General features: G+C 44.5%; 4 protein-coding genes across 20 annotated transcripts; 3 read left to right on the top strand and 1 right to left on the bottom strand.

The window, feature by feature from the left end:
• The first annotated feature begins 12,965 nt into the window (after positions 1–12,965).
• Positions 12,966–45,157, top strand: POU6F1 (POU class 6 homeobox 1). 7 transcript variants are annotated; one of them, XM_047865475.1, is made up of 12 exons: positions 14,239–14,546; positions 20,709–20,788; positions 26,135–26,226; positions 28,988–29,183; positions 33,297–33,413; positions 34,340–34,565; positions 35,105–35,358; positions 36,029–36,157; positions 36,768–36,971; positions 40,097–40,238; positions 40,791–40,959; positions 41,985–45,157. In XM_047865475.1, the coding sequence occupies exons 4-12, from the start codon at positions 29,040–29,042 to the stop codon at positions 42,328–42,330; spliced, it is 1,731 nt and encodes a 576-aa protein (XP_047721431.1). In that variant the 5' UTR covers positions 14,239–14,546; positions 20,709–20,788; positions 26,135–26,226; positions 28,988–29,039; the 3' UTR covers positions 42,331–45,157. The 7 variants fall into 7 exon arrangements, 6 of the variants coding, with proteins under 6 accessions (XP_047721429.1, XP_047721431.1, XP_047721428.1 ...); XM_047865472.1 differs by having other exon boundaries at positions 33,292–33,413; XR_007153799.1 differs by lacking the exon at positions 20,709–20,788 and having other exon boundaries at positions 14,240–14,546; positions 33,292–33,413; positions 41,985–43,399; positions 43,499–45,157.
• An 8,735-nt stretch (positions 45,158–53,892) lies between these two features.
• On the top strand, positions 53,893–97,871 carry TFCP2 (transcription factor CP2). Of its 4 annotated transcripts, none has more exons than XM_047866198.1 (15): positions 53,893–54,447; positions 79,344–79,495; positions 80,063–80,139; positions 82,367–82,472; positions 86,033–86,139; positions 87,347–87,499; positions 88,340–88,450; positions 88,803–88,891; positions 91,010–91,076; positions 91,488–91,581; positions 92,447–92,537; positions 94,297–94,415; positions 94,848–94,990; positions 96,753–96,804; positions 97,226–97,871. In XM_047866198.1, exons 1-15 carry the CDS (start codon positions 54,326–54,328, stop codon positions 97,258–97,260), a joined length of 1,518 nt encoding a protein of 505 aa, XP_047722154.1. In that variant the 5' UTR covers positions 53,893–54,325; the 3' UTR covers positions 97,261–97,871. The 4 variants fall into 4 exon arrangements, with proteins under 4 accessions (XP_047722154.1, XP_047722156.1, XP_047722153.1 ...); XM_047866200.1 differs by having other exon boundaries at positions 53,894–54,447; positions 91,010–91,058; XM_047866197.1 differs by having other exon boundaries at positions 53,894–54,447; positions 97,223–97,871.
• Positions 97,872–105,627: 7,756 nt separating this feature from the next.
• CSRNP2 (cysteine and serine rich nuclear protein 2) lies at positions 105,628–121,815 on the top strand. Of its 4 annotated transcripts, none has more exons than XM_047866192.1 (5): positions 105,628–105,895; positions 110,692–110,928; positions 112,650–112,909; positions 116,424–116,720; positions 118,531–121,815. In XM_047866192.1, exons 2-5 carry the CDS (start codon positions 110,778–110,780, stop codon positions 119,452–119,454), a joined length of 1,632 nt encoding a protein of 543 aa, XP_047722148.1. In that variant the 5' UTR covers positions 105,628–105,895; positions 110,692–110,777; the 3' UTR covers positions 119,455–121,815. The 4 variants fall into 4 exon arrangements, with proteins under 4 accessions (XP_047722148.1, XP_047722150.1, XP_047722152.1 ...); XM_047866194.1 differs by having other exon boundaries at positions 109,801–110,928; XM_047866196.1 differs by having other exon boundaries at positions 105,884–106,004.
• A 566-nt stretch (positions 121,816–122,381) lies between these two features.
• On the bottom strand, positions 122,382–131,289 carry LETMD1 (LETM1 domain containing 1). Of its 5 annotated transcripts, none has more exons than XM_047866204.1 (9): positions 131,182–131,289; positions 130,100–130,251; positions 128,161–128,276; positions 127,415–127,497; positions 125,708–125,894; positions 125,483–125,584; positions 125,226–125,378; positions 124,717–124,813; positions 122,382–123,404 (listed from the first exon to the last, which is right to left on the bottom strand). In XM_047866204.1, the coding sequence occupies exons 2-9, from the start codon at positions 130,104–130,106 to the stop codon at positions 123,334–123,336; spliced, it is 816 nt and encodes a 271-aa protein (XP_047722160.1). In that variant the 5' UTR covers positions 130,107–130,251; positions 131,182–131,289; the 3' UTR covers positions 122,382–123,333. The 5 variants fall into 5 exon arrangements, with proteins under 5 accessions (XP_047722160.1, XP_047722158.1, XP_047722159.1 ...); XM_047866202.1 differs by lacking the exon at positions 131,182–131,289 and adding an exon at positions 130,801–130,941; XM_047866203.1 differs by lacking the exons at positions 125,483–125,584; positions 131,182–131,289 and adding an exon at positions 130,801–130,941.
• Between the last annotated feature and the right edge of the window lie 6,473 nt (positions 131,290–137,762).

Raw genomic sequence — 137,762 nt, 5'->3', positions numbered from 1 at the left:
TTAACCAACTGAGCCGTCCAGGCGCCCTTCCCTACTATTTCTTAATCAGATCCTGCACCAGTGACCTTACAGGTGTAATCCATTGAAGGCCTTTAGCAGACTGAAGAAAGCTGCAGGTCAGGAAACAGTATCTCAGGTTAAGTAGTTGAACTAAGTTACACAGCTGCAAAGCCAGTAGTCCTACTCAGGTTTGTGTGACCGTCCAACGTCGTTTTTAATTTATTTACACTGTTTAACCTGTTTACATTGTTTTAAATTCCATCGCCTCCCAAGAGTCTCAGTTTTATCATCTGCCAAAAAGGTCACACAATCCTTGTGTCACCTCCAGCTCTAGACCGTTTTAGGGAAGGACGTGAACAAAGGGAAGCCTGAGAAGACAGAGGGGAAGTGGGCAGAACTGATAATCAGGTTGTACATTTTGGTCAGGCCGTACCAGTGTTAAAAACTCAAACACTGGGGCGCCTGGGTGGCTCAGTCAGGTAAGCGTCCAACTCTTGATCTCAGCTCAGGCTCAGTCTCAGGGTCATGAGTTCAAGCCCCATGTTGGGCTCTGTGCTGGGCATGAACCCTACTTTAAAAAACAAAAACAAACAAACAAACAAAAACACAGGGGAGCCTGGCTGGTTCAGTCAGTTGAGCATCCGACTTTGGCTCAGGTCATGATTTCATGGATCATGGGTTCAAGCCCTGCATTGGACTCTGTGCTGACAGCTAAGAGCCTAGAGCCTGCTTCGGGTTCTATGTCTCCCTCTCTCTGTGATCCTCCCCACTTGTAGTCTGTCTCTCTCTGTCTCTCAAAAATGAATAAACATTAAAACACACACACACACACAGATACTTCTACTGGATGATAAACAGCCATTGTCCTAAGTTGTCCCCCAAGCACACCTGTCTGCTCTGACCCCCACTGGAATCCATCTCCTGCCCAGGATCTCTCCATGGTCCAGTGATGAAAAGGTAAACTATGACACCCAGGAAGCCTCCAGGCCCTACCTCCAACGAAGGCAAGCTGCCCTCAGATTGGTCAGTGCTGCCTCTATAAGATGTTAGGTATTTTGCTTACCACTCTGGGACCTGGGCATAGAGCAAGCTAGGGCAGAGCCAAATGAGATTCCCAAGAGAAATGGAAGGATACAAGCACAGCTTCTCTGGCAGGTGGGCTTAAGGAGAAAGTGGCTACTTTCTTGTACAAGAGTCAAGAGGCTTTCTGTCTTCTTCATTCTCCAGGGTCCCCCAACCAAGATGAAATGTTCATTTTGTCATTTATCAAACATCCTTTCTTGAATTAATTTAACAACTATTTATGGAGCACCTATTATGCGCCAGGCCCTGTGATAGGCACTAGGGACACAATAGTGAAGAAGCAGGCTTCGTCCCTACCTTCCCAGAACTTAGTCTAACTAATGGGAGTGACAGAGAAGTAAACAGATAATCATAATGCAGTGTGACTAGCTCTGACATGAGGACAGTATGGGGTGTTAGGAGAGCACATAGACTAGGTACCTAATCTCCTCTACTGGGGTCAAGTAGGGCTTCCTGCTGGCAGTGATGTTTGAGATGAAATCTGAACGGTGAGCGGAAGTTAAGCAAGTGAAGGGAATTCCTCAAAGGAACAGCTTATGCAAAGGCCTGGGAAGTGAGAGAGCTTACAGAGAGGGAGGACATGAAAACAGTTCAGTATGGCGGGAACGTGGAATGGGAGGTGAGAACTGGTAAGATGTGATGCTGAAGAGGTCAACAGGAACCAGACCACGCAAGGGACCTTGGAGCTCACAGAGGATCCTATCTTAAGACATTGGATTCTATCTAAGGGCACCAGTTAGCCACTGAAGAGCTTTCAGAGAAAAGTGACACGATCCTATTTTAATTTTAGAAATAGCTTTTTGCCTCCAAAATGTAGACTAGATTAGAAAGGGACAAGAGTCAAAGTGTGTCTGGGAGAGCAGTCAGAATACCAATGTAGTAATTTAAGTGAGTGATGATAGCAGACTGCCCACGGAAATAGTGGTGGGGTAGAAAGAAGTCAGGGGTGGGGGGAGGGCGTTCCAGAACTCTTTACGAGGCAGAAACAAGCAGGCTAATACTCAGGATTAACGTCCAGGATTAGTTAAGAGAAATACTGTGAGGGATGAAAACTACAAAAAGTGAAAAGACAAATGACAAATTGGAGAAAAGATATTTGCAGTTTGTATCACAAGCGGCTAAGCAACCTGTCCTAGAACTCACGGAGATCAGTAAGCCACTAGAAAAAGTAGCAAATGACATTTACAGACAGTTCAGAGAAAAGTAAATATAAATAAATGGCTTTTAAACATATGAGATGATGTTCAGTTTCACTTTTTTGGTTTAAGTTTATTTATTTTGAGACAGTGAGTGTGGGGGAGGGACAGAGAGAGAGGAAGGGAGAGGGAGGACCCCAAGCAGGCTCCACGCTTGTCAGCACAGACCCTGATGTGGGCTCGAACCCATGACCCCTGAGATCATGACCTGAGCTAAAACCAAGAGACGCCTGACTGAGCCACCCAGGCACCCCTCAACTTCATTCTATTTAATAAGAAAAAGGCAAATGAAAACCGTGCAGACACCATTATCAGATTGGCAAAATCCAAACATTTGCTAACTTCGCTCTATTTGCAGGGCCGTGACCAAACAGACACTCTAATTTATTTTTTTGTTTTTATTTTCCTAAGCTGTTAGTTTAATTTCACTTAACATACAGTGTAATATTAGTCTCAGGTGTATGATACAGTGATTCAAGCCTTCCCTATGACCCTAGGTGCTCACCACAAGTGCACAAGTCCTTAATCCCCATCGCCTATTTCACCCAGCCCCCCTCCCCTGTGGTAACCATTAGTTCTCCATAATTAAGTCTGCTTCTTGATTTGTCTTGCTCTCCCTTATCTTTTCATTTTGCTTGTTTGTTTTGTTTCTTAAATCCCACATGAGTGAAATCATAACAGTATTTGTCTTTCTCTGACTACACTCTCTTGCTGGTGGGAATGTAAATTGGTATAACTCCTACTGGGTTAATTTGGCAATATCTATTGATACACGATATCTATCTATCAATACACATACCATCCCCATTTCTAGGAATGATTCCTACAGATATTTGCACTCATGAGAAACACTGTGTATAAAGTGTTCACTGTAGCATTGTAATAGCAAAAGATTAGGAATAACCCATATGTCCAATAATAGGGAAGCAGTAAAACAAATCCTAGTACAGCCATACAGCTAAATATTCCGTGGCTGTAACAAAGAATGAGAAAAACTCTCCAAAATATTTTTAAATTAAAAAAAAAAAAAAGAAAGAAAGAAAGAAAAAGAAAGCTTCAGAACAGTGTGGTTAGCATGATGCCTTTGGTAAAAGAGCAGGAAAACCAAGAATATTCTAGTATTTGAGTAAAGAAATTCTGAAAGAACAAACAAGCTACCTACAAAAAGTGGCTACTGGTTGGCATGGGGAAACAGAAGGAAAAGTGAGACTTTTCACTGTATAACCTCTAAAATTTTTAAAAATTGGGGCACCTGGGTGGCTCAGTCAGTTAAGTGTCTAACTCTTGATTTCGGCTCAGGTCATGATTTCACAGTTCATGGGTTTGAGCCCCACATTGGGCTCCATGCTGACTGTGCAGAGCCTGCTCGGGATTCTCTTTCTCTGTCCCTCTCTGCCCCTCTCTGCTCTCTCTCTCTCTCTCTCTCTCTCTCTCTCTCTCAAAATAAACAAATAATAAATAAATAAAAATTTTTGAACCATGTGAATGCTTACCAAGTCAAAAAATTAAAGCAATGTTGGCACACCTATGAAAATGGCTAAACTTAAAAAAAATTAAAAAAAAAAATACAATAAAATGGCTAATATAAAAAGCCCGACTATTTCAAGTGTTAGAATGTATAGCTATTAGAACTCTCATATGCTGCTAGTAAGAGTATAAAATGGTCCAACCACTTTGGAAACAGTATGGCAGGATCTTTAAAAGTTAAACATACACATAGAACTACCCTACAATCCAGCAATCGCACTACTAAGTATTTACCCAAAGGATACAAAAACTGATTGTTTATAGCAGCATCTATCAACAGTAGCCAAATTATGAAAAGATCCCAAATGTCCATCAACTGATGAATGGATAAAGAAGTTGTTATATATATATATATATATATATATATATATATATATACACTCACACATGTATATATACACATGTATATATTAAATTAAAACTGAGGGTTGCTGGAGAGGGGGGGATGGGTTAAACGGGTGATGGGTATTAAGGAGGGCACTTGTGATGAGCACTAGGTATTGTGTGTAGGTGATGAATCACTAGATGCTACTCCTGAAACTAATACTGCGCTATATGTTGACGAACTGGCATTTAAACAAAAACTTGAAATAAATAAACAAACAATAGGGGCGCCTGGGTGGCTCGGTCGGTTAAGCGTCTGACTTCGGCTCAGGTCACGATCTCACGGTCCGTGAGTTCGAGCCCTGCGTCGGGCTCTGGGCTGATGGCTCAGAGCCTGGAGCCTGTTTCCAATTCTGTGTCTCCCTCTCTCTCTGCCCCTCCCCCGTTCGTGCTCTGTCTCTCTCTGTCTCAAAAATAAATAAACGTTAAAAAAAATTTTTTTTAATAAAAAATAAACAAACAATAAACAAAACAATTTTTTTTAAAGTTCATACCATATGATCCAGCTATTCCAATCCTGTTAATCCAAGAGAAATGAAAGTGCGTGGGCACACACAGACTTACAAGGATATTTATACCAGCTTTATTTGTAACAGCCCCCAGTTGGAAACAACACAAATGACTGTCAACAGGCCAATGGGTAAACAAATTGTAGTATTGCTATACAGTAAAAAGGAATGAACTATGGAAGTGCCCGGGTGGCTCAGTCGGTTAAGCGTCCAACTTTGGCTCAGGTCAGGAACTCGCACTCTGTGAGTTCGAGCCCCGTGTCGGGCTCTGCACTGACAGCTCGGAGCCTGGAGCCTGCTTCGGATTCTGGGTCTCCCTCTCTCTGCCCCTCCCCCACTCAACCTCCATCTCTCAATAAACATGAAAAAAGTTTTTTTAACATAAAAAAAAAAGGAACTATGGATGCACACAAACTGGATAATCTCAATTATGCTGAGTGAAAGGAACCAGACCAAAGAAAAATAAAAACTAAAAAACGCATACTGTAGGATTCTGTTTATATAAAATTTTGGAAAATACAAGTTAATCTACGGTGTCAAAAAGCAGATCAGTGGTTGCCTGGGGGAGGGGGAGGGACAGGAAGGAAAGATGGATTCCAGGAAAATTTTGGCGGGTAATGGATGTGTTAATTATCTTGATTGTGATCATGGTTTTCATGGGTGTATATGTGTGTCAAAATTTATCAAATCGTACATCTTAAATGTCCAGTTTATCGTGTGTCATTATACCTCAGTAAAGGTATGTTAGGGGTGCCTGAGTGGCTCAGTTGGTTAAGCATTGGACTCTTGATTTTGGCTGAGGTCATGATCTCAAGGTCATAAGATCAAGCCTCACATCGGGCTCCGAGCTGGGTGTGGAGCAAAATTAGGGCAGAAGTTAGCAAATGCTAGAGTACAGATGGGTAAGCTGTGGTCTGAGGGTTCAGAGAATGGCCTTGCCTCTTCCTGCTGGGTCCCTACTTCCAATTAGGCCGAGTAGAGCTTTTTTATGTACCTTTTTTTTTTTTTTAACTTTTTTAAAAAGTTTATTTATTTTGAGAGAGAGCAAGAGAGCAAGCATGAGTCGGGGAGAGGCAGAGAGAGGGAATCCCAACCAGGCTCTGCACTGTCAGTGCAGAGCCCAGCACGGGGCTCAAACCCAAGAGCTGTGAGATCATGACCTGGGCCTAAGTCAAGAGTTGGACACTTAACTGACTGAGCCACCCAGGTGCCCCTTTTTATGTATCTTAATTGAACACCTACTATGTGTTGTGCTCTTGACTTACGTAACTGGAAGAACAAAACCACCTCCTATTTCCCAGCCCAAAGGAGGGTAGTGGTTTGTGGAAGAATCCAATCAGGCTCTTTGAAGCAGCCTTTTCAAAGCTTCAGCTGGTTTTTGTGTAACTAAGGGAACAAGGATTACAAGATATATGACTCAGAAATGGACCCTCCTTTCTTATTCCAGGCAAGCCTTTGTAGGAGAGGCACTAACACCGCTCTGCATAATAATGCAAAGGGCTAATTCCACCGTGGCGGGGGCAGCGGCTCTTCTTTGGGGGTTTTGACCAATTTTTCTCAGTGTGAAATCCCAAGCCACCTGCACCAGAATCATCCCGTGCTTATTAAAAGTGCAAAGTAATGCAGTGATACTAACACACATTCGCCTGTTTGGGGGTTGAGATCTCATTTTATTCTTTGAGGTACGGGTATGTGTCACGAAGGTTACTTACTTCCCAAAGGACAGTCAGAAGAATAAAGCCTCATCTGCATCTCAGTCTGGCCAAGAGACTGGAAGGGTTCTGGACTCGGGTGCCAGCGGCCCCTAGACAGTTCTGCTGGGTGAACTCTGTGTGCCAGAGCTCACTGGGACACATGCTCTGTGGCGCCTTTCCCCTGGTCCATCTCATAGCACCACGCACCCTCCCCCCCACAACACTCACCTCTTCCAGACTGGATTTGTCAGATTTAGGGAAATTTGCTGGCAGTAGCTGAGGAACATGAGGGAGGAAGGCCCTGGGGCTTCCCAGAAAGAAGTGGAGGTTTTTTAAAAAAAAATTTTTTTGGGGGGCGCCTGGGTGGCGCAGTCGGTTGGGCGTCCGACTTCGGCCAGGTCACGATCTCGCGGTCCCTGAGTTCGAGCCCCACGTCGGGCTCTGGGCTGATGGCTCAGAGCCTGGAGCCTGTTTCCGATTCTGTGTCTCCCTCTCTCTCTGCCCCTCGCCTATTCATGCTCTGTCTCCCTCTGTCCCAAAAATAAATAAACGTTGAAAAAAAAAAAATTTTTTTTTAAAAAATTTTTTTTAAACTTTATTTATTTTGAGAGACAGAGACAGCTTGAGTGGGGGAGGGGCAGAGAGAGAGGGAGACCAAGAATCCCAAGCAACTCTGTGCTGTCAGCACAGAGCCCGACTCGAAGCGGGGCTCGAACTCACGAAAACCACGAGATGATGACCTGAACCGAAACCAGGAGTTGGATGCTTACCCAACTGAGCCACCCAGGCGCCCCAGAAGTGCAGGTTTGAAAGAGTTTCTAGGGAGGGAAGCAGACCTGAGGATAGGGAGCCAGATTAGTGTTTGGGGTACATCCATGAAAGGTACAGACCCTTTAATAAAGATTGAATTTCTTAGCTGTTTTTCACTTGGGTTATAGGGAAAGTTAAAGGCAAACTTATTTATTTTACTTTTATTTTATTTTATTTTATTTTATTTTTTTAATTTTTTTTTCAACGTTTATTTATTTTTGGGACAGAGAGAGACAGAGCATGAATGGGGGAGGGGCAGAGAGAGAGGGAGACACAGAATCAGAAACAGGCTCCAGGCTCTGAGCCATCAGCCCAGAGCCTGCCGCGGGGCTCGAACTCATGGACCGCGAGATCGTGACCTGGCTGAAGTCGGACGCTTAACCGACTGCGCCACCCAGGCGCCCCTATTTTATTTTATTTTATTTTAGAGAGAGAGTGTGAGCGGGGGACAAGGGCAGAGGGAGAGAGAGAGAACCTTAAGAAGGCTCCACACTCAGCTCAGAGCCTGATGTGGGGCTCAATCCCAAGACTCTGGGATCATGACCTGAGCCAAAATCAAGAGTTGGACATTCAACCGACTGAGCCACCCAGGCACCCGAAAGCAAATTTTTTTCAAAGTTTTTTTTTTTTTTAATTTTTTTTTTCAAAGTTTTTTATTTATTTTTGGGACAGAGAGAGACAGAGCAAGAACAGGGGAGGGGCAGAGAGAGAGGGAGACACAGAATCTGAAACAGGCTCCAGGCTCTGAGCTGTCAGCACAGAGCCCAATGCGGGGCTTGAACTCACGAACCACGAGATCATGACCTGAGCTGAAGTTGGACGCTTAACCAACTGAGCCACCCAGGCGCCCCTAAAAGTTCATTTTTATTTTGAGAGAGAGAGCGCGCGCAAGAGACTGCAGGAGTTGGGGAGGGGCACAGAGAGAGGGAGAGAGAATTCTAAGCAGGCTCTGCACCATCAGCACAGAACCCAACACAGGACTCGATCCCATAAACCATGAGATCATGACCTGAGCCTAAATCAAGAGTCATATACTCAACCAACTGAGCCACCCAGGTACCCCCCCAAAGGCAAATTTTTAGTGTTTTCCCTTATTCATTGCAATTCTCTTTAGTCTTCCCCCAACCCTTCGGCAAAGAACACTTTGTACAGTCATGTTGAGGAGAACTTACAGCTCTGCTCCACTGTGAATATAGTTGCATTTCATCCAGAGGAACCACACCAGGAGTTTTAGACCATGGCCAGCAGCCAGGTGAAGGGCCCAGGACCGAATGGAACAGAAGGTCAAGCAGAAGACTTGAGAGACAGGCATGAGACAAACCTTGCCTTTCATTCCACTTCCCCAAATACACTAGAGAGAGACAGGTGACCCTTAAAATGGAAGGATATGGGGGGGGGGGTGGAAAGGAGGAAAATGCTGACACTTGGATTTATACACATTATCTCCTTTAACACTTAAAAAAACCCTAGGAGTGAATATTATTCCCATTTTACAAATGGGAAGCTATGGCTTAAAGACCTGTCCAAGGTTACACAGCTAGTAATCTATGCATCTGGTTGGATTATAATGTCTCCTAGTTGTTCCTGTGGCAATGGGGGTTGGCTGGCTGTCCATGCCCCAGAGACATTCGTTATTCTCTGTTCTATAGAACTTTGTATTATTCGATGCTTTCAAACCTATATTGCTTCTGTAGTTCACAGAAATAATAAAAATATTTTAAAAGGGGGGGGGGCATAATCAAATCAATGGTTTGCGGAAAACATTGTAAAATGCCTCTATCTTGGGACTGGTGGTCTTTATCACCCAGAGGACTTAGGAAGACAGAATATGAAGAACATGAAACACAAAAGAAAATTTAGGCTCTACTCCTGGTCTGCTCCTTACCAGCTATTTGGCCTTAGACAAGTCACTTGACCTCTCTGAGCCTCAGTTTTCCTCATCTTGAATATTATTCCTACCTCGCAGATATGGTGTGAAGGTCAAATAAGAAAAGATAAATGACAAATACTTCTGGAGCTAAAGAAATCAGCCTGTATCTTAGTTCATCTAAGTATTAACTCTATCAGATTTACTGAAGCTGCTCTTTAATTGCAAGGAAGGATACCCCCTCTGGCCACTTCCTGGGCACAACCTCTGTGCAAGCAGGAATCAGGGGCCTTTAGCCAAGTTAAATGAATGGTGGTTGATTCTGCCAATTTATTTCCTACTCCAGGCTTTTCTTTCCCTCTTATCTACACATCTGCATGTCAGAAATAAATTTCTGTTTCCTACAATATCATTTTTTTGATGGAAACTTCTAGACTTACTCAGATGGGAGAAAAGGGGGGGGGAGGAGAACAAAAGACCACATTTCTTCTGCATTTCAATCAACAACCTCATTTTCTTCTAACAGTTGAAGTGAACTTCTTATGAATAATGGATGATGGCCTGATGAATATGCACACAGCCTATTATGCCTGTGAGGTTTGGTAAATAATTTATGAGCTAAAATGTTCCTCACCTTGTTACTGTACAAAAATTATGGGAAAAAAAACATATTTACCCTTTGAGCTGGTAGGGTGATCCGTCAGAGTGACAGCAGCTTAGTAATACAGTCCTACATCATTGCTAAGATTACAGTAAATAGAATAAAATACATGCATTTCAGGGTGGGAGGTCTGTAAAAACTGGAGTTTGCAAGCCACACTCTGTCACATACAAGTTTTCAAAAACTCTGGCTTCTCAGAAAACAAGCAAACAACGACAGCAAAATACCTCTGGCTTCTCACCTTAAAATATCCCTGCATTGTTAACAGTACTCAGCGACCTTCCCCTCTCCCACCTATTCTCTTCCCAAGGGCTTCCACATGACCAGTCAAGATGGACGGCAGCTTCCTGGTTTCGTGAAAACTGGCCAACCGAGACAGGCCAGAACATGGCAAAATCTAAGATTCCAGAGACGTTTTTTTAAAAAAATTCTAAAAGCTTTCAGAGAGAACAAACAGGTAGCACACAGAGGGGGAAAACTGGTGGAGAAGCACTTGGAAATGCATTGCTGTCTTTTGTCTCCTCCCAATTGAGGGTTTTTTTTCCTGCTGACCAACCTGACTCCCTGCTGTACCATCCTCCAACTCACTCCCACCTGCCCAAACCTCATTCCCTTAGCAACAGCAGTGATGCCTTTAATCTGGTGATGAGGGGGGGGAGGGGCAAGATTAACTATGGACACGAGGAAGATGTTTGGGAAAACAGGCATGGATCCTGGGGAAATTTGGTTGTTCTACCACAATTCTGAAAACCTGAAACTGGGTGAGTTCTCAAGCCAGGGAAGATAGGACACCGGGGACTATCTGCTCCGATTCCCAGAGCTTTCTAGGAATGGAGTACCAAGCCAAGGGAGCCGTCAACAGACTCTTGCTATCCCCCTGATGTGCTGAGTGCTTGGTGGAGACCAGACAAAAAAGGAAACAGAAGGCCCTGCCCCACATCTGGTGGGGAAACCAATATGTTCTCCAGAAAAAGAACGAATGGCCTATAAACTACAAATTAGATAATGAAGTTATTGGAACAATGATGTAGCTAAAATAATACTAATTAGAACAACATGGTATTATTCAAGAAAGCTTTTTGCAGGAGATAAACCTCGAGTGGAGTTTACAAAGGAAGAAAGACGCAATTAAACTGAAAGATTAGAGGTATATATGGCCAGGCCTTCCTGATGTGGGCCCTGCCAATCTTCCCAGCCCCATTTTGTGCAATTTTCACTGCTGTGCTCCAGCAGCACATGTTGATCCTCTTTCAGTGTCTCGAATGCCAAGTTCTTTCCTGCCAGATGGCCTCTGCCCGGCCTCTGCCTCTGCTGTTCCTTCTGCCTCCTGCCTATCCTGTCTTTTAAAGTTTGTCTTACATTTCACTTCTTCAGAAAGGTCTCCCCTGCCCTGCCTCCCCGGTGTTATTCTCTTTCACATCACATTGTTTTCCTTCTTTTTTATCTATCTATCTATCTATCTATCTATTTATTTATTTATTTAGAGAGAAAGAGCATGAGCAGGGGAGGGGCAGAGAGAGAGGGAGAGAGAGAGTGAATCCCAAGCAGGCTCTGTCTGCACTGTCAGTGCAGAGCCTGATGTGGGGCTCAAACTCCCAAACTGCAAGATCATGACCTGAGCCAAAATCAGGAGTCGGACCCCTAACCAAACTGAGCCACCCAGGTGCCCCTGTTCATAGCAGCTTTATCCATAAGAGACAAAAACAAGAATAACCCGAATGCCCATCCGTAGTAGAATGGATATATTGTGGCATAATTATGCAATGGAATATATATACAGCAACAAAAAAAGAGCAAACAATACTGCTAGGCACAACAACATGGATGAATCTCAGGAACATATGTTCAGTGACAGAAGGCAGACCCAAGAGCACATACTGTCTTGATTCCATTTATATGAAGTTCAAGAACCAGCAAAGCTAATCTATGGTGATAGAATTCAGAATAGTGGTAACAGTTGAGTCTTCCTGGGTGTTGGAAGTGCTCCTTTTTTTTTTTTTTTTTTTTTTAAAGTAGGCTCCATGCCCAACATGGGGCTTGAACTCAAAACCCTGAAATCAAGAATTGCATGCTCTACTGACTGAGCCAGCCAGGTGTCCCGGAAATGCTCTATATCTCGTTTGGGATGGTGATGATAATTATGTAAAACTTCAAGTTGTACATTTAAGACTTAGGTACTTTACTGGGTGCACATGTCAAACCTGAATTAAAAAAAAAAATTAAACACACAAAGAAGTAATATATGCTCATCATCAAAAATTTAAGCAATGCAGAAGCATACACAATACAAATTAGAGGTTTCCTTTTTCCAGAGAAAACCACAATTAACATTTTGATGTATGTCTCCCCCCAACCCCTTCCATCACATCCATTTCTTTCTTCAAACTATCCTTCATATTTACATTCAAAACATTTGATCTGTGTCTGGTACCAAACCAAGTCACATAGACTAACAGTTTCTGCCTTCGTGTGATAACGTTCAAGAGTAAGAACGTGCCCCTTCTTCACAGAGTGATGGGAAATACAAAAATAAGTCACAGCCTGTGCTCTCAAGGAATTTACAGTCAGAGGGGAAAGACCACAGAGACTACAGACCAAACAAAACTCCCAAGAGGGGCACTTGGGTGGCTCAGTTGGTTAAACATCCCACTCCTGGTTTCAGCTCAGGTCACGATCTCGCGGTTTGTGCGTTCAAGCCCCACATCCGGCTCCACACTGACAGTGCAGAGCCTGCCTGGGATTCCCTCTCTTCCTGTCTCTGCCCCTCCTCTACTCTCTCAATCTCTCTCAATCTCTCTCTCTCTCTCTCTCTCTCTCTCTCAAAAATAAATAAATAAACTTAAAAAAATTTTTCTTGAACTCCCAAGAGATAGAATACCATGATATGTATCAGAGTTTCACAAGGCCATTAAAGTGGATATAAGACTATTGTGCAGGTAATGATACATCTGTATAGAGCTTATAGTTTTTGAAGTTTTTACACACACAGCCCCACTATTAAACTTCTTAACCCTAGGCAGTAGTGCCTATAGATATTACCCTCATTTTCTAAGTAATGAAGAAGTTCAACTACTTGCCTGGACTGCAAGCGGAAGAGTTGGGACTAAAACCTCAACGATCTGACTCCTAATCCACCAGCAGGAACTCCTCACCCCCACACGGAAACAGTTTGCAAACGGACAGCACCTGAGCCCTGCTGGCCCAGCAGATGATGACGTCAGGCCTCAAGGGGGAAGCTTCTGTGAGCAGGACCTCTGGGTGCGAGCAGGCTACCGGTGACATTCTGGAAAAGCCTGTGGAGCCACTGGTGCGGCTTCCCTCCCCTGCAGGGTCTTCCCCTAAGGGGCTTAAAGAACGGTCGGGGGAGGGCTGAGGACTCCAGATTCTCCCCTTGCTACCTGTCACTCCTCTATCTCCCGCTCTCCCCGAAATCCACCAAATTGGGGGTGGGGGTGGGGCGGGCAGTAGGTGTGCAATCCAGGCCAACAGCAGGCCGCCTACATTGAGGGATCCATATTCGCTGAATTTAGAGCCTCCCTAAATTATTCTCCCCTCATTCCTTCTCTTCCCCCTTGGGACTTCCAACTCCTTCCTCTTCCACTTGCAACTACTTCTCCAACCTGCTTTCCCTCAGCCCCCAACTCTGCCTTTTCCCATCCCTTCCCCTACCTTCAAAAGCCCCTAGGAAACCAAATCCTCCACACCACCATCACCAGCAAGGCACAACGTTGTTTGTCTCCATTTTACCGAACTTTGTCTTTTTTTTTTTTTTTTTTTTTTTTTTTTTTTTTTTTTTTACATTTCTTGTCCACTTGGACAAGAAGACAGGGAAGTCGTCTTTAGACAAGACAGCCCACAACCAACCGCCACTGGGGTGAGGGTGGAGGGTGCATTCAGGACCTGGGTTCCCTCCCTGAAATGGAGCTGGCTGAGCGCCCACGAGTTCCCCCTCCTCTGTCGCGGTGGGGTTCCGGCCTGGGGCTTGGGAATGGACCTGAACTTGACTTTCCGGACGAGGAGGGGCACAGCTGACTAACCTAGAGTGGAAAGGCGGCGGCGACGGGGAGTCACCGCCCCAACCCCAGGCTGAAGGGACCGTGGCACAGGGTCTCCACTTCAGACTCCCGTGATCCCTCTCTCGCACCTTCCAAAATGAAAGCACCTCGAGCAGCACCTCCGAGGGGGCTGCGTGACCCGCCCCACGGACCCTCCATTCCAGTCCAGGAAGGGAGCCCTTGGGGCCTCCTGGCGTGGCCAGGGGCTAAGGGTGCTGCCCTCCCCACCCCCACCCCTCGTTCCCCGCTCCCCAGATCCCCTCCCTTCCTCCACCACCCGCCCAGCCCGCCGCCCCCGGCGGCTGGCGCGCGCGGTGCAGCATGCGGCAAAGCTCTTTGCATAAATTATGCTCATGACGCAGCAGCTAAAAAAATCCAAGTAGCAGAAGGAGGGAAAAAAAGGGGGGGGAGGGAGAGGGGGGGCCGTGGAAGGGGTAAAAGAAGAAAAATATATATACCTGCCCGCCCCCCCCCCAGCTCCCCCACCCCGCTTCCCGGCCGCCCCCCCTCCGCCCAGCGCAGCCCGCGGAGTCCCCTTCGGCTCTGCCCAGCCCGGCCTGGGGGCCCGGGGGCGGCGGCGGGTCCCGACCGGCTCCCGGGCCGAGCCGAGCCCAGCCAAGCCGCACTGGCTTCTTTGTCTGCGGGCGGCGGCCGCCTGGCCCCGGCCCCGGCCCCGGCCCCCTGGCCCGGGCTGTGAGATGAATCTGTAATCGGTGGCCGCCGGGCACCCGGGGCGGAGGCGGCTCGGGCTCGGGCTCCGGTAAGTAGCGGGGTCCGGGGCGGGGAGGGGTTTGCACGGACGGGGAGGGGGCCGGGCAGGGGAGGTTTCGGGTTTGGTTAATATGCAATGCCCGTAATTAGCATAATTTATATATTTATGATAAAGAGAAAAAATGCCGCGGGGCCGGGGTGCCGGGATGCCGGGCCGGGGCGGCGGGGAGCTCCGGGAGTGGGACAGCGCGCGGCCGCCCGCCTGGGGCCGGAGACCCCGGGGCCGCGCCCTGGTCCGCCCGCGGGCCGGCGGGGACCCGGGGAGGGGAGGGGGCGGCCGCCAGGTGGACCCCGTGGGGTGCTTGGACCTGGCCCCTCCCCGTTTCTGCCCCTGGAGCGCTGGTGGGGTACGGACCAGAGCGGACGTTACGTACACAGACCCGGTGGCGACCAGAAGCCGATTCTTGCCCCGCAGGAGAACCTGGACGCCTGGGTTCCTGGCGGTTAAGGTCAACTGAGGCGGCCTAGGCGACCTGTCATAATTCTCCCCAGCCGCAGTACACTGGTGGGACTCAGGGTTAGGAACCCAGGCGTTGCTGGAAGGGTGGGGGAATGTGGGAGGGTCACCATCGAGCAGAGCATGAGCGCTTCATAAATATTTAATAACAATATTATTATTAATAAATAGTCATAATAATGGGCCCGTTAGGTGCTTCCTGGCCATTCTCACCTGGCCAGGCCAAGGGAGCCCCAGGGTGTCTTCTAATCCCCACTTTAGCGTTGGGATCCCCCACTCAGCTATAATTGGAAGCCTGAAACCACAGAATAGCCTTGGCTGCAGGGCAAGGAGAAATAAAACACTGTCAGGAAGCCTTTCTGGGCAAACGAAAAGAAGTTCTTTGCAAAGATTTGAGCCTCATCTAGTTTTCCCGATTCCTTGCTCCAAAAGTAGAGGTTGATCTTCAATTGTTCATAGACATCTATCCCTCCTCTCCTTATCTTGGTATTTTAAGGCAGCCAACATCGACGAGCAGGGCCTAATGAGGAATAATTCCATATATTCGCTTTTGATTGAAGTCCTGGTGCTCAGGGTGATATTTCTGTGACCTGGTTTGTTGTTGTTGTTGTTTTGCATATGTGCCATAGAACTTCATTTTGTTTATTGGTCCAACAAAAATACCCAGTATGTGCCAAGTTCTGAACAGTACAGACAGAATTGACCTTGTCATGGAGTTTTCATTTCAGTTTGCTGGCTATAAAATCATAATAGTAATCTTTTACATTTTTTAACACTTTGCAATTGAAAACATTTTTATATCGTGCTTTACTTCGATGAAAAATAAAAATAATAGTCACAAACAGTTACATAGTGTTGGCTGTGTGCCAGGCCCTGTTCTAAATGCCTTACCTAAGTGTTGTCAGTTTAATCCTTACAATGACCCATGAGGTGGGTACTGTAATTTAGCCCCATTTTACAGATAAGAAAACTGAGGCTTAGAGAGATTACTTGAGGAGAAGCAGTACTCAACCTGGGTCTTCTGCCTTTAAGCCCCAAGCTCTTTCTGGGTCAAAAGGTGGGTCAGTGAGGCCACAGAGGGAATGGGAGGGAAACTGGATTGCCACAGTAGGAAAGAGTTGGTGTGGTCAGGGTTCTCCAGAACTTATTGCTACTTCTCTCTCTCTTTTTTGTTTAATTTTTATTTATTTTTGAAAGAGGGAGAGAGAACAAGCGGGGAAGGGGCAGAGAGAAAGGGGGACAGAGGATCTGAAGCGAGACAGCAGAGAGCCTGATGTGGGGCTTGAACCCATGAACCGCAAGGTCATGACCTGAGGCGAAGGCTGCTGCTTAACCAACTGAGCCACGCAGGTGCCCCTGTTGCTACTTCTTTGAAATAATTTTTAAGTAGTCCTAGTACTGCAAATGGGGGCAAAAAAAATTTGAAATAGGATCTGTGTTTTGAGGGAGAAGGAAATATGAGGAAGCCAAATGATATGACCCGATTTCTTAGTTTATGTTTTTGGCTTATAGTCATTGACCCCCTGTCATGTATGAGGTATTGTACTAGGCACTGGGGTATGTTAATAAGTGGACAGGTCTTGGAGCTTACAGTCTGGTGGGGGAATATAACTACTTTTTATTTTTCACATTTCATTTGCCCCCTCCTTTCACCCTGCCTAGGATGAATCATGTTTGGGCACAAAGGAAAGGGTACAGGAGGAGAAACTAAATCTAAATGTGTCCTTATAAACTAGGTTTACTGTTCGCTTATATATGTCTAAGATTATAAATGGTAATTTGGAAAAGGGGAATTAAAGTCATTCACTACTTTCCTATCTTTTTACTCTAACCTTTCTTCTGGCCCATGTGTATACCTAGCTGGTTTACCAATGGCTTGCCAAGCCATTTATCTCTGCTCATGACATTGGGGGGGCGGGGGGGGGGGCGGGGCGGGGGGGCGTGGCTCTGGAGGAGAACTGAGAGCTTCCATTTTCCAATGTGTCCTGATCCTTTGGGTCCAGAACAGGCCCTTTCCATTTCCGGAGAGGAGGCTTGGTGTTGTGTTAGGAGGATAGGGATCTGGGGCAGGTGGATACTGACTTCAATTTCGAACCTTCCATGGACTTTCCTGTGCCCTTGGGCAAAACACCGGACTTTTCTCTACCTCCATTTCCCTGTCGATAAAACCGAGAATCGTAATAAGAGCACCATGCTAAGCATTTTACTTACGTGATCTCATATCACCGTTATAACAACCCCCATAAGGTCTTTCCATTTAGTCACCATGTTAAAGATAAGGAACTTGAGTTTCAGAGAGAGTAAGTCAGTTGTCCAAGATCACACAGCTATTTCACGGCCAAGCTGGGATTTGAGTCTAGGTTTCCTCCCAAAGCCTATATGCTTACTTCTCTTTAACCCTCAACTTTCTATCTGTAAAAGTGAGAGCAATAACAGCTAACTGTTCTTAGTGTTTTACACAGTAAGTCCAAGGTGAGGTCTCTTATTACTTATCCCTGAGAAAACAGAGAAGTAACCTGCCCCTCTGGAAGGTCACACAATTGGTCAGGCTTTGGTGTGTATTTGCTCTATGGCCTGGGGGGAGGGGCTGGCATCAGAATTGAATAATAATAGTTAATATATATTGAACCCTTTTGCAATTTACTACAACCCTAGCCCTGTTTCAAATATGGTAACTGAGGCACAGAGAGGTTAGGTCCTTGTCCAAGGTTCTCACAGTGAAGAAATCTTTTATAATTTTTTTAAAAATTTGTTTCGAGAGAGACAGAGACAGTGCAAGTGGGGGAGGGACAGAGAGCGAGAGGAAGAGAGAGAATCCCAAACAGGCTCCACACTGTCAGCGCAGAGCCCGATGCGGGGCTCAAACCCCTGAAGCCATGAGATCATGACCTGAGCCAAAACCGAAATTCGACGCTTAACCGACTGAGCCACCCGGGCACCCCATCACAGTGAAGAACTCTTAAAACTGAGAGGTGAACCTAGGCTCTCAACTGCTACACTAAAGTGGCATGAGATAATGTATGTAAATTTTTATAATAACTACCATTTTCTGAGCCCTTACTATGTGCCACGCGTTAATTACACGCGTTAATTAAAAAAAAATTTTTTTTTAATGTTTATTTATTTTTGAGACAGAGAGAGACAGAGCATGAACGGGGGAGGGGCAGAGAGAGAGGGAGACACAGAATCAGAAACAGGCTCCAGGCTCTGAGCCATCAGCCCAGAGCCCGACGCAGGGCTCGAACTCACGAACCGTGAGATCATGACCTGAGCTGAAGTCAGTCGCTCAACCGACTGAGCCACCCAAGCGCCCCACACGCGTTAATTTATTCAGTCCTCACTGTAACCCTATGAAGTAGGTGCTGTTTCTCTCATTTTTTTTTCAGATGAAGAAACTGAGGCACAAAAGTTAAACCATTTGTCCTGAGGCCCACAGCTAGTAAACATCAAGGCTGAGATTGTGAACCCAACCCATATTGGAAGGGAGAGCCAATGGGATTCGGTGAAGGAGTGAATGTGACCAGTAAGAGAGAAGGCAAGGATGATGGCAGGGTTTTTGGCCTGAGCATCTGTGGAACGAGGTAGTTGCCCATTGGCTGGCGTGGGGAAGGCTGCATGCAGGTGAAACAGGTTTGAGGTGGAAATCTAGAGTTTGGTTTTGAACAGGTGGAATATGAGAGGATATGAACAATCAGTAGGCATTTGGATATATGAGGCTGAAGTTCCCTGAGGAGGTCCCGGCCAGAGATTGAGATTTGGTCCTTGTGTGACCGAGTGAGCGTGCCTGGGGAGGAAGTGAGGAGTTTATGGCACCATTCAGCTCGGCCCCAGTTACCAGTCTTGGCTAATCTGCCAATTTCTGCTTCCTGTCATTGTGGCCTTTTTGAATGGCAGCTTTGCAAGAGGTAAGTGGGTATATAGCTGAAACATAAAAGTAGTGTAGAATGCCCACAAACAACCTAGCCTGAGGGAATTATGTCAAAAACTTTTTTTTTTAAGTTTATTTGCTTATTTTGAGAGAGAGAGAGAGAGAGAGTGAGTGGGAGAGGGTCAGAGGGAGAAGGAGAGAGAGAATCCCAAGCTCTGTGCTGTCAGCACGGGGCTGGACTCAAGGCTCGATCCTATGAACCGTGAGATCACGACGTGAGCCGAAATCAAGAGTTGGATGTTTAACCAACTGAGCCACCCAGGCACCCTGTGTCACAACAAATGTGACTTTCTTTCCATTGAATACATAAAACTAATTTCAGCTTAATCGACCATTCCTCAGAGTCCAGTAACTTCATGCAGCGTATCCTGCCCCTCCGAATGACTGGATAATGAGAAGGCGTTTTACACCTTGAAAACCTCAACCACATTAAGTGTTAAGGGAGGGATTAAACCCACAGAAATGAAGGGGCGCCTGGGTGGCTCACTTGGTGAGGCATCTGACTCTTGATTTCAGCTCAGACAATGATCTGAGGGTCATGGGATCAAGCCCCATGTCAGCCTCCCTACTCAGCGTGGAGCCTGCTTAAGATTCACATGCACGCACACTCTCTCTCTCTCTCTCTCTCTCTCTAAAACAACAATGACAGCAGCAACAACAAAACACAGAAATGCGTCCGAATTAAAAGTCTGAACCCCATATAAGAACTTCCATTTTCCTCTATATGGTGTAAGATTTTTTTTTTCAAGTTTATTTTTGAGAGAGAGAGAGAGAGAGAGCGCGCGCACTAGTGGGGGAGGGGGCAGAGGGAGAGAATCTTAAGCAGGCTCCATGCCCAGTGGAGGAGGGGGGGGTGGGGGGTTGGAGGGCGTCCCCGACGTGGGGCTCGATCCCGTGACCACAAGATCATGACCTGAGCCGATATCAAGAGTCGGCCACTCAGCAGATTGAGCCACCCAGGCACCCCATCTTCATACATAAAATTTCGTGTCTGAAACACACGCTCTCGTGGAACAAGGGGAAAGGGACCACACCAGATTGTATTAGGTATCCCTTCTGGGGACCCTCTACTACCTTCTATTTATCCACCATGACATTTAAACATACTGTAACGTAGTTATCTTTTTATTTCCTTGACTCCCACGTCAGACTGAAGGCTTCTCAACAAAGCTGGCAAATGTTTTTTTCCCTCGTTGTAGCCCCAACACCCGGCACATAGTAGCCACTGAAATATTTGTTGAATAAATAAGGGATGAAACATTTCAGAATTTTTCCCAATAGGATCTCCGGCTACTCTAGAGGGTTCGGATTTGTCTGAGATTTCCTAACGCTCCTCCCCGGTGTCTTAGAATGTTGCCCTAAGCGAGCCCAGAGCAGTTGCCAAAGGAGAGTGATACATAGAACCCGGTCCCCTAACTCATTCCCCTCCCCGGGAACTCCTTGATGGTCCTGGAGCTCTGGATTTTCGGATTGTGAGCAAATGCTTGAGCACACACAGTTCATTCTCTCCCCGAGGCTACCTGTGTTTTTAGATGTTAGCACAGAAAAGTGAGGGATAAAGGAGCCATCTGGTAAGCAGCCGTGGTGCTTTGCCAGGTTTGATTCAGGTGTTTTTCACGCCACTCACTGGAGAAAGAAGACAAAGGAGGAGGCTCTGGGTGGGCGCTGGCTCCCGTCCCAGCTTTACCCAGAGCAGCTCTGCCGTGATCTGTGTGTGTAGTGTTCTACTGCCAAAGTGATCACAGGAGTCCCTTCTCTTAAAACAGACTGTGGATCATCTCTCCTCCCTGGCTGTCAGGCTGTGGACCCTGCATGGCATCATGAGCTCAAAGGAGGCCATTCAAATGTATGTACCCCAGTCATTAGGGAACTGGTCAAAAAGCAGATTAAAGATGGCGGTCTGGTCAGTGAGACCAAGCCACAGCCTAAGGCTTGAGGAATGTGGAAAGTTCCTGGCAAGGGGGTGGGGCTAGGTCCAGGAGTAAGTCTGCACAGATGCTGAACTAGGGGAACACATAGGACACAGCTCAGAGTCAAAATGCTGAGTGTCTACTTCTCAGCGATGTGTTTGTGTCCCATGCATATCTCTGATAGGCGTCCTGTAGAGCCAAGGCTAAGGAGTCATGTAAGGCCAAGACTAAAGCCAAGTGTGTTCTAGGATCTGAAATGAGGGAGGCCTTTGTCTCTGTTCTGCCTGTATTTCTGGTGTGCTGAAGCCTGGTTGGTGGGTTAGAGTGGGCCTGTGTGTGGCCAGAGGCTCTGAGCCAGGACTGACTTTGCTCTTGACACAAAGGACTAGACATTGAGAAACCAGGCCCGCCCCACATAAGCTCATAGAATCTCAAGGGCAGAAGGGATCTTAGAATCACCTGAGCCTTCTCTACTACTTGAATCTCCCTAATAACACAGCCACAAAAGTGGATAGTTACCTAACAACTCCCCGTGAGTGGCCATGGTTGGCCGAAAGGAGCCAGTGACCACAACAAGACTATGAGCAGACTTTGAGCCCCTCTTGAGCAGATGCCCCTTGCCCCACAATGACTGGCTACCAATGCCTCCCACCTAAAGGCCTTTGGGATTGGGAAATTCTTCCTCCATGAAATGTACATATCAAGCTATAATGGACCCAGATTTAGCTTGCATACCTTTCCTCTCAGTTTGGTGTCTGCCTTTTATTTGAATTTGCAAATGACTTGCTAATTGACATTCTTTTTTTAAGTTTATTTACTTATTTTGGGGGGAAGAGCGAGAATCCCCAGCAGCCTCTGCACTGTCAGTGTAGAGCCCAACTCGAGGCTCGAACCCATGAACCATGAAATCATGACCTAAGCTGAGGTCAAGAGTCGGACGCTTAACCGACTGAGCCACCCAAGTGCCCCAGACTTCTTTATGTAACAAATTCCATGGCTCATCCCAGTTCCCATCCAGAAGTGGTGGTAAATTGTCAAGTTCTTGCAAAACTCATAGAAGGCTCCCATGTACAAAATCTGGAGGAGGACATCACCCAGGAATGAGGCTAGAGTCCCAGTGAGGTTGGAAGATGCCTACTACCTCTTCCAGCAAATTCCTCTGCCCCTCCTGTACCCCCTTGTACCTAAAAAGGGAGGCCTTATTTCCTCTTTTTTCTTTTTAAATTTTTTTTTTAACGTTTATTTATTTTTGAGTCAGAGAGAGACACAGCACGAACGGGGGAGGGGCAGAGAGAGAGGGAGACACAGAATCGGAAGCAGGCTCCAGGCTCTGAGCCACCAGCCCAGAGCCTGATGCGGGGCTCGAACTCACGGACCGCGAGATCATGACCCAGGCTGAAGTCGCATGCTCAACCGACTGAGCCACCCAGGCGCCCCTATTTCCTCTTTTTTCAAATTGCTAGGTGTCTTGAATTTCTTGCCCTCACTTTCATCCCTACTGTAGGTGGTTAGAGAAGGAAATGGAGAAAGGGAACCTCATGGTTCTCCTTGCCTCTTTGGCCAGGGAACATTCTACCAAAGGGTGAAGACCCTAAAACCTCTTAGGTGAGCCAGCAACAACACTCTTAGGCGTATATACCAAAGAACTGAAAACAAATATTCAAACAAAAACTTGTACACAAAAATTCATTGAAGCACTATTCACATGGTCAAAAGGGAGAAACAACCCAAACATCTATCAGCCGAGGAATGGAGAGACAAAATGTGGTATATCCATACAATGGATTTTTTTTTTCAAGACCTACGAGTTTAATTACCTACTAGACCATCCAGATGGAAATATGTGGTAAATGAATGGAAACAAGGGTCATAAAATTAGGAGAAAGGCAGGCATTTTTAGAGCAGTTTAGGTTTAGATGTTCACCAGGTTGGACTTAAAAAAAAAAAAAAAACATTTAAAACAAATACTTTCTTAAGATTTTATTTTTAAGTAGTCTCTACACCCAGCATGGGACTTGAACTCACAACGCTGAGATTAAAAGTCGCATGCTCCACCAATTGAGCCAGCAGGGCACCCCTTAAAATAAAATTTTTTACCACAGTGAAAAAACAATAAAATTAAAACGGAATTCCAGAATTGTCCAAATGATTTTTTAATCGTGATTAATTTTTTCCCACATTTCTTTAAATGTCAAGTTGTCTTTGGCAAATGTATCCAAAAACATAAATTTTCATTGTATAATTTAGTTTATATTTATATAACAGGGTGCCCTAAATTGATGTTCATCAGAATACTGTTCTCTAAGCCCTAAGGGCTTATATCTTCCCTTTAAAGTGTGTAAGTATCAAAAAAAGTGTATCTTTTAATTATTTTATCATTTTCAAAGATAGTCTAGAGAAAACATATGAATTAAACACCTGTAAGTTCTTCATTTTTTTTTTAAGTTTATTTATTTTGAGAGAAAGAGAGACACAGAGAGCACAAGCAGGGGAGAGGCACAGAGAGAGAGAGAGAGAGAGAGAGAGAGAATCCTAAATAGGCATCCCACTGTCAGTGCAGAGCCCGACTTGGGGCTTGAACTCATGAACTGTGAGATTGTGACCTGAGCCGAGATCAAGAGTCAGATGCTTTTTTAAAAAATTAAGTTTACTTATTTATGTTGAGAGAAAGAGAACAAGCAGCGTAGGGGCAGAGAGAGAGAGAGAGAGAGAGAGAGAGAGAGAGAGAGAGAATCCCAAGCAGGCTCTGCACTGCCAGTGCAGAGACCAATGCTGGGCTCAAACCCCTGAACCCTGAGGTCATGACCCAAACGGAAATCAAAGGTCAGAAGCTTAACCGGCTGAGCCACCCAGGTGCCCCAGTTCTTCACTTCTGTTGCAGTGTAGCAATTGGTCCTCTAACCCATGGTGGTCTATCAGCTGAGCAAGGCTGAGTCTTGTTCTCAGATGCAGCTGACTGCACCTCGTAAAGCAACTGACTACAGGCTTCTCCGCCTCTTTTTCAGACAAGGGTAACTAACACAAATCATTCTTTGATCTATACGTTCTGCTAGTTTCATCCCCCAGATCCTCGTTTGGAAATTCTCATTCGCCAAATCGTTTTTGAAGACCATTGCACGACACAGTATCAAGTCATTAGATTCACATGCGCTGATAATTCTTGAAGGTATTTTCCAAATGCTTCCTTCCTTCAGCTTTACCATCTGTGTGTTTAAAATGGTCTCAAAAGTTCCAGGGCCACCTGGCGGGCTCCGTCAGTAGTGCGCGTGACTCTTGGTCTTGAGGTCATGCGTTCAAGCCCTGTGTTGGGTGTGGAGATTAATAAATAAATAAGTAACCTTCAAAAAAAAAAAAAGAGTTCTGAGATTCCAAACAGTTTTCTTCTGGAGAAGATGCCGGTTTCTTTGAAAAGTTTCGATAGTTTTCTTCATTCTCTGCTTTGAGGTATTTTACCATGCCGTAACAGGGATTACATGAAAATCTTCCGTTCCTCAGTCATTGTCTAAGTGTTGCACTTACAGGGTTTTTTATTTTTTTATTTTTATTAAAAAAATTTTTTTTAACATTTTATTTATTTTTGAGACAGGGAGAGACAGAGAATGAGCAGGGAAGGGGCAGAGAGAGGGAGACACAGAATCTGAAACAGGCTCTGGGCTCCGAGCTGTCAGACAGAGCCCAACACGAGGCTCGAACCCACGAACCGTGAGATTATGACCTGAGCCCAAGTCGGATGCTTAACCGACTGAGCCACCCAGGCGCCCCATACAGGGTTTTTTCTTGAACCGCTTGTGTGGGGAGGTGGTGGATTGGCACACACCTGTGGAGGGCTGGTCGAGTCACAGCTGAACGTGATGAGCTTTCCATCTTGGAAATGGAACCTCAGTTTGCCTCTCTCTCAGCCCTCCCCAGAGAGAAAGCCCACCCGATATTATCCGTTATTGCATAGCTGTAAAAAGGATCAAAGTCCTGATACGTGCCTTGACAACGTTTTTGCTAAGTAAAAGAAGCCAGACACAAAGACCACTTACTGTATGCATCCGCTTTTATGAAATATGGAGAATAGACCCATCCATAGAGGAAAGGCCGACTGGCGGCTGCCAGGGGCCGGTGGTGGCAGAGAAAGGGAGGAATTGCTAATGGGTATGGGGTTCCCTTTGGGGATGATGAAAATGTTCTGGAACTAAACAGTGGCGGTGGTTGCACAACATTATAAATGCATTCAATTCCGCGGAGTTTTGCACTTTAAAATGGTTAAAATGGTGAATTTTATGTTACGTGGATTTTACCTCAATCGATAAAATGACCGAACAAGGAGAACCTGTCAGCCAACCCAGGGTTGAAAGAGGAGGAGGAAGGCGAAAGAGGGGGAAGCTAGCGCATTTCTCTGAGCTTAGGTCCCTCATCTGGACCGTGGTGGTGGTAATTCTCCCATCCCCCAGCGGGCATGAGTAATGAGCTTGAGTAAGTGTTATAGAAATACTTAGCACTATAGGCGCTCAACGTCAATGTTAATTGCCTTCTTTTCTGTATAAGTATCTAAACCTATTTGTCCGCTTTATACCTTTATTTCTTACGACTCTATGGTCTGTGAATCTGTTCTTCATGGGGGCTCCTCCCACTCCCTCTCCCTGCATTTGGCAGGCTGCTCTACTATCTGGGATGTTGTCCTGGCTCCCGTGTTAAAGGCCAGGATGGTCCTTAGGCCACTGCCACAGAATCACTTAAGAGCTGCTTCTGTGGGACCCGTCGGCTGAATCAGACTCTCAGGGGAACTTGGGGTCTGCATTTTTAATAAGCGCTCCAAGTGGTGATCACGCACATTCAGGTTTGGGACTACTGTTTCAATTTATTTGGGTCTTATCTCTTCCAGGAAGTCTGCTCAGACTCCTCCCCTGAGAAGCCTTCTGATGGCCAGAGTGCTCCTTTCCTGTGTCTGAGGCTCTGGAGGCTCTGAATGTCTGGGTCAAAGTCAGCTTGGGTTCTGCTGGGTCTGCTCTCTCCCTGCAGACTGGGGAACGCCCAGGGACGGATGCCTGGCCCTCTCTTTCCTCTTGTCACCCTGGTTCTTCCTGAGTGTAGGATCTCTTGGGGTGCTATAGGAAGCAAGACACTTCCGTTTTCAGGTCCTTTGAATCTTGTTTCCTTTGCTTGTACAGATACTTGGGAGAACTTAGATTTTTCTCCCTTCCTACCATTCTACTCCTGACTCTCCAAGATGGTATAGAAATTGTATTACTGTGTCACATCAGCCTTTGCTTTTCCCGTCCCATGTCATCCCACAGGCTGTGCTAGGTGTGGGCCGGCCCCCACCCCACCCTAAGTGACCATGGATCCTGGAGCCGGGCCAGAGTCATCACTGACCGTCAATGAGCAGGTATGTTCTGGGGCAGGAAGAGGTGGGGGAGTGAGGGTGATGGACCCTGGGGCGTGGCCAGGAGGAACACTCCACAGAGCCTGTCAGTAGCTGTTTCTTTTTTTTTATTTATTTTTATTTTTTTTTTAATTTTTTTTTTTAATGTTTTATTTATTTTTGAGACAGAGAGAGACAGAGCATGAATGGGGGAGGGGCAGAGAGAGAGGGAGACACAGAATCGGAAGCAGGCTCCAGACTCTGAACCATCAGCCCAGAGCCTGATGCGGGGCTCGAACTCACGGACCGCGAGATCGTGACCTGGCTGAAGTCGGACGCCCAACCGACTGCGCCACCCAGGCGCCCCTGTCAGTAGCTGTTTCTTAACCAAAATTCATGCCGACTTCACCCATCCAGATGTAGTTACCAGCTAGGATTTCTCAGGGGCTGAGATCGGGGATTTAAGCTGTGATTTTATTATTTATTTATTTATTTTAAGTTTATTTTATTTATTTTTAGAGAGAGAGAGAGAACAGAGGTGTATGTGCGTGCATGCCCAAGCAAGGGAGGGGCAGAGAGAGAGAGAGAGAGAGAGAGAGAGAGAATGAATCCCAAGCAGGCTCCATGCCATCAGCACAGACCCTGACTTGGGACTCGAACTCACAAACCATGAGATCATGACCTGACCTGAAATCAAGAGTCAGATACTTAACCGACTGAGCCACCCAGGCACCCCTTAATTTCACTTTTTAAAAAAAAATTTTTTTTTTCAACGTTTATTTATTTTTGCGACAGAGAGAGACAGAGCATGAACGGGGGAGGGGCAGAGAGAGAGGGAGACACAGAATCGGAAACAGGCTCCAGGCTCTGAGCCATCAGCCCAGAGCCCGATGCGGGGCTCGAACTCACGGACCGCGAGATCGTGACCTGGCTGAAGTCGGATGCTTAACCGACTGTGCCACCCAGGCGCCCCTAATTTCACTTTTTAAAGTCACAGCTTAGGGGCACCTGAGTGGCTTAGTCAGTTCAGCAGTTGACTCTTGGTTCTGGCTCAGGTCATGATCTCGAAGTTCATGAGATCAAGCCCCTTGTTGGGCTCTGTGCTGACAGTGCAGAGCCTGCTTCGGTTTCTCTCTCTCCCTCTCTCTCTCAGCCCCTACCCTATTCATGCTCTCTCTCTCTGTCTCAAAATAAATAAACTTAAAAAAAGAAGTGAAATTAAAATATAAAAAATTGTATGGGATGCCTAGCTGACTTAGTAGAGCATGTGACACTTGATATCAGGGTCATGAGTTCAAGCCCCACGTTGGGGGTAGAGTCTACTTAAAAAAATAATAAAAAGTTTAAATATATATACAAATATGTATAAGTTTACATAAGGAAAAGATTTGGACATCAGGTAATTTACTCTATTTTTTCCTAAATATATTTTATAATTTTTTGCAGTGAACATTCATTACATAATTTTTTAAAGGAAAAAAAAAAAGGTTAACATTTCTTAAAAGGTAGTTGGACTGAAGTCCCTCGTATCAAATTTAAATCAGAAAAGGAACTGCTTTTGGAGGTGTATTTCACTCATACTCCCCTGAGAGGTCACATTGTCACTTTTTCCAGCAATCTCTGGCTGGGTTCAATTTTGAGGACTGTGTTGTGGGAGTGCCTTCGGGTACAGGCCAAGTGCAGGGGAGGCTCGACACAGATTTTGAACATACAGCGTGTCCCTGATTCTTCATTGGTCTAATTCAAAGCATGCCAGTGCTGGAGGTGAAGAGCTGAGGGCTGGCTGTTTGAGCAGGGGAAGAAGACCAAGTGTTCTGAGGACATGGAAGGCCCCCTCGAGGTCGGAGCATGCCTGCAGATGGCAGGGCTGGCCCCACCGCTCCACAGGGTGCAAGGCTCCAGTCCGGGGAGGTGGGGCTCCAGTCCGGAGAGGTGGGGCTCCAGTCCGGAGAGGTGGGGCTTCAGTCTTGGGAGGTGGGGCTCCAGTCGGAGAGGTGGGGCTCCAGTTGGAGAGGTGGGGCTCCAGTCCAGAGAGGTGGGGCTTTAGTCTTGGGAGGTGGGGCTCCAGTCCGGAGAGGTGGGGCTTCAGTCTTGGGAGGTGGGGCTCCAGTCGGAGAGGTGGGGCTCCAGTCCAGAGAGGTGGGGCTTTAGTCTTGGGAGGTGGGGCTCCAGTTGGAGAGGTGGGGCTCCAGTCCTGGGAGGTGGGGCCAGTGGCTGCTTCTACAGTATTCCTGACCTGCATTTCAGGAAGTTAGCTTGCCTGGAAACCTTGGCCTGTACCCCAGAGTTTTGGAATCATGAGCCTAAAAAGTTACTCAGCATTGTGGAGCATTCATGTCCATCCCTTTGTCTTTGAGGAAACTCCTGTAAGGTTTCAAGAGAAGTGAAGAGGGATCTGCTTCTTGGCCCAGCCTAAGGCTGGATGCTGTGTTAGTTAGGGGCCTCCAGTATCCTAGCAGCTAAGAGGACGCCCTTGCAGGGCTGTGGGATAGGCCACTTAACCACTCCCTGAACTAAGTCCAGGACGGGGAGCAAATAGAAATATCTCCAAGTGGTTTGGCTCTGTGGGGCTTTTACTAGCGTGTGTCAAGCCCGTCCTGTGTCACCAGGCCCCAGTTTCTTTCCTGGGATCGGGGAGCTGCAGCCTGCCCCAGGCTGTGGAATTGTCACAGCACACAGCCCTCAGGCAAGCGGTCTGCATCTCCAAGTGCCCTCTCCTCTCTCCCCCAGCCAGAAGCCTACTGGCCACTCCCCACCAGCAATGTCCCCTGTCCTCTGTTTTCAGGTCATCGTGATGTCAGGCCACGAGACCATCCGCGTGCTGGAAGTTGGAGTGGATGCCCAGATCTCTGCTGAGGAGGAGGGCAAAGGACTGGAGGGTGTCGCTGCCGAGGGCTCCCAGAGCAGAGGCCCGGCCGAAGCCAGTGAACCCGCTGGTGAAGCTGGGCCAGACAACCCAGACTCCTCTGCAGAGGCAACTGGTACGAGGCCATTGCTCCCATTTGGCATTGGTCCACCCGAGTCCCTCTTTCTGGCTCCTTGGAGAGCCAGCGTGAGTCCCTAGGGCCAGGGTGGCCTTGGGGTCTTGTCTTCCGGTCCACTGGACGACCTCTGGCCACAGCTGTACTTCTGCTCAGCTGCTAGGGCCGTCCTGCCCTCCATGTCCCTGGAACTTTAGTTCTGGTTTCATTCACTTCCACATCTAAACTGGGATGGGTCAGGGTGAGGTGGGAGGAGAGCAGCTGGGCTCAGTTGAGGGGATTGAATTAACCTCTGGCAGGGCTGTACATACAACCCAGAAAGGCCGAGTGCAGAAAGGACTAGACCTTCAGGATCCTGACAGCCTTTCTAACCCAGTACCTTCTGTGGTGAATCTGGGAGGTTCCAGCGGCTGGGGATAGGAGGGCATGTTACCTACCCCACACTAAAGATGTAGGTTAGGTAGGACCTTGCAGAATCCCAGCTCCTTACTCCTAGCTGGGCTGGCGTGAGTCAAGCCTGGTGTCTTATTCATGCTGTCTCCAAAGACGACTTTTGGGCAAGAACTTGATTCCCCTGTAAGGGGAATGGATAGGGACGATCCACCCACACCATCTCTCCTAATTACCCTGTAGTATAGCTGCGAGACAGCCAGGGCTGTTCTAGAGGCTGGGACTGAGGTGCCAGGCATGGCTGTCTGGTTGTGGGGCACCCTTTCATGGACTTCCCTCATTGACACCTTTCAGAGTAGACGTCTTTTGCTGGAAACCTGGGGATCCCCAGTTAGTACCCCCAGAACTCCACGATTCATCTCCCCTAGCCTTCTGCTTATCTTCCCTTCCCCGGATTGGAGATCTGGGCTGGTGGGGGTGGGCCAAGAAGAGGAGCCAAGAAGAGAGCAAATGAGAACAGACAGGCTTTAGGGAAATAGCAACTCCTTAATAAGAAAACTGTGAGACCTCACATCCCTCACTCTGCCTGCAAATCAGCACGCAGATTCAGTTGGCACCCTAGTGACCTAGGTTATTTTTTCTCCTTTTGAATAAAGGAACGGCAAGAGGCTTGACCGTTTTCCCCTAGCCTGGAAATGCTCTGCTCCATGTTGAGACCAGGGTGGGGTGTCACGTGCTCCACAGGGCAGCGCCCCAGAGAGCAGGCAGCAAAGACCAGGATTCTACGTCTGACCGATCTTCCCACTCCTTTCCATGGTGGGGATGGGGCTCTTTTCCAGAAAATTCAGGAGATTTCCCAGGTTTACCCACAGGGTCGGCAATTTCCCTTTTTATTCTTTTAACGATCTTCCATATCTCATTTTGTCTGGTGCCTTAATTCTGTTTCTTGTTCAAACCTGCTCTCGGAAATGGATGCTAAGTCAACTCTTTATACCTTAGCATCAGTGTTTATGGTACTGTGCATCTTCTTCCAGGGGTTTGTACCTTTAAGCCTCTTCACGAAAGTCCTTTTCTCTGTAAAGGCATTTTAGTGATCATCGGGTAGGTAAGGGAGGTATTTTGATGGTACCTCCCAAGAAGCCGCCAACTTAGACTGTGGCCTTGATGGAACCTTTCTTGATAATGCTATTGCAGAGCAGAGGCTAAGAAGAGTTTCCTCTTGGGCGCCTGGGTGGCTCAGTCGGTTAAGCATACGACTTCAGCTCGGGTTATGATCTCACTGCTCGTGAGTTCGAGCCCCAGGTCGGGCTCTGTGCTGACAGCTCAGAGCCTGGAGGCTGCCTCAGATTCTGTGTCGTCCTCTCTCTGTCCTCCCCCACTTATGCTCTGTCTCTCTCTCAAAAATGAATCAACATTAAAGAAGTAAAAAAAAAACAAAAAAACAAAAAAACAGTTTCCTCTTAAAATGAAACTAAGTAATGGGAAACTTTCAGGATGAGAAACATCTAGTGATTTATATCACTCTAAATTACTACCCAGTCCTTGTCCATGTGTGTATTTTAAAAATTTTTTTTATTAAAAAATTTTTTGACGTCTATTTATTATTGAGAGACAGAGAGAGACCGAGCCTGAGTGAGGGAGGGGCACAGAGGGGGAGACACAGAATCCGAAGCAGGTTTCAGGCTCTGAGCTGTCAGCACAGAGCCCAATGTGGGGCTCAAACTCACAAACTGAGAGATCATGACCTGAGCGGAAGTCGGACGCTCAACCGACCGAGCCACCCAGGCGCCCCTCAAACTCCTTTTTTAAAAAATTAATTAATTTTTTGAGGGAGAGTGGGGGAGGGACAGAAAGAGCAAGAGCGAGAGCGAGAAGCCCAAGCAGGCTCTGTGCTATCAATGCAGAACCGGAGGTGGGGCTCAAACCCACATACCGTGAGGTCATCACGTGAGCCTAAATCAAGAGTTGGACGCCTAACCGGCTGAGCCACCCAGGCGCCCCTCAAATTCCTTTCGAAAAGAAATCAGTTGTGTACCTAGGAGGAAGTTATCACCTGGAAAAGTACAAAATCTATCAATGAGAGAGGACCAGTAATTGGCTACAAGGTACCACATGGCTGTTAAGCCAGAAATAAACAGTGATAAAACCTAGGTTGGGTGGCACTGTGGAGAAATGGGCACATTATTGATGGTTCTGTGAATTGGTTCAGTCTTTCTGAAAAGCAGTCTAGCAGGAAGTGATAAAAGCCCTAAATGTATGCAAACCCTTGGACCCTTAGTCCTACTTTGAAAATAAATCCTAATAAAATGAACATTTCGTTTCTTTAGATGATAAGCTTTTCTCATTCATGTTTATCACATTCCCATTTTCCCACTTTGCTTTTTTTTATATATTTCATAACATTTTGTCAAGCAAAATATTTTTTAAGTTTTTGTGGGTTCAGGGTATCGTGATGTTTTCTGATTTTTTTTTTTCAGTAGCTAGAACTGTATTTCCCCTCCACAGTGGACATAAACCTGTCGTTTTGTTTTCTGTTTGTATTTTAGAAGACTTTTGTTGTTGCCTGTTTTCTCTTTGATTCCTTAAAGAGTTGGACTTTTTTTTTTTTTTTTTTTTTCATTATATACTGTGAACTTTATAGTCCTGAGTTAGGTTACTGACTTTCCAGATGAAAATGTGGGCTGGGAATGCAAGGTGGAAAGGCTGTCTAATTCTGTGGTTCCTCCTCTGGCTGCATGATGTATCACAAGTGGGTTTAAAAGGAAAAAGAGAGAGAGGAGAGGTTACTGACCTCCATTCCCAGACATCCAATTCAGTAGGCTTAGATTAGGGCCTGGAAATCTACACCCAGCCAATATTAAGAGGCCACCAATCTGGTCTAACGTCCATCACCCAATATGTAGATTCCTTTTCAAGTTTTACTGTGTATTAAATCATAACCCTTCTCCTCATTGTTGTGTGGCTTTGAAGAGGTTTCCTGGTGGGGTTCTCCAATACCGGACTAAATCAAGGTAGCAAGAGGAAGCTATCAGCTGGGTGAAAAGCACCCTTTCACAGGAAAGAAGTTCTTTTGGAAGCTCAGTGAGGCTTCTCAGCTGGACTTCAGACCGCAGGCCCTGGCAGAAAAAAGCTGCCTGGCCTGGAATGCCCCTGTGTTCTGGAGTGTGGCAAAGAGCTGTCCAGTTTTCAGGGACTGTCACTTCAAGGACCTCACCCGACAGGAATCTTTGCCCCTTCCCCAAGCTAGCACCTGCATCCACAAAGTCACCTGCAGGTGGTGTAACAATGATTCAATTGCTGGATGAGTCAAGGGAAGTTGCTCCCATCAATTCTAGCTCCTTCCTTCCCTGACACACGTTTGCTTAGGGCCCCTTTACTGATTATGTGATAGGTCACCATGTCCTCTGGAGCCAGGAAATGGGAGACTTGATAGGCAACTGTGCATAGGCCTGCATCTTCTTCAACTAGATGTGGGAAGAGGGTAGCCCACCTTTCAGGTCTGGCACAGGGTCCCCCATCCTTCCATTCTCACTACCGGTAGCATTTGGGAAGCTGCCTCCTGGGCCAGGGAAGGCTGGTGATTGGCCTTGGGTTATGCAGAAAAACAATGTAGGCCTGAGAATTTAGCACTCCAAACTGCAACCAGATGTTCTACTCCAGTGACCCCTCCACTCACACCGGGCTCATTCCTTGTCCTTTCTCTCAATGCCACATGAAGTGAAGTCTCTCCCGGGGATCCCTCCGAGCCCTGCCCCTGCGGTTGCCACCTTCAGCCAAGCCCCAAGCCAGCCTCAGGCATCGCAGACCCTGACGCCACTGGCTGTACAAGCTGCCCCCCAGGTAAGGCCCCCCCCCCCCCCCCCCGGGGAGCTGAACAGAGGGCCCTGGGCGGGAGCAAAGCATGGGACAGCCAGTGTGGGGTGGCCATGGGATCTGGGGATTTCTCGGGGCAGAACAGGGAAGGGGCTGTGGCTTGAAGGAGGGAATCCCTTCCTGGGCACCCCTGGCCTCTCCCCTACCCCAGATCAGGCCCACTGGGAAGATTAGATCTGTCTTTGCCAACTAATATTCTTGGGTCCAGCAAAGATTGTAGAGATAACGTTAACTCTTTCATGCCACAGGCATCTCTGTTTATCTAATGACTAAATGAGTGAATAGCCTTGTTAGCCCCTCCAGGAGATGCCTGGAAGAGTTAATGGATCGTTCAGAGTCCTCATTTAGAGCCAGGGGGCCGCCCCAGCCCCAGCGCTGTGAGAAGCTGCCTCCCGGGTCCCCCGGCTGTGCTGAGTTCCCTGTGACCTTTTGCTACAGGCACAGATCTGCAAGGCATCCAGCGGGGTATCCTCCGTCAGAGCTTCCCAGAAGCCTCTGTAGGCCCTAGATCTCCTGGTTCCACCAGCCCCCGCCCCCTGCTTCCCGACGGCCACAAAGCATTGGTCGTGTGGGCCAGGGCCCAGGGAAGGCCTGGGAGGCAGCAGACTGTGGTGGAGGAGGCCGGCACACCCTCTGCTGTCCCGTGAGTGGGGCCAGGCCCCGTCTCCGGTTCAGGCAGCTTCTCTGAAGGCAGGATAGTCTGGTCCAGGCACCCCCTCGGGGTCAGGCCTCCGGCTAGGGCTGGTCTCTTCCCCACCCTCACCGGCCTTTTCCCCACCGCCCTCAGAATGCTTTGTTTGTGCTCAACTGGGTCTGAGAGACCTGGTGTTTGCGCTGTCAATGTTGATTTTTTATTTTTTCTTTTCTTTTTGAAATCTTGTTTGCTTTTGCAGGTCTTGACTCAGGAAAACTTAGCCACAGTTCTGACAGGAGTTATGGTTCCAGCAGGGGCAGTTACTCAACCTCTTCTTATCCCCATCAGTATTGCAGGTCAAGTGGCTGGTCAGCAGGGGCTGGCCGTGTGGACAATTCCTACAGCAACCGTGGCTGCCCTCCCAGGACTGACAGCTGCTTCTCCTACGGGGGGAATTTTCAAGCCACCTTTAGCCGGTCTGCAAGGTAACGGCAACTCTCCCCAGGACTGCACCAGGCCCCCCACCACCCTACACTACTGTCCCTGCACGTGTGCTTGCCATGCTGGACTCAGAACACGCGGCCCACCGGGGCAACAGCCCTGGAGTCCGGATCCGGTGTCCCAGGCACCCAGCCACAGAGCTGCTGCACCACCTCGGGACTCTAGGCCATGACACCGAGCCGGCCCAGCGGGCCTCTCTCACTCCAGCCAACCGAGACTGCCCCCCTCCCCCCCCCCACCGCGCCAGAGTTCGCCCCACGACCAGCCTCCTAAGAAGGACCACCGCAAGAAGATTCCGCTTCTGCTTTGGAACCTACGCGTCTCCAGCAGGCCCGAGGGAGGGGGGGATGAGAGATGCTGCCACGCGCTGCCCCTGCAAGGATCAAGGGAATCACGGCTGCCTGTCCCCTCTGCCCCGCTGTCCCAACCCCCCTCTCATTCTTGGGCCAGATCCCTTGGGATTGGAGCCGCTCTGGGCTGCGGCTAGGCATTTGAGCGCCTCTGTCTCTGCCTTGCTCCGTAGCAGCTGCCGTGCTGAACGCCGCTCTCCCGACACCCGTACAAGCTGTCCCGCCGGTACAGGCCTCCTCGCCCACGCAGCCCCGGCCAGCGGCCCAGCCCCAGACGCTGTTCCAGACCCAGCCGCTGCTGCAGACCACGCCGGCCATTCTACCGCAGCCCACCGCTGCCACTGCTACTGCCCCCGTCCCCAAGCCAGTGGACACCCCCCCACAGATCACCGTCCAGCCTGCAGGCTTCGCACTGAGTCCAGGAATTGTAAGCTGCTGCCCTCACCCAGGGCTGACCAGGGATGGACCGAATCTCGGGCCAAGGGTGGAACTGGCCCTTCCCACAGGGGAGGAAGGAGGTGGAGGACCAGCCCCCCCGAAAACGGCTCTTTTCCAACACATCCGCAGAGATGGCTCCCTCTGAGGCCTTCTCCTTGCATCTGCCAGCCCATCCATCCCAGACAAGAGCAGACAATCTCCGCCAAGAGGGCTGGGCAAATTCTCCAGAACCTGAACCACTGGACCGGCCTTGGAGGGTGGGATGATGTCTGGGGATTGCAGACTCGTGAGCTGTAACTCAGGTGGAGCTGGAGGCTCACAGCCCCGTGCCCATGTCTGTCCGGTGTGGCTCCCGGCTCGGGCAGTGGAGCTGTTGAATGTGACTAGATTCACATCGGCCCCTCCAGTCTGGCCTTCTGTCCTCCTGGGCCTGGCCTGAAAGATTAGCCGGAGTTACTCTTCCGTGGTGGTGCCCCTCCCCCTTCCCCGCAGCCCCTGGCCCTCGATGCTATTCAGCTGGTGGACATAGGCCTGCAGCCCACATTCACACCTGCCCAGCATCCGTATCTCCCCACCCCAAAGCGCTCAGCCTTTTCCTCTCTGCCTTGGGCTCTTTCTCACCCCGTGGCCTCTCAGCAAGGCTCTTTCTCCACCCACAGATCAGTGCTGCTTCCCTCGGGGGACAGACCCAGATCCTAGGCTCCCTCACTACCACTCCGGTCATTGCCAACGCCATTCCCAGCATGCCAGGGATCAGCAGTCAGATCCTCACCAACGCTCAGGGACAGGCAAGTGGTCGAAGCCAGGGCTGAGGGTTGAGGGCTGCGGTGAGGCTGCCTGGGGGTGGGCCGGGACTTGGGCTGAGGGTCCTAGAGACTCGGACAGGGTGCCACGCTGCCGTTCATCTCTCACGTGGCAGCTCTCTGCTGATGCTGAGCCCCGGCAGGGGCCTCACCTCCACCCCAGCCTATAGGTGCTCACTCTACTCTGGGGTTTTCCTTCGTGGAGCACCCACTTTGTGACCAGGCTCTGTGTTAGGTGCTTTCTCACATTATCTCACCTCATTTTGAGTACAGGTCTGTTAGGTGGAGATTTTCGTTCCCATTTTTCCGGGGGGAGAAAGGCCGAGGTTCAGAGAAAGTAAGCCACCCAATAAAATGTGTCAGGGCAGGGCAGGGCTTCACATCCAGGGCTGTGTGAATCACATGCAGACCTATTCTTTCTGCACCTCGGCTCCGGGGATAGAATAAAGGAAACAGCTTTATCGATGAGGGAACTGAGGTCCGGAAGGGTTCAACGATTTGTTGAGGTCCCTTCCCCTGCCCACGTGGGGATTTGGGTTGGGGGTAGAACTGGACGCTGGCCTCACACCTGGGGTCCCTGCCTTGTTTCCTCCAGGTTATTGGAGCACTTCCGTGGGTAGTGAACTCGGCTAGTGTGGCAGCCCCAGCACCAGCCCAAAGCCTGCAGGTCCAGGCTGTGACACCCCAGCTGTTGTTGAATGCCCAGGGCCAGGTGATCGCGACCCTGGCCAGCAGCCCCCTGCCTCCGCCCGTGGCTGTCCGGAAGGCAAGCACGCCTGAGTCCCCTGCTAAGAGTGAGGTACAAGGGCTGGGCTGGGATGAGGGCAGGGGTGGGGGGGGGGTGCCTCCCTCAAGACTGCAGGGCAGGACAAGACTATTTTCTGAAGCCCCTGGCACACAGAGTACCTCCCCAGAGTGAGGGGAAATCCCAGAGTAGAAGGCCCCACATACTCTGTTCAGGGACAGAGCACTCCCCCACCCCCACCCCAAAAACAAGTGTATGTGCCCTCAGAGGCCAGTGCCATGCTGAAAGGGCCAGGGAGGTAGTCAAAGCAAACTGAGCCTTGATCGGCTCCAGGGTGAACCGATTGCCAGGAAAGCCCAGGGAGGTGATTCGGCATCCCCTTCGCCTCACCCCTTCACTTGCACTGTGGCTTTGATTATTCCTTTATTTGTTCATTCCAGGAGCAGTTTTTGAGTGCCTAGTATACTCCAGGTGCTGTAGATCTAGGGACGAGTAAGATGCCTTTCCTAGCCTTAGGTGGCCCACTGCTGGAGACAGTTGCAAGCCAGAGTGACAAAGACTATGACAGGGACGTGACAAGCTGCTGTAGGGACCCCGAGAAGGGAGCTCTGGACCGACTGGGGAATTCAGCAAAGCTTCGTAGAGAAGGGACGCGGCACTAATCTAAAGGGATGCGGTGGGCGGGAGAGTGGGTCCCCCCCTTTACTGTAATTGCAGGAATTAGAAGGTGTCAGAGCAGGGGTTCCCAGAGTTGTGTGTCAGAAGCACCTGAAGGACAGCTGGAATGCAGAGTCCCGACGCACACACGTCCCCCCACCCTTGGAGTTTCTTGTTCAGAAGTTCTGGAGTGGCGCTCCGGAATTTGCATTTCTAGCAAGTTCTCGGGCGAGGTTGAGGCCTTGGCTCTCAAATGCAGCATGCCGCTTCCAGGCTTTGTGAATAACCTCCTGGCCTCATCTGTAAAATGGAGATTATCAGAGTACCAACCTCAGAAGGTTATGAACGTTAATGCATATATCACGCGTAAGACAGGTAACACTCTGTACGCAGGGAGCACTGGAAAAAAACGGTGCTTTTATTTTATCACTGTTATTATGGAGCAGAGAGTCATGGAAGGGAAGTGGCTAATTAGATGTGTATTAAAAAAAAATTAACCGGGGCGCCTGGGTGGCTCAGTTGGTTGAGCATCCGACTTCGGCTCAGGTCATGATCTCACGGTCCGTGAGTTCGAGCCCCGCGTCGGGCTCTGTGCTGACCGCTCAGAGCCTGGAGCCCGTTTCAGATTCTGTGTCTCCCTCTCTCTCTCTGCCCCTCCCCTGTTCATGCTCTGTCTCTGTCTCAAAAATAAATAAACGTTAAAAAAAAATAAATAAAAAAAAAAAGAATTACCTGTTATCCAGGTGGAGCCAAGAACTGAACTGTGGCGAGACTTGAGTCCTTGTCACCTGTTAGGAGGCAGCTGAAACAGTTCTACCAAGAAACCAGGAGCCCTGAACTTAAGTCCCTGGGGAGGAAGAGGGACTGGGCTTGAGAGCTACCAAAGGGTAGAATCCAGGGAATAGGACCCATCCTAGAGAAATGTGCACTTTCCAGGAAGTTGTTTTTTTATTGTTATTATCTAACACTTATTTATTTATTTATTTTGAGAGAGAGGGGGACAGTGCGCGTGGGGGAGGGGCAGAGAGAAGGGGGAAGAGAGAGAGAGGGAGAGAGAGAAGCCCAAGCAGGCTCCACACTGCCAGCATGGAGCTGGCCGCGGGGCTCGAACTCATGAAACTGCGAGACCATGACCTGAGCCCAAACCAAGAGCCAAATGCTCCACCAACTGAGCCACCCAGGCGCCCCTCAGGAAGCTTTTAAAAACAATCATCCTGGGGTGCCTGGCTGGCTCAGTCAGTAAGTAGAGCATGCAACTCTTGATCTCGGGGTTTTGAGTTCTAGCCCCACGCTGCGGGTTTTTACTTTAAAAATTCATACTAAAAATACTGATTTGATATATTTATAGTTTCTCCTGATGATAAATATGACACACACTTTAAAAAAATTTTTTTTAATGTGTATTTATTTTTGAGAGGCTGAGAAACAGAGCATAAGCAGGAAAGGGGCAGAGAGAGGAAGACACAATCCGAGGCAGGCTCCAGGCTCTGAGCTGTCAGCACAGAGCCCGACGTGGGGCTTGAACTCACGGGCCTTGAGATCACGACCTGAGCCGAAGTCGGACACTTAACTGACTGAACCACTCAGGCGCCCTGACACACACTTTTTATAAAAATTCCAATATTATGTGTAATGGAAAAAAGCAAAAATCTCTTACAAGTCCACCCCCAGAGATAGCTAATATAGACAACTTGCTTTATATGTCTCAAGATTTTGTTTTTCCTGGAAATTCATATGTATTTTTTATAGGAGTTATTCTATAAAAATTGTTTTCACTTTATCTTTTCTTCCACTTAGCACTGTGACCCACAGCTCCTTCCATGTCGGTTAATTAAGAGATTAACTGCGTACTTTTTTTTTTTTTAATATTATACGTGAGAAAGAGAGACAGTGCGTGAGCAGAGAAGAGCAGAGAGAGAGGGAGACACAGAATCTGAAACAGGCTCCAGGCTCCGAGCTGTCAGCACAGAGCCCGACGCGGGGCTCGAACTCACGGACTGTGAGATCATGACCTGAGCTGAAATCACGGACACTTAACCGACTAAACCACCCGGGCGCCCCACTGTATTCTTTTTAGTAGCTGCACAGAATCTCATTGGAAAAAGGTCCCCAGAGTCATTTGCCAGTTCCCTGTTAATGGACATTTGGGGCCTAGGAGCCTCTAGAATCAAGTGTAGGTTTCTGTTCTGAGGGAAAAGGTTTGAGAGCAGTTATCTCAAGGGTGGACACCTGTTGGGCTTTGAACAACTGTACTGAACCTTTCGGAGCCTCTGACCTGCCTGTGTCACGGGTGGCTGCGAGGCTCCAACTTGGTGGGGCATGTTACTGTCCTTACTTCAGAGGTCACTGTCGTTGGGTGGGTGTAATAAGTAGCTTCTAGTCTTGCTTTGTGATGGGGCACAGGTAGGAGTGTGCTGGGGGAGTGAGGATTTCATGCCCATTTTCATGTGGCCCGTGCAGGGACTCCCACCCCCTGAGCCAGGCAGGTGGGCAGTAGCGTCTCATTGGCTCTCTTCTCCCAGGTCCAGCCCATCCAGCCCACGCCAGCCGTGCCGCAGCCAGCGGTGGTCATCACCAGCCCAGCCCCGGCGGCCAAGCCATCTGCCTCTGCTCCCATTCCAATCACCTGCTCTGAGACCCCTACTGTCAGCCAGTTGGTATCCAGTAAGTGACTCCTGAAAAAGGTTGTAGAGAAGAGGAGAGGCATGTATTCGGACTCCCCAGCCCCTTTAGATGCTGCTCTCCTTAATAAACTTTCTAGCGTCCAAAGGGGAAGGGCAAAGGCCCGCTACCAGGCATTGGCTTTCTTATTCCCATTCCTGCTGAGCTGGATTCTAGGCACGATGACAGTGGAGGCCACTTCCTCAAGAAGCCAATCCATGGGCTGTCTCTCGTTTGGCCTCTCACCCAGTATTTGAGGAATGTGGGTGGCTCAGCTCTGCTTGGGGCCAGGAGCGGGGAGAATGGGGGAGGGTCAGCCACTGGAGCTGGAAGAACTAGAAAAGAGACCCCTACTTCCAGACAGGTTAGTCCAGGCCCCTTTTCCTCAAGTTTTGTTTGCTTTGGGAACAGGGGTGGTGAAGGTGTTAAGGGTATATGGGCCTTTTGTCAAATGTCCTCATCCCTCACTGCTTCACCAGGCCAGGCCAATAAGCTAGGTAAGGAGGGCTATCATCCGTCTTACACACTCACCCCTGGTCCCTTCCTCTGACCTAGAGCCGCATACCCCAAGCCTGGATGAGGACGGAATCAACTTGGAAGAGATCCGGGAGTTTGCCAAGAACTTTAAGATCCGGCGGCTGTCCCTGGGCCTCACACAGACTCAGGTGGGCCAGGCTCTGACTGCAACGGAAGGCCCAGCCTACAGCCAGTCAGCCATCTGCCGGTGAGTAAGGCTGTTCTGGACAAGGTCAAGGCCGGCTCAGGCATTTGATGGCACTAAGCACTCATTGGGACCCAGGTGCATGGCTCCTTTCCATATTCTCTCTTGCTCCTGCCTCCTTCCAGACCAGGAAGGTTGTTCCAAGGGTAGACGGGAACACCGAGAGTGGCCAGAGGCTGATCCAGTCCGTCTGAGGGCCCTCTCAAGTTTGTTCTTCAATCCTGAGCATGTACGTGGTCTTTCGTTGGGGGGAACCTAAGACCCTAATCCATTCAGGAACCCTACAGGGAAAGGCTACAGCTTATGCCGTTGGTCACAAAAGTGGGAACTTCCGTTCTGACTTAGCCGTCCACCGCAACCCACCCTCCCCGCTGTTATGCTCCCATCCCCCCTCCTCCCAAGGCATGACTATAAAGCGATGTAGCTGATTTTTTCTGTGTGCGGCGTTCAGACTGGTTCTGATGCCAGTATCGAAGGAGGGCAAAGCATTGCAAACAGGAATGAGTGCATGGCTCAGGGATGGCCGAAAGGTGCCTGCCAGCTCGCAGATTAGACAAGAGTGACCGCTAGACCAGGTGTCACGCTGGCAGTTCTGTAGTCGCATCCGGGCTCGGCCAGGAAGAGCGGTCTGACTCAGTGTCACTACTGTGAGACGAAATCGGAGGAGATGGCACTTGTGACATCCATGTGCCATCTCTGAAGTCCTCTTAGGATAACTCCTCAAAGGACCTCACTCATTTGGGTGTGAACGTTCTAGAAGAGTTGTTCAGACAGCAGCTGCACTGTTATCGTTGCGCCACTGAACTGAGGCTGTGGGAATGGTCTCCCTTTTGTGACCTGGCTTACGGGATAGTCTGCGGAGTCTGGGCTTGGCTGAGCCAAGGTGGTCTCGATGGGGGCGGTGAGGGGACCATTTAGTACGGTCCCACCAGTCCTCAGAGGGGCAACCCCTCGTGGAGAGTACTCACACCCCAGGGTGGGGAGTAAGGCATTCTCACTGTCCCTTCCCGGGCTTGGGTCACCCACAGGTTTGAGAAGCTGGATATCACACCCAAGAGTGCCCAGAAGCTGAAGCCAGTGCTGGAAAAGTGGCTGAATGAAGCCGAACTCCGGAACCAGGAAGGGCAGCAGAACCTGATGGAGTTCGTGGGAGGTGAGCCCTCCAAGAAACGCAAACGCCGCACCTCCTTCACCCCCCAGGCCATAGAGGCTCTGAATGCCTACTTCGAGAAGAACCCGCTGCCCACAGGCCAGGAGATCACCGAGATTGCGAAGGAGCTCAACTACGACCGGGAGGTCGTGCGCGTCTGGTTCTGCAATCGGCGCCAGACGCTCAAGAACACCAGCAAGCTGAATGTCTTTCAGATCCCTTAGGGCTCCGCCCCCGGCCCTGTGTTCCAGCACTTTGTATTTTTCCCTTGGCCCCTGGCTGCAGCCACTGCCGTGACGGCACCTGTCGTTCTGCCACGTGCGGCTGCGCTTGTCCTGGGGTCGTGAGACTCCACTGTGTGCATGTGCGTTCACTGCCTCCCTCCTCTCCTCCACGTAGCTCACATCACGGGGAGGGCAGAGGGGGCCCACCTGAGAGCTCCAGGCTCCGGGCCGGTCACGCCAAGGGACCCTTCCATTAAGTGGTGTCACTTAAAGAAGCACTTTGCGAAGGTGGTTTTCTAAGGGTGAATTCTGGTTGGGAACCAGAAGCTCCCCGTCTTTGGGGCAGGGCTGCGGCAGCCCCTAAGTACCACTGACCCTTAGCTCTTGTCTTTGATGGCATTCTCTCTCCACCCTCCCTTCCCCTGTGCTCCTCTGTGGAAGTGTCGCAGGTGCAGCAGCTCGCGCAGCGGAACCCCAGCCTCAACTCCCACCCTTTGCCTGCAGGCACCCTGTCCCCGAAAGGACCCAAGGGGCACAGTTCCGAAAAGTGTGACGAGCTGCTCAGCAGGTCAGGCTCAGTGTCTGCCTTGCCCTCGAGGTCAGAAGGTTCTCGCAGCCCTGGGGCCAGAACATGTGATCCCTGCTTCCTTTGGGGGGAAATTGCACTAAAGCAGAACCTGTTCATTTGTGACCCAGGTTGGAAGGAAGCAGCTTTGAACTCTGGGCGTCCTGGAGTTGACCTGGGTCTACGGCAGGTTGGGAACTTAACAGATGAACCCATCCTTCCACATTTTAATCTAAACTCTGCCCGTGGCTCTCTCCCTCACTAGACAGTGAGGGTTAAAGAACCGGCAGCCTGGAAAATCCCACTGCCCAAGCTCGCAGCACCCCGAAGAGAAATGAAAGGAATGCTGACTCTCTCTTTCTCTTGTCCTCCCACTCACCCCTAACCCAGTGCTGGGCCTTGTCAGAGGGGCACACGAAACCCTAAACCAGACAGCAAGGCCCTGGGGAAAAGGCCACCATCCAGGAAGAATGGATGGCAGCCCAAGAAAGTCTCTTGTGGAAGGTGACTTAACTCTAATTTTCTTGGTGACTTTGAGCCTTGGATACTGGAGGAGAAATCTTGTTTTGTCTGGAGTCTTACACCATGTGTTTGTGCAAACAGTCCTCCCCACCCCTGCCTGCCAGAGCTCCTCTGAGTCAAGAATACCCCCGAAGCAGGACGGGTCTTGCCTACAGAGAGGACGAAGATGGCACACTGAAGGCGGACACCCCATCCAAGCTGCTCAGTGAGTTTCCCAGCCTCGCTGTGGCTGGACGGCCCCTGGAACTCAGTATGTTACTCCAGGAGGTCGGGCGAGCACTAAGAGGTGTGCTTAGGTGAACCTAGACTCACCGTGTAGACCGTGTCCAAGGGCCACAAGTCACAGAGCCAGATCAGCAGCTGCCCTCCACGGCACCTCACAGGATCTACCCTGACAAAATGGCTGCCAGGCGAGGGCACAGCCCTACCCCACTGGTCACCGGCACAGAGTCCCCTCCTGGTCGAGCTTCCTCTGGCTTGTGGTGTTCCCTTTCCTGCCTACAGCTGGTCCCTGTCAGGCCCTACAATGCCAGAGTGGCCCCCCTCTTGGCGGCCCTGCCAGTGAGAGGACGGTTGTGTGTCAGATTTTCCCGAAACCCCCTACGTACGCACACACTCCTGCCCCAGTGTGTTCGGACCGCCCCAACTTTCCAGAGTGTGGTGGGAACGAGGAAGCAGGCGGGCACCCTGCCTGCCCCAAGCCTCCCGGGAGAGGATATGTCTCCAAGGGGGAGGCTTCACGTTCAAGTTTAGGGTTATCCGCCTGTGTCAACGAGATGAGGGGCTCACTCGGGACGGGCATCGTAAACAAGTTTTCAGTAAGAAGACCCAGGCTGCTGGCGTCTGTGAAGGATTCAGTGACTTACACGTCAATAAATGAGAGAGGTAGGCTTGCACCCGCAAACACTTGTGTTCAGATAGGCTTTCTTTTTTTGAGAGAGACAAGTGGGTCACAGCTGGAGCCCTGGGAGTAGCATATAATCCAGGGTGTGTCCGTGGCAGTAGATACGCAGGAGAATACCATCTGTCCTGGTCTGTGAAAAGAAGATAATGAAGTCCTGGTCTAAATCAGGCCTGGCCACGCTTTCTCAGCTCCTCCCTTGTCTAAATCTGTCTTCCTGGGGCTGGGTTAGAACGACACCATTTTCTCCCCTGCGGGAAGGATGAGTGGGTCTTTCGGAGGAAGGATACCAGGGGCAGAATTTTTGCAGGCTGAAGTCCCCAGGCACGGGGTGCAGAGTGTCCCTGAAGAGTGCCCAAGGCAGAGCTCACAGGTCGGCTGTCTCTGCTCGCGCTCCCCCCCCCCCCCCCCCCGTAGAGCCCTTGGGGGAACAGCTATCTCCACCAGAGGTGGGTTTTCTGTTTTGCTTCTGATAGCATCAGGTTCTGAGGGGTGTCGATATGAATTTTGTTTTGAAAGCACCTTTCTGGACATAACCCAGAGCTTAGTGGCTCCTTTGCCATGGAAAGGCAGGAGAAAGGGCAGAAGTGATTTAACTGTCTGTGTGTGGCATTGTTTGCTTTGTTTTAAAATGAGAGAAGACCAAAATGTCTATGGCCTGGTGAGTCAGCTGGGGTCTGTGACCCTGCACTATCCATAGCATTTTATCTAGCGGGGGCCCGGGAAAGAATTTGGCCAAATGGACTGAGGAACACACTTGAATTTGGAATGAGAGTCCCTGACGTTTTTGTGTCCTTGGAAACCCAATCACCTTCCTATGCCTAGATTCGCTTCCTGTCTCATAAGCCAGGCTCTGACACTGAGGTTCTGACTATTCCCTGACATGGGGCAAAGCCTGCTGAGGGCTGGAGTGAGGGGTGGGGAGGGGAAAATGGGGATGTAGTTGTGTGGAATAAACAGTATTTTTCTTTTGTACTGGTCTGGTCGTTTATCCTTCGCCTCTCAGGGTGGGGCTGATACGGAGAGGCCAGAGAAGGATCTGGGAGCTGCCTTTGCTATCAGAGCTCAGAGCCTGGAAAATCCGACTGCAAGAGGGCGAGACCCAGTGCCCGGGACTATCACTTCAGAAGGCCCTGCCATGACCCTCCCCATGGAATGCAGGTCAAGGGGATGCGCCCTTTCTCCGCGTAGGACCCCAGAATTCCCTGCAAAGCCCACTTTCCCTCCCCTCTTCTCTGAGTCCCGATAGACTGTGCACATTCCTAGCCCCGAGAGATGACCAAGGGACAGCTCTCTGTTGGAGAGCTGGGGGGATGGAGTTTGGATATGCAAGCTGGAGTGTTGATAAGTATATACAAAGCCCTTTGCAGTGTGAGGTGCGTCTGCCACCCGGGGAGAGAAGGCAGGTAGTGGGCTGGGGACCAAGACAGGGGAACATTCTAGCACAGAACTTGAAGTCTAGCACTTCAAGGAGTGCTAGAAGCCTAAATTCAAACCTGGCCTTCCAGGTGATGATGAAGGTATGCTTGTCGTGATAGAAGGCTAGATCATCCGCAATTAGCTTGTCTTAATACAAATTTAGCTACATGGTAAGTGGATCTTCATTTGTGTTGTTGCTCAGGCCTACAAATGTTAAGGCCTGCCACTTGAGCTTAGAGCAAGGAGAGCACGGCTATAATAAGGGCCCCCCTCTTTACTTGTCTACCTCCTAGGAGTTGGCTTCATGCCATGCACCCCTGCAGCCCTCCCTCCTTCCCCTTCCACCTACCTGGTATGGATAAGGTCTGGGCTCCATAATCGAAACAGGTGAGAGCAAGGCATCACCTTTGATTCCACCCAATTAACATCCCCGAGCCAGGCAGTGTGCTTCATTCTAGATTGTGTTCTACCACCCTACCTCCACCAATAGGTGTCCAATATTCTGATGTAAGGCTCAGGGGCCAGAGAAGCTTTACAGCACTCTGAAACGATGGGGCAGAAAAGTCAAATAGAAGCCAACACTTACTTCTGCATAGATGTCATAACCCTAATATTAGCTGTCCACACTAGGCTGGGATTCCTCAGTATCCAGGTCAGGGGCACACAACAGGTCCTTGACAAATGTCCGATAGATGACTGAATGTATTTCCTGTCCTCTCCTTCAAGAAAATAATAAGAGCTAAGTCATTGACTTCATGCAACTGGGAGAAAGCAGGTACAGAAACAGAGGATTCTGCTTAGCCATGCAGGGTTCAGACTGTGCTATGGGGGAGTGAATGGAATCTGGCCAACAACTGGCCTTGACCTGGGAAAGGCAGCTACCACCAGAACAGTCAATGGAAGCTGATATCTCTGGCTTAAACCAGCCGAATGTGGTTCCGGACAGTTGGCCCAGGACAGCCTACAAGGAAGAGGGGTGGGTTTGTGGAGGGACTGGAGTTTCTATTCCTGGGATGTTCTTTTGGGTTCCTGGAGCCAGTTCTTTTTTTCTTTTCTTCTTTTTTTTTTTTTTACATTTATTTATTTCTGAGACAGAGAGAGACAGAGCATTAGTGGGGAAGGGGCAGAGAGAGAGGGAGACACAGAATCCGAAGCAGGCTCCAGGTTCCGAGCTGTCAGCACAGAGCCCGACGCGGGGCTTGAACTCACAAACCGTGAGATCATGACCTGAACCGAAGTCAGTTGCTCAACCGACTGAGCCACCCAGGCGCCCCTCCTGGACCCAGTTCTGATGTGTGTGTGGAGGCTTCCCCACACCAACGAGCAATCTCGGATACCAACAAGGTATCCGAGAATTCAACTCAAGAATTCATCCACCTGAAGATAGCATCAGATTCCACAGGTAAAAGGCTCCGTCCCACAAGACCACCGTCCACTTCAACCACCATCAAAAAAGCCCAGGCTGTTACCTGTGCTTCTGACTGACCAGCTATAAATCGGAGGCTCCAACAACCCCCTTCCAGTTCAGGATGCCAACTGTGAGTATAGGTTGTTACCTACACTTCTGACCAACTGGCTGTAAGTTAGACGTTCCCATGACCCTCTCTTTGAGTTCAACGAATTTACTTGAATGGCTCACAGAACTCAGGGAAACCCATTTACTCACTAGAATAAGTGATACAAATCAACAGCCCTGTGAAGAGATACACATGGTGATGTCCTGAACAAAGGAGCTTTTGTGTTCTTGGAGCTTGGGACCCTGGCATGGTGGCACATGGAACAGTTCTGTTCCCCAACCTGGAAACTCTCTGAACTCCTTCCTTTGGGGTTTTTATGGAGGCTTCATTACATAGACATGGTTGATTAACTCATTGGCCATTGGTGATTGATTCAAAAATGTAGCCCTTCTCCCTTTCCCTGAAATCAGGAGGTGGGACTGAAAGTTCCAACCCACTATTCATGGTTAGTTACCCTGGGAAGCAGCCCCCATCCGTAAGTGCTTTCCCAAGGCCAACTTTGTTTTTTATTTATTTTTATTTATTTTTAACGTTTATTTATTTTTGAGAGAGAAAGAGAGTGTGAGCGGGGGAGGCGCAGAGAGAGAGGGAGCCACAGAATCTGAAGTGAGCTCCAGGCTCTGAGCTGTCAGCACAGAGCCCGACACGGGGCTCGAACTCACGAACTGCGAGATCATGACCTGAGCGGAAGTCAGACACTTAACCGACCGAGCCACCCAGGCGCCCCCGAAGCCACCTTTGTTAACAAACCCAGTTGTGGTGGAAAGGAGGTTGTTATGAACAACAAGACACCCATTTTACCTTCATGGCTCTGAAGCATTTTCAGGAACTGAAGACAGACCAAATACCGCAAAAGATGCTGTGCTCCCATAGCCCTATTGCTCAGGAAATTCCAAGGGTTTTGGGGACTGTGAGCCAGGAACTATGGATGAAGACCAAACATGTATGAGAAATATATTTTGGTTATATATATATATATATATATGTAAATTTCTTATAAATCATCATATTGCAGCTGTCCACCGTGCTAAGGACTGCTGTGAAGGGAGAACTGGTCTTTTATGGACTGGAGAAGATTGCGCTGGTTCCTGGATACAGATCACAACCTGAAGTTGTTGGGAGCTGCATGGCTGTGAAAGCTTTTGATTTCTTTTTCTCTCAACTACACTCCTTCAAAGAAGCCAGACTGGAGCTCACGGGCTTGTCGGGGTGGGATGTGGGAAGATGTGAAGAGTTAAACCTAGGTGGCCATTGGGGCGCCTGGGTGGCGCAGTCGGTTAAGCGTCCGACTTCAGCCAGGTCATGATCTCGCGGTCCGTGAGTTCGAGCCCCGCGTCGGGCTCTGGGCTGATGGCTCAGAGCCTGGAGCCTGTTTCCGATTCTGTGTCTCCCTCTCTCTCTGCCCCTCCCCCGTTCATGCTCTGTCTCTCTCTGTCCCAAAAATAAATAAACGTTGAAAAAAAAAATTAAAAAAAAAAAAAAAAAAAAAAAAAAAACAAAAAAACCTAGGTGGCCAGTCCCTCAACAAAGCCTGCCCGGATAATGGTTTCTTCCTGTTATCTAAAGCAAAATGCCTGATAATTGCCTGGGGAACCCAGCAATAGAGACTCTGACTTCAGTAAATGAATGAGAAGGGAAGACTAGGGGATGGACAGGTGCTGATCCAGAAGCTTGAGCCCTCAAGCCTCTGAGAGAATTGATTTGTCTTGAGAAGTAGGCAGGACAGGTGCTAGGGTCCCCCTTTTATCAGTCATAATAATACTGATCACTATGTGCTAGGTACTCTTCTAAGTACTTAACATGCATTTTGTCAGTTAATTCTCACCATAATTCTGTAAAGCAGTAACTATGCCCATATTATTTATTTTTTAAATGTTTAATTTTTGAGAGAGAGAGAGAGAGAGAGAGTGTGCACAAGCAGGGGAGGGGCAGAGAGAGGGAGACACCGAATCCAGAGCAGGCTCCAGACTCCGTGCTCTCAGCGCAGAGCCTGATGCCGGGCTCGAACTCACCTGAGCCGAAGTCAGATGCTTAACCAACTGAGCCACCCAAGCTGATTCCTATACCCATTTTATAGGTAAGGAGTTGAAGTGCAGAGAAGATGAGGAACCTACTTAGGGTTGCTTTGTTTGTGTGCTGCAGAACCAAGCCTTGAACCCAGGTAGGCTGTTTCTAAAGCCTGTCTGCTTAACCTTATGCTATACGGGATGGGACCTGGGAATTGCTTTTCTGTCCTGATCATTTTCGTAGGATTTCCACATGTTTTTGCCATCCAGGGTAAGCTCTACCGTGTTCTGTAGAGGAGGAAGAACTTTTCCTTTACCCTTTTAGGTTCTTTTGGTGGGTCACTTAATTAAATCGACAAAACACACCAAGAGGAGAAAAAGAAATCTAATTGCATACGTACAGAAGGCCCATAAGAACATGAGACCCCCAGGTGGTCAGGCAACTGAGGCTTATATGGCCTCCTGAGCTATGGGGATGAGGGTAGAGGTCTGAGACTTCACAGGGGAGGAAGATAATTTACATGGAAGATGGGAAGAGCAAGTAGTTGGTAAGTAAATGTTTGCCACAGGATGCAGAGACAACGGAGCCAAAAAGGAATCGGAACAAACAGGCCCTGTTGAGCTTCCCACAGCTACCATACTTAGCTCATATTCTCTGTAGTTATCTCTGATGATAGTTCTCTTCCTGGACTAGGCACTCCATCTCAAGTATTTTAGGCAGTTAAAAGTAAAGTAAAAGCTTCTCCTGAGTCTTTTGGGCCTTGACTGACTTCAGCTCAAAGCAGTCCACATGCCAAAGCGGCACCTTTTGGGGAGGCTCATTCTGAACCTCTTCAATTCCATCTAAACAGTGTCTGTTTCGGGACCTAATCTAGAGAAATGAACCCTTTGCAGATAAGCCTTAACGCCACCCAAATGGTCCAGAATACTGAATTTGGAACTCTGTGCCACAGGTCTTCTAGTTAATCATATTTATCATCTCTAGTAAGAGCCGTGATTTGCGCTGTGGGATGAATTTACGCATACAAACTTTGGTTTATTGATAGGCGGTGCTGGATTTCCAGGGGAACGCCTGGTGATCTTTTCTTGGAAGCAGAGTTCCCAGGGCTATCCCTGGAATCCCTGTTTCTAGCCCTGGCACTCCAATTTCACTCTGAGTTACACTGGGAAAGGGAGAGGAAGGAAAAAGTCCATTTCCCTCAGGCACAGAATTCCAGGGGTAAACAGTCAATAAAATCTTTTCCCCACAGAGGGATCTGGGCTCACAGACATAAATCTCAAGGCTGATCTGCATTCCAATTGGGAGGGAAGCTTAGGAATTATTTTCCATCTTACCCATTTTATTTTAGAATTAGTAAGTGGCAAGGAGGACTTTTGTGAAGTCTTTATTTTGGTTCAGAATTTAAACTTGAGCTCAAGCATTTCTGAGAAGAACATGTCTGTGTCTAAATATTTTCCAGAGGACAGGGCTCTACGAGATTCTTGGATATGGCAATGATCTCTTCCAAACATCTAATATGAATATTCCTTGCTTTATTTTAAAGTTATTCACTTTGTGCTCTTTTTCTGCATGTTTTTAAGATTTCATTTTTAAATGTGTATTTATTTATTTTCGGAAGAGACAGAGCATGAGCAGGAGAGGGGCAGAGAGAAAGGGAGACAGAGAATCGCAAACAGGCTCCTAGCGGTCAGCACACAGCCAGACACGGGGCTCGAACTCACGAACTGTGAGATCATGACCTGAGCAGAAATCAAGAGTTGGCCATTCAACTGACTGAGCCACCCACGTGCCCCTAAGATTTTATTTTTAAGTAATATCCACACCCAACGTGGGGCATGAACCCCCGACCCCAAGATCAAGAGCCGCATGCTCTACTGACTGAGCCAGCCAGGCGCCCCTATTTTTCTGCAGATTAAAAAAAAAATGCTTCAGGGCACCTGGGTGGCTTAGTCGGTTAAGTGTCTGACTCTTGATGTCAACTCAGGTCATGATCTCACGGTTTGTGGGTTTGAGTCCCATGTCAGGCTCCGTGCTGGCAGTGCAGAGCCCGCTTACAATTCTCTCTCTGCCCCTCCTCCTCCTCTCTCTAAGATGAATAAACCAAATTTTAAAAAATGCTTCATTCAAGCTATCTTCACGTGACCGGTTTTTGAAAATTTATGTTCGCACCTCCGCAGGCTTCAAAATGCGTCTCTGAAAAGAAGGCTGGTAGGAAGCAGATGTTTTTTTAGGTTAAAACCATCCACAGGGACACAGTGGCATGATGATTAATGTCCAGACTGTGAGATCAGTCAGGCTTCACCACTCACAAGCTGAGTGACCCTGGACAAGTCAATTAATGCTTCTGAGCCTCAGTTTCTTGATCTATGAAATGCATCTAATAATGGTACTTTTCTTACAGGAGTGATGTGAGAATTAAATGAGATTATGTACATAAAACACCTAGTCAGGGGTTGGCACTTAGGAAAGGCTCAGTAAATATGAGCCTCTCATTATTACATCAGAGATTTAAAGTTACTTGCCCAAATGATGCATGTAGAGATGGGGTTGTCATTCAAGGAGGCGTGGTTCCACCTAAAAGGCATGTAAAAATACTACCATGGATCTAATGTTCGTTTACAAAGAATTTTGATTATGGCATCTCTTTTGGCTTCTGAGCCCAGTTCCAGTTGCTTTACTCATAGGCACGTTTTTAAAATAAAATTTTTTTAATGTTTATTTATTTTTGAGAGAGACAGAGAGGCAGTGCGAGCAGGGGAGGGGCAGAGAGAGAGGGAGACACAGAATCTGAAGCAGGCTCCAGGCTCTGAGCTGTCAGCACAGAGCCCGACCCAGGGGCCTGAACCCACCAACCGCGAGATCATGACCTGAGTCAAAGTTGGACGCTTAACTGACTGAGCCACCCAGGTGCCCTTATTTATTTTTAATTTATTTAAAAAAAATTTTTTTTTTCAACGTTTATTTTTATTTTTGGGACAGAGAGAGACAGAGCATGAACGGGGGAGGGGCAGAGAGAGAGAGGGAGATACAGAATCGGAAACAGGCTCCAGGCTCTGAGCCATCAGCCCAGAGCCCGACGCGGGGCTCGAACTCACAGACCGCGAGATCGTGACCGGGCTGAAGTCGGACGCTTAACCGACTGTGCCACCCAGGCGCCCCTAAAGTTTATTTATTTTGAGAGAGAGTGAGAGAGCAGGAGGGGCAGAGGGAGAGAGAGGGAATCCCAAGCAGGCTCTGCACTGTCAGTGCTAGCCACATGCAGGGCTCAAACTCACCAAATATGAGATCATGACTGAGCTATCTAGGCACCCCTCAATAAGCATTTTTAAAAAGTCCTATTGAATGCAGAAACTATACTAGGAGATATGTAGAACACAAGCCTGAGAAAGATTTCTTTCCTATTATTCAGGAAATTGCAGTCTAGCGAAACAGGCAAATATATAATACAATTCAGGACGAACTGTAAAAAGTTAAATAATGAAATACAACAATGAGCCAATACTTTCGCATATAGGCAGTGTTTTATAGTGAAAAATATCATCAGACTTTGGAATCAGCTCTGAAGTTGGCACGGTAACTTAGTTGTGGGCAATTTAGCCCCATTAGCCTTCTTTCCTTACTAGTGAAATGAGGGTCATAATACTCACCCTTAGAATTATAATTCTAATTGCAAGATTGTCTTGAGGATTACTAATAACGTAATAAAGTTCCTGGCATATAGTTGATGCTTGATAAACAATGGACATCACTATTTAATCCTAATAGGACGAAGGGGGAGCAGGGATGGTTATCCTTGCTTTTCAAATGAGGAAACGAAATCTCGGTGAGATAAGTGATTATTCGAAAAGTCACCAAACTAGCAAGTGAAGACGCCAACCCAAATCGTGATCTTCCGACCACGACCTTTTTGAAAACGACAACTTTCACCTATCTCATGCCTGTTCAAACGCATCAGGGGGAATGCGGAAGATGAGTAGAAGCCGCGTCTTGACCTTCGGAGAGGTGAGTTTAAGGAGAGCGAGCATTCCAGGAGCAAAGGAACCCCTACAGGGAGCTCTGGGGAAACGGTCTGGAGTCCTCCAGGGGCCGGGGTGAGTTCGGTAAGACTAGAGTGAAGGCTCCATCCACACCCTAGAGTGTCGACTTGGTACACCGCCCTAGGCAGGACTCAGGTAGCCTCAGAAAGAGCCATTTAAACAGCAGACACCCGACGCACGCGGGGTCCTCTCCTAGACCGCCCAGCCCATCTCCGGGGGCGGGGAGGGGCCGTCGCTCAGCTAGCCTATCATCACTGCCGAAGCCCGCGAACTCTCTTCCTCATTGGCGACCTCCGGGGTGACGTCATGTTCGGCGGACCCGCAAAGGAAGAGGGCGCCATGATTGGTTGGCGCTGGGGCGGCGGGCGGTGGAGGACCCTGGCGAGTCTAGGTTTCCAGCCGGTGCTGGACTTTCCCCTTCCATGTTCCGAGGCTCTGGGGGACTGCAGAGGGCGGGGAGTCGGCTCGGCGGAGACCTGGATTGGGTTCTAAGAGCCGTGGGGTTGAGAAGGGGTGACCGGAAGTGATCTTGGGACTGACCGGAAGCGAGGCCTGGAGGGGAAAGGGAGAGCGGGTCCCGGGAGGGAGGGGGGCTTCCAGCAGAAGGGGACGGGGGAGAAAGGTGCGAAAGCGCCGTGGGAGTGCCGGGTAGGCAGTGGGTCGCTGCTGCTGGTCTGTTTGGGAGGCAGTAAGTGACCACCACGAGCTCGAGGGGAGAGCCCAAGCAGTGGGAGTGCGGGAGCCTAGGGCTGCCTCAGCGGAATCTGGAATAGCTAAGCACAGGGGCCCTCGCACGGCTCCAAAGAACTGGGTGGGAGGGATTTTGGAAGTCGAGGCAGGAGCCAGGAGCTGAGGGTACGGCAGATTAGTTGTGCGGGAAGTGCGGTTCGGGCTTGGGGGTGGTCGGTGGGGACGGCGTGGGAGATCTTGGTTTGGAGTTTTCCACAGTCTTGCCCCCATTGGGTAGAATCACACTACTTGCCTTTGTACAAGAAACGGTGTCTCCTGGGGCAAGGAAGGAGCCAGCATGGCCTGGGCTCTGAAGCTGCCTCTGGCCGATGAAGTGATTGAATCTGGGCTGGTGCAGGACTTTGATGCTAGTCTGTCCGGGATCGGCCAGGAACTGGGTGCTGGTGCCTATAGCATGAGGTGAGTGAGATTTTTACCTGACCCTGCACCTTCTGAATAACAAAAGCAGGGAAGGGAATAAATAAGGTTGGAGGGGTGTGGGAGGGAGGTATTTAGAGTTAAATAAGCTGTCTGCGGTTAGGGAAAATTGACTTTTTTCTTTGTTACTTTGAGTAGTGACTACTGTGGAAGAAATGGAAAAAGAAGGCAGTGTCAGGTCTGTGCAGGATCAGTGGAAGAAGCAGGAATGGCCCTTGGCTAGCAACCAGATGAATGTTGAGAGGCCGTTGTGCCAGTGTGAGAAATTGGAGACCTATAGTGTGTATATGTGTATGTGGTCAGGTTGGGCTGGAGGTGTGTGAAGGGGCCACATCTGGGGAGTTGGGAGCTGGGGTTTATTGATGAATATTGGTTGACTGCTTCTTGGAAGGGAACCTTGGTGAAGAAGCCCACACATCTGTACCTTAGCTTGCTTTAAGGATTAATTCTAGGATGTCTGCCTTTTGAAACATAAGCTATGAAAAGAAAAAGTGTCAGAGAACTTTTAGATACTTCTAGATCCTAGTGTATCAAGTCAAATATTGATCAGAAATAAAAATCTCCTATGAAAGAAGCATAACCTCCCATGTAATTTATTTGCATGCATTTGTTATTTCATTTCCCCATTATAGTTTGTTTCATTTATGAGATGTACGAGAATCAGGTCTGGAAATGTTGAAACACCTGCACGTGAGGGTTAGATGGAATATAATTGGGTTTCCAAATGCATTGTAAGGCTCAGTCTAAATAAGTGAGTTAGAAGAGACTTCAGAACTTAACAGTTTGAGTTTATAGGAGAAAGATGTTTTTTATGGTGAAAGCGGACAAATTTTGCGTTCTGATCACGAGATACTTTGAGAGTTATGTAATGTAAACTTCTTGTCTTTATCTCTGCTAACCCAAAATGGATTTTTCTCAAGTAAAATAATGAGTTAGAACTTAGTACTTCATCTTCAGGAATCTGTGCTTACAGCTAGAATAATAAAGGCTATCTTGTATACATACTTAAGTGATTTTCAGGGAAATTTAAGTGCTATCATGCAATGCTCTTAGTGTTAAGACATTTAACTCTAGTTGTGTCTGTCCTTGTTTACATAAGTCTGGCCCGAAAAATAGAGATTAACTTGGTCTGAAAATAAATGCCCTAACCCTGAGCTTATACTCAGTATCTGACATAATATTTGATAATTCATACTGTTGTTCATGTAAAGACTACCACAGCAAAAAGTTTGGTTGTGTCTAGTTTGTCAGAAGATGGAGATAATTAACTATAACCATACTTGTTATAAAAATAGTTAACATCGTCAACATTCTGTGCGTGTGTCATGTGCTTTCCATACCATATAACCTTACATTTAAAACTGCTTTCCGGTGTCATACCCCGAATGGGCTACGCTGGTATTAGTCGAATGGTTTGCAAATTCACACCTTTAGAATTTTTTTCTAACATCAATTCTGCAAGAGTTTTTCCAAACATCACTTTCTGTTTTCCCCAGAGCACGATGTGCCCAAATGGCAAGTATTTTTTTCTTTCTTTTTTTTCACCTTCCTCTTTTTCATGCATTTTGCTCTTGTCACACTCTTCTCCTGACTTTGATACACGTTTACTCATTTGCATTAATTTGTGTTAATTAGATGTTAGTTCTCAAACGTTTGTGTTCATGAGAGTCCTCTAGAGTGCTTATTTAAAAATAGTTCCCAGGGCCTCATCTTCAGTGATTTTTCTGGGGCACAGGCCAGAAATCTGATTTTTTAAACAAGTTCTTAGGTGATTTTGATGCAGGTAATCCAGCGACCACAGGTTGAGAAGCACTGACTGGAGGAGTTTTTATACACAAAGACCATGATTCTTTGCTCTTTGTGTTTCTCTCTATAATTAAACCTTCTAATCGATTTTCCTACAGCTTTATTAGGGAAAATGTTCTCTTTGTCAAGCTATTTGTTTTGTAAAATATATTCTCTGATGTATTCATTCTAACCTAATTTTCTTATTTTCTGCTGCATCTTGTAATGGTTTCGCTTCAGATCTATTGATTTATATTTTATAAAGATTCACCTTAACTGGATTTCTGTTTTGGACTTGATCTGCCCTTATATTCAGTAATGTTCTTTCTCTAAATGGTTCTTTAATATCTTTCTTACTTTTTCCCTTACACTTTAATACTTGGTACAAACTTTTATTGTTATAATAAAGGAAATCCCCTGAAAAAAATGCTAAGTGAAAGGAGCTAGTCACAAAAGATCACACAATATACGATTCCACTTCTATGAAATGTCCAGAATAGGCAACTCTGTAGAGACAGAAAGTAGAATAGTGGTTGGCTAGAGCTTGGGGAAAGAGGTAATGGGGGAGTGACTGCTGATGGTGCTGGGTTTTTTGGGGGGTGGTTGATAAGTGTTCTAAAATTGTGGTCCGGGGCATCTGCCTGGTTGTCGGTAGAGCATGTAACTCTTGATGTTGGGGTTTGAACCCCATGTTGGGTGTGGCAATTAATTAAAATACATACATGCATACGTATATACATACCTGCAAATTAATTTTGATAGTTGGGCAATTCTGTGACCACACTAAAGACAACTGAACTGTACACGTTAGGTGGGTGAATTGTATAGTACAGGAATTGTATCAAAATAGTGCTGTTATAAAAAAAAAAAAAAGAAAGAGGATCAAGTTCTGTATATTGAAAAGAATTTTATGTCTTTCATTTTTTTTTTAAAGTTGAGGTGGAATTCGCATCATGTAAAATTAACCATTTTAAAGTGAACAATTCAGTGTTATTTGGTACATTCGCAATGTTGTGCGACCACCCACCACTCCCATCAGTCCAAAAGAAAACCCTGTACCTCTTAATGCAGTTGCTCCCCATTTCCCCCTCCCCCTCTGTAGTCTGTGTGCATGGATTTACCTATTTTGGATATTTCATATAAGTGGAATCGTGTAACGTGTCCTTTAGTGTCTGGCTTCTTTCACTTAGCATGTTTTCAGGGTCCATTCACAGGTAGCAAGTACCAGTAGTTCAGTATCTCATTCCTTTTTATGGCTGAGCAACCCTTTCTATGTATATAACGCAGCTTGTTTATCCATTCATCAATTGGTAGGCTGTAGGGGTTGTTTATAAAGGAGATGACCATGACATTTTGTTTTTAAATTTTTTTTAATGTTTACTTATTTTTGAGAGGGAGAGAAAGAGAGAGCAGTGGAGGGGCAGAGAGAGGGAGACAAAGAACCCGAAGCAGGCTCCAGGCTCTGAGCTGTCAGCACAGAGCCCGACACAGGCTCGAACTCATGAGCCAAGCTGTGAGATCATGACCTGAGCCAAAGTCATATACTTAACTGACTGAGCCACCCAGGTGCCCTGACCTGAAATGTTTATAAACATTCGTATACAAGTTTCTGTGTAGATTTCTATTTTTCTGTTTTTTTCTGTGTAGATTGCTTTTAATTGAGGTATAATGATATATAACATTGTATTAGTTTAAGGTGTACAACACAATGATTATGTATTTGTATATATTGCAAAATGATCACAATGTCTAGTTAACATCTTTCACCGTACAAAACAGTTTTTTTCTTATGAGAACTTTTTAAAATTAATTAATTTATTTTTAATATAATTTATTGTCAAGTTGGCTTCCATACAACACCCAGTGCTCATCCCAGCAAGTGCCCTCCTCAATGCCCGTCACGCACTTTCCCCTCTCCCCCACCCCCCATCAACCCTCAGTTTGTTCTCTGTATTTGAGTCTTATGAGAACTTTTAAGAGCTACTCTCTTAGCAAGTTTCAAATCTGCATTACAGTATTATTAACTATAGTCACGATGCTGTACTAGACATATGTTTCCATTTCTCTTGGGTATATATATCTAGGCGTGGAATTGCTGGCTCATATGGTAATTCTATGCTTAACTTTTTTGTTTTTAAATCTAAAGACTTTAGAGCAGTTTAGGCTCACAGAAATACTGAGAGGAAGGTACAGAATTTTCCCATATACCCTCTTGCCTCCACACATGCATAGCCTCCCCTTTTATCAACATAATTTACCAGAGTGGTACCCACTCTGTACCTACATTGATGAACCTAAATTGACGTATCATAATCACCCAAAGTCTATAGTTTACCTGAGAGTTCCCTCTTGGTGGTATACACTCTGTGGTTTTGGACCAATATAGAATGACATATACCCATCATAGAGTATCATACAGAGGATTTTCTCTGCTTTAAAAGTCCTCTGTGTTCTGGGTGACTCAGTCGGTTGAGTATCTCAGGTCATGATCTCACGGTTTGTGGGTTCCAGCCCCACGTCCGACTCTGTGCTGATGACTCAGAGCCTGGAGCCTGCTTCGAGTTCTGTGTTTCCCTCTCTCTGCCCCTCCCATGCTTGTGCTCTGTCTCTCTCTGTCTCTCAAAACTAAATAAATGTTTAAAAAAAAAAAAAAAGATCAACTTGAAAAAAAAAAAAAGCCCTCTGTGTTCTGCCTATTCATTCCTCCACCCCAATCCTGACAACCACTGATTTTTTTTTTTTTAATGTTTCCAGTTTTGCCTTTCTAGAATGTCATAAAATTGGAATCCTACAATATGTTGCCTTTTCAGATTAGCTTCTTTCACTTAGAAATATGCATTTAATATTCCTCTATGTCTTTTCATAGCTTGATAGCTCATTTCTTTTTAGTACTCAATAATATTCTATTGTCTGGATGTACCACAGTTTATTCATTCACCTACTGGAGGACATCTTGATTCCTTCCAAGTTTTGGCAATTATGAATAAACCTGTTATAAACATCCATGTGTAGGTTTTCGTATAGAGATAATTTTCAACTCCTTTGGGTAAATACAAGGAATGCAACTCGGGATTATATGGTAAGAATATATTTAGTGTTGTTAAGAAAAGGCCAAACTGTCCTCCAAAGTGGCTGTGCCATTTTGCATTCTTACTACAAATTGGTGAGAGTTCCCTTTGCTCCACATCCTTATCAGTATTTGGTGTTGTCAGTGTTCCGGATTTTGGCCATTCTGGTAGATGTATAGTATATACTAAACTTTTTCAAGAACTTTCAAGCTATTTTACATAACATCTGAACTGCTTTATGTTCCATCAGCAATGAATGAGGGTTCCTGTTTTTCTACACTCTTGTCAGGACTTTTTACTTCCTATTTTCTTTTTGTTGTTTTTTTAATTAAACCCATCCTAATGAGTGTGAAGTAGTATGTCATTGTGATTGTGTTTTGCTATTCCTTGACCATGAAGTTGAGCATCTTTTCACGTACTTGCTGGCCATTTGTAGATCTTCTTTGGGGAAGTGTCTTTTCAAGTCTTCTTTTTTTTAAAAAAATTTTTTTTTTCAACGTTTTTTTTTAATTTATTTTTGGGACAGAGAGAGACAGAGCATGAACGGGGGAGGGGCAGAGAGAGAGGGAGACACAGAATCGGAAACAGGCTCCAGGCTCCGAGCCATCAGCCCAGAGCCTGACGCGGGGCTCGAACTCACGGACCGCGAGATCATGACCTGGCTGAAGTCGGACACTTAACCGACTGCGCCACCCAGGCGCCCCTCAAGTCTTCTTTTTTTTAAAGATTTCATTTTTGAATCTCCACACCCAACTTGGGGCTCAAACTTACAACCCCGAGATCAAGAGTTACATGCTGTACCAACTGAGCCAGCCAGGCACCCCATCAACCGACATATGGTCCCCAGCTTACGATGGTTCAACTTATGATTTTTTTGACTTTACAGTGGTGTAAAAGTGATACACATGGTAGAAACCATACTTCCAATTTTGAATTTTGAACTTTAACTGGGCTGGTGGTATCAAGTCCAATACTTTTCATGATGCTGGGCAGTGGCAGTGAGCCACAGCTCCCAGTTGGCCAGGTGATCATGAGGGTTGCAAATGATATGCTTATAACTGTACAGTATCCATACAACCATTCCATTTTTTACTTTCAGTACAGTACTCAATAAACTACATGATATTCAACACTTCGTTATAATATACGCTTTGTGTAAGATGATTTTACCCAACAGTAGGTTGATGTAAGTGTTCTGAGTACATTTGGCTAGGTTAAGCTATGATGTTTGGTAGGTTAGATGTATTAAATACATTTTTGACTGACAGTATTTTCAGCTTATGATGGGTTTATTGGGATGTAACCCCATTGTAAGTCAAGGAAAAGCTGTACAAGTCTTTCATACCATTGGCTAAATTTATTCCTGTGTATTTTACTCTTTTGGATACTATTGTACATGGAATTGTTTTCTTAATTTCCTTTTTGGATTGTTTATTGCTGGTGATAACTACTGATTATTTAGAAACTACTGATTTTTTATGTTGATCTCATATCCTGTAACTTTGCTGAATTTTTTTTTTTAGCTTTGGTAACATTTTCCTGGACTTATGGGATTTTCTATATGTAGAGTCATGTCATATGCAAATAGATATAGCTTCACTTTTTCTTTTCCTGTTTGTATGCTTTTTATTTGTTTTTCTTGCTTAATTGGTCTTGCAAGGACTTCCAGTACAATGTTGAATAGTAGTAGTGAAAGTGGGCATCTTTAGCTTATTCCTGATTTTAGAGGGAAGGCTTTCAGTTTTTCACCACTGAGCTGTGAATTTTTCATAAATGCCTTTTTAATTTTGAGGAAGTTTCTATTCCTAGGTTGTTGTGTGTGTATGTACGTGTGTGTGTTTGTACGAATGTCCGTGTGTATTATCATGGTAAAATACACATAAGATTTACCATTTTAGCTATTTTTAAGTGTATAGTTCAGTGGCATTAAGTACATTCACATTGTTGTGAATTTGTTGTGCAAATATTACCACCATCCATCTCCAGAATATTTTTAGTTTCCCAAACAGAAACTCTCTACCCATTAATCACTAACTCGCCTAGTTCCTGACAACCCCCATTTTACTTTCTGTCTCTATGAATTTGACTACTCTAGGAATCTCATGTAAGTGGAATCATACAAATTTGTCCTTATGTGACTGTCTTATTTCACTTAGCATAATGGCTTCAAGGTTTTGCTGAGTGTTTTTATTGTGACAGGTGCTGAATTTTGTCCAGTGCATTTTCTGTGTCTGTTGAGATGATCATGTGGTATATTACGTTGATTTCTTTATGTTGAACCACCCTTATATTTCTGGGAAAAATCCTACTTGGTTATAGTGTATGATCATTGGATTCAGTTTGCTAGTACAGTATTTTGTTGAGGATTTTTGTGTCTTTATTCATAAGGGATATTGGTCTGCTTTTCCTGTGATGTTTTTTTACACATTTTTTAAATGTTTATTATTTTTGAGAGAGAGAGAGAGAGAGAGAGAGTGGGGGTAGGAGCAGAGAGAGAGGGAGACACAGAACCCAATGTAGGGCTTGATCTCATGACCCTGAGATCATGACCTGAGCCAAAATCATGAGCGGGTTGCTTAACCAAATGAGCTACCCAGGTACCCCTCTTGTCACAACTTTTGACTTAAGTTCTATTTTGTTTGATATATATGTTTTTAAATTTTTTTACTGTTTGTTTATTTTTGAGAGAGAGAGTGTGAGCAGGGGAGGGGCAGAGAGAGAGGAAGACATAGCATCTGAAGCCGACTCCAGGCTTCAAGCTGTCAGCACAGAGCTCTATGTTGGGCTCAAACTCAGGAACCGTGAGATCATGACCTGAGCCAAAGTCAGATGCTTAACCGACTGAACCACCCAGGCGCCCCTATTTGATATATTTTTAAAAAATGTTTATCCCATTTATTTTGAGAGAGAGAGAGAGAGAGAGAGAGAGAGAGAGAGAGAGTGCGTGCTGGAGAGGGGCAGAGAGAGAGAGAGGAGAGAGAGAATCCCAAGCAGGATCCACACTGTCAGCACAGGGCCAAACGCAGGGCTCGATTTCACAAACTGTGAGACCATGACCCAAGCGGAAATCAAGAGTTGGTAGCTGAACTGACTGAGCCACCCAGGAGCCTCTTGTTTGATATTTGACTAGTCACTTCAGTTCTCTTTTGGTTACTATTTGCATAGAATATCCTCTTTCACTGTTTTCCTTTTAACCTATTTGTGTGTTGTATCTGAAGTGAGTCTTCTATAAGCAACATGTGGTTGGTCACATGTTGACCACAAGAACAAATATCTTTTTCCCCAATCTGTGTCTTTAATAGGTGAGTTAATCCATTTGTACTTAAAGTGATTACTGACAATGAAGAACTAATTTCTGCCATTGTGCTATTTGTTTTCTATATGTCATATTCTTTTGTTCCTCAATTACTCCAATATGTCTTCTTTTGTGTTTGATTTTTTCTAATGTATCATTTTAATTCCTTCTTTATTTCCTTTTTTTTTGTATATTTTTAAAGTTATTTTCTTAGTGGTTACCGTGGGGATTACAGTTAATATCCTAAGTGTATAGGAATCTAATTTGAATTGATAACAATTTAGCTTCAAGAGCATACATTAAACTAGACTTCTTATGATGATCATTTTGCAATATCTATAAAAATCAAATCATTATGTTGTACACCTGAAACTAATATAATGTTATATGTCAATTATATCACAAATTTATTTATTTTTTTATTATATTTTTTAATGTTTATTTTTGAGAGAGAGACAGAGACAGAGCCCAAGGGAGGAGGGGCAGAGAGAGGGAGACACAGAATCTGAAGCAGGCTCCAGGCTCTGAGCTGTCAGCATAGAGCCTGATGCAGGGCTCAAACTCAAGAGCTGTGAGATCATGACCTGAACCGAAGTTGGATGCTTAACAACTGAGCCACCCAGGCGCCCCAATTATATCACAACTTAAAAAAAAGAGCATACATTAACTCTGTTCCTGTCAGTTCTGTTTCCATTCTTTATGTTGTTATTGTCACAAATTATGTCTTTATACGCTGTGTGCTTGTTACAATAGATTTATAATTATTGTATTATGCATTTGTCTTTAAAAAAAATTTTTTTTTTAATGTTTATTTATTTTTGAGACAGAGAGAGACAGAGCATGAACAGGGGAGGGTCAGAGAGAGAGGGAGACACAGAATCCGAAACAGGCTCCGGGCTCCGAGCTGTCAGCACAGAGCCCGATGCGGGGCTTGAACCCACGGACCGCGAGATCATGACCTGGGCCAAAGTCGGACGCTCAACCGACTGAGCCACCCAGGCACCCCAATGCATTTGTCTTTTTTAAAAATATTTTTAAGTAAGCTCTACACTCAATGTGGGTCTCAAATTCACAACCCCCAAGATCAAAAGTTGCACGTTCCACCAGCCAGGTGCCCCTATGTATTCGTCTTTTAAGTCACATAGGAAACAAAAAGAAGAGGTTACATACCAAAAATATGGTATGCTAGCTTTTGTATTTTACCTGTGTGACCTGTGTAATGATCTTTATTTCTTTATATGACTGTGAGTTACCATCTAGTGTTCTTTCATTTCAGGCTGAAAGATTCCCTTTAGCATTTCTTGTAGGGCAGGTTTATTAGCAATGAACTTCCTTACCTTTTTTTTTTTTTTTAAACGTTTATTTATTTTTGAGACAGAGAGAGAGCATGAACAGGGGAGGGACAGAGAGAGAGGGAGACACAGAATCCGAAACAGGCTCCAGGCTCTGAGCTGTCAGCACAGAGCCCGACGCGGGGCTCGAACTCACGGACCTCGAGATCGTGACCTGAGCCGAAGTCGGCCGCTTAACCGGCTGAGCCACCCAGGCGCCCCGTACTTCCTTACCTTTTGTTGAGAAATATTTTAATTTCTCCTTCATCTTAGAATTCTTGGTTGATAGTTTTTACTTTCAACACTTTACATATATCATCCCACTGCCTCTGGCCTCCATGGTTTCTGATGAGATATTGGCTATTAATTTCATTGAGTTTCCCTCATAATGTGATGAGTCACTTTTTGCTGCTTTGAAGATTCTCTCTTTTCAACAATTTGAATATTGTGTACCTTGCTGTGGCTGTCTTTGAATTTATTCTTTTGAAGTTTGTTGAGCTCCTTGAATGTGTAGATTCACGTGTGTCATCAATTTGGAAAGTTTTTAACCATTATTTCTTCAAAAACTTTTCTCCCTTTTTCTCTCCTTCTCCTGGGACTCCCATAATATGCACATTGGTACACTTGATGGTGTACCATTGTATTCTTAGGTTCTATTTAGTTTTCTTCATTTTTGTTTTTGCTCTTCAGCCTGAGTAATCTCAATTTGCCATCTTCAAGTTTGCTGATTCTTTCTTCTGTTGATCTTCTGTTGAGTCCCTCTAGTATATTTTTAATTCCAGCTCTTGTGCTTTTGGGTCCAGAATTGCTATTTGTTTACTTTTTATAACTTTGATCTTTTGTTGCTATTCTTTAGTTGCTCATACATTGTTTTCCTGGTTTCCTTTAGTTATTTGTCCATGGTTTCCTTCAGCTCTTTGAGCATATTTAAGATAGTTAATTTAAGATCTTTGTATATTAAGTCTAGTGTCTAGGCTTGCTCAAGGATAGTTTCTGTCAATTTCTCTTTTCTTGTGAATTGGCCATACTTTCCTTAATCTTTGTATGCTTTGTAATTTTTTGTTTAGAACTGGACATTTTGAGTATTGTAATATGGTAGCTCTGGAAATCAGATTCTACTCCCTCCCTAGAGATTACTGTTGTTACTTGATTAAAGCTGAAATTGTCCATTTGTTTAGTGACTTTCCCAAAGTGTTTTTGTAAAGAATGCGTTCCTTATTTTTTGTGAACACTGAAGTCTCTTTTATGAGCTCCATGGTCCGCCAGTGACTTGACAGAAATTTTCTTAAATGCTTGGATCTAATAAGAAAAAATGGGGAAAAAAAAGAATGTTCTGTTTCTTTAAATCCCTTTGTCTGACTCTGCTAAGGAAGCCACCTCAGCCATGGTGGTTGAAACAATGTCCAGCCTGTGTGCCAGCTCTTCAGCAATCAAAAGCAGTAATCAGAATATATAATGCTGATTTTTGGAGGACAAGGTCCCTATTGCCCACCCTGACACCAGCAGACTGCAACAGGATCCCAGGCTACTGTCCCCACAGCTGTCTGCCATGGGACTGGGAGCTAGGGGAAGGTAGATGGTGTGCCAGATGCTGAAATTCACTAAAATTTACCAGCCTCTTTCTTCATCAAGCATTCCCTTGTCTGCTGCAAGTATTTGACTAGATTCCAGAGTTCCAGAATAGTTGCTTCAAGCATTTTGTGCCGGCTCAATAGTTATTTTGGTGGAGGGACCAATTTCTGGAGCTTCCTACTGTGCAGTCTTTCATGACCTCTGTCCTTAATCTATAGTAGCCTTTTAACTGGTCCAGCCCTGCTTCCAACTCTGCACTCATCACCCCCATAGCCTGTTCTCTACACAGAAACTTAGAAGTCTATGTGTATTCTGTTCATAAAAAATAATAACAACTTCAGACTTGAAGAAGATTTGCAAAAACAGTGCAACGAAGTTGTAAATACCCTTCACCGAGATTACTCACATGTTAACATTTTGCTATATTTGTTTTATCTTCCTCTCTTCTGCTCCTCCCCAACACCTAGAATTATTATTATTTTTTTAGTCTGAACTGTTTAAGTTGCAGTTGCAGTGTCCCTTAACACCTAAAAACTTCAGTGTGTGTTTTTAAAAAACATGAAATTCTCCGGTGGAGGGGAGGAAAAAAACATGAAATGCTCTTACGTATCTATAATATAGTGATCAAAATTAGGAGCTTAACACACAATACCGTGTATGATCTAATCTGTGGACCTTATTCAGATTTTGCCAATTGTCCCAATAATGTCCTTTATAGCAAAAAAAATCCAAGATCATGTATTGACTCAGTTGTCATGTCTTTTATCTCCTTTAATCTAGAGCAGATCATGAGTCTTTGTATTTTTTTTTTTAACGTTTATTTATTTGTGAGACAGAGAGAGACAGAGCATGAACGGGGGAGGGGCAGAGAGAGAGGGAGACACAGAATCGGAAGCAGGCTCCAGGCTCCGAGCCATCAGCCCAGCGCCCGACGCGGGGCTCGAACTCACGGACCGTGAGATCGTGACCTGAGCCGAAGTTGGACGCTCAACCGTCTGAGCCACCCAGGCGCCCCGAGTCTTTGTATTTTTATGACATTAACAATTTGATGAGTAGAGGTCAGTTATTTTGTAGAATATCCCTCAGTTTGGGTTTGTCTGATGTTTCCTCATGGTAGATTCAGGTTATACGCTTTGGGTGGTACTACCTAAGAAGGGATGCTGAGTTTTCTGTGTATCATATTAGGGGACACATGCTATTGATTGGTCCCATTGCTGGCAATGTTAATTTTGACCACTTAGTTAAGGTGGGGTATGCCAGTTTTCTCCATTATAAATTTATTGCTTTGCCTTTTGTAATTAGTATTCTGTAGGGGCGACATTTTGACACCATGTAAATATCCTATTTTCAAATTTTCACCAACCAGTTTTAGCATTTGTTGATGATTCTTGCCCTAATCAATTTTCTTTATGATGATTGCTAAATGATGATTTTCATATATATATATATGTATATATATATATATGTATATATATATATGTATATATTTTAGCTTTATGTATTTATTTTTGAGAGAGACAGAGACTGCATGAAAAGGGAAGGGGCAGAGAGAGAAAGGGAGAGAGTTCCAAGCAGGCTCTGCCCTGTCAGCACAGAGCCAGATGCAGGGTTTGAACTCATGAAACCCTGAGATCATGACCTGAGCTGAAACCAAGAGTGGGATGCTTAACCGACTAAGCCACACAGGCGTCCCAAATGATGACTTTCTAATTATGTCTTTCCTTCTACATTTACTAGTTGGCTGTCTACTGTAAGAGGGAACTTTCCCTTCTTATTGGTTTATTTTTAACAATGTAGTCTCAGATTTTTACTTTATTCAATATGTTGTAATCTTTTACTACCATTATATATCTTGATTAAATGATTCCAGATTTGGCCAGAAGAACCCCTTCAAACTGGCTCTGCACAGAAGCCTTTTATTTATTTATTGTTAAACGTTTATTTTTGAGAGAGAGAGAGAGAGAGAGAGAGAGAGAGAGAGAGAGAGCATGAGAGCACATGTGCACAAGCAGGGGAGGGACAAAGAGAGAGAGGGAGACACAGAATCTGAAGCAGGCTCCAGGCTCCAAGCTGTCAGCTCAGAGCCCAACATGGGGCTCAAACTCACTATGAGATCTTGACCTGAGCTGAAGTCAGACGCTTAACTGACTGAGCCACCCAGGCACCCCTGCACAGAAGGCTTTTAAAATTAAGGTCTTGTTAATGTCTGTTGTCCTGAGGTAACTGCTAATAGCACCCTTGTTTACTCACAAAGTGTCCCTATTTAAATGATAAATTATATGATGGTTTATTTAAAATGTAGAGCAGATCATTTCACTTTTCTCCTGGAAACCCTCCATTCATTTTGCATCTTGTTTTGAATTAAAGCCCCAGTTCTGGCATTGATGTACACAGGGTGCCCTTCTGATCATTCTGTCTAGACTCTTTTTATAGCATGCTCTGCCCCAGCCACATCTGATGGTCTCACAGTCCCTCAAATCCTATGCACCTTTCTGCCTCAGGGCCTTTGCATTTGCTGTTACTCTTTCTGGAAGTCTTTTTTTTTTTTTTTTTTTTAATTTTTATTTATTTTGAGAGAGAGCCCACACATATGTGCATGCACACCAGGGGGTTGGGTAGGGAGCAGAGAAAGAGAGGGAGAGAAAATCCTAAGCAGGCTCCATGCTATATCAGCTCATGGTTTGTAAGATCAGGACCTGAGCCAAAATCAAGAGTAGAGTTCCTTGGAGCGCCTGGGTGGCTCAGTGAGTTGAGGAGCTGACTTCGGCTCAGGTCACGATCTTGCGGTTTGTGGGTTCGAGCTCCGTGTTGGGCTCTGTGCTGACAGCTGGGAGCCTGGAGCCTGTTTCAGAGTCTGTGTCTCCCTCTCTCTCTGCCCCTCCCTGGCTTGTGCTCTGTCTCTCTCTCTCACTCTCTCTCTCTCAAAAATAAATAAATAAACATTAAAAAATTTTTTTAATAAAAAAAGAAATAAACACTAAAAAACAAAAGATGCTTAACCAACTAAGCCACCCAGGCGCCCCTCTTCCTGAAAGTCTTCTGCATTCCCTACTTGCTTTAGGTTTCTGCTCCAATGTCACTTTGTCAGAGAGAGGTTCTGTAACCACCTTCACATATGATAGCAAACACCTCCTTGTCCTCACCAGTACTCTGCCTACTCTGCTCTGCTTTATCTTTTTCCAAACATCTGATATCTTATTCATTTGTTTGACTCTTTCCCCAGTTAGAATAAATGCTCTAGGAGAAGAGTGTCTAACAGATAGTTTGTGCTGATTTGTTGGGTATGTGAACTGAATTCACTCTATTTTGTTTCAAAGGCCACTAGCGTAGCAGTTTCTGAGGCAACTATTTCTCTTCATCAAAACTGAATTTTTGACACCTGGGTGGCTCAGTCGGTTGAGAGTCCGACTTCAGTTCAGGTCATGATCTCACAGTCTGTGAGTTTGAGCCCCGCATCGGGCTCTGTGCTGACAGCTTGGAGCCTGAAGCCTGCTTCGGATTCTGTGTCTCCCTCTGTCTCTGCCCCTCCCCTGCTCATACTCAGTCTCTCTCTCTCCCTCTCTCTCGGAAAAACAAACAGTAAAAAATTATTATGAAAACCTGAATTTTCTTTTTTTTTGCTGTGCGTCTTTTTCACTACTGTTTGCCTTCACTTTTCCCCCTTCAACTGTTACCCATCCATCTCCTAAATTTTCCATTTTTTGGGGTCTTAGAATTGGTCAGTTGTTACTGACTGTGCCTTTACTTTCCCTCTTACTCTCAGTGTCTTATGATGGACTGTGTATTTGGGTGAGATTCCTCCCTTTACCATAAAATTTACCACTGCTTTTTAAAAAGATGGCACCACTGTAAAAATACAAAGAAATGAGTAAGAGTGTTTAACTTCAAATTTATGTTACTGTTGCCTTTGGAAGTTAAAGGGGGATACAATGGAGGAAGGGTATAGAGGGCTTCAACTGTTAGTGCTCTTTCTTTCTTTTAAATGTTTTTTTATATTTGAAAGAGAGACAGTGAGTGAGCGGAGGAGGCAGAGAGAGAGAGACAGAGACAGAATTGGAAGCAGGCTCCAGGCTCTGAGCTGTCAGCACAGAGCCCCACGCAGGGCTTGAACTCAGGAGCCATGAGATCATGACCTGAGCCGAAGTCAGACGCTTAACTGACTGAGCCACCCAGGCATCCCTCCCTGTTAGTGCTTTATTTCTTAAGCTGAGTGGAGCGTACACAGGTATCTGTTAAGTTTTTTTTTTTTTTTTTTTAACCTTCTTGTAAAGTCTGAAATACTGCATAATATAAGTCCAAGAGTGTCTAGCACATAATCGATTGCTGGCTTGCTTTCCTCGTCTTTTTAACTTGTCCTATCATTCCTTGTCTTTTTTGCCAAAGGTCTGTAACTTTTCTTCCTTCTGGTTCTTGCTCTCTTGGAATACTTATGGAAGTTGACCTCCAGCGTTGCCATTCCTTCCTTCTGCTTTGTTACCTTCTCTTTCTTTTTTCCACCTCCTCCTGCCCTGCCCTCATTCTTTGTCTGCCTGGTTGGCAGTAGTTTCCATTTGTAGCTGATAGCTGGCTATCCTGATGCAACATCAAACCAGAATCTGGGAGAAAAATAGATTGGGGGCTTTGGATACACAAATTGATGTTGTGATTTTCTTTCACGGCTACTTCATGCTTTGTGTGCATATCAAGTCCTGGTTGATTCAGTCCCTCAGCAGATTTTTATTCCTTCAACACACACTTGAGTGCCTTCTGAATGCTAGGTTTTGTGTTCCAGCTTGATTGTGTAGCTTTGAGTCTTAACCATACACTTCTATATGTAGTGCTGTGTCTGGTGCCATGGTAATTAAAAGACAAAATCAAGCAACTTTTTGTCCTCTAGTTGCTTATAATTTGCTAGAGAAGATAAGACATGTATTTAAATAGGTATGATACAAGCTAGAAACTGATACATCAGAGCACTTAGAGATAAAGTGCTACAGGAGTTTAGAGCATAGAAATACTAAATTCTACCTCCTGAAGGCGTATCTGAAAGAAGAGTAAGATTTGAGCCTGCAAAGATGGAGAAAGAAAATGTTTCAGGCAGAGGGGTTGTAGGATTAATGTAATTGCTGGATTATGAAGTTTGTGTACCCCTTTTTTTTTTTTAATGTTTGTTTTAAAACACAAGAGCAGGAAGGGACAGAGAGAGAGGGGGATGCAGAATCTGAATCAGGCTCCAGGCTCCCAGCTGTCAGCACAGAGCCCGACAGGGGGCTCAACCCCACGAACTGCGAGATCGTGACCTGAGCTCATGATCTGAGAGGAAGTCCAGCACTTAAACTACTGAGCCACCAAGGCAGCTCGAAGTTTGTGTATCTTTATTCAAAATAATGCTAACTTGTTTTTGCCAGTATACTTAGGAGTTTAAAAGTTTTGGTTGTTCTACATCCTAACCAGTATTTTATTTAGTCAGTGTCTTAATTTTTGTCAATTAGTGGATGTGGATTTCATTGTGGTTTTATTTGCATTTTCCTGATTTTTTATGAGGCTGAGCACCTGTTCAACACGTTTACTAGCCATTCATGTTTTCTCTTGAGAAGTAAGTATTCAAAAGTTTTTTTTTGGGGGGGGGAAGGGGAGTTGGTCTTTTTCATATTAATTTATAGGAATTTTTTTTTAAGTTTATTTATTTTTGAGAGAGTGTGAATAGAGAGGGACACAAGAGAGAGGGAAAATCGTAAGCAGGAACCTCACAGTCAGTGCACAGAGCCTGATGCAGGGCTCGAACCCGGGAAACCATGAGATCATGACCTAAGCTGAAATCAAGATTCAGACGCTTAATCAACTGAGCCACCCAGGTGCCCCTTAAATTTATGTTTTTAAAAAATTTTTATTTAAAAGAAGAGAGAGGGAGAGACAGAATCTAAAGCAGCTCCAGGCTCTGGGCTGACAGTCCAACACGGGGCTCGAACCCAGGAACCGTGAGATCTTGACTTGAGCTGAAGTAGGAGGCTTAACTGAGCCACCCAGGGGCACCAAATTTACATTTTTAAAGGTTACTCTGGCTGCAGATTGGCTGATACTGATAAAAAGATGGTTATTGTCCCTGAGAAGAGTTGAAGTTTCATAGGTATCTTCTGCTCTGCATATTCTTAGAAATGCAGATTACTTCCCTCTGTCTACCTACTGTAAAAGAAAGGGAGCAAAGAACAGTTCTGCTCTGATTACATCATCAGCCTAATTTGCAATATCTCCAGGGAATGTGTTGGCCATTTTAGAAGACTAGGCTTTCATCAAAGGTATGGTTTGAAGGAGGAGCGATTTTCATAAGGCTTACCACTGGGTGCACAAAGGGAAGAGAGATCGCTAAGGCCTTTTTACCATTTCATAGGACTAATGTTCTGGTACTTTTATTTAGGATTTTCCCAAAAGTCATTAGCAATTAAAGCCTTAAAAAAAAAAAAAAATCTATGCTTGTATTTCACTGCAGCGAGGAATGGGGGACCAAGGAGATTTGGGGGCTTTGAAGATAGGCTTGGTAGTGGGGATGAAATGAGCAAAGCAGAACACCAACAGATAGGTGGTGAGTGATGCTTGTCTGCGAAGAGGGAAGGAAGCTGAACTACATCAAAGAAGAAGAAGAAGAAGAAGAAGAAGAAGAAGAAGAAGAAGAAGAAAAGAAAAGAAATGGTAGACATTTTGGACCTGAAAAGAAGATTTGAGGCTCAGCACCATATAAGGGTCTATGTATGGTTTCCCTTAATCGCAGGAAGACAGAACAATCTTGTTTTCCCCTTTAGGTCATACTCTGATGGTAGATAATCAGATTTTGAATACTGAAAAGGGGGGGTTCCACTTCCTTTATCAAAATTGTCAGATTCCTGGAATATATAACACACGAATATTGTTGCAGTTTGCCATTTATCACCTAAAGGGGAAGAGTCAGTAATTTCAAATTTAATAAAAGAGCCTGATACTAATGATGCCACAGGTGATATTTTCAATTAGCAGTGTTTTAATGAGATTTATAGCCTGGTCAGAGCTAATCCTGTAATGTAGGAAAAAAAAAAAAACAAAACAGAAAGCAGGCCTATATCTGGCAAATCTCCTGAGGTAGGGCTTTGCTGATTCATATTTCTTTGATTAAACTTTTAATATCTTGCAAGTTTTCTGGAAGTAAATTTGTATCTGAAATGGGTCAGATACTTTTCAGCTTCGAAAAGAAATAAGGCTTGCAGACAGGTTTGAAGTGAGAAGTTTTTATTGACTTTCTAAGCTAAGGAAAAATAAAAAGTGCATTGCTTATAGCAGTAAATAAATAGTAGTTGACAAATAATTCAACAGAGTAGAATGAGGAAGATCCAGAGACTGGGGTAGAGGGAGAGGAATTAGCTTCATTTTTGGGTAAACTTTGAGTATGTAATGAATGACAACTGTTCAAACTGCTGGTCTCTCATAACTGTGTGGAAGAAATAGAATGGTTTATATCTAGAAGTACTTCTTAAAGTGCTTAAAGAGCATTAAGCCCAGTATTGAGATCTTGAAAAAAGTTCCATAAATACTTTCTGACAAGAAAGACTTGTCAGATGACCAATATCTCTGTCAGGGGCATCATCAGCATAAAATCCAGACACGGTGTTTTTATCTACTGCTCACTTGTCATTTTGATGTCCTACTCACTGGACAGTCTGCATTCCAGGTTTGCAGCTGGAAAGGAGTAGTGGAGTTAAGATACTCAGGCCAGAGTTCTGTAAAACACCTGCTAGAGATATACTAAGCCTTTTTGAGTTGTATCATTTTTGCTCTGTATTCTATAATGATTCATTTATGCTTGAGTATCTGTAATACTGTAAGGACAATGAACTGGAAATAAGAAAACAAATAGGTATTTGTAGAATAATGTAGTATGATTTGTTGCTGTTCACAGATAGGAATTTAGACAATGATGCTATACTTTTAAGGGGGACCTTATCTGTACTTGATTATTGTTCTATCCCTGCCACCTAAAATAGGGCCCAGAAGATAGTAGGTGCTCAAAGACTACTTGCTGAATAAATGGGGGGGAAAAAAAAGGGAAGAGATTTACTGATTCAATGTCAAGCTGAGTGTTTTTCCTCTAGTAGTGGTGATAGATATGCATAGATTGAAGAAACTCCCTTTCCATTAGAGGTAGTGTTTCAAGATGGCTCATTGAGGACCTCTGGAAAATCAGATTTTGGTATAGGGAGGTGGTCATCTTCGATGACATGGAGATCATACCCATTATGTTGGCTTATTAAGACATGGAACTAAGTAATTAAGCTCACGATCTGCCCCCCTTCTGATTTAGTTGGCACAGGATATGGCCCAGAAAGGAGTTTTAACCACCACCCCACCATCAATTGTTAATATGCACCCAAGGTTAACAGCACTGATCTTTATATGCCTTCCATACGGATTTGACTCTAATTTAGTAATGCAGTCTACAAGTTACGGCAGAAGATTACTTGAAAACTATTTTACTTCCAGATATTTTCTGACTTAAAAAAGCAGGATTTGGATCGCAGTTTTTAAGACAGTCTTCAGTGTGAATATGCTGGCTGTTATATTTTGCAGCATTCTATGTTCCTTTGCAATGGAGAGTTATGTGCTGTATGAATTTAAAAATGAGAGAGCCAAAAGGGAGCTAATAATGAGTTGAGGAAGTACTGTCTGTGTTTACTCTCTGTGTAAGTCTCTGTATTTCTTTGTCTATTAAAGTAGATAATATTCCCTATTCTTGAGTAGCTGAATGACAGTCTGATCTGGAAGACTTGTCTTTTATTGTGTTGTTTTTTGAATACTAATAAAGGGATTGTAAATAAACTTGGTTTAATTTAGTGCAAAGTTTTAAGGGAAAGAGGAGCAGTGTTCTTCAAACTGCAGGTTGTGGTCAACGTTTTCAAAAATGAAGTGCTATAGAAAATACCAAAATTAATAAGTATTGTTTTATGAAACTTATTTCAGTTCTGGGGACACATCCACTGAGTCTTAATATAAAAACGACTTACTTAGGGGAGCCTGGGTGACTCAGTCAGTTAAGCATCTGATTCTCGATTTGGCTTAGGTCATGGTCTCATGGTGCATTGGATCGAGCCCTGCATCAGGCTCCACACTGACAGTATGGAGCCTGCTTGGAATTCTCTCTCCCTCTCTCTCTACCTCTCCCCTGCTTGTGCGCTCGTGCGCTCTCTCTCTCTCTCTCTCTCTCAAAATAAATAAATAAACTTTAAATTTTTTTTTAAAAAAGTACTTAACGTAAATGGTATTCAGAAAAATTTGAAAGCCATAGGACAAGAGCATGTGAAAAGATGGAGGAAAAGAGGTGGTTGTCCTATCATTCTCTTAATGGGGCCAGAGTCTTTTCTCTCTTTATCTCTCCCACTTTCTTTTGTTTTGTTTTGTTTTGTTTCTTACCCACCTGCTTATTCTTTGGATCTGACCATATTGTTTAAATTCTTTACTGCTGTTTCTTTACCAGAAAGAATGAAAATAAGTGTGTTTTGTTGGCAGTGTAGTTTTTATAGCATTAATTTGTTTTATTTATTTATTTCTTATTTAGATCTTTAAAATTTGAGTATACCTGACATATACAGTATTACATTAGTTTCAGGTGTACAACACAATTAATTCACCTTCTCTATACGTATGCTGTGCTCACCACAAGTGTAGCTGCCATCTGTCACCATGCAATGCACACAGTAATCATCAGCTGTGTTCCCTGTGCTGTGCCTTTTATTCCTGTGACTTACTCATTCTATAACTGGAAGCTTGTGTCTCCTATTCCCTTTTATTCATTTTGCCTTTCCCCTCACTCCCTTCCCTCTGGCAACCATCAGTTTGTTCTCTATAGGTCTGCTTTTTGTTTGTTTATTCATTTGTTTTTTAGATTCCAGACAGAAGTGAAATCATATGGTATTTGTCTTTCTCAATCTGACTTATTTCATTTAGCATAATAGCTTCCAGATCCATCCGTGTTGTCACAAATGGGAAGATCACATCCTTTTTTGTGACTTCCCTTGATGCTATGGACAACCTGTCTACTTGCCTCTCTTACTCAAGGAGAGCTCATCAAACCTTTCCCTCTTTCTTCAGTAGGCTGTCTCTAGAAGAAGGCATTCAGCAGCTAGTAGGCCTGAGGGGGAAGGTTAAGTAAACCGTAGCTGTGAATTTAGTACAGACCATTCAGAGGCTGCCTTATCTGGAAAGAGTAGTTTATGCCTCAGAAGACCGTGAAGCAGCTCTTCATGGAATCCCGGTTACATATAGGCAAGATCACTTCTAATCGTGCTTCTGTTCCTGTGTTGCTTCCACTCAGATGCTTTCTGCTATGTTTTCACTCTCAGGTGTGAATTTCCACTTAGCGATGCACGTATTTAACATGCACTCAAGTTATCTTTTTAGCAGGTGAGATTTCTGTATCCTTACATTTGATCACAGATAGGGTGAGATGTCAAACTCTAAAATGATCGCAATAAGGGGCGCCTGGGTGGCTCAGTTGGTTAAGCGGCCGACTTCAGCTCAGGCCATGATCTCTCAGTCTGTGAGTTCGAGCCCCACATGCTAACAACTCAGAGCCTGGAGGCTGCTTCCAATTCTGTGTCTCCCTCTCTCTCTGACCCTCCCCTGCTTGCTCTCTTTCTCTCTGTCTCTCCCTCAAAAGTAATAAACATTAAAAAAATAAAATGATCACAGTGTACTAGTGCTGAATATTCCGGAAAATGCAAACAAAAATGTAAATCACAGCAACAAATATTTACCAAGAACAGAAAACAGAAGTTGCTCCTTCAAACAGCTTATGTTTCATTGGAATGAATTAAATATATGCAGCAGGAGCACCTGGCTGGCTCAGTTGGTGGAACAAAGGACTCTTGATTTCTGGGTCATGAATTCAAGTCCCACATTAGGTGCAGAGATTACTTAACAAAAAAAATCTTTTTTGAAAAATAAAATAAATAAAATCTTAAAAAAAAATACATGAAGCAATCAGATAAAATAATAAAATGCTAAATTATACATTGGTACCAACTACTTAAGACTCCACCAGAGTGGGTTTCCCTAATCCATGCTCCATTTACCCCTGAGACAGAGGAGCAGACTTTTGTATTTCCAAATCTGTTACGATTTCTTACTTAATCCATCACTGTTTTGCTATAAACAGGGGCCTAGAACTGTGTTCGCCAATGACCTTTAGCCTCCACCTCTGGGAACGTGAAATCAAATGGTATTTTTGATCCACAGCAGAGTAAAAGAAATGCAGTATTTTAAGAACATGAATAGTTCAAATATGTTTGAGGTTTTGGGATCTTAAAAGCTCTGATGAGAAAATATAGCTTTGTGTATTTGGTTTGGCTGTTTTGAGTTATTTAATTTTAGAGGTAGCTTGTAGAATCCGTTTTAAAATTTGAGCATCAAATGACAGTCCTTTGCTTAGTCATGAGGGATTAGGTGTAAAGCCACATTATATTGAGATGACTAGGGACTATTGCTATATATTAACTTTGCTAGGCAGTAACATTGAGAAGAAAAAAAATACCCTACATTCCTAAAGGTTGAGCTGTTGCTATGTTGCAAAATCCGATTTGCCTTGATTCCTGATAATCTTCACTAATCTTTCAAAGAATCATCAGAGGTGATGTTTTTGAGAATGATATGTATTGGGAATGGTATGGTAATAAAGTCTCCCAAAGACTACCATCATGTTTCTGAAGTTTTGTAGTGTTTTGTTTTATGTTCTGTAGTGTTTGTGGTGGGAGCATTGGTAACTTCCTGACTGTAGAAGTGGAGGAACTGGCATGGAATACTTTTCTGGAAAACCCATGCTTCTACAGTTTTAAGTAGTCTCAAGGGATCGGTAGTATGTTTACCTGACAAATTAATACAGACAGAAAGAGGGAGTCCTTGCCTTCTCCACTCAACCCCATGCATTTGAGCACAGCACACACACCTCCAGACGTAAGGGGATGAAAGCACGTTTTGTTTTCTAGCCTTTGAGATACTTCTTAGCAACAAGAAACTTATGTTCCATAAAAGCTGGTTTGCGTCCCGAGTGCCTGGATTCAACTAATAACACGAAACCTTGCTGTTCAGACATCAGCAGAAAAGAGAAATTTCTTTTACTCTTCCCTTCCCCTTGCTTGTTTTGTTTGTTAGCATTAATACCATTAAATTTTTATTACTCCTGTGTGGATTATTAGGACAATAATCAGAGCATTTTCTGCTTGTTTTGCTTTCCAATGAGAATTTGTAATGTCTCTAAGATTTACCTGAGTTCAGCCATTTTTCTGTCAATGGTGGTTTTTGCCTGAATGTAACGATTCTGTAATGTTTGGGGAGGATGTTTGTACACTGCTGAGGGTACATTTAAAGAATTTTCGTGTTGCCCACACACTTAACATTGTGTAGAACATTTTTATCTCCCCGGAAAGTTCTCTTGTATGTCTTCCAAGCAATCTCTGCCCTGCCAGGAAACCACTGTTCTCCTTGGTTTTGCCTGTTTTAGAACACCATATAAATGGAATCATACATTATATATTCTTTTTGTGTAGCTTCTTTTGTTCAGTATCGTGTCTGCGAGATTCATCCATGTTGTTGCGTTCCTTTGTTTTGCTGAGTAGTATTCTACTGTATGGAATACACCACAGTTTGTGCATCCGTTTCTCTTAATTATAAACATTTGGATTCTTTCCCATTTTTGCTTTTGTGCTATGAGCATTTATGTACAAGCTTTACATGGACTTATATTTTCATTTCTCTTGGATAAATACCTATGAATAGAATTGCTGGATCAAAGGGCAGATAGATGTTTACTTTTATAAGAAATGGTCAAACCTTTTTCCAAAGTGGTTGTGCTATTTTACACTCCTGCTGGCAAAGAATAGGAGTTCTGGTTGTTCCACATCCTTGCCAACATTTGGGTTGTCATTCTTTTTAATTTTAGCTGTTCTGGTGATTACATGTACAAATTCTTTAAAGTAAAATAAAATACATTTAATTTTGTGGCATGTCTTGAGATAATTGGAAACACTTTTTAATTTGGTACATCTATTAAGATTCTTTTAAAGTTTGGAGCGAATGTTGATCATAACAGTCGGTCTCCAGGATAGGGCCCAGGATGTTCTTTCCCACTAATCCATGGCTAGAGTTTATGAGGGAAGATTACTGTTAATCCTTTACATCAATTTTAGTCCCTTATGGATTCCAAAATACTTTCTTACATATTTACTCTAGAGAGCAGATGTGGTTCCCATTTTATAGATGAAGGAGCGAAGACTAGAGAGCTTGTCTAAGATTTGCGTAAGGCTTTTAGGAACTGAAACACAGCACTTCTAGTTAGCTGTATTCCACAGAATGTAAGCTGACCTTGAAATATACACTGGTCATTGATTTGTCCTTTTCAAGTGGCTTCTAGGAATTCTGAGTCTTGTTTTAATCCTTAGAGTAGATCAGCTGATGTGGTTATAAAGATAACTGTAGTTGGTGCCTTTCTAAGAACAAACACATTACTGAGCATCCTAAATTGACATTTTGGAACTCTGCATATAATTTTCAGAGCCCTTTTAGGAACCCCTGTCTAGATGGTCTTAGCAGTGAATATCTATCTGTCATTGCCCACATTGTTGTGGTGAGGGGACTATCACGGCAGGTAATCTGAACTGAGTGGTTGGGAAGAAACTTCATCAAAGTGAATAATGTTTTTTGTTTTTTGTTTTTTTTTTTTAAAGTGAGTAATGTTTATAGTTTTCCAAAGCAAATTGCAGTTAAATTGTTTCAGCATAAATCCACTCTTGCACTTCTGTCCGATGTTAATGTAAGTTATTTGTTTTATTTCAGTGATGTCCTTGCATTGCCCATTTTTAAGCAAGAAGAGTCAAGTTTGCCCCCTGATAATGAGAATAAAATCCTACCTTTTCAATACGTGCTTTGTGCTGCTACCTCTCCAGCAGTGAAACTCCATGATGAAACCCTGACATATCTCAATCAAGGTTAGATGCTTCCTTATTTGTTAGTATTATTGAAGATATGCTGGATTGATGATATTTTAGTAGGTATACTTATATGTAAAAAGTACATCTTTCTAGCGTGACCTGTCAGAGTTGAAGCCTTACTTCAGAGATTTTCACTTTAATGTCATGTTTAATGTATATTACTGGCTTCTTTTGTGTACTTGCCCATTTTTAGTTCCTGTCTGCATCTTTCTTTCTAATCCATGGTGCCTGGACATCCCCATTCATTGGTTACCAACCGAGAAGTATTACCTTACCCAGCTCTGTTTTCCAGTTGCGTGGCCTTGGACAAGTTACTTAAACTCTTTACGTTTCAATTCCTGTATCTGTAAAAATGGGATTGATAATAGTTTTGAGAATTGTATCAGTTAATTGTATAATGTATGAAGACACTTAGCACTGTGCCTAGCACATAGTAAAGGATTATAGTTTTGTTAATAATACTAATAATATTATACTCTTGCATATTCAGCTGGATTTTATTCTTTGTGCATCTTGCAAAGTTAATTTATGATTAATATAATATGTAGTTACTTTTTCTTCTAGGACAGTCTTATGAAATTCGTATGCTAGACAATAGGAAACTTGGAGAACTTCCAGAAATTAATGGCAAGTTGGTGAAGGTAAAGGAAAATGAGTAAATCATTTCTCTGCGCAGTATTCTTTTACTGACCCTTTTTGGGTAATATTCTTTTGCTTCCATTAAGGGCTTGGTGGTATCTCTTACCCACTACAATTTGCTGGCAGAGTGGGAAGCTGTAATTCCTTTGGCGTGAGAGTGAGCCCCCTTATTCACTTAGATTTTTCACAGCTGCGGAAACAGAAGGCTTACTACTCCATGTCAAAGTAGTCTCCTGGCTCAGTGAAGTTGTTTTGGGTGGAATAGAGTAACCTCCTTGAAATTTTTAGAAAAGCTCCAGTGTCTCTTTGGATACTTGGTCTAGTAACAAGAAAAACAGAAACTGCTGTTAATGAATAGCAGTTATTTTAGTCTAGACTTCGAGCAATGAATTCACAGCACATTTGGGACTGAAGAGTTTGGTCAGCCGCTGTGAAAGTTGGCGGGGGGATATAAATAAGCACCTCCACAAAGCCAGAATAACAAAAGGGAAGTTGATTGATACAGCCCCTGCTTACCCTCAGTGTCGTGTGGTGGGTTAGCAAGGAGGGAGCTTGGTGAGTTTTTCATATACATCTGAAGAGCTGAGCTGGATATTACATGGTAAGAGTAGAAACTTGTAGAAATGCTTCTAATAGGAATCCTTTATACCCAGTCCATCAGGACTGATGTTTAAGCCAAGTATTAAATATGGTACTAGTAACTATAAAGATTATATCTGAGCACTTATAAAATTTACCCCAAAGTAGAATTTGGCATGGTATGATGGGTTTTAGGGTGAAACAGATTTTTTTTTAAATTTATTTTTGAGAGATAGAGTGAGAGCACAGGGGAGGGGCAGAGAGAGAGAGAGAGAGAGAGAGAGAGGGAGACAGAGAATCCCCAGCAAGCTTTGTGCTGCCAGCACAGAGCCCAACCATGGGGCTCGAACCTATAGCCGTGAGATCATGACCTGAGCCAAAAGCAAGAGTCATGCTTTAACTGACCCAGCCACCCAGGCACCCATAAGGTGAAACAGGTCTTAGGAAAAATAATTTTAGGTTATATCTAGAAAACTAACTGGAGGTAACTTCTGCTGGTTTTCTTTTGTCAGCACTGATTTTTATTTTTATTTATTTTTTTCAAATTTTTATTTAAATTCTAGTTAGTTACCATATAGTGTAATACTGGTTTCAGGAGTAGAATTTAGTGATTTATCACTTACATATTATACCCAGTGCTCATCGCAAGTGCCTGCCGTAATACCTATCACTCATTTAGCCCATCCCCCACCCACCTCCCTCCACTAACCCTCAGAGTTTGTTCTCTTTGTTTCATGTTTAAATCCTTTTTTAAAAATTTTTAATTTTATTTTAAATTTACGTCCAAATTAGTTAGCATATAGTGCAACAATGATTTCAGGAGTAGATTCCTTAGTGTCCCTTACTCTTTAGCCCATCCCCCCTCCCACAACCCCTCCAGTAACCCTCAGTTTGTTCTCCATATTTATGAGTCTCTTCTGTTTTGTCCCCCTCCCTGTTTTTATATTATTTTTGTTTCCCTTCCCTTACGTTCATCTGTTTTGTCTCTTAAAGTCCTCATATGAGTGAAGTCATATGATTTTCGTCTTTCTCTGACTAATTTCACTTAGCATAATCCCCTCCAGTTCCATCCATGTAGCTGCAAATGGCAAGATTTCGTTCTTTTTGATTGCCGAGTAATACTCCATCGTATATCTATACCACATGTTCTTTATCCACTCATCCATCGATGGACATTTGGGCTCTTTCCATACTTTGGCTATTGTCGATAGTGCTGCTATAAACATTGGGGTGCACGTGCACCTTCGAAACAGCACACCTGTACCCCTTGGATAAATGCCTAGTGGTGCAATTGCTGGGTCGTAGGGTAGTTCTGTTTTTAGTTTTTTGAGGAACCCCCATACTGTTTTCCAGAGCGGCTGCACCAGCTTGCATTCTCAAGTTTGTTCTCTATCTTTAAGAGTCTCTTATGGTTTGCTTCCCTCCTTTTTTTTCCCTTTCCCATATGTTCGTCTGTTTTGTTTCTTAAATTCTACATACAAGTAAAATCATATGGTATTTTGTCTTTCTCTGACTGACTTGTTTCGCTTAGCATGATGTACCCTAGCTCCATCCACGTTGTTGCGCATGGCAAGATTTCATTGTTCTTGACAGGTCAGCACTGACTTTTAAAGGATCCTATTATCATTTGATTGTGTTGCTCCCTTTTAGAGTATATTCCGTGTAGTGTTCCATGACAGACGACTACAATACACTGAACATCAGCAGCTGGAAGGCTGGAGGTGGAACCGACCTGGAGATAGAATTCTTGACATTGGTGAGTTAAGGGAATCTTTTGCCCAGGAAATGCTTATAAGTATGGTCTGAGAATCGGTTTTCTTTACTTCATGTTTACCTTGATTCAGAATGCTTCAGGGGCTCAATTAGCAAAACCCCGAAGGGGTTATTGACCATAAGCATAAAAAATTACTGGGATAATACCAAAATTGAAGTTGGAACACTTCAGTTCGGTAACAATTACATCCAGTACTTGAGGGTTTGTTTTTGTGTTTTTAATGTAGTTATGGTAAAATATATAGAACATAAAAGTTAGTATTTCAAAACATTTTAAAGTAAATAATTCAGTGCCCATTCACATTGTGCAGCCCTCACTGCATCCATCTCCAGAACTTTTTTCATCTTGCAAAACTGAAACTCTGTAACCATTCAACAGTAACTCCCCATCCCCTTTTCTCCCCAGCCCCTGGCAACTACCATTCTACTTTTTGCTTGAATGAATTTGACTACTCTAGGTGCCTCATATAAGTGAAATCATCCAGTATTTGTCTCTTTGTGATTGGCTTGGTTCACTTAACATAATCCTCAAGGTTCATCCACATAGTGGTGTGCATCAGAATTTTCCTCCTTTTTAAGGCTGAATACTATTCCATTGTGTATAAATACCACATTTTGTTTATCCATTCATCCTTTAGTAGACACTTGGGCTGATTCTACCTTTTGGTGATTGTGAATAATGCAACTTATGACCATGGGTATACAGATATTTCAGTCTGCTTTCAGTTCTTTTGGGTATAAGCCCAGAGACGGAATTGCTAGATCATATGTGATAATTCTATTTTTAATTGTTTTGAGGAACCACCGTACTGTTTCCATAGCAGCTGCACGTTTTACATTCCCGTCAGAAGTGAACAAGGGTTCTAATTATTCTACCTCCTCACCAACATGTGCTATTTTCCTTTTTTAATTTTGTTTTATTTTTTTTTTAATTTGAAAATGTTTTATTTATTTTTAATAATTTTTTCTAACGTTTATTTATTTTTGAGAGAGAGAGAACAAGCAGGGGAGAGGCAGAGAGAGGGAGACACAGAAGCTGAATCAGGCTCCAGGCTCTGAGCTGTCAGCACACAGCCCAATACAGAGCTCAAACCCACAAACCATGAGATCATGACCTGAGCTGAAGTCGGATGCTCAGTCAACTGAGCCACTGAGGCGGCCAGATGTTTTATTTATTTTTGAGAGGGAGAGAGACAGAATGCAAGTGGGGGAGGGACAGAGAGGGAGACAAAATCCGAAGGAGGCTCCAGGCTCTGAGCTGTCATCATAGAGCCTGACGCAGGGCTTGAACTCCCAAACTGCAAGATCATGACCTGAGCTGAAGTCAGAGGCTCAACTGACTGAGCCACCCAGGTACCCCTATTTTCCTTTTTTTAAATAGTAGCCCTCCTAATGGATGTGAATTGGTATCTCATTATGGTTTTGATTTACATTTCTGTAATGATTAGTGATGTTGACATCTTTTCATATGCTTATTGACTATATATGTATCTTCTGTGAAGAAATGTGTATTCAGGTCCTTTCCTTGTTTTTGAATCTGGTTGTTTTGTGGCTGTTGGTTGTTGAGTTGTAGGAGTTCTTTATATATTCTGGATATTAACCCCCTATCAGATACATGCTTTGCAATATTTTCTTCCATTCTGTGTGGATTGTCTTTTCACTGCGTTGATAATGTCCTTTGATGTATAAAAGTTTAAATTTTGATGTAGTCCAGTTTATGTATTTAATTTTATTGCCTTGCCTGTGCTTTTGGTGTCACATCTAAGAAATTGTTGCAAAACCCAATGAAGCTTTTCCTGATATGTTTTATAGTTTTAGGTCTTACATTTAGCTGTTTGATACATTTTTCAGTACATTTTTGTATATGGTATAAAGTAAGAGTTCATCTTCATTCCTTGTATGTGGATATTCCGTTTTCCCAAAACCATTTATTGAAACAACTATTCTTTCCCCACTGATTGGTCTTGACACCTTTGTCCAACGTCATTTGACCACTTATGTGAGGATTCACTTCTGGGCTCTCTCTTGTATTCCATTTGTCCGTGTCTCCACCTTTATGCCAGTACCACACTGGCATAACTTTGATAACTGCAACTTTGTAGTAAGTTTTGAAATCTAGAAATGTGAGGCCTCCAACTTTATTTTTCCAGATTGTTTTGGCTATTCAGGGTCTGATATTTTGAGTGTATGTAAAAGGTTTCCCCAAATGCTGCAAGTTCTTTTTTTTTTTTTTTACTAATACTTGAGAGCCAGATGGTGTTTGTTTTACCTACAGTAAGAGACCTGGGATTAGAATCTATATCTCTTGATTTGTAGTTTATATTTTTGCCCCTACTACTACAGAGTAGAATGTTTCTCTTGTTTGTTTGTTTTTTTAAATTTTTAATGTTTATTTATTTTTGAGGGAACAGGGAGGGAAGCGGGGGAGAGGGAGACACAGAATCGGAAGCAAGCTCTAGGTTCTGAACTGTCAGCACAGAACCCGACCCATGCGGGGCTTGAAATCAGGAGCCGCAAGATCATGACCTGAGCTGAAGTTGGACATTTAACCAGCTGAGCCACCCATCGCCCCTAGAATTGATTTTTCTTAAATCATTGGGCTTAAGGGAAGTTGTTTTACAAACATACATGCAGTCTCTTTTCATGAATGTACTTTTAATCCTGCCATCTGTGTCTTTGATCTCCTACTGGTCTTATCTCCTACTGGGAAACATAATTGTTAAGCAAATCTAAGTACCTACTAGCTTTACCTAAGAAAATACCGATTCTCATACAGACATCCTGATATCCATTTGATAAATTGACCTTAGGATGAATCCAACACAACTAACATTGTGGGACCCACTTAATGCTTTGTTGTTTGAATCGACCGTAAAACAGTAGTATGGTTAGTATTAGTTGTGATAATATCAGCCTGGCTTTATCTCCCCAGTTTGAATATTAATAGAAGTCAGGAAATGGTATTTGAGTGAGTATATGCTATGTGGAATGGAAAGCAATTCTGCCGAGTCTCATTCATTTTTGTTTCCCTCTTGAGTATCAGATTTGTTGCTCTGTTACAGGATTATTTGATGACTTCAAGGCCAGCATCGATCTCGGTGTTAAAATTTTCCCGTTTCTTTCTGTAATACAATACTTCTGCCTTTATTCAGACACTCTGCTTTCTCTTTCTGTAGCAGTCTTCTTAGTGTTCTTCTATCAGTAACACTAATCTTAAAACTGTAAGTGAAGCAGATTATATTACAATTTTAGAACTAGTGTGTAGACCAAATCTATCTTTAAGTAGAATTTTGGCAAATTAAAAGGAAACTGCGTTTAAATTGTCTTATTTAAAAAACCTTTCAAGGTGGAAAAAAGATACTCAGAAGGAAAGTACTTAGGTCCATTTTAGCTCTAATCAAACCCTTTTCATTGGCGAAAAGAGGTTTAGGATGTGATACATAAAAATCTTGGTAACGAGGACCAATAATAAAACAATGGTACTTTCTTATTTAAACCCAGTAGCCCTCAGAATTGTTCAATGATTACCATTTTGTTTCTCAGATATCCCAATGTCTGTGGGTATAATCGATCCTAGGGCCAATCCAACCCAACTGAATACAGTGGAGTTCCTGTGGGACCCGGCAAAGAGGACATCTGTGTTTATTCAGGTAGGGCCTTGCAGATGGCCTTCCGGTGATGAAGAGCATTCTTACTCCCAGTTTGTTTCTTAAAGGATAAAACATGTTGCATTTGAAATTTTTACAGGGTTCCAGCCTGGCTGTCAAGTCCAGACTCCTCAACACTTGCCTGAGAGCGATGAGGAGTGTCTGAATTGCCCTTCTAATTTCCCCAATTTATTTATTTGTATGACAAAACAAACAAACAAACAAAAACATGCTTGCTAACGGCTGCATAATGTTCCATTCTTTGGATGTAGTATAACTTCCTTATTATTTAGCATTTAGGTTGTTCTAAATTTGCCCTATTTTCCATGAAGTTGTTTTGAACATTGTTATGCTTAAAATTTGATTTACATATCTGATTATTTCTGTTGAGTAGATTCCTTTAAAATTCTTACTTGTAATAAAGAAAGCTAGGGTTTATGGAGTACGTCCCATTGGTCACTATGTTAAGTAAACAGTTTGTACACATGATCTTATTTAAAACTTTTAGCAGTAATCCTGTGGAGTAGGAATAGTCTTTGAGGCTTAGAGAAATTAACAATTTATCTAAGCTAATAAGTGGCCAGTCAGGGTTTCACAGTTCAGATTCACCAAGGCGTTCACTTTATGCAGCAGCCAAGCAAGCCTTGAAAGCCTTTTTTCCCCACTATTGCCCGTGAGCTTTCATAGTTGGTATTTTCCCAGCATGGATGGTGCCTCTGCTTTCTAACCTCTACCTTAAAGTCTAGAAACCTTTTACTAATAGAAATCATTTCTCTTTTATATTAACTCTGTATTCTCTGAAGCAGTTAATGAATTTAGTTCCTCCAAGTAACTTTTGTTAGCGTTGGATCTGTACATTTACTTTGTTTCATTTGTAAATAAGTTTTTTTATTTTCTCCATTAGAATATACGTTCTTCAAGATCAAAAAGAGAGTAAAAGTTTTTTCTTGTTTTTTTTTTTTTTTTAAGATTATATATATATGCTTTTAAGTAAGCTCTATGCCCAACATGGGACTCAAACTTATGACCCTGAGAGATCAAGAGTTGCATATTCTCCGACCGGGCCAGCCAGGTGTCCCTAGAGTAGAAGTTTTTTATAGGTGTTCATAGTGTTTTCTAAAGGTTTTGCTCTTAGTAGGAGCTGCAAAAATATTGCTGAGTGGTTTGGCTGGCTAGCGGTACTGAAACCTGGATGTTGTATTCTTTGTAGGTGCACTGCATTAGCACAGAGTTCACTATGAGGAAGCATGGTGGAGAAAAGGGAGTGCCATTCCGAGTACAAATTGATACCTTCAAGGAAAATGAAAACGGGGAATATACTGAGCACTTACACTCAGCCAGCTGCCAGATCAAAGTCTTCAAGGTATTCCTGGGCAACTTGCTGTCCCTTGTATCCTTTTTCCTCCTCTTTCAATTTTAACATTAGTTAACATTGGTAGTTAACATTTCCCAAGTGGGAAAGTCCGCTTGTCTGTTTTTCAACAACTGTGAAAACTCAGTCTAAGCTGGAGTCCTTGAGGTCATTACTGAGATGTCTGGTAATGGATTTATATGGGGATGGGCATGGGAGAAGGGGAATTTGCAAAGGGAGCTAGAGGCAAAAGCATGGATTTTCACTGAAAACTCTTAAAGTCTGTTGAGATGATAAGCTCTTGTAAAAGCTCACAAAATTATGAAAAGTTGATAGTTTTGGTTACATTGGTATTTGACTTTCTTTTGTTCTTTTGGTCTTTATTTTTATCACACGGATAAATATGTTCTCACTGCAGAAGACGAAGTATTCAGACTGAAGTCCCTCTTTACCACTTTTACCCCGACTCCCCAATCTTTCTCAGGAGTCACCACTGTCCTAATTTAGCATGTATCCTTTTAGTCCCTTCTGTGCTTTATATACACGTGTATTTTCTTTTCTTTGAAGCATAAACAGGATTGCACTAGATGAGTTGTTTTGAGGCTTGCTTTTTTCAGTTAGCTATGTGCTTTAGAGATATTTCCACGTCTATAACTATAGACCGCATTTTCTTTTTTAACTGCATCAGACAGTTAGGTTTCCTATTTTCAGACATAGACGCAAGGTTGCATCTTGTGTTTACATTATTGTGCGTACATCCTTGTTTCACATGTGACTATTTAAGCTCTTAGAAATAATATTGTTGGCTCAAAATTCCGTCGATGAGTCAAGACAAAACATTTCTCATTTCAGCCCAAAGGTGCAGACAGAAAGCAAAAAACAGATAGGGAGAAAATGGAGAAACGAACACCTCATGAAAAGGAGAAGTATCAGCCTTCCTATGAGACAACGATACTCACGGAGGTAAAAGGATTTCTTTTGGTGACAATTTCAGTCAATACTTTTTATTCTTAAAAGAAAATCCCCCCATTTCTCAGTGTGTATGTGTATCAAATCATTATGTTTTGCACCTTAAAACTAATACTGTGTTGTATGGCAATTGTATCTCAGTTTTTTAAAAACAAAACGAAATAACCCCCCACAACTTTTTGCCTGGTCAAGATTTAGTTGTCCTGGGTATATTTGCTCTTCATTATGGGGGCCTCTGTGTAGTTAAGACTTACTAATCAAGATATGCTATTCAAGTGATAATGTTTTAGTGGGACACTAGGGTCAAATGTACTTTTTCAGTATTTCAGTTGTTCTTTGTTTTTAGTGTTCTCCATGGCCTGAGATCACATATGTCAATAATTCCCCATCACCTGGCTTCAACAGTTCCCACAGCAGTTTTTCTCTTGGGGAAGGGTAAGTCTGGGAAATGAAAAAGTAGGTTGTGTTTGTCCTAAATATGTCTTCTTTCATTATCTTCTCATATACAAGTTCTTTATAAGTCAGTAAGTCCTATTTAGTCAGTCTCTGATGGATTCATGGATTAACTGAGGTTTGGATTATCTTCAAAAGTGACTGAAAGTCCGTTCTCCTCCTCTTTTTTCTTTCTATTAAAAATATCATTAAAAAAAAAAAAAAGAAAACAGCATTATGGTCAGTTTTTCGTGTTTCAGAGACTGATTTTCTGGGCTTTTCACTTCTCCTGTCACTGCTTATCTTGTGGTTATTTCATTTCCTGCTCATACTTTCCACCAGAGTGGTCATTAGGAATTGAAACATAGTTGTACAACACTAAAATCTGTTTTGTTACTTACTAAGAATGATCCTAATACCTTATTATTCTGGATCTTTGATAATTGGGAAAGAAGGTTGAAGAAAGCTAAAATGAAGTTTTAGAATGATCTGTGGGATGCATTTAATCTCTTTTTATTAGTCTTTTATCATCAGAGATCATTGAAAGTTGGTACAGATGCCTATGCCAGTTAAAATAAGTTGTTTTACTAGTCTTAGTATTTAACACATATTCCACATAGGCCACATTGACATTTGAAATAGGCTACTAAATGTGTGATGTGTTTTGGTTGTAATGTTTGTTTTTGAATTTACGTACGCTTTGGTTCAGTCTGCATTTATAAGAAATTAAAGTAGCTTCAATATTCAAAATATAACAATTAAGAATAAAAATAAGAAGAAGTTGTAGAGAGAATAGATAATTAAGGCCTGGTGATAATTTAATTACTAAGTTTGAATACTGAATTTGAATTTTGCAGTTAAAGCAAAAAAAGGAAAAAGAAGAAAGTCTGTTTTGAAAGAAAAATCTCTTACCATCCATATGGAGTACGCAGTCTACTTATAGGCAATTTTTAAATGTTTTTTAGGGTTTATTTTTTTTTTTTTAGTAATCTCCACACCCGATGTGGGGCTTGAACTTATAACCCCAAGATCAAGAATTGCACACTCTACTGGCTCAGCCAGCCACTCGCCTGTAGGCAATTGTAAATATGTGGGATTAAAGAGTTGTGTTTTAAAAATTTCTCTCTTCTCTTTGTCATTACTTTGTTATTAGGCTCAAATTTTTCTCTGATAAAAGGAGTATTAGGGAATAGGGACAGTCCTTGGAGTATAGGAGGTATAGAGAAAAACTGAAGAGTATGGAGATAGCCTGTGGGTTGCAAATTAGCACTCATTTTTGAAGCTGCTTTAAAAATAATGGTTTTGGTTGTCATTATAAAAATATATGGGGGCACCTGGGTGGCTCAGTCAGTTAAGGGTCCGACTCTTGATTTCAGCTCAGTTCATGATCTCACAGTTTGTGAGTTCGAGCCCTGTGTTGGACTCTGCACTGACAGCAGAGAGCCTGCTTGGGATTATCTCTCCCTCTCTCTCTGCTCCTTTCCTGTTCGAGCTTGCTCGCACACACGTTCGGTCTCTCGCTCTTTCTCTCTCTCTCTCTCTCAAACAAACAAACAAAAAAAAGTATGGGATCACATTGCATTACATAAAGTTTCTCTGGTATTTTTTTCCTGTATATATGTTTGTGTGTATATCTATATATTTATTAAAATAGTAATCTATTGATTGCTGTTATGTTCTGATATTTTTAGTTTCTTATAAACTGCTTATGTTAAATATTCTTTATGCCATAATTTATCTAATGAATCCCAATTGGCTGAAATTTTTATCTTTTTTCAATTTGTCCAATAATAAAAAATGTTGCAATGACAGTTTCTTACCCTCCCCCTGTGATCTTAATGTTAAATTGACAGACGATAGGAGTATTGACTATAGACTAAAACTGCTTTATGAGAGAGCACAGATTCCTTTTAAATCTCTAGCTTGAGGGGCCCCTGGCTGGCTCAGTCAGTAGAGCACTCGACTCTTAATCTCGGGGGTTGTGGGTTCGGGTACAGGTTGGATGTGGAGATTACTTAAAAAAAAAAAAAAAGTCTAGTTTGAGACTTACTATGAGGGTGAGGAATGAGATGATGAACCCTAGTATGTGTCTCATTCTTTTCGTTTTACATGTGTTTTCAGAAATGGTTCACCAAACCACCAGCCAGAGCCACCCCCTCCAGTCACAGATGTAAGTCTAAAGTTAAATGTAAGTGACTTGCAGTGTCTACTAATACTTTGATGACTGTGCGGTTCCACAGAAATGCCCAGCTTTTAAGGAGTACTTTTTATTCATTCATTAAATAGGCATTTATTGAATTTTGACTCTGAATTTTGACAATGCTAGGGAACTGAGATGTGAACGAGTTAATGCAGGAACACTAGCATTTAAAGAGCTTACAGTCTAGTAAGGAAGACAGGTATGGGATTCCGTGGGCATCTTGCTTGGCTAGAGACAGAAGACTGATGAGGTATAAACAACTTCCAGGCAAACTAGGCGGCCCGTCTGAGTGTGAGTGTGTTTGGCTCTGTGTTACCTAATGATGTAAGAGCTAAATCATTGAGTTACCAAAAAAAAACAAAAACAAAAAAAACCCCTCTTGCTTTCTTTTCCTTTCAGAACCTCTTGCCAACAACCACACCTCAGGAAGCTCAGCAGTGGTTGCATCGAAATCGTTTTTCTACGTTCACAAGGCTTTTTACAAACTTCTCAGGTTAAATTGATTTGTCCTTTTGTTTTCCCCAGCACAAGATATTCCTTTACATTCTAGGGCTTCCTGGCATCCACGTAAGGGTGTGTTGTGTGCGTGCACGTGCGGGGGTGTGTGTGTGGGGGCGGGGGGACTGGGGGGTCTTCGTGCTTTTTTCTGATGAAGTGAATTTCATAGAACCCTTCAGACTTTCTCAGCAGGTGCATCTGTGCTGCGAAATACTTAAGAAAGACTTCTTCGTTTAAACTCACTTCAGTTTAAAAATATTTATTCCATACAGTGCTTTTAAAACTGTATACTCCATAAATTTTTATCAAGGGCATTTGTAGATAGTCTGAAATTTCCTCTTTGATATCACCATATTGTATTTTATTTGCATATTCCACTTATTTAGCACCTTCTGTATACCAGGTATGGTAGGGATACACACATGGATAAGGCATACTTTCTGATCATTCATCATCTAGTATCAAAAAAACCCCAAATCAAAATAAAACCCTGAAAAAAAAAATAGTTAAGTGGTACAAAGCAGGGGAGGGGAGTAGTTTCTGGAGTTACAGAACATGTGTAATGTGTGAGGTAAATCTTGGGAGATGTTGAGGACTCTGTTGGTCGGACAGTGGAAGGATATTTCAGGTAGGAGGAGCAACTTGCTCATTAGACTTCATCAGCGTGATGAAAGCATAGGGTAAAGTGGACCAGTTCATTGGGTCGAGGTTGAGGTGGGAGAGGAAACAGAGGCCAGGTCATGGAGAGGCTTATGTACCATGCAGAAGATTAGGGGCTAGAACATAACAGAGCCCATTTTAATGGTCATTAACAAAGACAGTCTTTGCCTTTTTCACCCATTTTCTTATATTTATTCCAGGGGCAGATTTATTGAAACTAACTAGAGATGATGTGATCCAAATCTGTGGCCCTGCAGATGGAATCAGACTTTTTAATGCATTAAAAGGCCGGTATGTAATTAGTGTTAAAATATCCGTGAGGTTGGATTTCAAGTGGATTTGGATTCAGGGACTCTTCACAGTACTCTTTGCACAGCTAACTGCGTCTTGTCAAAACATTCTTTGCGAATGCCAGCTCTGTACCAAATAAGCAAAGATGAAAATATCCTTTCCTACAGTTGATTCAAGGAATGCCCCATGATACCCCATTTTTCCTTTCCAGGTAGTTTTTTCATTCGATAAATATTCATTATCCCTATCGTGAGCCACGTACTATTGTAGGCTCTAGGGATATGTTGGTGAGCAAAACACACAAGGTACCCATTATCATGAGTTCACTTTCTAACAGGGAGAGAGAAAAATATAAACAGTATTTTGGATGGTGATAAGTGCTTTGAGGGAAAAGCAAACAAATAAACAAAAACAAGGTTATCACCTGTAGAGCACCCAGAATCTGGTCAGGAAAGACCTCTCTGAAGTGGAGGCACTTAAACTGAATTAGGGGAAGGACGGAAGCTGTGGAATCAGAGGAGAGAAGAACACTCTAGGCAGGAGGAACAACAGGTGCGAAGGCTCGAAGTCTGTTTTAACTGAAGAAGACGTCATTCTTGGATAGGAAATACTTACGTGTCTGCTTACGAATTTTAATACAGAGTCATTTGTAGTCCCTACACGGAATTTAGAATTTCAAACAGGTAGTGGTATGAATGGAAAAAACATACAGATTAGTGCCACAGAACCAAATCGGTGACTAAATAATGAAACAGATCGTGAAGTATTTTGTTTGGGTACATCACAAGAACTGTGGAATCAGCTTGGCTCTAATCTTGGAAAATTTTAAATTTTTTTTTTTTTTTCAACGTTTATTTATTTTTGGGACAGAGAGAGACAGAGCACGAACGGGGGAGGGGCAGAGAGAGAGGGAGACACAGAATCGGAAACAGGCTCCAGGCTCTGAGCCATCAGCCCAGAGCCTGACGCGGGGCTCGAACTCCCGGACCGCGAGATCGTGACCTGGCTGAAGTCGGACGCTTAACCGACTGCGCCACCCAGGCGCCCCTAATCTTGGAAAATTTTAAAGAGAGAGGAAAAGTTCAGAGGTTGAGGACTTGGAGAAAAAGGAATGGATCTTTTATTTTTTAACATATTACTTAAAGAGCATTTAAACATAGGAAGGAATGAGATGATCGGATCAAGGGTAATTGAATGCTGTTGTCTAAGAAGTAAGAACAGAAAGGAGGCTTAGGCTACTTAGGAGAAGGTAATGAGGGAAGTGAGATTCTCCAGTTCATTAGCGTGGTGCTTCCAAGGAGAAGGTATATGTTGACCTGGACCCATGAAACAGTGGCTCACACATGTTGAATATTTCTAAACTTTACCTCAAAAGGTCATAAACTCAAATGACTACAGAGGCCAGATGTAAATGAGTGACAGTGGGTGTATTGAAGAATGCATGAATCACGTAAGGAGAACAGCTGATTGTTTTCTTGTAAGTGTCAGGGTCTCAGATTGCCAGATCCGGTTTTTTAAGAAAAGCCAAATGTCCCGACACACGATGTGGGAACGAATTCATTTAAAATGCACGCGCACACGCATGGAGACACACGCACATCCCGGTGGGGAGCTAGCAAAACAGCAGATGAGCTCCCTTGGCCCGCGGGCTGCCAGTTCTCGGCCCCACTGTATAGCGTTAACATAGATACACAAGCTCTCCCTTAAAATGTGCTTCTCGTGAAAACCGTAAGACTAACAGCCTTGTTTTCCTCCTTAGGATGGTGCGCCCAAGGCTAACCATTTATGTTTGTCAGGAATCCCTGCAGTTGAGGGAGCAGCAGCAGCAGCAGCAGCAGCAGAAGCGTGAGGATGGAGACTCAAATGGGACTTTCTTCGGTAGGTGGTTCTGGACAGGCGAGAACGCCCACGAAGAAAGGCAGGGAGGTGCCTTATGAGCATGTGTGATGGGAATTCCTCAAACAGCAGATGTAGCATTTGCTAGAAGTAATGGTCATCGGTAACGTGTATCCAGTTCCTCGTATATACCAGGCACTATTCTCGGCCCTTCTACATGCCTTGCTTTTTACAACCAGTGTCTCCTCTTTGCGGTAGACTTACTGTCACTGCTAACATTCGGGTGAGGAAAATGAGGCTTAGGGATGTTAAGTAACTCACTCCCGTCACACAGCCAGCCAGTGGCGGAGCCAAGATTTGAACTCAGGCGGTCTGACTCCGAGCCCTTCAGGAAAGCGGGCGTTCCGAGTGAGCAGATTACCTTTAACAGCAGAGAGACCTGTATTGACTGCCATCGCTCTCTCCCTTTTGCAGTGTACCACGCCATCTATCTAGAAGAACTGACCGCTGTTGAACTGACCGAAAAAATCGCTCAGCTTTTCAGCATTTCCCCTCGCCAGATCAGCCAGATCTACAAGCAGGGGCCGACAGGAATCCATGTGCTCATTAGTGATGAGGTAGAGTTTCAGTAGAGCTGAGTCACCAGATGACAGGTTGTCAGGGCATGTGACAGGAGCAAGAGCAATTCTACTGGGGCACAGCGCTCTGTTTTCTAGTCCAGGGCTTTGCAAAATCTTGTGCTTGCTTACTTTCTAAAATAATTTCTAAATACCATGTATCCCCTTGCACATTTTTAGGTTGACTTGAAACTTTCTGCTTTAAGTTTAAATAGTTGCAGAATATGTCATTCCTGGGCATATTATATAAACTTTAAAAATGAAATGGTTGCATCACTATTCTAACTATATTCCATGTGACCTAAATAGAAGTGATTTAATACCAGCACCATCATCTTAAAAAACACATGAATATACTTTTCTTTATCAGAGTTTTATATCATTTCTTGATTGCCTTGAATTCCTATTTCCACTCACTTCCCCCATAGAATCTTATCTTATCATAACCTATTTTTATGCTCAAGCATCCTTTACTAATTATCCTACCATATTTCTTTGAAACAAATCTGTTTCAACAAAAGAATGTTTCAATAAAAATTTAAAAATTATTTCTTCTGAATAGAATTATCACCATAACCATACAATTAACATAAATGTGTTATGCTTGAATAAGAATTTATTATTATTTTTTTTTAATGTTTATTTCTGAGAGAGAGAGCATGAGCCGGGGAGAGACTGAGAGAGGGAGACACAGAATCCAAAGCAGGCTCCAGGCTCTGAACTGTCAGCACAGAGCCCAATGCAGGGCTCAAACCCATGAACTGCGAGATCATGACCTGAGCCGAAGTCGGACGCTTAACTGACGGAGCCACCCAGGCATCCCTTGATAAGAAATTATTAACCACTAAGAAATATGTATTAGATAAAAATTTGAAACAACAAGAAAAAAATGTAGAAGTATCTCTGTCAATGAGATGGGTGGGATTGTCTGATTCCCCACCCCCACCCACATTAATTCATGTTTTGATGAATACCGTCTACTGATTTATAGCATGAAATAGAGTTCACCATCACTTCCATTCTGTTTTATTCTGTAGATATAAGTGCTATGGAATCTGATTCACACAGATTGTCAGACAGGAATGGAAGGAGTTTTTTTATAACAGCATCACTGGATTTTTTTTTTTTTTTAACTACTGAGTTAGGTGCCAAAAATTATATAGTGATGTTACAAAGAATTATTTTGAATGGCCTGTCATTTGACAGTTTGTGATTAGGTCAGTCTTCAGTTCTGGTGAAAGGAAAGAATTAGAAACCACGTGACTCCCATAAGAGTTTGTTACCCCATTATTAAAGTTCACATTAACAGTCACACTTTGGCATCCTGGAGATTTTGTACCCTGGGGCAATAATACATCTTGGTAGGATTCCAGGAGGGTGAAAGTTACGCCTTTATTTTGAAAAATGGGAGAAGGGAGTTTGAGAAGGGAAAGTGGGTAGAGAAAGCTGAAGAGGTGCTCAGGCGGTTTTGGGAAAGAGTACCTGTAGGAGATAAGGACCAGGAAGTCAGTGCTCCCAAATGGGCCTGTCAGGGTCTGTGCACCCCTTGGAACGTCTTGGGGTTAACCCAGGAAAACGCATACTATAATTTTAAGATCACTGTTTTAGACTGCTTAGCTTTTAAAATGTAAGAACTAAATGGGAGAAAGCAAAACAAAGAATTATTTTCCCTTAAATCTAACCTAATAGAAGGCCATATGGTCTAAATAAATGCAGCAAACCCAAGTTTTTAATAATTAGCAAATTTTCTTGCTTTCCTCAGATGATACAGAACTTTCAGGAGGAAGCCTGTTTTATTCTGGACACAATGAAAGGTAATAAAATAGTAAGCAGCTGCCTCTCTCTAAGGCGTTTAAGAGCTTTGTTCATGGTTTACTCCTTTGAGGAGAGAGGGAAGGTATCGACCACCATATCTGAAGTAGAAAAAGCGATGTCCTTAGAGATTGGCAAGAAGCCAGTTCATTCAAAAGGAACCATCGCTAAGAGTGTGAGTGACGACCCTGCCCTTCTCTTCCACCTTCCATGGACAAATGAGATTGAGGCATGCTGTTTTCATAATGCATATTTATTGTAAATAGTTTGTGATAATTAACGAGTATGCTGCCCTTTGTCCTGCTGTTTTTTTTTTCTCCCTTCTCAGAAGAGCCTTAGTGTATCTTTTTTTCTCCTGCTGTGTTTTAAAGGTGACTAAAGATTCTTCTCTCTCTCTCTCTCTCTCTTTTTTTTTTACAGCAGAAACCAATGATAGCTATCATATCATACTGAAGTAGGTGCGGGGCATTCCATCCTCAGTGGCTGCTGCTTCCTTCACCTCTTGGAAGCTTCCCCCCTGAAGGGAGTCACTCGCTAATGGAGATTTGAAGGTCTGCAGGAGCCTGACCCATCTGACTGTGTGTGGGGGAGTCCAGGCCGTGGAGGCAGAACCCCAGCCATCTGTCGGCCCAAGCTCTTGTGGCACACATGGATTATTGCCCAACACCCATTTCTGCAGCTGTTTCTTAGTTAAAATGTATGGACCCTGTTGTTGTTGAATATCATTAGAAACTCCACACCATTTAGGGTGTCTGTAGGGCATAATGATGATGAGAGTTGTGTGATGTTTCATGGAAAGATGTTAAATTTTGTGATACGGAGCCATGTAATTTTTTTCTAATATAAAAGTGAACATCTATATTCCTAAGACTGGATCCTCAGTCTCTTTGCATCATACATGCTGGCTTTTGCCACAGTTGGCCCCTGAAAACCTCACCGACGAGGGGAAGTACAAAGATAGAATCGAACTTTTCTTTTGGTTGCTCTGTACTGCCAAGACTAATAGTTTTAGCTAACATTTACTGAGCATTTACTTGTGCCTGTTAGTGTGATAAAATCTTTAAGTGGATTACTTTGTTTAAATCCTCTCTGATAGACCCACCTGAAGTAGATAATAATGATCCCTAATTGAAGCTGAGGAAGTGGAGCCAGTAGAGGGGCTAAAGAGCTTGCTGAGTGACGGGCAGCTCGCCAGGAGTGTCGCCAAAATCCAAACCCAGGCAACCCGGCTCCTTTTAACCGCCAGCCATTCCTGCCACCCTTGCCATACCCTGTGTTTGCCGCTGTTTCTGACCGTGGCTCTTCTGCTGGATAGGACATAACACCGATTGAGAACTGAGGAAATCAACCACTGAAGGGGACAAACCACACCTAAATAATGCTGAACAAATCAAGACCTACAAAAAATGAGAACACAGGTGCTTTTTAAGCATCATCACTTATCAGATTCACAGACATTGAGATGGTGAAAAGGAGGGGTCATCTGTAACTCCCCAAATTCACTGTTCTTGAATGAGCTTCTCAAACTATTTATTAATGAGTTTGGCTAACCCCTGCTTTCTGTTTTCCCCTCTCTGCATCTTTTCTTGGTAGAGAAAGTTCTTTTATTCCTGTAGTGTTCTTTTATAGAAACTTTATAAGAAATTCATTCCGATCCCATCCCATATATTTTTGTTCTTCTTAAAGCGTGTGTGTGTGTGTGTGTGTGTGTGTGTGTGTGTGCGTGTGTGCTGTGCATGTGTGTGCATACATGTGTGAGGCTGTGGGTCTTAATTTTTTCACATGTAGAGTTTTATCCCTTTACACATTATGTTGAGATGAAAAAAGATAACGCTCAAAGATTCTGTAATGGATTTGGATCTGTGCGTGTGTGTGTTTTTAAAGCATTTGATAAAGTTTAAATGTTTTTATACAGAGAATTTTGTTCATTAAAATCAACCTGCAATATGGTCTGATTTCTTTTGGTTTTAAACAAATTGAAAGCTTTGAAACTGGAAAATGAGGTCAAGTGACTTTTTAAAACTGGCCTGTGCAACAACTTGACATTGGACCAAAATATTTTTTTAGTGGAATTACCAGATGTCCCTGTTTCAGGGGGACATTTCTGGTTGTGTTATGTTCCTGGGACTGTTCTTTGTTTAAGAGAAGTTCATTCCCTTCTCAGCAGACTGCTAGTATTTTTGTTTTTTGGTTGTTTTCTGTTCTTTTTGAGAGAGAGAGAGAGAGAGAGAGAGAGAGTGTGTGTGTGTATGTGTGTGTGTGAGAGAGAGTGAGTGGGAGAGGGGCAGAGAGAGGAAGAGAGAATCCCAAGCAGGATCCACACTGTCAGCACCGAGCCCAACGTGGGACTCGAACCCATGAACCCTGAGATCATGACCTGAGCTGAAAGGAATCAAGAGTCAGATGCTCAACTGACTGAGCCACCCAGGCACCCCGTTTGGTGGTGGTGGTGGTTTTTATTCTGTCTGAATATTAGGCTGGAGACTTGGACTAGATGACCTTGAAAGGTCCCTTCTAAATCTGTGAATCTTCTTTACTGCAAATGATATATAGGATTCTTTTAATGTATTTACTACAAATTACAGTTACTGATTTACTTAGCGTTAGAGTTTTTTAGAGTAGTCTTCATATTTATTATAGAAATGAAATTTTTTTTAAGAAATGGGTTTATATAGGTTTGCAATCAGAGATCCTTGAATTAACCAGAAAATTGCTTAGGCTTTCTTTAGCTCCAAAAAGTATTTATAGTGCCAATACTATATCATTGGTAAGACATGGTATAGTGCTAGGATGTTGTGATTATTCAACTTGCTTTTAAGAATCACATCTGTTTACTATTGATCCTTTCAATTAAAATGAAAAATCTAAACCAGCTTTTATTATGAAAATAATACACAAAATGATAAATTCAAACAATAAAGAGGCATATAACTTTTTCTGCTTACCTCCTAGTCCCACTCTAAGGAGGTAATCCTTACAAAAAGTACTCCCCCAGTCCTCCCTCCCTTTCTCCCTCTCATTCTCTCTCCCCCACTCCCCACACAAATACACACATGGGCTCATGTTACACTAATGGTATGCAATTTGCTTTTTGTATTGAACATATCTTGAACATCTTTCTATCATTAGAATTTATAATTCTGCATCATTCTGTTTTAAAAATAGCCATTCCCTATGGATGTTGTTTAGGTTAAGTCCATTTGAACATGCATCTTCGTAAGTTTTCTGCATGTACCTCTATGATATATTCCCAGAAGTCAAATTTACTGGATTTTATCTTTTGAATAATGTGACAGTTAATACATGAACTGCAGTAGATGGTTTAATGTTTTTATTAAAGTGAGGGTATTTGAGGAGAATGGTTAGATTTTAGGCCCTCCTGAGAAGTGGAGTAGCATCCTATTTGATTTAGCATTGTGTGAACTGTTCCCTTGAAGTGTAATAGGTTCTGTCTACAAGGATCAGCTGTATAAAGACTTGATCGTTAGCAGGGAGTTGTTGGGAGATAAAAGGCGGGGGGGGGGGGGGGGGAGCCATTGCCCTTCTCCAAGGATTAAGGACTAGTCACGACATAAATACAGCTACTAAATAAGATTGCCCAATATTATGGCCTAATAAGAATGTTTACATAAATTATTTATTCAGGAAGCTATTTAAATGGGGAGGGGAAATGGAGATGGTCATAATATCTGGAAAGACATTACACTACAACCAACACAAGACAACCAGAGTCAGAGACGTGAGAAAGTGAGGTCCACACAAGGGGGCAGACATTCTGATGCCTGGACATCAGGCACAGGTAGGCACTGGGTATGTTGTGAAAGGTAGAGCGTGATCTCACCACTGGGTCGAATGAGCATGGGGAAGCTTGGTGAGTAAAGAAGGCTTGGCAAAATAGAACTAGTCATTTCTTGTATTTTCCTGTTTTAATATACTTGTTTAATGTTTGTTTATTTTGAGAGAGAGCGCACATGAGCAGGGGACGGGCAGAGAGAGGGAGTGAGAATCCCAAGCAGGCTCTGCGCTGTCAGCTCAGAGCACAATGTGGGGCTTGGTCTCATGAACCGTGAGATCTTGCAGACACTTAACCGTACAGAGCAACCCCGTTGTTCTGAATTTATGCCTAACGGAGGAGTGTTCTGAAAACTGTTTGTATCCCCAAATATTTATTCTCAGCGGGTCTTTTGTGTAGCGTTGCTGCAGAGATTTGGGCCGTCTTGTAAACTACTGTGAAGTGAATGAAGGTTCGGCATTGGGTTTTGAAAGTAATACAAATTTGGGGTGCAAATATTTGAACTCAAGACTGAGCTTACCCCTCTTCACTGTAGCTTTTTGTTCTTTTGTCCATTACCTAACAATTTCAGATAGCATGATTAGAGAGCTGAAGTTGACCTGTTTTATTTTCTTAGTGAATTGTTCGACTTCCTTGGTCATGGGTGGTTCCTCTACAGGAGTTTGATCTGTTGTGTGGCCTCTATTGGTCTGTTATGAGAATTCCAATCTCAACAGAAATGGCACAAATGCCCCACCTAGCTGCATCATTTGTATACTAATTCACACAGTACCTTCCATCATTCTATTTCTCCTAAAAATGATCTCTTTTCTCAGTTGCACTCTTCCTAAAGCTAGAATATTTATTTTTAGTTTGCGATTCAGTTTGTTTTGTTATACAAGCTCCAAGGCTTAAATGGGGAAGAATTTACTACCACTGCAAAATGGAAAGAACTGGAGAAAAAATGCCCTATGTGACATAAGATTAATGCCATAAGCGTCTGTTTCTTTCTGTACCGTTAATATTTTATTTCTTTTATTGCTTCATTTAATGACCTTGTATTTTACTTTGACCTTAAACCTCCGTCTATTTCCACTTCTTCCTCTTTTTCTTCATCTTTCCTTTTCACTTCTAGATCTCCTCTGTGTTGTTCCTTATGTACAGGGGTCTACTGAACAAATTGCACCTAAGTCTAGCATTTACATTCTCAAAATCAGAGGTTTAAAGTTCTATCGGAATTAAATTTTTCAGTTGGATTAATGTGAATTAGAAGGAAACTTGCTATTTAATTTCTTTTAACGTTTATTTATTTTTGAGAGATACAGAGTGCAAGCAGGAGAGGGGCAGAGAGAGAGGGAGACCCAGAATCCGAGGCAGGCTCCAGGCTCCACTCTGTCAACACAGAGCCCGACGCAGGGCTCGAACTCACGAACCGTGAGATCATGACCTGAGCCGAAGTTGGATGGAAACCTGCTATTTAAAAAATACTGTTGTATTTATATTATTGCACTGTTTTGTACTGTAGGGGTCTTGAAGGGCATGATTTATAACCAGTTCTCTCTCATGGAATCTATATTTTCATATATTTGCGTAAGATGAGGTAAACATTCCTCATTTTAATCGCTACAGATTCCTGTTTTCTTCGTGAATTCTAATGTCTGATTTTTCATTTATGTTTCCCTACACATCTTTATAACTTGGTTCAGGCTTTCATTCACTTCCTTTAGGTTTGTTAAGCTTGCCCTCTCTAAACTCACTCCTGCACTCTACCCCCTGATTGTTTGCTTTTTTTAAAGAGGATGTGTGTTGTGCACGTATACAGATCATTTTGTGTGTGTCCATTTTGAAATCTTCCTGAATCATACAGCTTTTTTGTTGTTTTATTGTTTTATTTTTTAATTTTTTTAAACGTTTTTATTTATTTTTGAGACAGAGAGAGACAGCATGAACAGGGTAGGGTCAGCGGGAGGGAGACACAGAATCTGAAACAGGCTCCAGGTTCTGAGCTGTCAGCACAGAGCCCGACGCAGGGCTCGAACTCATGGACCACGAGATCATGACCTGAGCTGAAGTCGGCCGCTTAACCGACTGAGCCACCCAGGCGCCCCGTTGTTTTATTGTTTTAAATTGCCATGGCACTTCCCCCAGATTTGTGCATACTGATCTCTTTTTGTTATTATACTGATTACTTAGTATTTAGTTACTGTACTGATCTCTTCGTACAATTAGTCACAAAGAGGTACCTGCCTTTCTAGATCTGGATTATAATTAAATGTAAATTAGTAAAGTAATGTTAACTTTAGGGCTAAATCTACAGGTTAACTCTTTTTCTCTAAGAAGCTTAGCACTTAGTATCCTCAGACCTATTAATTTTCAACCCACCTGGAGAATGTATTTTTCTTTTGGTGGTAAAGAATAGTTGATACAATGTATACTTTGGTGTCAGATAATGCTGTTCAAATCTTAGGTCTTGCTTTTCCTGGATGTGACCTTGAACAAAATACTCTCTTAAACCTCCACCTTCTCATCTTAAAAAGGATATAATACTTAATTCATAGGGTTGTTGGGAGATTAAAAAAGGATAAGGAGTATAAAAGTTTTACTTTGAATCTAGTACACGTTTCCAATTTCTCAATAAACTTAGGATACTACTGATTACAAGATCACCTCTACATGTAGACATAACGGGCAAGACAGATAGGTAAACACTGCCCAGGACGGCCAATCTGACCTTTGGTTTTTATCTGCAGCTGCTGTTGCTGATTGTATATCTTCCTGTTTTGCTTTGACCTTTTTGCCCTCCAAACGAACCACCCATTTGTGATTTGTGCCTTCTGAGCTGGTTCATACGTATGTTGCAGTGTGGTTTGGAACAAAGCAGTAACGCTTAGAATTAGACATTGAATGCTATTAGCATTTCTTTTCACTTTTCTTTGTAGTTTCTATTCTGCATTTGAGCTTCCTGGTCACCATTTGCCCTCCATAGGCCCTGCTTAGGTGGGAGCAACAGTTGCAATTCTGGGTGAACTGGCACCATTGTAGCAACTTCTCTAGCGATTCTATTGAGACAATGAAATGTGATAAATAAGTGACTCTATGATAACTTATCATAGAGTTGTGATGTTTGTAACAGGTTCAGATGATCTTCTGACTGACATAGAGCTTATTGCCAAATTGAATTCTGCTATCTTTTCAAAGGCTGTGCTAACTTTGGCTTGGCTGACTCCTGATTTGGTATCATAAATCTACAAATCATGGGCATTGAGGCTGATGTTACCCTGATGAATTTCCATGGTTCAAACTGTGGATGTTTAGGCATATGAGACACTTTTTTTAGCCTATCCAACATGGCCTTATGGCTGTTATTTTGTAACTTTGCATTCACTGACTCTACAGAGTGGTCTGGGGCTTTCTCCTGTTACCTGTGTGTCCAGGAAAGACAGAATCATGAACATGTACATAGCACTGACTGCATTGTAAACATTTATACTATATTAACTATTTAATCTCCACAAAACCCTCTAAGATACATACTGTTCGCCCCATTTTGCAGATACAGAAGCTAAGGCAAGAGAAGTTACTGTACCTTGCCAAGGGTCATACCACTACTGAGTGGAGGAGTTGGGCTTGTATCTAGGCAGCCTGGCTCTAGATCACATGTTATACCTAAATTTCAGCAGATAGGGAGCCGATCAGTGCATGGTACACTAAAGACTGCTTTTTTGTGATCTGCCCTTTCATCTTGCACTGTTGTTTCCTAGCCTCATGGGGCCTCTGATGTCACCAAGGTGAGAGGACTGGAATTTTTGGCATTTTGTCCAAACCAGCCAACTTCTCAGTTCTAAGACTGAGATGGCTTGGTAACCATCTGGCTCCATAGTTCTTGGTTGCAGTGAAGACTGCACTGGGCTATGGAACCAGTCTCACCTGAGTTTAAATCCTGCCATAAATATCCAATAAATATGCAGTAAATATCTAATGAGTTCCTAAATGTCAACTACCAGGTTTTGTACTGAGTGCTCAGGATACAGTAAACAAAGCAATTCCTTGCTCTCATGGAATTTAGTCAAGTGAGAGAAGACTGAAACATATACATCAGGAGGTGAATGCTAAGAAGAAATAAAGTCAAGGGGATAGAGACTAAGCATCATTTTTTTTCTTAATGGTTAAGCAAAGTCTGATATGGGGACATTTGCGCAAATATTAAGTGGAGGAATATGTATGTGGCTTGCTAGCGAACATGTTTTAAGGAAAAGGCCCTGAGCTGAGAGCATGATTGTTGAAGGAACTGCAAGGACACCAGTGGTCCAGGGTAGTTAAAGCAGAGTACAGGAGGGGAAACGTAGAAGGAAACAAGATGACAGGATGGAGGGGAGGTTGGTAGGAAGAGAGGATGTTATCTATATCTTGTACGGCCTTAGAAGTCAAAGAGACATACATAACGTCTATTCTGAGTGAGATCGGAAACCAGAGTGTCCGTGGCAAATGACATATAACTTGACTTCTGGGTTTTCGTTTTCCCCATCTTAAAAATGAATTGCAAAGTTGTGAAGATCAGAGACCATGTAGGAATACTTTTGACATAAAACACTTAAATCAACCAGTCAATACGTATTGCAGTACTCAATACATTGCATTTTCTTCTCCATACCTTGGGTAGGCTGCAGCATGTCATGCTGCTTAAGACTAAGCTCCCATGAGTGCGCATAAGGGGAATTATGTTCTTTAGGCATAGGAGAGTGGTCCTGGAGAAAGAAAAAGCGGAGCTTTAGATGGAGATTCGTTTAGTCATTGAAGATCTGTAGCTGAGCTTGTCCCTCTTCCTGTTTAAAAGGCTGCAGCGGCGCCCAACTCGCTCTCCCAGGGTCCACTGCAGCAGAGACACCGCCTCCAAAGCCTGTTTGCCGGCGACTTTCGGCTCTGTGCCTGTCGCCGCCTTCAACTCCCGGCATGCCGCGGGCGTGGGGCCGACACGTAGACTCCATTTCCCAGCATGCCCCGGGGCTCGGTCAGGACGTGCCGGCGCCTATAAGAGCCAGAGCGCTGCGGCCGGAGCCTATTGTTAGCCGGAGCCGGGGCGGTTCTGGGCGTCTGCTACCGGGGGCGCCTGAGTTTGCTGGAGCCGCCCGCCCTCCGCCGCCTGCCGGCCGACCTGCCCACCCGCCCTCCCTCCCAGCCCTGCCGCCCTGGGAACTCCCCGACCGTCGCCGCGGGCCCGGGACTCGCTATCTCCTCTCTCCTTCCCACCCGGGCTAGGGCGGCGGCGGCGGCAGCGGGGGCGGCAGAGACCATCACGGGAGGAGGCAGCTGCGGCGGGGCCGGTAATGGGCCTGGGGGTGCGGGGCGGAGGGTGCCGCCTCGTCCTTTCTCGGGATCGGCCCTCGGGCGGCTGTGGAGGAGTGGTCAACCCAGAGCTGCGCGGATGGAGGGGTCAGAAATGAGGGAGGCTCGGACGGGAGCGGTCGGGGGGCGGGGAGCCAGGGCGCCGCTGGGAAGGGAAGGAGTCGGGAGAGGCGTGGGAGCTAGGGGCACGGAGGACGCGGGCCCGAACTGCGGGGGCAGCTCGGGGGAGACCGATGGGCGGCTTGGAAGCTGGCAGGATTGCGGATGAGGGTTGAGTTCGGAATGGAGTGGAGATGATGTAGGATGGAGGGAAGTGAAGGAAGGGGAGGGCGAATAGAGGAAAATGTGGGAGGAGTGGTTGGGAATTTGTGAGTAGCAGGCAGGAAGGGATGAGGAAGGCTGGGCAGGGGCTGCAGACGATTGGAATGAGCGGGAAGGTTAGCAGGAATCAGAGAAATGGGTTGGGAGCTGAAGGGTTCAGCAGGGGTGTCCATTAAAGGGAACTGATGCCTTGACATGCCCTTTCAGCTCAGGTTCCTGATGTCTCCCATTTTTCTGGCGTTGTGGGGGAAAACGAAAGCATCACTTACCCTGGTTGCTAGCTCGATCGTTTTTTCACAGGCCCAAACACGCAGCTGACTGCCATCCATCCCTTTTAGTGCCATGGTCTTGATTTATTTTTTTTGAAGGGGTTAGAGTGGCAGCGTGACACGCAAACCGTTCTTCAATATGAAATGTTGGAAGTTATCCCCGAGAGACACAGTGTCCTCTTGTCCTGCAGTTTTCAGTTTAAGGGAAACCCATAGTTGATTCACATTTGCATTTTCTTCACTGACTTTACATCTTGCTAATTTCCAAAGCCAGGAGGATGTTGGTGTGTGCCAGAGTTATCAATGACTGGATATCCTTGAGGGTTAGTGGTTCCTGCAGCATCACGTTCCTCATCTCCCACAAAGATCTTGTGTCCCGCATACGATGGTAGTTTAGACATGGAAAGCCAAATCCTAACCTTGTGTCAGTGAATGGGGGGGGGGGGGGGGGGAGGGTTGGAGGGACGCTTCCTTAAAATACCTAGTTTAAACAGTATGTTTGCACTTAAGCACTTTATATGTTCATAATCCTGGTAATCACAAGGACACATGGATCCAAGGAATTGATAGTATTTGAGAATCAGCTGCAATATCTTGTAAAAGGAGAAACAGGGTCGGTCGTCTTACTCAGGTTTATCCTAACAATTAGCAGCAAGCCTTCCTTCCTCTAACCCAGCTATGGAAGATAACCGTGACGATCTTACCAGAGATTTTTGTCTCTTGACCTTTAGTAGAAGGTTGGGTTCCAGTGGAGTGGGGAGGCTTTCTCCCATGAGATATGCCTTGTCTCGTCATTTTATACTCATTTAAGAGAGAGGCCTTTGTTACCTAAACTTGGCGAATATACTCTGAACCCACAAAATTATTTCTGGACAGTCCCTCTTTTGCTAGTCTCACATAAGCTGTTTTGGTTTTGGGGGGAGTGATAGGAATCCTACAGACGTGAAAAGGCTTAGATCTAGTACTAAAATGCACATATGCTGTAGATCTTTATTTGGTGCTAGCTTAATATCTTCTATATACTCTGGATATGAGTTATTTCATATACCTTTGAGAAATACTCAGACACACTTGAGAAAAGACCATAAGGCAGAAGTATGTAGCCAGAAAGTATCAGCTGACCTTTCATTTCACTGTCATTAAAAAGCTTTTATAGAGGTTTGCATTGTTTTCTCCAAAAGCATTTGTTGTTTGAGTTGGTCATTTTGACAGTTAACTGTCAGTTATGACCTGCATTTCCAGTCTCACCTTCATTATTTCTGTCTGGGTTTAAGTGCTTGGAGTGTAACTTACAAGTGTTTCTCTTCAACACAGGCATTGATCCTTTGCCAATGAATGGTTGAGAGAGGTGGGCATGACTGATTTCTAATTGTGGTTTGAAAAGAGGTTGATTTGATGAACTGGAAAGTGTGGAACCTATTCTAGTTGCTTCTGTTGCAAAGAAAGGTCTCTTCAGGCCACTGTGGGAAGTGGATGGGAGGTTTGTTCTTGATGCCCAGGGAGTATCTTTGCCTGACAAGTCGAGTTCACACCAGAGTTGGGTAAGGAAGGCTGGGTTGAAATTTAAATTTCTATTGGTTGTCAGGACAGAGTTGATGGATTTTGTGTGTATGTGTATGTATATGTATATGTATATATGTGTGTGTGTGTGTGTGTGTGTGTGTGTGTGTATACAAATATATGTATAAAATGGAGTGAAAAAGTGACGCAAACAGATCCTGGGTAGCGTTAGGAGAGCTAAATCAGTACGTACATTATTTACACATAGAGCCGTAGGTTCAGATTATTCTCCGGCGTTTTAAGGAAAATATCTTTCTCCTAGGTTTCACATCCTTTCTTTCTTCCCCCCCCCCCCCACCTCTTTCTTACCTGCCTTTTACGATTGCCCAGAAGCCGCTCTTCCAGAAGTGGAAGTGGGGAAGACCTAGAAAAAGGGGCGAAGGAGAATGGAACAAGTAGCCAGCAGTCCTCGCTGCACCAGAGGAAGTGTTACCCCTGAGGGCAGCTGGGTTAAGGCAGCGAGAATTTTAATCATAAAGATGATTTTGGACCAAACCCAAACTCATGCAGGGCATGAAGAGAAATATTCAAAGGGAGCCCACAATACTGGAAGCAAAGGGACACGGGAGGAAAGACCAGGAGCGCACAGTTTGCTTCCAGTCAGAGATCCCCTCATGCTTCCGGGCTGAGGAAAAGGCCACCTTCCCGGTAGCAACACTAAAGATACCAGTTAAAACCGAAGCTGGACTGAGGCCCTTTCTCAAAAGAGCAGACTTTCAGCTCAGTCTGAGTTTTTATGTGGTTGATAAGATTTTTAAGTGGGGAAGAAAAAAAGTCGGTTCAGTGGTCAACGGTATTCTTTCTCTCTCTCTTTTTTTTTTTTAAACATCACCCACACAAATTCTCAGTCGGAAAGATTACCTCCCCATGTCGAATGCAAGGAAGAAATTTCTTAGTTAATAGGTATCTTTAAACCCAGCTGAAATCTTAGCCCATTAAAGAGTCCTTGGCGCTCTCCATTCTTAATATGTACGAGGAACGTGACCTCTGATGGTAAGATCAGTAGCCCGAAGAACAGAATCGATACTTTGGGCTCCTTTTTGAATTTCATTACAATTCTTAGCAAGCACTTGGTTATTTTTTTTTCCTCCTGGCCAAGTGTATTTCAGGAATGTGCTTGTCTAGACCTATGATGGCTGAGGTTTCCTAGGTGCATCTTGTGACTTGAATACAGAATTTTGATGAGATCTGCATAGAGAGATCAGGAAATCTCTTCGCTAAAGTACTCATTAGGTCTGGTTGACTAAGTAGAGCTGATCCAGGAGCAGGCAAATTGCTTCCGAGAGACTCAGTCCAGAAAAACAGCTCTGTAGCAGACAGCTTTTGACACCACAGTATATTCTGGGTAGCTGCTCTGCAGTAATGCAGCCCTGTCTTTCTGGGCAGTGTTGTTATTCCTGCTGCATAATTAGCAACTAGTGAGATCATAGTCTGGGGAGATTCTGGCATTACTGAGGCAAAGCAGGGAGGCTTCGTATCGTCACATGTGGCTCCGGCTCTGACAGCATTTCTGTTTCGAGCAGATTCATATTCTTGGGAACTTAGGTCCAAAGATGGAGAAGGAGAGAGATCTGTACCTGGGAAATGGACTATCCCTCGTGTGGCACGTTGAAAACACTGCCTGCCGTATTGACTTTACCAGAGTCAATTGTCACTTCTCTTGCTATTTGTTTTCCCCTCGCTGGTTTCTTTACAGGGGGCTAAGATTGTAAAGCTAAGTTTTCCTCGCACAGGGGATGATGACAGACCGGCCGAGCCCTATTTTATGGAGCTATATGAGATCGGAAAAGCTTCTGGGTTTCGAAGGCAGTGCAGATTCTAATCTTCAGTCCATTCTTTACAACCACATTTGATCTTTGTAGGAGGCCGGTGAGAATCTTCACCCTTGTGAAGATCTAGGTAAAGTGTTTCCCTGGCTTCTGATACACTGTGAAATTTGGGGCCGAGAGCAGTGTTTCCCAATGTGCGAGCCAAGGCTCATTTGCCCCCTGAGATTCTTCCATAATCGGGTGTGTGGAACACTGCACTAGCTGTGGGCTCTCACGCTTCACCGTGCTCGTTGGCATAGTCAAGGCCTTCAAGCTACCCTCTCATAGCGCTTTTCTAAACTGTTTGGACACGGCAGTCCTATTTCCACGTAAGGCTATTAATATCCGTGGAACTAGTTTATTTAATATACACACTTTGGGAAACGCCAGGCCAAATTTTCCCTAGGAGAAATAATTGGCTCTCGTTTAGGTTTAGGCACAGCCTAATTCTGCCTTTGATCTCCAGTCCCTCCTCCTGGCCCCTTGGGAGAGCTCTCCCGTGTGAGCACAAGAGCAGCTACCGTTATCCCCGGGCTAGTGAAACCCAGAGCCCAGCTGGCGTGGAACCAAAGGCCTTCACTCTGCTGGGAAGGGTGCTGCTGTTACTCATCTCATTATTCTAAGAGTGACTGGGACTGAAGGGAAACATAAGTAGGAGAATGTTGGCCAGAATAGGTAGAGAAATGACCTAGTCGCAAGAGACCAGACATCAGTGCTAGCTCAGGGACTTTCTTCATTTGGAGAGCCGCGTGTATAGACTTGGGAGGGAGGTCTGTCTCAGGACAGGAGTGCTGATTCCTCTTTTCCCCTGGGCAGAATCCTAATGCGCCCGGCTGACTGGTGGTGAGCAGGGGCTTTGGGGCCAACGCCGTGGGCTCCCCAAGGAAACCCCTTTGAAACCAATGGATGCATTCACGGGCTCGGGTCTCAAGAGGAAGTTTGATGATGTGGATGTGGGCTCATCAGTTTCCAACTCCGATGATGAGATCTCCAGCAGTGACAGTGCTGACAGCTGTGACAGTCTCAATCCTCCTACAACTGCCAGCTTCACGCGTGAGTGAGCCCCTCTACCCCCCACCTGCACCCACAGCCCCCCAAGCATCAGAGCCCATTGAAGTCCTTGCGACTGCTTCTTCTGTCCAGCTTGGGGATTTTCCCTTAACCATAATCTTCCTACTCTTAGCCCAACCTCGCTCTTTGGAGGACTTCACTGCTCTAATATCATAGGCTTAGGTCTGACTTCCTCTAGCTGATTTTCCTTATGCCATGTTTTATAGGTTCTCAGGAACCTATGGGCCGAATTAAATTGAAGAAGTCCAGGATACTACCCTTGCCCACCCGAGTTCCACACAATTGTAGCACTAGTAGGACATAAATGCTTACTGTCTGGACAACTGGGGAAACTCCAGATTTCTTAATTCTTTTTTTTTTTTTAATTGTTTAAAATGTTTGTTTTTGAGAGAGAGAGAGAGAGAGAGAGAGAGAGAGAGAGTGTGAGTGGGGGAGGGGCAGAGAGAGAGGGAAACACAGAATCCGGAACAGGATACAGGCTCTGAGCTGTGAGCACAGAGCCCGATGTGGGACTTGAACCCACGGACCGTGAGATCGTGACCTGAGCCGAAATCGGCCGCTTAACTAACTGAGCCACCCAAGCATCCCCACATTTCTTAATTCTTATAGCTCAATTAATTTCTTGGAAAGAACTTCCACATGAGAGTGGGAGAGGGACAGAGGAAGAGGGAGAGAGAGAATCCTAAGCAGGCTCCGTGCCTAGTGCAGAGTCCCACGCTGGGCTTGATCTCACAACCATCTGGTCATGACCTGAGCAGAAATCAAGAGTCCAACACTTAACTGACTGGGCCACTCAGGTGCCCCAGAACTTCTGATTCTGTAGATCAGAGGTTGCCTATGGACCAAATCTGGCCCGCTGCCTGTTTTTGTAAATAAAGTTTTATTGGAATACAGCCACACACGTTGTAATTGATGTCATGCTACAGTGGCAGAGTTGAGTAGTTGCAGCAGAGTTGCAAAGCCTAAAGTATTTACTATCTGGCCCTTTAAAGAAATACAGCATCCTCTGCTATAGATTTTACACACTGTCCAATAGAATTTTCTCTTATGATAGAAACGGTCTAGGGGTACTAGGTGTCTCAGTCATTTGAGTGTCTGACTCTTGATTTTGGCTCAGGTCATGATCCTGGCATTGTGGGATCCAGCCCTATGTTGGGCTCCATGTTGAGTGTGGAGCCTGCTTGGGATTCTCTCTCTCCCTCTGCCCCTCTCCCCCACTTACACTCTCTTTCTTAAAAAAAAAAAAGTTTTACATCTGCACTGTCCAGTATGATAGCCATCAGCCGTACGTAGCTGTGAGCACTTGAGATGTGATTAGTGTAATTGAAGAGCTGAATTTTAAATTTTATTTTGAGTAACTGAAATTTAAATCGCCACAGGTGGTTACTTGCTGCCATACTGAGTGAAGCTATATAGATTGTTACATCCTGAAAAGATGGCCTAGATGTCCTCTTCCCAGCTGATGTCCAAAATTAGATGTTGTGGTCATCTGTGTGGGTAAAGTCAGTCTGGAGGCAGTGGTTCGGACCAGCTGATGTTCAAGGCCCCTCCCAACTGTGCATTTATGATGTGACAATCAGAAGTTTCCCAAGGTTCAGAGAGCACTTTGGACAACAGTTGAGAGCCTAGTTGAATGAGAAAGAACGAGACCGCCAGGCAGGCCGTTCCTGGGTTAGTAACACTGCTCTGTGCTCCCTTCTCAGCCACATCCATCCTCAAGCGGCAGAAGCAGCTGCGGAGGAAGAATGTGCGCTTTGACCAGGTGACCGTTTACTACTTTGCCCGACGCCAAGGCTTCACGAGTGTGCCCAGCCAGGGTGGGAGCTCTCTGGGCATGGCCCAGCGCCATAACTCCGTGCGCAGCTACACGCTCTGTGAGTTTGCTCAGGAGCAGGAGGTGAACCATCGGGAGATTCTTCGTGAACACCTGAAGGAGGAGAAGCTCCATGCCAAGAAGATGAAGGTGCCTAAGGGGTCTGGGATCTGGTATTTAACCGCGTTCCGAGATAAAATGGAAAACCATCTGGGTCTCTGGATTCTTTATTTATTTGTTTTAAATTTGCCGCCCTCGGCACGTAGAAATTCCAGATCTTTTTAACGAGACATCCCAGATTTGGAATCCGATCTCAGTCTGAGACACCATTGTTCTGGTCTCTGGCGGGGAGTCTACACAGGGTAGCAAAATGGCTTCCCTAGAATTCCCTACCCTCAGCAGATTTTTAAAAAGCTTAAAATGTGAATATCTACAAACATTCGAGTCTGCCACCCTTGGAATCTGAGGAAGCACAGTGTTTCAGTTTCTTGTCAAATGATCGTCTGTTGTCCCAATGCCCAGAACGGGTTTTAGATCCTTTACGTTCTCTGATAGGACCCCGCTGTTTCTATAACCCCCGTCACCTCGAGGTGATAGTCTTTTATGTGTAAATGACAGTGTAGCCAAATAGTTCTTTCTCTGTGGATGGTCCCGGGCCTGCCGCTGAGGCCGCGCCAGCTCTCGCAGTGTAGGAGAGCAGCGCTGAAAGAAGACCCGTCTCTCGCAGGTTGGCTCTTCACAGCTACCCGTTTGCTTTCAGCACTGCCTGGCACTCCACAGCCGTGGTTTCCACCAGGCCGCAAAAAGGTCCCCCCGAGTTCCTAGTTCCAAACTTGGAGAACACTGCTTCTGGCCCGGCCAGGTTTCTTGTGGGCCCGAAGCCTGCTGACCCATATTAAGCAGGTGGCTGCGTTATTTCCAGGGCTGCGGGTGACCCCCTGATGAGTCACAGCAGATTGTGGTGTGGTCGGAGAACTGACGGCAGGGGATGTGGACTAATGATATCCCTTTCCCCCTGTGAGAGCCGTGTCTCCTTCCCTCAGTCTACTCCCAAAGCCTTACACCTGTTTTTCTAACTGGAATGACATTGAGGCGTCCCTTTCTTGTGTCTGAGGAATTCTGTCACTGACCCTATCACCTTCCTGCTGCTATAGCAACGGCTGGGGAAATAAACACTGTTCTCGTCATTTGCGACGAAGGCTTTCTTCCCTTTCCGTAGAAGAAACCCGTCTCCTAAATCCGGTAGAGGCATAGCCTGTCACAGCAGGATTCCATCCTGTTCTGTGGCCCCCCCTTGCAGGATGTCTAGGGACAGAGCTCAGCAAACTCCAGGCTGGCAGAGGATTCCTCCTTATTAGCAGACTTCGCGAACAGCAGCACTGGTGGCAGCTGGTACATCTTTCTGTGTCAAGAGAAAACCCTGCCTTTGCCCTCCCCAGGTCCAGTTTGCTCTTAGAAAGTTTTCCTATCTTTATTTAGCGCTCTACAGGGGAGACTGTTGATCTCAAAGATACATCTTTTGCATGGCCCATGTGCCATCTGATATTTTTTCCTTTTAGGCTGCCAACAAAAACAAAAAAACTGCTGGTGCTCTGTAGCTTTGATTATATATAATTTTTCTAATATTTTCATTAAAAAATTTTAAATTTATTTTGAGAGTGCATGCGCACGCGTGCGCACACATACACACACACACACACACACACACACACACACACACACACACACGTGGGGAAGGGGCAGAGAGAGAGGCCCAAGCAGCCTCCATGAAGTCGGTGCACAGAGCCCGACATGGGGCTGGAACCCATGAAACCATCAGATCATGACTTGAGCCAAAGTCAGATGCGCAACCAACTGAGCCACCCAGGTGCCCCAGTTATTTTTCTTTTTAATTTTGGCCTTTCATTCCTTTGGAGTACCTTATTATGGGTAGTATGAATTGGGAATCTAACTTTTTTTTTTTTCCCCAAAAGAATATCCAGTTGTCCCAATACCATTTAATGCCAGAGGACTCTTCTCACTTGATTTGAAATGCCACCTCTGTCGTGTTACATCCTTACATTTGTGTGGGTTTCTTTCTATTGCATCTCTAGCTTCTTTCCCTTGAGAGGACAGCGGGAGGGAGGGTGATGAGGAGGAAGCCATCCCCAGTGAAATAGGCAGGGGAGATCCCAAGGTCTGCAGAAAGGCCCCTCATCGTTGGTCTCCCTGCTACAGAAATAACAGACCGGGAAACCCCCAGAAGCACCACTGTATTTGTCTCCTCTGTCCCACCTTCCCACAAACAAACACAACAGGTGTGGAGCTTATTAGCCAGCCCTATTGCATCACGTCCCCCAGGAGCTGTTCCTTTACCAGCACCAATCTGTGGCTGTCTGATGAAGTAAGCCACCCCCTCCAGTAGCTTGGCTCTCATCCTGCTAGTAGCTTCCAGAGCTCTGGAGATGATGAGGTCTCATTTTCTTCACTCGAATTCTCTAGTGAGTTTTCAAAACTCATTCAGCCAGCTTGTCTTCACACTGTCCTTCCACTAAGACTCCCTTTTCTGGCTGGCTATCCTTCTTAGCCCAGAGAACCCAGATTTCTGCCTGTAGATGGTACCTTAGTGCTATATAAGCCACCCTGCCTCACATACTGCTTTTCTTTGAAATCAAATAAAAAAGTATCAGGAGAAAGAATATGTTCTAGACTGTGGGCCGGAAGTGAGAGCTTTCTTTGGTAGCCATTAACAACTTGCTCCTTTTTTTTCCTCCTCCCAATGAAATGAAGCTCTTCTGTATATGTAGATCGTTGTTGACACTGTGAAGATTTAGGCTCATTGACAAAGACCCGGTGGCCTTGTACTACACTTGAGTGTAGTCTTCTTCCCAGAATGTGGTTTTGGGTCCTTTGGGGGTACATATTGAAGGGTGTTTTGCAACGTTCTCTATCCATCCAAGGAATATCTAGCCATTGATAGACCTTCTCCTCCCTGTGTTAGAAGGCAAGTTAGGTGAAGTTAAGGGACACAAGTCTGGGAATGGAGAATATATTCGTGGAAGAATATTATCTTCTAGGAGGGAGGATGAGACACAGGTTTTGAGAAACTTTGATCTACCAAGGTGATACCCGGTGTCGACAGACAGGAAGGTGTTAGAACTACAGAGCTACATAAGGCTTCCTGCGTTCCTGCTCTAGGTTTATTCTCTTAAACTATCCAATATGGTAGCCGCTAGCCACACATGGCTATTTTTTTTTTTTTTAAGTTTATTTTTGGGAGAGAGATAAGAAGCACAAGCGGGGGAGGGGCAGAGAGAAGGAGAGCGAAAATCCCAAGCAAGCCCCCCACCATCGACGCAGAGCTCAGCGCGGGGCTTGAACTCGTGCACTGTGAGATCATGACCTGAGCCGAGACCAAGAGTCGGCCGCTTAACCGACCGTGCCACCCAGGCGCCCCATGTGGCTCTTTATACTACACTCGATTAAAGTGAAATGAAATGAAAACGTTCAGCTTCTCATTTGCACTAGCCGCATTTCCAGTGCTCAGTAGCCACACGTGCTATGAGCAGCATGGCCATTTCCATCATCGCACCAGGTTCAGTTGGACTGTGCTGCTCTAGACACCCGCTGTGAGGAGGTGCCTGCAAATACTCGAGGCTAACCTGTCCTCCCTGTCTCCTGGCAGCTGACCAAGAATGGGACGGTGGAGTCAGTGGAGGCCGACGGCCTGACCCTGGATGATGTTTCAGATGAAGATATTGACGTGGAAAACGTGGAGGTGGATGATTACTTCTTCCTGCAGCCCCTGCCCACCAAGCGGCGCCGAGCCTTGCTGAGGGCTTCGGGGGTCCACCGCATCGATGCCGAAGAGAAACAGGAGCTTAGAGCCATCCGCCTGTCACGGGAAGAGTGTGGTTGCGACTGTCGCCTGTACTGTGACCCAGAAGCCTGTGCCTGTAGTCAGGCTGGGATTAAATGCCAGGTGAGTCCAAGTCGGCCTGAGAGAGCATATCTACTCTAGAGTCTGGGGGACGTGATGCGGGTACCCATGAACACGGGAGGCCGCCCGTCACCCGTGGGTGGATTCCCCGTGAGTGTGGACACTCCATAGCTCCATAACCCTCCTCCATCAAGGAGAAAACCAAGCACGGCAGGATTCCTAGGCTATGGAGATAGCAGTTACCTTTTCTGTGTTTCTCACCTCAGAGGTGATGAAGAGGCAGCTGTCCGCAAATGGGGGAACAGGGAACAGGGGTTAGTAAGTTTACCATTAGTAGCTATTCCTTAAATATGGATTTCGTGAGATAAAAGGAAGCAGAGAGCTGAGTTAGGCCTTTAGACTTTATCTTCACTCACAGGACCTCTACCCCGATTTTGTAAAACTCAAAGTAATTCTCAGATCCTGTAATTTAGGATCAAACTTGGCCTGGCAGAGGTTAAGTCCAGGATCTTAAGTTCAGGATCTTTTTTTTTTTTTTTTTTTTTTAGTTTCTAAAATTAAAAAAAAAAAATTATTTATTTTGAGAGAGAGAACAAGTGAGATAGGGGCAGAGAGAGAGGGGGACAGGATCCAAAGCAGGCTCTGTGCTGACAGCCAAGAGTCCCATGTGGGGTTTGAACTCCAGAACTATGAGATCACGAAGTCAGACGCTTAACCAACTGAGCCACCCAGGCACCCCTTAGGTCCAGGATCTTAAAAGATAGAAGACCTCATTCCCCACCTGGCCTTCTGACAAGGGACAGGTTAGAAGGCCTAGCCCAACTGAAAAGAGTAATACCATCCCAGAGGATGAAATCTACCTGGAACTTGTAGGATGTGGGTGCTGAGTCCTTCTGGTTGAATGGATCCTAACGAACCTTTTGTTTAATTTTAGGCAGGTAATAGCTCTAGCTGATCTGGCCAAATACTGCTTTTCAGAGTGAAGTCCCATAATATATCATTCTGTTTTACAGTCCTGAGAATAGTCCTAAGAATTGGACTGTTCTTAAGACTGGAATGGAGAGTTCTAGAAGTTGATATCATAGGAAGACATTGTGTGTTTGTACATATTTGCTGATGTTATTTTATTTTTGGTGGCGGGGGGGTGCTTTTTTCCTTTTTGGGATCCAATAAGGAGGTAGAGTAGATCCCTTTTCCACATATTCCTGGTCTATAACTGTTTCAGAACTAAACTGGCCAACCATCAGGGAAAAATGAAGCAGGCAGTGAAAAGCTGGCCATTATTTTGTTGGAACTGTCACGATAGCACCTTAGCAAACTAAGGCACTTTCTCTAGTTTCCCTGGAATGTATCGATTGCTTTGGACCAGCTAGATCTACTTCCTTTCCCACGCCTGTCGTTGCAGAAGGCACTAGGCTTGGGCCCCAGCCTTTGTCTTCTCGACACACCAGGTAAGTTCTGGGAAAGTCTGAGGCACAAAAATTTCTTCCACTCTGAGAACTGTCAGCATTCAGAGAGGTGGTCTCAGGACTTTTTAACTGGAAAGGCCCTTTGACGTGATTTTTGGCTACACTTTATTTGGAAGAGGAAACAAAGCCTTGGAGAGATACAGGACCTTCCCGAGGTCACAACTGCTAACTAATGGCTGTGCTGGAATCAGAACGCGAGTGGTCTGAAAACTACCACCTCATGCTCCTAGGTCACCACGTTGCACGTTACGCTTTGAATTAGTTGTTCCTCTTGTAAGAAGACCTCAAATCCCAGCTGCCCGCGTTTGCCAGCTGATGTCTCCTATCTCCGTTATTAAATCTGCTGGCCTCATCTTCCCTCAACCTCCTTGTCCCCTCCTCAGGTGGATCGCATGTCCTTTCCGTGCGGTTGTTCCCGGGATGGCTGCGGGAACATGGCGGGGCGCATTGAATTTAATCCGATCCGGGTCCGGACTCATTACCTCCACACCATCATGAAGCTGGAGCTGGAGAGCAAGCGGCAGGTGAGCCGCCCGCCAGCCCCGGACGAGGAGCCCTCACCCGCCGCTGGTTGCAGCCTGACGGGAGCCCAGGGCTCCGAGACACAGGACTTCCAGGAGTTCATTGCTGAGAACGAGACAGCGGTCATGCACCTGCAGAGTGCAGAGGAACTGGAGCGGCTCAAGGCAGAGGAAGACTCCAGCGGCTCTAGCGCCAGCCTGGACTCCAGCATCGAGAGCCTGGGCGTGTGCATCCTGGAGGAGCCTCTGGCCGTGCCCGAAGAGCTGTGCCCGGGCCTCACAGCCCCCATCCTCATCCAGGCTCAGCTGCCCCCGGGCTCCTCCGTCCTGTGTTTCGCCGAGAACTCAGACCACCCGGCCGCCTCGGCAGTGAACAGCCCGTCCTACTTGAACGGTGGGCCCCTGGTCTACTATCAGGTGGAGCAGAGGCCAGTCCTGGGGGTGAAAGGAGAGCCTAGCGCAGAAGACGTCCCGCCTTCTTTCCCCAAGGAGAAGGATCTGAATGTCTTCTCTCTCCCGGTTACCTCACTGGTGGCTTGTAGCCCCACAGACCCAGCTGCCCTGTGTAAGTCAGAAGTGGGGAAAGCGTCCACCCTAGAGGCGCTAGTGCCCGAAGGCTGTAACCCTGACGAGCCTGAGAGCGAAGACTTCCGCCCCTCTTGGTCCCCCTCGAGCCTCCCCTTCCGCACGGACCATGAAGAGGGCCGTGCGATGGAGAAAACCTCACAGCAGAGTGAGGACAGGCCCCCCGAAGATTCTTCCCTAGAACTCCCTCTGGCAGTGTGAGCTGGGGATGGAGATTCTGCCTCTGACCCATTCTCTATTTATTCCCTTATTTTATCTAACACCGTTTCAAAACAAAACTGTAGAAGCAGCTGCTACGCCCATGTTATTTTATTGGGGTCTTGGGGGGATGGGTGGGAAAGAATCGTTTGTACGAGTATTTTTTAAAGGGTAAACAGAACCAAGGAGACCGGTCCCAGCTGGATGTGGGGAGAGTCTCGGGGCAGAGGAGGCCGCACAGTGCTGAATACTGAGCTTTCTGGGCCGTTGGAACAAAGAACGAGGATCTCACAGGAGAAGCTGGGTAATTCGAGCAGCTATTCTTTATGTAGGGACCAGAACGCAATAATTTGAACAGCGTGGCAAAGCTCCCTTCTTTCCTGAGCTCCAGGTGGGGAAGAAGCTCAAGTTTTCTCATCGGTCACCCTGATACCCCACTTTGGTGCATAACGCAGTTGGAGTACCATCTGGCCAGATCTAGAGAGGAACGGGTAGAAGGGTCTCTGCTTCTGTAGAAAACCTCCAGAATTTAGAAAAACTTAACCTGCCTTCCCTGGCCCCCCGTTTGGTAAATTTTTAAGTTAATATTTGACACGTTTGGTGTCCTCCGACCTGTTCCCCACACTGGGGATTCCTGGTCTGTAACTTGAATTCTTTCTTTCACATGTTCTTAGGTACTAGAGTTAAACTTGCCTATTTGTCTCCCCCGCCCCCTTTCTTTTTCCCTTGAAGAGAAAGCTAGATTGGCTGGGGATGTGGCCTAAAGAGCCTGAGGCTTGTGCCTGTGTAATGCCGGCTCCGTCAGGCAGCTTCAGGCCGGGGCTCACACGTCCCACAGGAGGCATATATGGAGCATTGCCTGTGTCCGAAAGAGGCAGCAGGAAAAGGCTGCTGTCTGCAAAGAAGTGGACTTGATCTGTGCCATGCTTGCTTTTTCACCCAGGTTCCTCCCGCCCCGCTCTGGGAGGTTTGAGCTTTAAAGGAATGCAGGACGTGGCAATCTAAAGTCACCAACTAGTTTTTGTCCTTTTCTTTCTGTACTACCCTTGTGGTCCTTGGATATACAGGGTTAAGAGAGTTTTGCTATTCCAGTCCCCCCCGCCCTGACAACTGCAAATGTTTATTGGATCCCTCCAACTTGATACATAAAAATTGGAAGCCAAACGAATTCTTAATTGCTACACACAGCTCCCAGGTTCCAGAATGATATATTATGGGACCTTCCCACAGTTCTCTTTGCGTCCATTTTAAAATGGAGTCAGTAGGGAGCAAAAAACACTCTCCACTAGCATCCTTTACATCACACTTCACTTCTGGTATGGTTTATTGACCAAGAAAGAACAAGTGGAAAACTGTTTGCTTTTGGTGGGGAGAGAACTCTTCCTACTTACCTTGCTCACATAGCCTTTTCTTGTGGGACGTGAACGCACTCTTTATGTATGTCACAGCAACATTTCACCTAGAAAATCTCTAAACTGAGCCTGTGAGGCCTTGTACTTAAACGGATACGTCTTTTAACCCAGTCTGCCTCTCCAGTTCATTCCTGGTTTTGCTTGGTTTTACATTTGGAGGGGAGTTCTTCAGTACAAGACCTTGTCCCTCCCCATCCTCTAGCCTCACAAGAGAGTCTTAAGCACCCGAGATGTAGACACTATCCCAAGCCAAGCCACACTCCCCCACGATCGGCCATCCCCTTGAATAGAAGGCTGAAGCTTAAACTGCAAACTTTCTTCCTGAAAGCTTATATTGGGAGGGGAGCGTGGGCTCTAAACATTCCCTCCTTAGGAAGGCTCCAGCCTCACCTTTGGAAGTGGATTCCACCTGCTTGGTAAGAGACACTTTAGCCTTTGGGGTCAAGCCAAGAATTGGAATCTCATTATTAAACTCATTGCCAGCCCCCAAGAGATTTGATTTTTCTGAAAAACTAGTTTCTTAATCCAAGTCCGTCCCTCCAGGAACAACACTTCTGGCTCCCGCCGATCCCGAGTTTTTAAATGCTGAAATATTAACACTGAGCATTAACTGTCTTGTTAAGCAAAGGGCCTTTTCTACAACCTAGTCCATCTCGTTTCTGGTGCTACCTGAGCTGGATACAGTTCTCGCTCATGGTTGCTAGAAAAGCTAAGCCTAGGCCTCTGATCACAGGACCGTACGGCTTCAGTCCCACTCAGTCTAGGCCTAGATAAAAGAAATCTCTTATTACTGCAACTCTTAAGATTTTCCAGTTTCCTTTCTCATATACTGTACACAGGTAGTATTTTCAATGTGAATCCAAAGCTTGTCTGGTTCTCTGAAAACATTTTTTTTTTTTTTTTTTTTTTTTTTTTTTGCCTTTTAGGTCCTTTACATTGTGATAATGCTGTATTTAAAGAGAATATTTAAATGTAATATTAAAGAAATATTCAAAAGAATGGTGTGTTATTCTTTATCCTGGCAGGCCACAACTTAGTTACTTGTTAGACAAAGGGTGCTTCTCCAGCGTTGTATATAAAACCAATTAGGTCAGTTAGATATTAATGTTAACAACAGAAATGTTTTACGATGGAAAAACAGAACATTCTCTTTGGAGCATCAAGAACTTGACGTGCATCGTATGCCCTTATGCACCCAAGCTGGAGCACGCTTGATGCTCCCCTGTTGAAGCTTTTCCCTGTCTATAGTCTGTATCCTGGGGGCTCATCTGCTAATCCCGTTTTCTTTACAATCATATATATATAATCTTTACAGATTATGTATGTATCTATAATATATATAAAATTCTCTGTTCCTGGTTATTGCGTTAAAATTGAGCAGAGGATCAGTGTCAAATCCGTTCCCTCAGAACTTCCATCCCATCAGAAGCTTCTATCCCAACCGCCTACGTCTCCATTAGTTAGGTTACGTCCGTCTTGTCAAAGGAGTTTTAGCAAAATCATCCGAGTATGCAGAAGTCACTTCCAGCAACTGGTTTCAGGTAGTCTTTACTTGGCTTTAAAACAGTGCTTCATGCATTTAACAATAAGTTATTACACGTCACTAGCGTACAGGGACAAAAGCTAAACCCAACGTACTCTCGACGCAGACCGCTCCCGGGCTCCCAAGCAGGGTGGTCGTTAGTGTCTTGGAGGTTTAATCCAGGGCCCAGAGGCGGCCACTGGCAGTTACAGCCGGACTGCCGCAACTCAGCGGAGGTAGCAGAGTTTAAGATCTGTGGAGGCTGCACCACAGCCCAGAAATTAAGACAAGGGTGGGGTGAAGGCTATAAACACGGAAAGGGTCAAGTGGCACTTGTATTTCCTTGCATCGTTGCCATCAGAATGTTCCCATATATGAATAACTATTTGCTTTAAAAAAAAAAAAAAAGTGTTTCATGGACTTGGAAAGGGAGTGGTTAACCCAGTGAGGGGACCAAAAATAAAAATAAAAATAAAAAGCCTATTTTTGGTCACAAAAAGGATCGAGGGCAGCATCAAAGGACACGCACAGATGTAAATGCTCCAGTTTCAACAGGGCTGCCCCCCTCCCCAGCCGGAAACTAACAAAAACCCAGCTGTAAAGAATGTGGCAGTGGTTAAGTCCGAGGCTGCTAGGACTTGCCCCACCTGGGGCAAAAGCTCACTTCCTAGGATCTGAACTCAAAACGTCACAATTAAAGCCCAGTACGGAGGCTGCTGCCAGCTCTGGCTGATGGTGAGGAAGTTGGGATGACACTTCTGGTAAGAGGGTGTTTCGGTTCCAGCTCCCTCCCTCGAGGGTACCACGCTGGAAAGCCTGCGGGCACCTGCTCCTCTGCCTCCCGCACACCCCCGCCAGGGCACACAGATGCTTTGCCGGCCAGTGCTGTTTGGTACCACGCTGCCATACTGTGTGACTGCAGGATGATGCCACCCGCTCCACGTTCATTCAGCGCCTTGAGCCGGTGTAGTTGATGGAAAGCAGGACCACGTTGTGTAGCAAGAGGGACAGCTCAGCTTCTGAAAACACCATCAATGTTAATGGTTTGGCCAGAGAACAGTCACCTGGGGCGGGGGTGGGGGGGGGGGGGGAGGGGGCAGGGCTTGATCCTGGAGTCAGGAAGCCAAGTGCAGGGAGGTGTGACATCGAGAGGCTACTGTTCTTGAAGGTCCCCTGCTTCACCCCAGTCCCTGCCACGGATGCTTTCCTTTCCTTCCACCAGGTATTCCTTTCTCCTCATCCTCACTTCTTGCCTCTCATGTGGTGGTGGGAGAAAATTCAGAGATGCTAATGGTAGTGAGCACTAACTATTGTCACCCTTGGGATTCTTCTGCTAGAAGCTGGTGCTCTGGAAACATTTCTTGGCTCCAAGGAGATTAGTAGGCCTACCCTGCTATTCACAGGCTTAGAAAACATCAAAGCCCAGCCAAAGGTTCCAACAAGTGACTCACAGGCCTAATACCCACCCTCAGATACTTTTTATTTACCCAATTGTTTTTGATTTTGTGGGTTTTTTTTTTTAAAGATTTGTTTTTATTTTAAACTTAAAAAAAAAAACGTTTTATTTATTTTTGAGAGAGAGAGACAGAGACAGAGTGTGAGCAGGGGAGAGGCAGAGAGAGAGGGAGACACAGAACCTGAAACAGGCTCCAGACTCTGAGCTGTCAGCACAGAGCCCGACGCGGGGCTTGAACTCACAAACCGTGAGATCGTGACCTGAGCCAAAGTCGGACGCCTAACCGACTGAGCCACCCAGGTGCCCCAAGATTTATTTTTAAGTCATCTCTACACCCAACGTGGAGCTCGAACTCACAACCCTGAGATCAAGAGTTGTATGCTCTACCGACTGAGCCAGCCAGGTGCTCCAAGTGTTTTTGTTTTGAGTTTGAATGCCTTTAGACTGGCGCTTCTCACCCGGGATAATTCTATTCCCCCTTCCCCCACAGGACATCTAGCAATGTTGGGAGACATTTTTGATGATCAGAACTGGGGTGGAGGGCGCTACTGACATCTAGTGGGTAGAGGGCAGGGATACTGCTAGATACCCTCTAACGCACATGGTAGCCCCCCAGGACGAAGCATCTATATATAGTGCTGAGGCTGAGAAACTGCTTCAGACTGGCATGCATGTAGTCTTGGTTCCCACAGTCCCCGCTACTGCCTCTTGTCTTGCACAGTCTACTTCACTACCTGCTTAGCCCCTGTAGGCAAATGAGTTTATACACAGGATAAGGGTCTCACAGTACTCACTCATCAACTCCAAAGTAATCTCAGAATAAAATATAAAAATTATTTGAATTTGAGTGGCATAACCACAGGGATGGGTCTTACCTTTCAGGCTGCAGGAAATCTGTAGCCATTCTCCCAGCCAAGTTCGACACCTCTCTTCAGCGATATGGGTAGAATTCAAGCCACGAAGATAACAAGCCTATTATCACCCAGAAGAGAAACAGTCCTCAATAATCACATAGCAAGTATGGCCATGAACTGTAAACCTACTAATAATTCAAAACCAATCTCATCCCCACAAGAAACCTTTCTCTGTGGCAATCTGAACTACAATGGACAAGAAGACAGGCAAAGAGGACTATATAACCAAAAATAGTAGGTCTAAAGAACAGTGTCCCTGGTTTTTGAAAGGCCATAAGCCAAAACTACTCTGGGCAATTCCCTCCCATGAGTTCACTGAGAAAAAAAGACACAGAAACGAAGTGAAAGAATAAAGAGTTTGGGCTTTGTTGTAACAACCAAAACATGGTGGAGGTCTCTGTAAGCTCCCAGTCCTGTGAGCTCAAAAGCCCACCAAGGATTGAGGGTTGATATTGCCATCAAATTCTTACCGATTTCACTTCCTGAGGGGTCAGGTGGCCAATCCCCAGCTTTGCCAAAGCTTTGTCCAGTTGGTGAATTACAGTGGTATGAGTCTTTAAACGGTGTCTCAACAAGAAAGAAGGCAGATAAGGTGTGAGAAGCATGGCTCGACTCAAGGCTTTCTGTAACGCAACGACACAGGAGGAGAAAGTCAGCACGGCATTACCATACACAGAACCTGAGGCAAGGCGAGGCTGCGGAACAGAGAAAGCCTCGAAGTGCTCACCATTTGCAAAGCATGGAGTTGGTTCATGCCCAGAGGATGGTTAGAGAAACACTCTCTCAGAGCCAGGATATCATGTATTGCTGGGTGGGTACCATGCTGTATCTTGGGAGAGCCAAGAGATTGGTAGAGGTTAGGAAGCTCCTGACTGGCCCTCTTTCCTAGTTTTAGTGCAAACTGGATCTAACAAGAGTCCTAGTTTGCAGGAAGGGTTAGCTAGAGGAATACCTTGGTGCACAGCTCTGTCATATGCCACCGGAGTCCTGCATCAGAAACGAGAGGGATAACCCTTTCTAAATAGCCAAGGATTTCTGGGTGGGACTGCTTCCGGAGAGCATGATAGATATCTAAGAAATCAATTTGTTGCTTTGGGGTCCAGAAATGTTGGATCAGTAGCTGCCTAGGAAACAGGTACCTGAAAGGAAAAGGAATCACAATGTCACTTGCTGAAACCGGCATCTTCAAAGCGATCTAAGAAAGCATTTGGCAGATATGAATACTAGGAAGAAGAAATGGAGACATTACTTCCTACCTCACTGTTCTGTAAATGAGTCTCAGACCAAGGTTTAAGAGACACGGAAGCACAATTTCAAGCAACATTACTGAGGTTTGTGAAAGCAAGCAGTGGTGGAATAGCCTCGCATGCAGTAATTGGATAAAATGACTCCTTTTGAACCAAAGCATCTGAAGAACATATGCTGGACAGACCGGGAGACAGATGCAGACAGAGCTGGTCATTATATGTGATGGTGACAACCTCAAGCTGTTGCACAGTCCGTATGTGTATATAAAATGTGAAAGTCAAATTTGTTTTTTAATTCATTTTCTGCATGTGTGGTGGTTTTAAAGCACGGCCACAAATTCTCTGGCATCCCTCTTATTGAGAAGGAAGGTCTATGTCCCCCTTACTTTTAAATCTGGGTGACTGATTCAACCAATAAAGCAGAGCAGAAGTGAGTCTTTGTGACTTCCAAGGCTAGGTTATAAAAGGCCACCCGGATTCTTATTTGCTGAAACACTCACCCTTGGAGCCCTGAGCTGCCATGTAAGAAGTCCTATTACTCTGAGGCCACCATATTAAAGAGGCCACATATAGGCACTCTGACAGTCCCAGCCTTCCGGCCATCCCTGCTAAGGCACCAGACATAAGAGTGACCTTAGATCATCCAGACCAGTCCATTCGCCAGCTAAATATCACTGAGAGACTTCTGTCAACATCACACAGAAGAGAAAAATCAGTCACACACCTGAACCCTGCCCAATTTCCTGACCCACGAAACCATGAAAAGCTATTAAGTTTTGAGGTTGTTTGTTATGTAGCAACAGATAACTAAAACAACACACAAGATCAAAGTTTAAAAGTGTCATCTTTGCAGGGGGGGGGGGGGGCGCCTGGGTAGCTCAGTCGATTAAGCATCCAACTCTTGACTATGGCTTAACGGTTCGTGAGTTCTAGCCCTGCACTGGGCTCTGTGCTGACAGTGCAGAGCCAGCTTGAGATTCTCTCTCTCCTCTCTCTCAAGATAAATAAACTTAAAAAATCAATCAATCAATCATCAAAAGTGTCGTGTTTGGATGCAAAGTAAAGATTTATGTGATCAGAATATGAAATGCGTTTCTCTCCTAAAAAAACTGTCCCAAATTGCTAAGCCTCTCAGGGAGTGGGTTGCTGCCTCTAGGGATGATGGAAAAGGTCATCATCTTATTTCACAACACACAGGGGCAGCTGAGAGGCAGGAAAAGTCTACACTACCTACACCTACAGCTAGCCCAGTAATCCAAGTGTTACCAAGTGTGGCTAATTAGAAGACTGGAGCAGGAAATGTGATAATCTCTGCCTATTTCTGAAATGGAAAGTTCTTCTTAAAATAATTTTGAATTAAAAAAAAATCTATGTATCTTCAATACGCTGGGAAGATAGAAGTCTGTACTCACATTAGCAAGAAGACCAGGTAGTTGGCAAAGGGTGGAATGGAAATAATACCTAGGAAAAGACACTTGGTGACGTCTCGGCGGAACTAAGCAGAAATAAACACAGACGCAGTTTTAACCCAAGTAAGTTCTTAATACAATGGACAATCCCTCCCCCAACACTGTGCAGTAAATTTCTATTACAGCCCAGAGAAGGATCAAGGTTTTTTCTATCTACCTCTAGCTGGTAAGTTCCTTGAGGACAGAAGCCCTGATTTGTTCATTTTTGTATCCCAAATAATGTCTAGTACAGGGCCTGGCATTATACCAAATCTCTCAACAAATTCTTCCTGATGTGCCAAATGGGTCCTAGGTTCTCGCTCTCAGTTTCAAAGTCACCACCAAAGTGAACACCATCAAGTCACTACCAAATACTACTTTCCTGCTGCCTTTGGGATCCTTGCAGATTTTTATATATTCAGAAATGAACTCGATTTTAGTGTCCACAACTTTCATTCGGCAAGGATGCCAGAATCTCTATGGAGCTCTGTTGTAGAGGGCTACAACTCCGAATAAACCCAATTCTGACAAATAACCCGATGTTCTTACTTAGTTCGATACTTTGATCTCACAGCAGAGGGGAAAAGGTTGATCAGTGGTGAACAAGATAGGAAAGGAAAACAAAACAAAACAAAACAAAAAACACTTGAGATCTTAGTTAACTTTAATTACCTCACCATGAACTTCTGGGTATCTGCCCCGGCCCATACCTGTCTCAAATGCTCCATCTCCCGGTATGAAAGTTGATGAAACTTTACATTGTGCTTCCACATATATGTCTTTATTCTTCTAGCCTTTTTGGCATCAGCCCAAAACATCTGCAATCCTGCCTCATTAAAGTAGAGGACAGAGTGTAATGTTATCCCAGTGTGAATCTTACCACAGGTCCCTAACTCCATGTCTAACCCCAATGCACGTACTTGTCGCTCCCCAAAATTACTCTAAATCAGAGCTCTAAACTAGGACACTTAAAACTCTTGTGAGGCCAACTTGTATCTCTTTTCTCATTCTTCTCCCCTGCAACACACTACCTATCTCCCAGCCAAGCCGGCCTTCTGTGATCTACTAAAGAATGGTCTCCCTCTTCTGGTTCATTGCCCGCTCCCTCCTTAAAATGAAAATTCAAGGGGTGCTGGGTGGCTTTGTCAGTTGAGCATCCGACTCTTGATCTCAGCTCAGGCCGTGATCTCACGGCTTATGGGCTCGAGCCTCGCATCAGGCTCTGCGCTGACAGGGTGAAGCCTGCTTGGGGTTCTCTCTCCCTCTCTCTCTCTCTGCCCTTCACCTGTTGTACGCGTGTGTACCCTCCCTCTCTCTTAAAAGAGATAAACATTTAGAAATAAAAAAAATTCAAAAGCTCCCTAACTTCAGGAAGTCTTGCTCAATTAACCTTATCTTTTCCCCAACCAGATATTAACTTACCTTCTTTCTAGAACACTTTTAGAAATACTATAATTCAACATATTTCTATGGTTCAATTTTTTTTCTTCATTCGATGAGTATTCTTACCTTTTATCTAGGGCTTTAGTTCTTAAAAATGCTTTCATATTTATGAATGAAATGATATAATGTGTAGGCTGGCTTCAAAATTATACAGGAGAAGGCAAGTGTGTAAATGAAGTAAGACCAGCAGCCATGAGTTGGTAGCTGTTGAAGTGAGACTGAGTCTATGGAAATTCATCACATTATTCTCTCTACTTTTGTGTACATTTAAAACTTTACACAATCAAAAGCTTAAAAACAAACCAACCAAAATATTTTTTCGGACCTTTTTCTCATTTAATCATAGCTATAAACTGGGAGCAGAGAAAGTAGCCATTCTATTTCTACTTTAGATTTTCCATGAAGCTAGTAATTATCATGATAATATTCACAGCTGACAATATGGTACTTTGTTGTAATTGGTGTTATGATAAAAGTACAGAGTATAATAATAGAGATACATTTATTGAGCACATACTATGATCAGGCCATGAGTACTTTACAAATATTGACGTATTTAATCTTCATAACCATGTGGGCCAATAGGTAGGTTCTATTATTATTTTCTGTATTTTACAGATGAAAAAAACAAGGAACAGAGAGGTTAAATAACTAGTCCAATCACATAGCCAGTGACAAGCTAGGATTTGAACACAGGCAGTCTGGCACCAGAGTGGACATGTGTCATTATACCATCTCTTAGTAACTAGCTCAGCTTTGATTTTAATGAAAACATCCAGAAAACAAGTATATGTAGTGCAATTTCCACAATATGCTACCTATAGATTTGTGATAACCATTAAACCACATCTGCTTATGGGCCAAGTCCACTGATAAATCACAGGGCAGGTCTGTGCAGCCATAGACGTCTGGCCTGGTGCATGTCAAAGAATTTCCATAATAGGCAGCTGCGTATGGTTAAGAAAAGTGCAAAAATACCTATAGGCATCCCCCTCCGGATGCTCTCAGAAGTTGTTGTCATAATACTTTTCTAGAAACATTCTCCAGAAGTGCTAACTTAAAAGAATTCGTTTCACGCTCAAGCATTTATGAAACAGAAACCCCCCCAGCTCACATCACATAGCAGAACATGCAAACACTCTTACTCATTCTAACTCTTTGACATTGCTCATGAACTGATTCAAGGGATTTCTGTTTTGGTTTTACCTTTCATGAAGATTGTGTACAGGACATAGAAGCGGGGGAAATGACGACCCAAGAAACGATGGTATTTCCCATTAATCACTTTGGTCTTGGTCACCACATAAGAAATCAAGCTCTTCACATCTGCCTTTGGAGAAAGGTGGAGGTTTGAAGACCTACAAGGAAGATCAAAGAGACTATCTGGGCATCAGTCCTGGAGTCCGTTCACACTAATGTAAAACACCAGGTCTCAGGCAATGTATGCTAAGGCCTGAAACTTCTGAAATCCAAGGAAGATCTTGGGCTCAGGAAGAGATAAGCGATCAGAAAAGAAAAACAGATCGGGCAGATGAAAGATCAGACGGGAAGGAATGTTGGGTGTGGGTATGAGTCTGCAGGCAGCGCAAGGCCTGAGGGACCATTTGAACAGCAGGCTAAGGCCAGAGAGATGGGATCCAGACAAGCAGCCGTAAAGCTTGAGTAGAAAAGGGAAGGCTGAAAGAGCTCGGAATAGGTGGGGGATTCGGACAATATGGAGCCCTGAAAGTTGAAGCGGGTCAGGAAGCCATATGACTAGTAGGGATCGGGGTGCGAATTCTGAGCAGAATAAAAACCCAGGGCTAGGACGTGTAACGCTAAGAATTAAGAAAAGGCATGCAAACAAGGCTGAGAGACTGGAAGGGCCTGAACATCAGAAACGCTTTCTTTTCTCCCACGTCCCTCACCGAGGGGCCCCCCAGGCCAGGCCAGCGCGAGGGTGAGCAAGTTGCAGCTTCCGGGTGACATAAGGTCCGGGGGTGACCGCCGAACCCCACAGAGCAGCCCGAGCCCAGCACACCCTGGAGAGCGCCATCTTCACAGCGAGGGCGGGGGAGAAGGAAAGAGGTCGTCTTTAGGTCAAAGTTCACTGTACGTCACGTTCGTTCCAGAACGCATGCGTCTTTCCTGAGCGCTGATTGGTATCCATAGACGGCCTGTCTGAGGCTCCCCTGCAGAGGAACCGATGCTAACTAGGTGGCGAAAGAAGGAGCAGGATTGGATGCATCCAGTATTTCCTTGTTTAAAAGCGCCGGAAGCGGGTTGTCCCGAAGGGAATGAGGACTTACGGCAGTGGTTGGTTTTGCGATCTTGAGGACGTCCTCTCTCTGAGGACCTGCTGACCCCTCGCGATTCACTAGGGCTTCCTAGCGCCTCCCTTGCCCTCTGTCCTTACTCCGGACTTCGGGGCCTTGAGGCGGTGGAGGGGGGTTGGGGGGGCGGGGACGGTATCAGGTGTCACGGTGGCAGTGACTGGGGCCAAGGCGCCTCCTGGGGGCTGGGGCCCGAGGCCCCCTCTAGTGGCGGCGGCCGGGAACTGTCCAGTGTCAGTCGAGGCGATGAGGGAGCGGCCCCTGTGCGCACTAAGTACCTTTTTACTTTAGCCAGCTTTTTCCAAACTAGGTTTGTGGGAAGGTGTCTTTCCTTAAAAGACTCCTGAAGACCAAGGTCGGGTCTGAAGTGTCACTTTTCCGAGACGCGTTCTCTGTCCGCTTTATCCAAAGTAATGCCAACAAAAAGGGTACACATTTTCCTCCGTCACCTTGTGTGTGTATGTATATGTGTGTGTGTGTGTGTGTATAATGTAATACATTATATATGTATTTATACATATATGCGTACATGTGTTATATATAATGTATTATACATGTAAACGTACGTGTGTTATACATATATACATATGTGTGTTATATATGTATACGTATATGTATACATTATATACATATGTATAATGTATATATACACACATTAACTTAAATTGTAGTTAACATGCACGTGCAATATTGGTTTCAAGAGAAGTCAGCGATTTATCCCTTATATACAAAATCCAGTGCTCATCACAAGTGCCCTCTTTAGTACCCCTTACCACCCTTCTAGCCCATCCCCCACCTCCCTCCCTCCATCAACTTACCACTTACATTGTTTATACATTTGTTTCCTTGTTTGGCCGGCTCCCTGAACTAGACTGAGGGCAGGCACCTTCCTGCCTTGTTCACTGCTGTACCCTACCCCTAACAATAGGCACCATGCCTGGGATGTATTAGGTGTTCAATAAATATTTTTGAGTTAAACTAATTACTGAAACTGGGAAGGATTCTTAGAGGTGGTGCTTAGCTGCTGCCCAGATATAGTTTGCTGTCTTGAGTACATATGAATATTTACCCTACATGGAGAGTAGTAAAAAGCATCCTATTGGTAAACAGGATCTAGGTTCAAATCTTAGCATTGCCATTTCCTTTAGTGTATGTGACCTTGGACAAGTTACTTTAGCTCTATTTCTTCTGTAAGAGTACTCATTTGATAAGAGTTCTGTGAAAAGCCAAGAAAAAAATGGTTGTGAAAACTCCGTATGACACTTAATGGGTCAGAGAGTTTCATATTAACATAGCCTGTTTATGACTACTGCTCATGAAGTCAGAAATGTTCTGTAAGTGATGGTCTCTACAATTGTTGGGTAGATGAGGTGGGCAGGATAGAAAGTTGACTAAAACATGATTTCAGTCTTCAGGCAGTGTCTAAGTTCTCTCAACTGTTATGTATCTCAAGAATATTTAGCTCTACAGGTCTTGATCTCAGGGTTGTGAGTTCAAGCCCCATGTTGGGCTCCACGCTGGGTGTGGAGCCTACTTAAAAAAAAGAAAAATATTCAGCTCTAAAATTCTAGAACACTCGTGGAAAGAAGGGGGCAAGATCAATCAGAGACACTTTTGTGGAGGAAATAGGCAGGTATTGTGCCTGGAAAGATGGAGTCGAGGGAACAGTAAAACAATATGGCAGGAACACAGGAATTCTTCCCCTCCCCCCTTCCTTCCTTCCTTCCTTCCTTCCTTCCTTCCTTCCTCAAATACATGTTTATTATTTAGTGCCTCTCCCTCCATGCCCCCTCACCACAACATACACACATAAGTCTTGCTGGTTCAGCCTTCTAACTATTTCTTCAGTCATCCAGTTTCCTCTCTCCTGTGCCACCACCCGCCTTTGATCTAGAAGACTGGATCCGCTTCCTTACTGGTTTCCCTTTCATCTATTTTGGCCTCCTTCCAACCAGTTTTCTATTCCACAGCCAGAGAAAGCTTTGAAAATTGCAAATCTAAGCTTGTCACTCCCCTTTATAAAACCTTTCAAGTTTCCTCTGACTCTTAGGATAAAGTTCAGACTCCTTAACCCGGCCTACAAGGCTTTGCATTATTGACTTCATCCTGTCTTCCCAGCCTCGTCTCATACCGCATCGTATCTTTTCAGCCCCTTAGCTTTCTATGCTAAGAAACGTTGGCCTTTCAGTTCTACTTTAGGCCAAGCAACCTTATGCTCTGGGCTTTTGCATGTTGCTCTTTGCTTGGAGTGTCTTCCCTGCCCCCCAGTTTGTCTTTCAAGTTCCAGCTGAAATGGTAATAATAGCTAGCGTTTATTAAGCAACTATCATGTGCCAGCATTGTTCTTGATGCTTTCTGTGTATTATGTCATTTAATCCTCAGTATAACTTCATGAGGTAGATACTGTTGTTAGCTCCACTTTGTTATTTATTTATTTTTTTGTGTGTGTGTGTTTATTTATTCTTGAGAGAGAGAGAGTGACAGTGAGTGGGGGAGGGGCAGAGCACAAGAGGGACACAGAATCGGAAGCAGGCTCCAGACTCTGAGCTGTCGGCACAGAGCCCGACGCCGGGCTCGAACCCACGAAATTGTGAGATCTTGACCTGAGCCGAAGTCGGAGGCTCAACCGACTCAGCCATGCAGGCGCCCCAGCTCCACTTTATAAATGAGGAAAGGGAGGTTAAGTAACCTGCTCAAGATTTGAGTCGGGATTTGAACCCAGACTGGGCACGTGAATTACTGCTGCACTGTACATAAACAGCACTGTTGGAGAAAACTATTTTTTAATCCCACAGATTTAGGTTCCTCTGTCGCTCATCTGTCTTGTAGCTAGGTATACTTGTCCTTAATAGTACTTAAAATGATCATAATTAATCAGCTGTGGCATTATTCATTTCATGAATTTCATGGAATTCTAAGCTCACTGTATTTATAGTCCCTCGCACAGTGCCTGGGACACAAGACATGCTCATTAAATATTTGTTACATGAATAAGTATTTTATATACCTGAATGTAAGGTAGTGTTTTATTTATTTTTTATTTTTAAATTTTATTCTGAAAATAATTTTGCAGGAAAGAAGTTGCCTTATATCTTGTGTTCTTACAAAGTCTCTTATAGCCCGCGGTGCCTGTTTTATATATTTCATTTTGAATCAAAATACTGTTTGGGGAAGATGCAGCCTGAGATGACCTTAGTCGATGCTGGTTCTCCAAGTTTACAGAGATCACCGTATGGAATTACTTAAAAGGGAGGCGAAAAACGTTAACATGGATTTAAGGAATTATTCTGGCTTTAGGACCTCACAGTTTCAAGTGTTAGATCTTGTTGGAGTAAGCCTTTTATTTTTTTAATTTTTTTTTTTAACATTTATTTATTTTTGAGACAGAGAGAGAGAGAGTATGAACAGGGGAGGGTCAGAGGAAGAGGGAGACATAGAATCTGAAACAGGCTCCAGGCTCTGAGCTGTCAGCACAGAGCCCGACGCGGGGCTCAAACCCACAGATCGCAAGATCATGACCTGAGCTGAAGTCGGACGCTTAACCGACTGAGCCACACAGGCGCCCCGGAGTAAGCCTTTTAAAAAGCAGCAGAGGGGCACCTGGGTGGCTCAGTCGGTTGAGCGTCCGACTTCAGCTTAGGTCATGATCTCGCAGTTGTGGGTTCGAGCCCTGTGTCGGGCTCTGTGCTGACAGTTCAGAGCCTGGAGCCTGCTTCAGATTCATCTCCTCTCTCTCTCTCTCTCTCTCTCTCTCTCTCTCTCTCTCTCTCTCTCTTTCTCTCTCTGCCCCCTCCCCAGCTCTCACTCTGTCTCTCAAAAATAAATGAATGTTAAAAAAAAATTAACAAGCAGAAAGGCTATATTGTGGATATCAGGAATATATAAGCATAGCATGAATTTAAAAAAACCAACTGTCCTCAAATAATTTGGATCTATGTGAGGATGGTGTGATCTGTAAATTGGGCCAGCTGATGATAAAATTGGCTTGAATGATGATGAAAGCACTGATAATTTGAATGAAATTGTATTATAAAGTTCGAGGGAAAAAGCATTATCTCTATTTCATATGTGATTTTAAATGTGTTGCTAAATAATATTAGATAGTGTATGTTCACTAAATTAGTACTACTTAAAGTAGACAGTTGACTATTTCATGTATATGAGGTTGACCAAAAACTATTTTTTTAGTTCTTCCCTTTGGGAAAATAAGGCACTGCCTTATTTTGCAATACATTTTATTAAGTGTTGTTTATTAGGTACTAGCAGACACAAAGATGGGCTGATAGGAATTTGGTGTATATACAAAACCAGAAGAAACTAGCTGGGCTGAAACAAATGGTTATATATTAGGATTAGTTCATTTATTCAATGATCTCACAATTATTAAGCCTCTCCCCCAGGCCAGCCATTTTTCTTGTTGCTCGGAATAAATCAGAGATGAGACAGGTAATTCCAGCCCTAGGATAGTTCACGTAATAAAATGATTGGGAGATATGTTTGGAGTACTAAAGTGAGGCTGGGTTTCTGAAGGCCTCATGACTGAAGACTAGAGATTTGGATTTGATATGAAAGGATTAGAGAGTCCTGCTGCATTTTGCCCAAAAGAATGACAAGAAAAGATGATGTTTTATAAAAATTAGTCTGGGGTGGCATCCAGGATGGATCAGAGTGGGAAGAGACTGAAGGTTAAGGGTACAAAAGAGTTATTATAAGGACCTGGACAAGAGCTAGTGAGGAACCAATAGAATGCCCTAAAATAAGGGCCACCTTAAAGCGGTCCAGATTTGTGGTGCAATAAATGGGAATCAGATTTGAGCTCCCCAAACCCATGTATCATGTAGTTTGTCATCAGAATTTGGCGTTCATCTTATAAACATTTGAGGGGCCACTCTGTAGCCATTCTGCTAGGTTCTAGAAAAATAAGGGCAAATAAGAGGTGGGCCTTTCCCTCAAGAAGTTCAAAAGTTTAGCAGTGAAGATTGGCATTTGAAAGTTACTGTGCTATCATGTGATAGGTGCTGTAACAGAGAAATATGTTCAGGGCACAGTGAGAGTTAAAGGAAGGAGTAATCATTGATAAAATCTGGTGGTGGGGGACAGAGCATCCAGATGAAGAGAAGTCACGCTGGAACTAGATCATGGAAGATAAATTGGAGATTGCCTGGCAGACAAGCACCGGAAGGAAGGGCTTTGTGAAAAGAAGGAACAGCATGTCCAAAGATAGGAAAGATTGAAATTTCAGGAAAAGAGAAATCTCTTTTGCTAGTGGAAATACTCACTGCAGTGATTTGCCAATCTTAGATACTAATTCATTAAGTTTGACAGGCTGCCTTTGGCAGGTTATTCATCCCAAGGCACTAAAAAAAATATCCCAGAATGAAAGAGTTTTAATAACCAGTGCTTAATACAATTTTATGATATTCTTTCAGAATCTGAACAAGATGAAAACTTCTTAATTGCATTTTTTTCTTATGTGTTAAAAAGGTTGGGAAGCCTGGCTGTCTGTCAAAGAGCATGTGCCTCTTGATCTCTGGGCCATGGGTTCGAGCCCCATCTTGGGTGGGGATTACTAAAAAAAAAAAAAATTAATATTTTAAAAGGAAGAGAGCAAGGAATACTATAACGTACACTTACATATCCACCACCTAAAATGAATAAATAATATCATACCTACTTTTTCCCAAGTCCCATTTCCCTCCCTTCCTGGGCATCCCCTTGGTATCAGTCCACTTTTAACACTTAGAATATATATATTATAATATATATAATTATATATTGAATATAAATTACATGAATTATATATGAGCATATGTATATTCAATATGGATTACACATATATGTTTGAATATATATGCATATGAATATATACTATATGAGTTTTTTTAATGTTTTAAAAATTCATATACAGGATCACCTGGGTGGCTGAGCTGGTTAAGCGTCTGATTCTTTAAATATTTAGTTTCGAGAGAGACAGAGAGAGGCAGAGCACAAGCAGGGGAGGGGCAGAAAGAGAGGGAGACACAGAATCTGTAGCAGACTCCAGTCTCTGCGCTGTCATACAGAGCCCAACTCGGGGCTCAAACCCATAAACCGTGAGATCATGACTTGAGCCGAAGTAGGACGCCTAACCAGCTGAGCCACCCAGGCACCCCTAAGCATCTGACTCTTGATCTCAGCTCAGGTCTTGATCTCAGGGTCATGAGTTCAAATCCTGTGTTGGGCTCCATGCTGGACATGAAGCCTACTTAATAAATCAATATTCATGTACAGTTGACCCTTGAACAACATGGGTTTGCACAGCACAGCCCCTGTTTGAACTTACTCAAAAAGTGCTAATTAAAATGTGGATAATTGTTGATTTTAGTGGAACAGCATTCCATTAAGGTCAAGATCATGTCCTGAGTTGCTTTTGTACCATGTTGTTGGGTCTTTCATAGGAGTAGTGCTGGTTTGGGGATTTAATTTTTTTTAGAGAAAGGAACACAAGTACATTGTAAAAAAAAAACTTTAACTTTTCCCCGTGTATTCTTTTTTGAGACTCACAGCATTACTTTAAA

Source organism: Prionailurus viverrinus, chromosome B4 (genome assembly GCF_022837055.1).
Source record: "Prionailurus viverrinus isolate Anna chromosome B4, UM_Priviv_1.0, whole genome shotgun sequence".
NCBI classification, from domain to species: domain Eukaryota; kingdom Metazoa; phylum Chordata; class Mammalia; order Carnivora; family Felidae; genus Prionailurus; species Prionailurus viverrinus.
The sequence above is the reverse complement of the archived record's forward strand: the minus strand, read 5'-3'. Positions and strand labels throughout refer to the sequence as shown.

Bases quoted from the DNA above. Each gene is read 5' to 3' on its own strand.
- CSRNP2 (XM_047866192.1), top strand. From the start codon at position 110,778: ATGGATGCATTCACGGGCTCGGGTCTCAAGAGGAAGTTTGATGATGTG. The intron at 110,929-112,649 runs GTGAGTGAGCCC...CTCCCTTCTCAG, and splicing joins TACAACTGCCAGCTTCACGC to CCACATCCATCCTCAAGCGG. The intron at 112,910-116,423 runs GTGCCTAAGGGG...GTCTCCTGGCAG, and splicing joins TCCATGCCAAGAAGATGAAG to CTGACCAAGAATGGGACGGT.
- TFCP2 (XM_047866197.1), top strand. From the start codon at position 54,326: ATGGCCTGGGCTCTGAAGCTGCCTCTGGCCGATGAAGTGATTGAATCT. The intron at 88,451-88,802 runs GTAAAAGGATTT...CTTTGTTTTTAG, and splicing joins AGACAACGATACTCACGGAG to TGTTCTCCATGGCCTGAGAT. The intron at 94,416-94,847 runs GTAGGTGGTTCT...TCCCTTTTGCAG, and splicing joins CTCAAATGGGACTTTCTTCG to TGTACCACGCCATCTATCTA.
- POU6F1 (XM_047865473.1), top strand. From the start codon at position 26,179: ATGGATCCTGGAGCCGGGCCAGAGTCATCACTGACCGTCAATGAGCAG. The intron at 35,359-36,028 runs GTAAGCTGCTGC...CTCCACCCACAG, and splicing joins TCGCACTGAGTCCAGGAATT to ATCAGTGCTGCTTCCCTCGG. The intron at 40,239-40,790 runs GTAAGTGACTCC...CCTCTGACCTAG, and splicing joins TGTCAGCCAGTTGGTATCCA to AGCCGCATACCCCAAGCCTG.
- LETMD1 (XM_047866201.1), bottom strand. From the start codon at position 130,928: ATGGCGCTCTCCAGGGTGTGCTGGGCTCGGGCTGCTCTGTGGGGTTCG. The intron at 130,252-130,800 runs GTGAGGGACGTG...TCTTCCTTGTAG, and splicing joins CTGGCCTGGGGGGCCCCTCG to GTCTTCAAACCTCCACCTTT. The intron at 125,895-127,414 runs GTGAGTACAGAC...TTTTCCTTTCAG, and splicing joins TACCTGGTCTTCTTGCTAAT to GTACCTGTTTCCTAGGCAGC.